Raw genomic sequence first — 132521 nt, 5'->3', positions numbered from 1 at the left:
GTGGGAGATCTCCATTCCCAATACTTGCACCCAGACCCCACAGAGCCATTCAATATCTTCCGTGGTGCCACCTCCCAGTAAATGGTAGAGGGTGCTAATCGAGAGGGTACCTGTAGTCTGAAGCACTCTCCTCTCTACATCAGACCTGTAAGGATCAACCATCAGTGTGGTCTTTTTCTGCATAAAGTCCCTGATCTGAAAATAATGGAAGAGGTCCCTGCTGGGCGATTCATATTTGCACCTGATCAACGGACATCATGACCTACCCCTCAAGAGACTCCCCTGGATGCCCATAACCTAAAACTGTGGCGAAATTCCTGGCTACAATGGGGTTGGGGAAAGGAGGTTTTATGTAAACTACCCTTGTTTTGTCACACTGCTCTCCACGCTTTAAACATGTTACCGACAATTGGGTTCCATCAATACTCTGTGACTGTCCTCATCTTATCCATAAATAACAAATTAATAAGGGGACATTTTGCCCAGGAGGCCTCAATATCTAGCCATATTGACCTCCAATCCTGACAAGCCCAATCATTCACAAAGGATAATAGGGAGCTTATTTGATATCTCTTAAAATCTGGAAAGTCTACTCCATCCCGCAACATTCCGTGGGGAAGCTGCAATTTGGCAAACTTAATGAGAGGCCGCCTGCGGAGCCAAATAAAAGAACTAAGCCAACTGTTGAGTCTCTGTAACATTTGCTTAGGCAACACCAGAGGGAGCATTCACATCAGATATAATAAGCAAGGAAGAACATTCATTTTAACAAGAGGTATTCGACCCATTCAAGATATTGGAAGAACCTCCCAATACTGAAGGTCCTGCCTTATCTTCTCAAGCAAGTGCACAAGGTTAGCTTTATATAATTGGTCAAAGGCAGAATAATGAAAATGCCTAGGAACAGGAAACCTCCCTATGACCACCTGAAAGAGAATCAGATTTGAGATCAGATACTCCCGCAAGACCCCCCACCATGTAAGGCCTCCGACTTAATAACATTAATCTTATACCCCAAGAAAGAGCCAAATAAATTGACACATTGTATTAAATGAGTCACAGACATTGTTCGAGTTTGATAGGGAAAGGGGAACATCATCTGGGTAAAGGGTAATCTTATGCCCCCTCGATCCCACCTCCAGGGCGACTATATTGGGGTCCCTCCAAATAGCCTCTGCCAGCGACTCGATCACCAATGTAAACAACTGTGGTGAGAGGGGACAACCTGGTCGGCTGCCTCTACTAATACTGAAATGATCAGACTTTATGCCATTAGTAAGGACTGCTGCCATAGGTTTGCTATATAGCACTTCCACCCATCTGGCAAAGACCCTAACAAGACCAAACCGCTCCAGAACATAAAAAATGGTATGGCCATTCCACCTGGTCAAACACCTCCTCCGTATCTAGGGAGACCACCAAGCCCGGAATCAACCTCTGCTGGCACATGTGGACCATGTTCAGTATTTTTCTAATGTTATTAGAAGAGCTATGGACCTTAATAAAATTCATCTGATCCTCCTTTATAACAGAGGGCAATACCTTCTCCAACCTCAGCGCCAGTGTCTAAGACCAGAATTTTAAATTCCAAGTTGAGCAGCAAGATGAGCCTGTACGAAAGTGGGTACTGCAGATGCTGGAGATCAGAGTCAATATTAGAATGGTGCTGGAAAAGCACAGCAGGTCAAGCAGCATCCGAGGAGCAGGAAAATCAACATTTCGGGCAAAAGCCCTTCATTAGGAATGAAGCAGGGAGCCTCCAGTGTGGAGAGATAAATGGGAGGGGGGTGGGGCTGGGGAGAAGGTAGCTAAGAGTGCATTAGGTGGATGGAGGTGAGGGTAAAGGTGATAGGTCAGAGAGGAAGGTGGAGCAGATAGCTGGGAAGGAAGATTGGCAGGTAGGACAGGTCATGAGAATGGTCCTGAGCTGGCAGGTTGGAACTGGGGTAAGGTGGGAAGAGGGAAAATGAGGAAACTGGTGAAGTCCCCATTGATGCCCTGGAGTTGAAGTGTTCTGAGGTGGAAAATGTGGTGTTCTTCCTCCAGGCAACAGACAGTGAGGGAGTAGCGGTGGAGGAGGCCCAGGATCTACATGTCCTTGGCAGAGTGGGAGGGGGGAGTTGAAATGTTCAGCCACGGGACGGTGGGGTTGATTGGTGCGGATGTCCCAGAGATGTTCCCTAAAGCACTGTAAAGGAGACCGCATCGGGAGCAATGGATATAATAAATGACATTAGTGGATGTGTAGGTGAAACTTTGGTGGATATGGAAGGCTCCTTTAGCCCTTGGACGGAGCTGAGGGGAGATGTGTGGGCGCAGGTTTTGCAATTCCTGCGGTGACAGGGGAAGGTGCCAGGAGGGGAGGGAGGGTTGTTGGGGGACGTGGACCTGACCAGGTAGTCATGGTGGGAGCTGTATTGTTCAAAGGGCTGTGAGGATAGGTTGGCGAAGGTGGAGTTCTTCTTTAAGAACCTGGACCTTCCAAGTTTGACTCCGGAGCAGGCATCCCTTTTGAATGCTCCCTTGACAGTGCAAGGACAGCTACAAGAGGCGGCAAGGCAGCTCCAAAGCGGTAAGGCACCCATCCCAGATGGACTTCTGAGTGAATTTTATAAGGAATTAATGAACGTTGGCCGGGCCAATGCTGGATATGTACAATTAATGCTGGACTGTACAAAGCATAGTCCTCCAGGGCCTTCCCTCTCTGGAGAATGAGAGAAATATAAGGTTCTCTCAAAGAGGGTGGGAGACGGTCCAGACTGTATGAATAATTGTACATGTCCAGCATTGGCCTGGCCAGCATGTTCATTAATTCCTTATAAACTCACTTGGAAAGCCAGCTGGGCCAGATGCCTTACCACTTTGGAGCTGCCTTGCCACCTCCTGTATCTCTTGCACTGTCAAGGGAGCATTCAAAAGGGACGCCTGCTCCGGAGTCAAACTTGGAAGATCCAGGTTCTTAAAGAAGAACTCCACCTTCGCCAATCTGTCCTCACAGCCCTCTGACCAATACAGCTTGGAGTAAAATTTCCTAAACACCGCATTGATCTTTTTGGAATCACAGGTAATAGATTGGGGAGGATGCAGGGGTGGGGAGGCTCTTCTTCCAAGCCAGATATGCCAGGTATTTACCGAGCTTATCATCATTCTCAAATAGCCTTTGTTTGCAAAAGAGATCTTTCTTTTCTCTGTCTCAGTAAGCGTGGAGTTCAGAGCCAGCCGAAGAGCTACTGTAACTTCATTATGGATGGCGTGCCAAAGTACATAGTCTGGGCTGCCTTCAGCCGGGCCTCAAGCGTACGCTGCTTCTCTCTCCTCTGTCATTTCTGAATCGCTGAGTAAGAGATAATTAAACCCCTTGGATAGGCCTTGGCAGTATCCCAGAGCACCAACGGGTTGCTGGCTGTATCCAAATTGATATTCAAGAACATTTTAAACTCCCGCAAAAAGTACTCAATAAACTTACTGTTCTTCAGGAGAAAACTACCCCATTACCCCGGCCTTAACCTCCAAATACACTGCCACATGATCAGAAATGGCTACGTTCCCAATTTTGCAGGACAACACTGAACAAAAGAAACACTATGGAGCAAGAAATAGATCAATCCTTGTGTAGCACTTGTGCGGGTTGAAGAAAAAGGTAAAGTCCCTATCATTGGGTGAAGGCATCTCCATACATCCACCAATCCCAACTCCCCACATAAGTCCACCAGTTGTTTAGATTGCTGGGAGATTCCTGGAGACCCCAGGGCAACCTATCCACTGTGGGATCCATGAAACGATTAAAGTCTCCTCCTATAATCGTATAGCGCGCTCCAAGGGCCACCAACCTGGAAAGTGCATCCATTAAAAATTTAAAAGGGTGTGCCCAGGGGCAGTAAACATTAAAAATACTGTACTCCTCACCATGTATTAAAGCTTTGATGATCACAAACCACCCATATTCATACTTAATTTGATCTAACAACTGAAATGGGAAATTCTTCTGAATGAGTATAGCTACTCCCCTGCTTTTGGAGCTAAAAGACAAAAAGAATACTCGGTCAAACCACCCTCCCACCAACCGTTACAACTTGAGATGCTCCTGGTCATCAAGATGGGTTTCTTGCAACAGTGCAACATCAATCCTCTCCTTTCTAAGACTCGAAAGTACTTTCTCTCTTAATCGGCAAGTGACTCCCCTTAATATTCCAGGTGCACCATTTAAAAGAGAAACTAGCCATAGCCATCTGAAACAGCCTGTGACCTCCCCACCCCGAGAGGAAGAACCCTGCTCACGACATGCCAAGCAGAAACAATGAAAGACTCATAAAGTCTAAAAAACACAACTACAGAAACTACCAAAACAAACTTCTAAAAACTACACATATGATAAACTAATACAAAAACCAGATAATCGGAGATTTTCCCCCTTGTCCATAGGGGGCACTCACACTACCCAAAAACGTCTTTATGGTTCCTTCTAGCTGAAGCTGCGCCCCAAACCCAGATAAACAAAAATTAAATATATAAATCTTTCAAACAAAGAAATTAGAAGTGGGCATTTCACCCATCTCACTCATACATCACCCATCCCACTCATACATTAATGATAAAAAGCAAACCAAAAATAAATCCGACAGCGCTTCCCAAACCCCAAAAAAGTGAGAAGGGAAGAGAAAAAAAACACATTAAATCGACAAAACCAGATGAACAGAGCAAACAGCAAGGAAAAAAAAAGAACCATTACTGTCCATATTGCTTGAACCATATTGCTTTAAAGCATCCAAAATGTCCTTTTGCCTTTTCTGACAGATCAAAGACATGCATGGACCCTCTGTGGCTGAAATGTAACACTGCCAGGTACCTTACAGAGTACTGTATATCCAAATTCCTCAGTCTCTTCTTTACTTCATCAAAGGTCTTCCTCTTATGGATCACAGCCGCAGAAAAGTCCTGAAAAAACATAATCTTCGATCCCTTGTGAATCACAGCCTGTGGATCCTTCCCCAGGAAGTTTCCAACATGTTTTGCTTGTCTCTATAGAACTGGCATCACACTAGGACCAGGTGGGGGCACTGGTCCAACCTGGGCCTGCACACTGCAGCCCAGTGAGCTTGCTCAATCTGCACCCAACTCACCTCGGTTTCTCATCCCAAGAACTGCGGCAGCCATTGCTCAAAGCAGCTGACTGGCCGATCCCCTTCTTTTCACTTCGGCAGCCCAACAGTTCGTTGACCTGTTCCACAAAGGCCTGTACCTGCTTCTCCAGAGCCTGGATCCATCCCACCGAGGATTTGTCTGCAGTCTCCGCCACACGACCTCCTCCAGACGCTGCCCGAGACACTGCATCTCCTGCTCATGCTTTTGCAGCACGGCTGAGATCAGTTCTAGCCTGGTCCTAGTCTCCTCCATCGCTGATTCAATCTTTTCTTGGGGTTTGTTGAACTTCAAAACCAGACTCTGTTGAGCAGGTAAATCCAAAGGGGCTTCCATGAAGGTCAACGCTGCAGCCACGGGTGTGTCTGTTACTGCAGGGGAGTGCCCTGCCTGTTGTGGTCCATGCCGACCTTTACCTTTAGTCGTCTTCCCTAATTGCTAACAATATACAGTATAAAGATTCTAGGAACTTAAAACTACCAATTTTTACCAAAGCTATAAGAAAGGTTAAAAGCACCACTTTGCCTGGGTTGTGGTGCAGAACTCAGCAAGGCAGACCTGTTAGATCGCCACCATCTTGAATTCTCCCTGAATATTTTTAAGGCAGAGGTAAAAAAGATTCCTTATAAGCAAGAGGTGAATATTTATCCAAGATAGGCCACCAGGATGGTCTGACATCCCTCATCTTTTTCCTCTACCAGAGGCCTGAGCAATCCCCACCCACCACCACTCTCTTCTGGCTGAACATGTTCTCTCACTGAACAATTGCTCCTTTAATTCATCTCCCTTCTGCCAAGTCAAAGGAGTAGCTATAGACACCTGCATTGGTCCCAGTTGTGCCTGCCTCTTTAGGGGGAGATGTGGAACAATCCTCGCTCTAGTCTTACACTGGCCCCCTCCCACAACCTTTTCTCGGTACATTGATCTCTGCTTCATTGCCTCTTCATGCTCCTGCCAGGACCTTGAAAACGTCATTCATTTTGCTTCCAATTTCCACTCCTCTGTAACTTTCACATCATCCATTTTTGACTCTTCCCTTCCTTTCCTTGACCTCTCTGTCTCCATTTCAGGGAATAAACTGTCCGCTGCCATTCACGACAAAACCACAAACTCCAATAGCTACCTTCACTACAGCCTGTCATACCCCATGTCCTGCAAGGACTCCATCCCATTCTCCAAGATCCTTCACTAATGTCACATCTGTTCACATGATACCACCTTTCAAAACAGCACTGCTAGCATGGCTGGCTTCTTCAATGTCTGTGGTTTCCAACCTGCTGTGGTTGACAGGGCCCTCAACCGCATCTGACCTATCACCCATGCTTCCGCCCTTGCCCCTTCCCATTACTCACAATAGTTTGATCGGGTTCCCCTTGTTGTCACTTTTCATCCCTCCAGCTCCCACATTCAAAGGATCATTCTGCACCATTTCGGACAACTCCAGCAGAACGCTGCCACCAAACACATCTTCCCTATATTCCCCCATATCTGCATTTCGCAGGGGTCATTCACTCTGGGACACTCTGGTCCATTCCACAACCACCAACACCATTGCCCCCTCTCCATGCCAGGGATACTGTTATGAAGTCAAAAGCATGTCTGGTCCCTTTAAGAGAGACAGAATGTTTTTCTAAACTGAGAGATTTTAACAGCACATGTGTCTGTGATTAGCTGACAGAGTCACAGAGAATACTGAGAATTGAAAGTATCTAACAATTGGCAGTAGGGTTATTAAGATTAGCTTGGATTGGGTTTTTTTTAAGTTAAGGCAACCAGATTTGAATTTAACCAGTTAATTTAAAATATGCACTGGAAACTAAAAAACAATTGAATTTAAATTTGATTGAATTAACAACATTAGGCCAATGAGATGGCAGGAGTAATGGGATTTATAAAGCAGGGCATTTGAAAATTGCTCAGACCTAACTCTCCATCTAACATAAAAAGCTCTCAAAGAAATCTCTAAGAAGGCACCAGCTATTTAAAAGGTACCAAGGGATTTGATAGCTAAAAATACTCGCAATAAAAAGTAAGACCAACCAGGAGAAGACAGCAGATGTGGGAAGAACAGGAAGTAAGGCTGAAGGAAGAAGAGAAGACCATCTGTGTTGACTTTAAGAGATTAAATGCTAATTTGCCATTATTACTAATTGTGTTATTGGAACAGAATATGAATAGAATTGTGATCAACTAAGGGATAGTGGTTAGCTAGGGGAAAGAGTGTCAGTTTGTTAATAGTTTTGTTAGTCACAATTTATTTATTTAACTCTTTTTATTTTTACCATGTAAATCAGGAATCTTTCATTCACAAGTTTTTAACAGATTTCGAGGCAAGGCAATTTCCTGACGAAGGGCTTTTGCCCAAAACGTCGATTTTCCTGCTCCTCAGATACTGCCTGAACTGCTGTGCTTTTCCAGCACCACTCTAATCTAGAATCTGGTTTCCAGCATCTGCAGCCCTTGATTTTTACCTAATTTTCTCTGGATATTTGAGATTAATTAGCAGAGGGTTTTGACTTCCATATTGTAACAATACAGCAGAGTTAGCAGCAATCCTCAGGTTCTGTGTCTAAAAGATATGAAAGTGTTGAATTTGCTAGTAAGACAACCACAAAGGAGAAATTAAAATATTAAAACCTAATCTATAATCTGAAGGAAAAAAAAATTAGTTCAACACAGAAGTATCAGTAGACTGAGATTAAGAATTTGCTTACATATAGTGGAGAGAGGGATGCATGGGAGCTAACGTAAAACAAGATTGATAAACTTCCATAGACTCGACGCATAGTTGAGGAAACAGTTGCCTGCTCCTGCAATCTTAAAGCAAATATATTCAATTTCAACACATCAGCCATTTTCCATAAAAGGACATTCATTATATTAAAGATTAACCAGATAACTTTTGTTGTTTTGAGCCTCAATTTGGCAGTTTACCATCAACAGGCATGTTCATGATATCAATGTATCATGGCATATGACCTGGTCTCAGACATGAATCATGGCATACTGCTCATATAGCCAGCTGTAATGAACATTTGTTAGAACTTTCAATATCATATCATCCATACCTAGATACATAAGTTTAAGGAATAACATGAGCATTATCACATCATGTAAGAAAATACTGCTGGAAACAAGATTTATATCAATTTTACAAAAGAAATTACTAATTCAATAGGAAAGAGTTTCACGGTGAAAGTGTTGAGGGTAAATTACCACAGGTTATCTATAATGCAGCTAATTATTCAGAAATCTCACAATCAAGTACTTGAAACAATACATTTTGTTGCATATAATCAAGTAGGCAAGTTAAACTTCATACCTCAGTTTGGCTATAACCTCATTAATAGTGAATTTAGCTATGATTACATCCAACAGTGTCAGTCTCTGGATGTGTCCAGGGTTTGATCCTTGTGCAGTGTGATTCAATTCCCCACAGTATGGAAACAGGCCCTATGGCCCAACGAGTCCACACTGACCCTCCGAAGAGTAACCCACCCAGACCCACTCCACTACGCTATATTTACCCTTAACTAATGCACCTAACACTATGGGCAATTTAGCATAGCCAATTCATCTGACCTGCACATCTTTGAATTGTAGGAGGAAACTGGAGCACCCAGAGGAAACCCATGCAGACACAGGGAGAACATGCAAACTCCGCACAGACAGTCACCCAAGACGGGAATCAAACTCAGGTCCCTGGTGCTCTGAGACAGCAGTGCTAACCACTGAGCCATCATGCTGTGTGCTTCTGCTTACGGAGAATTCTGGGGTTGCTTTCTTAAACAGTGTTTTTGTCCTTCAGGTCCATGATGTGGTATGACTGATGATTCTTTTGATCTAAATATTGACTACCTCCTCTGAAACCATCAAATCCACAGTTTGCCTTCTTATCATAAGTAACTCCTCTGTTTGTTACATTTGGTGGTAGTTGTCTATTTGAAGACATCCCTTTCATGTAATTAACTCCTTAAATCTTTACACTCTTCAGCATTAGTAAGACAGGATCTTAAACTGAAGGATCAAGATAGAATCTGTGTCTGGGTAGATCTAAGCAACAGCCAGGGGAAGCAAACATTGGTGCAAGTCGTTCATAGACCACCAAACTGTAGTACTAATATTGGGTACATGATAAGTCTTGATATTTATCCTTGTGGCATGAGGCACCCAGTTGTCAAGCCACGCCAACACAGTTTTGTTCATGTGGCTTTGATTCCCTCTTCTCCCAGACATGGCAAATTGCTTTCAATTCTTGTGTGAAAAGTTTGTCCTTGTCTTTGAGTCTATTCCAGACAGTTATTCCTGCTCCTTTCCATGAATAGCAGTTCATCTTTGTTGATTCCTTTAGTCCATGAACAGTTAATAACATTCTAAAGTTTACAATATCACAAAGGAATTCAGGAAGTTAAGTGTCTTTCTGTTAAGGTAATGGAGTAACGATCTGGTTTAACAGGGAAAAAAAAGGATATACAAGAGGTAAAAGGAAAGGTCCTCTATTCTAGACCACAAAGGAACAAAAACAAAATCAGGATCAACAATCCTCAATCCTCTATTCAAAGAAAAGATGATCTAAAAGTTATTGCAAAATCTCCAGACTGCCTGAACTTGTGAAGTCAGAGCATGGAGATGGGGTAATGATAAATGCATTATATGAATGATTAACTATTAGAGTCATAGAGGTCTACAGCACAGTAAAAGGCCTTTTAGCCCATTGAGTTTGTGCAAAACAAAAATGACTATCTAACTGTGGGAAAACATCTTGGAGGGATGTGTTGTATGAAGTAATAGTTCTGAAAGAGGACTAATTCTTGACAGGACTGGGGCTAACTTCCTCATAAGGGATATTTGGTGCTGGTGTTGGGAAGGTTTTAAACTAAATTGTTGGGGAGTTGTGAACTTAAGTGTGAAGTCAGATTCAATAGAAGCAAATCCAATCAAAAGGAGGCAGAAGTGTTGTAAGTAAATAAGAGAGATGGAACAATGACAGGCATCAAATAAGATCAAAATGGAGAATATTGTCAGAAAGACTGAATTCAAAGTATTCAAATCTGTAGTCATGTATCATTTTCAAAATGCATAAATTAAGGTAATGGATGATGTAACTGCCATTGCAGAGACATAGCCGCAGGGTGACTAAAATTGGAAACTGAACATTCAGTATTTTCTACATTTAGAAGGAACAACTAGAAAAGAAAAAGGTGGTGAGGTAGCATATCTAATGAGGATGTCATCAATACATTAGTAAGACAGGATCTTAGACTGAAGGATCAAGATAGAATCTGTGTCTGGGTAAGCAACAGCAAGGGGAAGCAAACATTGGTGCAAGTTGTTCATAGGAGAAAGTGAGGACTGCAGATGCTGGAGATCAGAGCTGAAAAATGTGTTGCTGGAAAAGCGCAGCAGGTCAGGCAGCATCCAAGGAGCAGGAGAATCGACGGTTCGGGCATAAGCCCTTCTTCAGGAATAAAGGCAGTGAGCCTGAAGCGTGGCAGTGGGAGAGGGACTCCCTGAGATTCTTGTAGTACTAATATTGGGTGCATTATAAGTCTTGATATTAGCTGGGCATATAATGTGATTTGGGCATTTTAACCCAGCAAGAGTGATTAATATAGTACTAACTGATGACTTTTATTTGTTTGTTGACTGAGTTAACCAAGTCAACACTAATGCTATAGAGGGGGAATTCCTAGGGTATCTGGAGCATAATACTGAGAAGATAACTAAGGATCAGGCTATTTTGGGTTTAGAGTCATAGAGATGTACAGCATGGAAACAGACCCTTCGGTCCAACCCGTCCATGCCGACCAGATATCCCAACCCAATCTAGTCCTACCTGCCAGCACCCGGCCCATATCCCTCCAAACCCTTCCTATTCATATGAGGTAAAAACAATGACTGCAGATGCTGGAAACCAGATTCTGGATTAGTGGTGCTGGAAGAGCATTGCAGTTCAGGCAGCATCCAAGGAGCTTCGAAATCGACGTTTCGGGCAAAAGCCCTTCATCAGGAATAAAGGCAGTGAGCCTGAAGCATGGCAGTGGGAGAGGGACTCCCTAAGATTCTTGTCGAGAGAGGAGGAAAACTTCTTCAAGGCAGGCATCCTTGCAAGAGGATTCACAGTAGGGTTAAAATCAACGAGGTAAAAACAATGACTGCAGATGCAAGGATGCCTGCCTTGAAGAAGTTTTCCTCCTCTCTCTACAAGAATTTCAGGGAGTCCCTCTCCCAATGCCACGCTTCAGACTCACTGCCTTTATTCCTGATGAAGGGCTTTTGCCTGAAACGTCGATTTCGAATCTCCTTGGATGCTGCCTGAACTGCTGTGCTCTTCCAGCACCACTAATCCAGAACCTTCCTATTTATATACCCATCCAAATGCCTCTTAAATGTTGCAATTGTACCAGCCTTCACCACATCCCCTGGCAGCTCATTCCATACACATACCACCCTCTGCGTGAAAAAATTGCCCCTTAGGTTTCTTTTATATCTTTCCCCTGTCACCCTAAACCTATGCCCTCTAGTTCTAGATTCCCCCACCGCAGGGAAAAGACTTTGCCTATTTATTCTATCCATGCCCCTCATAATTTTGAAAACCTCTATAAGGTCACCCCTCAGCCTCCGACACTCCAGGGAAAACAGCCCCAGCCTGTTCAGCCTCTCATTCCACATCCAGGATCTTAAATTTATGCAAAGTAAATTATAAAGGCCTGAAGGGAAAGTCAGCTAGGATGGACTGGCAAAATAATGTAAAAGATATGGCAGCGGACAAGCAAGTTAAAGAAATACTGCAAGGTCTACATTCCTCTACAAACATGTGAATAGACAAAACGTAAATCATCCATGATACATGAAATAAATTAAAGCTTGCCTTACGTCAAAAGAACTGGCATATAGAAATGTCAGAAATGTAGCAAGCTTAAGCATTGGGAGAAATTTAAGACCAAAAGAAATCTAGGAAATTGATAAGGAAGGATGTGAAAACAAAGAGCAAAGAAAATTTACAGCCCAGGAACAGGCCCTTCTGTCCTGCAAGCCTGAGTCGATCCAAATCCACTGTCTAAACCTGTCGCCCAATTCCTAACCATCTGTATCCCTCTGCTCCCCACCTACTCATGCATCTGTCCAGACATACTTTAACTGAATCTACCGGGCCTGCCTCAATACCTCTTCTGGCAACACGTTCCAGGCACCTACTATCCTCTGTATAAAGTACTTGTTGCGTATATCCCCATAAACTTTTCACCTCTCATCTTGAATTCGTGACCTCTCGTTATTGAATCCCTCACCCTGGGAAAAAGCTTATCTCTACCTACCCTGTCTATACCCTTCATGATTTCACGGACATCAATCAGGTCCCCCCTCAATCTCCTTTTTTCTAACAAAACCAATCCTAACCTACTCAACGTCTCTTCATAACTAGCACCTTCCATCCCAGGCAACCTCCTCTTAAATCTTCTCTGCACCCTCTCCAAAGCGTCCACATCCTTTTGGTAATGTGGCGACCAGAACTGTACACAGTATTCTAAATGCTGCTGAACCAAAGTCTTGTACAATTTTAACAGGACCTGCCAGCTCTTATACTCAATACCCCATCCGATGAAGGCAAGCATACCATATGCCTTCTTGACCACTCTATCCAACTGTGCAGCCACCTTCAGGGTACAATGGACCTGAACTCCTAGATCTCTCCGCTCATCAACTTTTCCCAGTATAATTTGCTCTAGAATTAGACTCCCCAAAATGCATTAGCTCATATTTGCCTGGATTGAACTCCATCTGCCATTTCTCCGACCAACTCTCCAATCTATCTGTACTCTTCTGTATTCTTTGACAGTCCCCTATGCTTTCTGCTCCTCCACCAATCTTCGTGTCATCTGCAAACTTACTGATCAGACCAATGTCCTCTTCCTGATCATTTATGTATATTATAAACAACAGTGGCCCCAGCACTGATCCTTGTGGAACACCACTGGTCACCTTTCTCCATTTCGAGAAACTCCCCTCAACTACTACTCTCTTGTCTTCTGTTGCTCAACCAGTTCTTTATCCACCTAGCTGGAACACCCTGCACACCATGTGACTTCACTTTTTCCATTAGTTTACCACAGGGAGCCTTATCAAATGCCTTACTAAATGTATATGACATCTACATCCCTTCCTTCATCTATTAACTTGGTCACTTCCTCAAAGAACTCCAATAAGTTGGTAAGGCACAATATACTCTGCACAAAACCATGTTGCCTATCATGTATAAGCCCATTCTTTTCCAAAATAAATAGATTTTATCCCTCAGTACCTTCTTCAGCAACTTTCCCACACTGATGTCAGGCTCACTGGCCTGTAGTTACCCAGACTATCCCTATCACCCTTCTTGTATAGGCACCCTTCTTGTACAGGGGGACATGAGCAACCCTCCAGTCCTCCAGCACCTCACCTGTGTTTAGGGATGCTACAAAGATATCTGTCAGGCCCCCACCTATTTCCTCTCTCACCACCCTCAGCAACCTGGGATAGATCCCATCCGGTCCTGGGGATTTGTTCATCTTAATATCTTTTAGCCTACCCAACACATCTTTCCTCCTTATGTCAATGTGATCCAGAGTAAACAAACTTCTATCTCCAATCTCAGCATTCATCACCTCCCATTCCTCAGTGAACACTGATGCAAAGTAATCATTGAGAATCTCACCCACTTTCTCAGGTTTGACACACAACCTTCCTTCCTTATCCTTTAGTGGACCAGCCCTTTCTCTGGTTACCCTCTTGCTTCTTATTTAAGAATAAAAGACCATGGGATTCTCCTTAATTCTGCTCACTAAAGTTATTTCATGATCCCTTTTAGCCCACTTGATTCCTCATTTAAGATTGCTCCTACTCTCCTGATATTCCTCCAAGAATTGTTCTGTTATTAGCTGCCTGAACCTTATGTATGCTTCCCTTTTCCTCTTGGCTTGTCGCATGATTTTTCTGGTCATCTACCGTTCATGAATCTTGCCTTTCCTATCCCTTGTTTTCAACGGGACATGCCTATCCTGCACAATCTTCAACCTATCTTTGAAAGTCTCCCATATATCAAATGTGGACTTCCCTTCAAATAGCTGTGTCCAACCAACATTTCCCAGCTCCTGCCTCATTTTGATATAATTGGCCTTGGCCCAGTTTAGTACTTGTTCCTTAGGACCACTCTCATCTTTGTCTACAAGTATTCTAAAACTTACAGAATTGTGATCACTCTTCCCAAAGAAATCCACCACTGCAACTTCTACCACCTGGCCTGGCTCATTACCCAACACCAGGTCCAATATGGTTCCTTCCCTTGTCAGTCTATTGACATACTGATCTAGAAAACTTTCCTGGACGCTCCTTACAAGTTCTGCCCCACCCAGACCACTGACACCACATGCATCCCAGTCAATGTTGGGAAAATTAAAATCTCCCATCACCACCACCCTGTTGCCTCTACATCTTTCCATAATCTGTTTACCTATTTGTTCTTCTACCTCACGCTCACTGTTGGGAGGCCTGTAATACAGTCTCACCAATGTTACTGCACCCTTCTTATTTCTTAGCTCCACCCATAACGCCTCACTGCTCAAGCCCTCCATAGTGTCCTCCTTTAGCATAGCCGTGATATTATCCCTGACCAGCAATGCAACTCCTCCCCCCCCTTTTTACTTCCCTCCCTGTCCTGTCTGAAGCATCTAAATCCTGGAACATCTAGTTGCCAATCATGCTCTTCCTTCAACCAAGTCTCTGTGATCACAATAAAGTCATACTCGCAGGCACCAATCCAAGCCCTAAGATGATCTGCCTTACCCACTATTCTCCTTGCATTAAAGTGTATACACCTCAGGCCACCAGTTCTTCTGTGTTCATCTGCTCTCAGCCTACTCTTCCCCTTGGTAATGCTAACTTTGTGATCCTTACAATCTCCAGTTTCCACCTCACTGTCTAGTAGTCTTCTCTTCTGGTTCCCAGTCCCCTGCCATTAGTAATAAACCTCCCCAACAGCAGTAGCAAAAACTCGCCCAGGGACATTAGTTCCAGTCTGGTTCAGGTGTAGACCGTCCAATTTGTAAGAGTCCCACCTTCCCCAGAACCAGTCCCAATGTCCCACAAGCCTGAACTCCTCCCTCTACAACATCCCTCAGGCCACGTGTTCATCCTGCCTATTCTTTGATTTCTCCCCTGGCTAGCACGTGGCACTGGTAGCAATTCTGAGATCACTACCTTTGAAGTCCTCCTCTTTAACTTCTCTCCTAGCTCCCAGAATTCTGCTTTCAGGACCTCATCTTGTTTTTTTACTTATACCTGCAGCTGATTGGTGACATCCCTGACCTGAGCACCTGGGAGGCAACATACCATCCAGGAGTCTCATTTTCAGCCGCAGAACCGCCTACCTACTCCCCTTATAATAGAATCCCCTATGACTATGGCCCTACGAGTCTTTTTCCTACCCTTCTGAACAGCAGTGCCCGCCACAGTGCCATGATCTGGCAATTGCTGCCCTCCCCTGGTGAGCCATCTCGCTCAACAGTATCCAAAACGGTATACAGAGGGACCTCAGGTTGGCCGGGGGCATAGACGGGTTGGACAGTGGGTGGGGGGTGAGGGCGTGTGATGTTGGATGGGGTTGGAGGCGATTGGGCGGGGGCTCGTGCATGGTGTGCTGCTGCCTAGTCTCCTAAACGGGGAGCAGACTGCACAGAAATCTCCGAGCCCCAGAGGAAATCAATTAACCGAATAATCAATTATCCGAATGAAATAGTGCCCGCCCATCTCATTAGGATAATCGAGGTTCCTCAATACCTGTTTTGGAGGGAGATAACCACAGGGGACATCTGCACTGCCTTCCTACCCTTTCTCTGCCTTTTGGTCACCCATTCATTGTCTCCCTCAGCAATTCTAATCTGCGGAGTGACTGATTCACTAAACGTGGTATCCACAACCTCCTCAGCATTGCAGATGCTCCACAATGAGTCCATCCGTCATGCAGTCAAACAAGAGCTGCAGCTGGACACACTTCTTGCAAATGTAAGAGTCAGGGACATCAGCCACTTCCCTGAGCTCCCACATCAGGCAAGAAGCACATGCCACAGGTCTGAGGTCCCCTGTCATTGTAAGCTTTAGCTTTATATCAACTAAATAAAACCAAACAATGCTCTTAAATATATGAAAGAAAAAATTCTTACCTTACAGAGTCCTTTATCTTCTGGTTAGAGGAGGGTGGGTGAGGGGGAGATACTACATGTGTAATATCTCGGGTTTAGCTGCTGCCCAAATTTATACTAAGTTCTTACCTTCCCGGCAACCTCCTTGTATCCAATATCACATCTGCACTGTCTCCCGCTGCTCCTGGACAGGAAAAATCAGGAGAAACTTATGGATGTTGCCAGGGTTGGAGTATTTGAGTGACAGGGAGAGGCTGAATAGGCTGGGGCTATTTTGCTTGGAGCATCGGCGGCTGAGGGGTGACCTTATCTCACTAGTAACTAACACATTGCAGACTGCACAAGCTTTCATTGACACAATGAAAGGTATAAGACAAGCTATGGCAAATGTGGGCAGTTAGGGACAAGAGAATTTATAGTCTAAACCATGGAAACAGCAGAAAAACTAAGCCATTCTCTCAAATCTGTCTACAGAGAAGATATAGAAAATCTGCCAAAAATAAAGATGATCAAGGCACTTGTGTAACTAAAGATCTAAAATAAATTAGTATTTGTGTCAAAATAGTACTTTAAAAAAAAAGCTGGTTTGTGGTTTGATCAATCTCCTGGACTAGACAAACTTTATCCGAGCCCCTTGAAGGAAGTATCAACATAGGTAACAAATGCGCTGATAAATCTCCTCCATAATTGTCAAAAGGTTTGGGAAAGATTCCAGCCAAATAGAAGGTTATCAACTGTAGCTCCATTATTGAAGGGAGAGGAAGGGTGGAGAACTACAGACCTCAATGGGCAAGTATATTTTTCCTTAGATAAGGACACCAAAGCCCCACACACTAATGATTGAATTTCATCTTTTAACAGTGGTAATTCATAGTTACAACGATAGTGAAATGATAGTTTATGTACTTAAAATGTGGGTTATCATACTAAGAGCAGAATGTCATGTTTTACATTGCTCCTCTATTCTTAAATTAAACAGCACATGAGATAGCTTGGAATAAGAGTCACCCTTAATGATAGGAATGTGCTAATGTGGAGGCAAAGGAAAAAACAAGTGAGCTATCTTTGCCTTCATTAAAAATAGTGTGACAAATGACAACAAGTAATTTTAAAGACAGCACGGATAGATACCCCTTGAGGGAACTGAATTTCTGTTTATAAACCAGCTTAGAGCATGAAGATAGATAACTGCAGCTCCAAGGCAGAGACTGTTTAGTTTCAAATCCAGGTTATCAAGCTCAAATAACAGATGATATACTCCCAAAACTATGCCCTTGTATTGTTGTATTTATGAAGCATAAAGTAGAGGAACTGACCTTATAGACTTCATACTAATTTGTAGAAATTAACACACTTCCTTATCTTCTAAATGAAGATATATAAGGAATTTAAACTGTTTCTATGTTTCTGCATAACAGAATCAAACCAGAAAAAAACAAATTGTTAGTGATAAGGAAGTGTATTTCTTGCGGTTGCAGGGGAAGGTGCCGGGAGTGGAGGTTGGGTTGGTGGGGAGTGTGGACCTGACGAGGGAGTCATGGAGGGAGTGGTCTTTTTGGAACGCTGATAGGGGAGGGGAGGGAAATATATCCCTGATGGTGGGCTCCGTTTGGAAGTGGACCCCAAACCACAAGTAATGCAAAACTTGCGCCCACACCTTCCCCCTTACTTCCCTCCAAGGCCCCAAGGGATCCTTCCATATCCGCCACAAATTCACCTGCACCTCCACACACATCATTTACTGTATCCGCTGCACCCAATGTGGCCTCCTCTATATTGGGGAGACAGGCCGCCTACTTGCGGAACGTTTCAGAGAACACCTATGAGACACCCGGACCAACCAACCCAACCACCCCATGGCTCAACATTTCAACTCCCCCTCCGACTCCACCAAGGACATGCAGGTCCTTGGACTCCTCCATCGCCAGACCATAGCAACACGACGGCTGGAGGAAGAGCGCCTCATCTTCTGCCGAGGAACCCTCCAACCACAAGGGATGAACTCAGATTTCTCCAGTTTCCTAATTTCCCATCTTGTCTCAGTCCCAACACTCGAACTCAGCACCACCTTCCTAACCTGCAGTCTTCTTCCTGACCTCTCCGCCCCCACCCCCACTCCGGCCTATCACCCTCACCTTAACCTCCTTCCACCGCCCCTCCCCCAAGTCCCTCCTCCCTACCTTTTATTTTAGCCTGCTTGGCACACTTTCCTCATTCCTGAAGAAGGGCTCATGCCCGAAACATCGATTCTCCTGCTCCTTGGATGCTGCCTGACCTGCTGCGCTTTTCCAGCAACATATTTTCAGCTACAAAAGATAAGTGACTAAATTGGGACTTGGTCCGAGCAAATCAGAACAGGACTTATACACTTAATGATAAGGTCCTGGGGAGTGTTGCTAAACAAAAAAACCTTGGAAAGCAGGTTCATAGCTCCTTGAAAGTAGAACCACAGGTAGGATAGTGAAGAAAGTGTTTGGAATGCTTTCCTTTATTGGTCAGAGTATTGAGTTCAGGAGTTGGGAGCTCATGTCGTGGTTGTACAGGACATTGGTTAGGCTAGTTTTGAAATATTGCGCGCAATTCTGGTTTTCTTCCCATTGGAAGGAGTATCATTGTGAAACTTGAAAGGGTTCAGAAAAGATTTACAAGAATGTTGCCAAGGTTGGAGGATTTGAGCTATAGGGAGAAGTTGAATAGGCTGGGGCTGTTTTCCCTGGAGCATCGAAAGCTGAAGGGTGACCTTATAGAAGTTTATAAAGTCATGAGGGACATGGATAGGATAAATAGACAAAGTCTTTTCCCTGGGGTGTGGGAGTCTAGAACTAGAGGCACAGGTTTAGGGTGAGAGGGGAAAGATATAAAAGAGACCTAAGGGGCAACATTCTTATGTAGAGGATGGTACGTGTATGAAATGAGCTGCCAGAGGAAGTGGTGGAGGCTGGTACAATTGCAACATTTCAAAGGCATCTGGATGGGTATATGAATACGTAGGGTTTGGAGGGATATGGGCCAGGTGCTGGCAAGTGGAACTAGATGAGGTTGGGATATCTGGTTGGTATGGACGAGTTGGACCAAAGTGTCAGTTTCTAATTTGTACATCTCTATGACTGAGATGACCATTGGAGAATTCCCTTACAGTTCAAGTAATTTCATGGGTTTTTTTTCAAATCATTTGAAAGAAAGTATCAATATTGCTGTACTCAAATAGTGTATCAAGGTATCAGCCTATTCTCATGTCCCGTGAGTAGGGCTTGATTTCTTGGCATTCTACCTCAGAGGTCTGAGTGCTAATCTTGAATTAATGCTACCAATCACATTATGGAAAGAAACTGTACTATTGTAATGCAACATGAAATAGCAGTAGCAGCTACAAATAAAAGTAATTCACTAATCCTAACAACTGGACAAAAGGAACTTTCAAAATCATTGACACTTGCCTGTGAAGGATGAGTCAGTATGTATGGTCCAGATTGAAGTAATTGCTTAGATTTTTGCTCACATTGTTCTGCTGACCACAGCACATCAAGCAAGAATTGACAATAACATCAACTACAAGACATAACTAGTGCCAACCTTATTAATGAAATCCCCAGGATATCCCATGTTAAGGCAGTATCTTTCTGCTAGTCCCTGTACTTTAGTCGTCTTTACAAATGGGACTTCACTGGGTGGAAAAGATACTTTTCGACACAGGGTCATGATGGCCATTGTAAAATGCTTCAGTATTATTGATTTGTAATTAAGATGTTTCCCAGGACTACCACTTGTACCCATCCAAGTATTAGACCACTAAATTTACAGCATTAATTGCTTTCTGTACTCAATGTTGCTGATGTTATATTTGTGCATTGTATCATTGTATGTACATTGTCAATAAGCTGTTGCTAATATCCTCAAATCATAACATAGGTCTGTTGGAATATCAGTTACCAATTGTCTTGAAACACTTAACCAGCTTGCAACTTAAAATGGCCATGACTCCCAGTTCACCTGAAATATTCACTTGTAGAACCCTTGGTTTCTGACAGCAACTCTCCCACTATGTCAAAATCCTGGAACTCCTGACCTAATAGCAAAGTGAATGTATCTTCACCACACAGACACACATTGATCACTGAAGAAAAACTGGCCATCTGCAATATTATTTCCCAAGAATTAATCTTGAAGAATATACTGTCTACTTGGAAAGGCTTCATGTAAGAACTGTGAAAGGACTGTTCATTTTAACACTTACTCATTTTGAAGTATAGTAAGCCAAAACACCTAGTGGTCACATTGGTGATATCTTACGTGCTTGACATCGAAGTGACTGTAAGATTCCCTGACAGAATGTCTTACAGAAATGCTCAAGCTGTTAAATGACTTGGCTCTTTCAGTAAAACATGGGTGTTCAATTCCCAGTACGTAGACAGGCAGGAGGCTGGAAGAACACAGCAAGCCAGGCAGCATCAGGAAGTGAAGAAGTTGACTTTTCGGGTGTAACCCTTCTTCAGGACTAGATTCCCAGCACATGCCATACCGGATAGGTTGACGTCCAGATACCCAACAACACCAGTCATGAAAAATAGAATGCACATAAATACAATTTTAATTTGAATAACATTTTTATTTCCATTAAAGTCTTCTCCTCCTAATTCATACATTCATCATCTTGCTGACAGGACCAAGATGGATTGCAACACACTTCCTGCATTTCACTCCTAATTGAAGTGTAAGGTGATCTTTTCTGTGTATATTACTGTTCAATGTATAATTGAATAAAAGAACAGACTCAGATATTGCAGCATAAAACCCAGAGTAAAACTTAACAATCGGAAAAGACCTCTAATGGCTTGTCGATTTCCTTCTTTTGAAACAGGCTCATTTTCACCTATCACAACTGAAACCTTATTTGGATACGTTTTCCCTAGAGAGAAGCAATATGAATATCACAGCAATGTATTAAAATGTTTCAATGAATATTCCATGAGAAGTGAATGGAAATGCAAATAAACACGTTAGTCTAGTTTACTACATTTTCATCATGAGAACAAAAATGTTCCCTTAAACAATTAAATGTGCAATCTGATTATCAGGATTGACTACACCTTTGGAAGCTCACTCACAGGTAATAATAGATTTCCTGTATACACCTACAACCTTTTCACTCTCTTCATTTTGGTAGGGTAAATCAGGGCAGGATTTATATACTTAATAGTAAGGTCCTGGGGATAGTTGCTGAACAAAGAACGCAGATTCAAAATTCCTTGAAAGTGGAGTCACACGTAGAAAGGGTAGTGAAGGCAGTGTTAGGTACAGTTGCCTTTATCGGTCCGTGCATTGATTGTAGGAGTGGGAAGGTCATGTTGCTGCTATACAGACATTGGTTAAGCCATTTTGGAATACTGCATTCCATTCTCATCCCTGAGCTATAGGAAAGATGTTGTTAAACTTGAAAGTGTTAGAAAAGATTTACAAGGCTGTTGCCAGACTTGGAGTGTTTGAACTATAGGGAGAGACTGAATAGACTGGGGCTATTTTCCCTGCAGGCTGAGGGCTGACCTGAAAGAGGGTTATGAAATCAATAGGGCATGTATCATTTTAAAAACAACAGCATATATTGCCTTGCAATATTTTATCATTTTAGCTGTATAACAACAACTCCTTTAAATGTGATCTTGAATGCACATTCTGACAAAGTGAATGCACTTTTGATAAAACATGGAAAAAAAATCAACAATCTGCAGAATTGTGGAGTCATTCAGAAATCCCAAGACCAGACATGTTACAAAAAACCTATTATTTCATTTAAAGAGTGTGTTTGTTTCAGCTATTTTAGGAAACTAAAACATAATTTGTTTCTCTAAATATTAACAACAGACTGGTAACACCGCTAAGGGTTGTTATGTCACCATCGTCTTACCAGACCAGAGGGGCTGCTCTCTCAATACAGAGAGAAGTGATTGGTGGTGATTTTAATCTGAGGGCCACTAAACCTCAGGTGAGGGAAGCGATCGAGAAGGAGAGTCTTTCATGGTAACCTCAAACCAATGATGGGAAGTGAACCCATGCTGTTGGCATCATACTGCTCTGTAAACCAATGATCCAGCCAGTTGAACTAAACTACCCTGGATGTAAGAATCCTTAAAGGAATCATCATGAATACCACGTTAACAAAATACAATTTCTCGAAAAATCTGAACTTGCATCTTCTGCAGGTTTTTAAAAAGACCATTAAAAATGATGTCTTCAAGAAAACAAAGTACAAGTCTTTGAACATGACTTGTGATTGGCTTATGAACAGCCAGTGTCCTTGAGCATGAAGTTGAAGTAAACCAGCCCTGACATCTTCAAGAAATAGGATCTTGGAGAAGGCCAAGAAAACAGCCATCCTTATATACAGCGGGGTAATTAAATTAGTCACGAAGTGAATTTGCACTATCATTTCATGGATGTCTGTGGAAGGGATATCAGGCATGGTGAGAAATTGGCTAATCTGGTAATATCCATTTCATGAACAGAGCGATTGCATGTTTCTGTTTCCAGAATAACTCATCAGCGATTCTCAACTGCAAAATGAGGCATTCAAGGACAAACAAAATAAAAAAGAATAGTTAAACATTCCTCTATCTTTTTATATCACAAAATGTAACAATACTTTTACAGATTTGGCTCAAATCTGAAATTTATCTGAAACAATGCTGAGCTTGTTCTCCAGAGCTTTTAATAAGCATCTTTTAAAAGAATCTTGGATTTCAGATGGCATTGTATTTTCCACGGTCATCGAGTGAGAAGTCAGTCATCGGCTCATCTGCCCCATAACGATATGGCACTCAGGAGTGGGTTCAATTGATTCAGAGCTGGACTTTGGCTCACGTCCAGGAGAAAGTCCTATCCTGGACAAATATCAGTCAATCTGATTGGCCTGCAGCCCCAAGATTGTGTGGTGGCCAGTACTGGGACTACAGCCTACTTCCTCAGGGACTGTCTGTTGGAGGCCAGACTTAAATACAAGTGTGAGATTTTGGGCCGGCTTGCCTGGTAAATGGAAGAAATTGGATGAGAGACATGGGGAAGGGGGACTGGCTTGGTTTGGGAGGCCAGGGAAGGAGTGTTCCATCTGTCCAAGGAGCAGGAACACCATCTCCGAGGGAGAGGGCTTCTGAGGGCACAAGATATCCTCCCTCCACCCCCAAAAAGAAAATGTCATTCTGTGTTACAGCCTAACAACAGCCTATGCAATGAAAGCTACTGAGATACTCAGTTGTCTCCTCTTTCCCCGGTGTAGACAAATGGTGAAAGTGGTAGAATGAAGTCCTGAAGTGACCATGAAAAGTCTCAGGGTTAAGGCCCACCTTAATAAGTGGGAGGCAGACTGAAGTATGCAGGGAGATGGTCGAAAGGCCACATAGTTATTTTCCAAACTCTAATGTCTAGTCCACTTTCTAATTCCCTGTTTGAAGAATTTATGAACTCTGCTTCATTGTGCTTTGTGTTAGAAATTTTCAAGTCTTAAGCACCCCATAAATAAACTTGATTTGGAGATGCCAGTGTTAGACTGGGGTGTACAAAGTTAAAAATCACACAACACCAGGTTATAGTCCAAAAGGGTTAATTGGAAGCACTAGCTTTCGGAGCGCTGCTCCTTCATCAGGTGGTTGTCTGATGAAGGAGCACCTGATGAAGGAGTAGTGCTCCAAAAGCTTGTGCTTCCAAATAAACCTGTTGGACTATAACCTGGTGTTGTGTGATAAATAAACTTGTTTCTGTCATCCTATAAATTCTTTTCTCAGTTTTGTAAAAGTTCTGTCCTCTTGTTATCACCTCACAGCACAGTGGGCCAGGTGGATTTTTCCTATAAAAGTAGTGGAAAATGGGTAGACAGTGTGCAAGATGGTAAAACTGCAGAAATTTAAAATCAGTTTGCGATCCTGACTTGATCATGCCTCCTTCTGGTTTTCCCATGAGTGGGTTGGGAATGCCCCAGGATTTCCTTGTTCTGGTGTTGGGAAGATAACTGAATCACTTATAGATGGTTATGGAACATGAATTTGCTCTTTCCCTGGTCTGTAGGAGCTCCACATTTAGTTTACTACCTGTCAGATTGGAAAAGGTGACTGCATATTTAGAAATATTTCTTCAGTGAAACTGACAAGGTATAGAAGTTACGCTGAAAATCTTCAACCATTATCAGGTGGCAGCGTGCTGATCAATGCATCTTTCTGAGAATGTTAGCACTTTATAACCACGTCCTGCTGCCAACATGCAGAACATCGTTTGCACAGGGTGACTGTAAGTCATGGGCAAAGCAGGTCAAAGGCTGAGAATGAGTAGAAACATTGACTGCTCAGATGGTGATGTGAGGTGTCTAGAGAAAGACAGAGGAATTAATGAAACTGCAAGATATGCTGATCAGAACAGTTCTGTGCAAGAGGAGTCAGTGTGCAGGACTTGGCACCTAAAAAAGTGTTAACTCGGTCATTAATACTGCAGGTGTGAGGTGGAGGTAGTGGGGTGTTGATTTTGTGGGTGTCGTCTGGGTATGAGTTAAAAACCACTGCTTCAAAATAATCTAGAAAGAATGAATAATCTGCCCATGTAGTTACCAACACACTTCGTATACAGTCTAAATGAGTGAAGATGGATAAAGCCTGTATGCAGAGGCTGAAACTATACTTTTTGTACACAGAGAATATTGTCGTTTGGTACCACTTGGGCCAGAAATTAGGTCTTCATAGCTTTATAAATGGGCAGCTGCATTTTGCAAGATAAGCTATAAACGTATCCAAATTAAAAGCCAAATTTGGCCAGCACCCAGTTCATGTTTACACAACATTCTTCAGAACTTTTGGAATGCTGCTGCTGTAAGAGTTTCTCTTTCTCATTGAAATGACTTGGGAGCCTCAGTCATTATTATATTTGAACTCTGGATCCTGCATAAAATTCTCATCAAGTATGCAGAACCTTTGTTTATAATATAAACATTTTGAAGAGTACGAGCTGCTTGGGTAAGAAAGTTGTAAATTCATGGATTTAGGATCTCAGGGCTCATAAAACAAAAAGCAGTGCAACTGTTTCTCAATGTTTCTCAAGGTTTGCAGCCTTGGTGTCATAATTTCCTGCGGTTGCCTTTGTTTTTACTGTTGAGAGTAGAAGCAGTTACTTCCCCTAACCTGGCCATTGTCAAACAGAAGGGCCAGGTCTCAGGCTTTCACTAAGATCTGATCAATGCTTCATGTGTGTATGCACTGCAACGAGGGCAGAAGTGATGGAATTGAATTGTAGGCTCGAAATAAGGACTGACATTCTAATGGGTCCTTTTGAATGGGTTATTGAGAGGCCACTTTCTCAGCAAACAGAAGCACTCCCACCATGTCTCACCTCTCTCCAACACCGCCCGCCCCACCCCGGCACCACACACACACACACACACACACACACACAAAGGGTGTTCATCTGGTGCAGGTTTTATAACGTCCATGTTAGAGCAAGAATGCTACATGAGCCTCCGTGGTACCGGTGCTGCATTAAGAATGACAACTAGGGAATGCTTACTTGTGGAAGTTCTACGTGGGATTGTAAACTTTTCACTTTCAGTTTAATTCTTCAACTTAGTACTGGATCCTTAATTCAAGACACAGCTATGTGCAATAACCAGTGGCATTCCGAAGCTCTGATGAGGCAATGCAGGATCAGTTTAATTGGTTTCTTAAAAGATAATGCTAACGATAATGCTTACTACCTGATGTTACTTCCTGTGAAACTCTGGTACCTTAAGCTGACAGTTGTCTGTGGAATCATTCCTCTCAGAACAGGTTAAATTAAAAAAAACCTATTTTATCTAATTAACTTGTTCAATGACATTATTACATACCTGGATGCTCAAATGGACCAGTATTCCAGAATATACAAATCTTGGCTGCTGCCAAACAGACCAGTATTCCAGAATAAACAAGTCATAGCTGCTGCCAGGGGAGTGGGCACACACCTCTAAGAAGTAGTAAGTAATTGGGAATCACCTGAACATTAATACAGTGGAGTCTCTCGCTGTTGTGATGAATTCCAGTGTTATGAAACATCTCTCAGTGCCACATGTGCACAGCTGATGGCACCCTGCACCTCGAGGAACACAGTTACATTGCTGAATCTAACTGCCCACGATGGTTCCAATACTTACCCCTTGTCTTGGGGAGTGAAATGAACCTGTGCAATCTTGCACAAATGGCATTGGTCACTGAATTGCTGCATTTGTGGATGCACAACTGAAAGATCTCACAGAGGTCACATGTCACTCATTTAACGTTCTGTTCGGGCATTCTTACAGCCTTGGCCCAAATATGAATAAAAAGCTGAACTCCAAAGGGGAGGTGAGAGTGATTGCACTGGATGTCAAGGTAGAATTTGATTGAATGTAATAATAGGACCCCAAGCAAAATTGAAGTTCATTGGATTTGTGGAGAAAACAAAGATGATTGTGATTGTATTTTGCTTATATTTCACTCGGGACATTGCTACAGAAATTCCTCAGAGTAATCTCCGAGCCCAACCATCTTCAGTTGTTTCATCAATAGCCTTCAAGTAACAAAAATGAGGATGTCTGCAGACAATTCCACAATGTTCAATACCTTTTGTAACTCCTCAGATGCTGACAAAACTTTGCTACTCATGAAGCAAAATCTGGACATCATTTAAGCTTAAGCTGACAAGTGGTAAGTAACATTTGCATCATAACTGCCAAGCAATCACTACCTCAAACAAGAGATAATTTAAACATCTATTATTATCATTCAATGACATTACTATCCCGGAATTACTTACCATCAACATTCATCTTTTTTTTATTTTAATCACACATGCTATGTGGGCGTCTCTGGCTTGCCACCATTTATTGCCCATTCCTAGGTGGTGGTGAGATGTCTTCTTGAACCGCTGCAGTCTACCTGCTGTGGGGTCGACACACAATGCTATCGGGGGGAATTTCAGGATTTCAACCCAGTGACAGGGAAAGAACAGTGATATATTCCCAAGTAAGGATGGTGAGTGGCTTCTTGGGGATCTTGCAGGCGGTGATGTTCCAACATCACCTTATCCTTCCAGATGGAAGTGGTGTGTGTTTAGAAGAAGCTGTCTATGGACCTGTGGTGAATTATGGGTCTTATCATTGACATGAATTGAAATAAATGAGCCATATATTTACAATCATAGTGAAAATGGATGATCAATATTCAATTTTCATCATTTGACTTTAATATCTTAGTCTTTCACGGGCTAAAATTGTTTTTGAAAAGGACACTACTGACTAAATGTGGCTGCTGTGTTTATCTTAAAAAATTTCAGGCAGCCCACATAGAAAATATAAAGTCACGTGCATTGGAATGATCATTTTAATTTAGAGTAACTAAAGAACAAAGAACAATACAGCACAAGATCAGCCTTTTGACCCTCCACACCTGTGCCAACACCCTTTGCTCTTCCGTACTAAAAGTGTCTTCACTCAAAGAATCCATATCCCTCTATTATTTTCCTCTTCATGAATTTGTCCTGATGTTTCTTGAATGCTGCTATTGTGTTCTGCTTCCACCACCTCCTCTGTTAGCGCATTCCAGGCACTCACCACTGTGTGTGTGAAAACTTTGCCTCACTCATCTCGTTTAAACATCCCCCGCCACTGGGCACCTTGAACCAGTGTCCCCTAGTAATTGACCTCTCCTGAAACTGAAAAAGAGTTCGGTCCCAAGAAATTTATTTGTTCTACTCACACTAGCGTGAAACTTTAATTCACATATTGAGAGAAGAAATGTTGCCTAGCTTAGCTTTGACTGAAACAAATGAATCTGCAAAGAATCTCTACACCAACAGCATCCTTTGAGAAACAAAAGTGATAGACAGCAACATGGAATGATAACAGCAAAGACACTGAAGTCTCTCTCTGTCTCCTCTCAATTTCAGAAACCAGCATCAGTGAAAAAGTAAGTTAGAATAACCACTGTTCAAGAAATTAAGGTTATTACTCAGTTTCATTACTCTTGAGGCATTTGAGACATCAGCTAAATAATTCGGACTCATATTTTACTCTCCTAACTTAGACTCTAAAAACTGTAAACAGTACCTGCCTTTATCTTCCTGTCTGTACAGACGTCATCTTTTTGAAACTTTTTATTACCTCTGTTTGTGTATGTTTATTGTCATTTTCTTACATTTCTCAAGTTTGGTAGATGATAAAATGCCCATTTTTCACTTAACTAACTTAATTGAATTGCAATAGCATCTCCTATTGATAAATAAAAAAAAAGTTTATTTTGACTGATCTAAAGGAGGGGGGGGATTAAAAGAAGGGTGTTGATAACCACTCACGTGGTTAATACAACAATATAAATCCTATAGGCGACAAGGGCAGAGAAGAAACGATAAATAACTCATCTCCTGACTCCCCAAACTGTTTTCATTATCTCCAAAGCACATGTCGGCAGATGTAGCTTCAACAATACTCCAGAAACACAATGATATCAGGGACAAAACAGCTCCTTGACTGACATCTTATCTAAAACCTTTAACATTTACACCCTTTACCGATAGACAATGCAGCAGTACATTCTAGTTTCCTGAAGAAACGTCGATTCTCCTGTTCCTTGGATGCTGCCTGACCTGCTGCGATTTTCCAGCAACACATTTTCAGCTCTGATCTCCAGCATCTGCAGTCCTCACTTTCTCCTCAATGCAGCAGTACATTCTATGTCCAAGTTGCACTGAGCTAACACACCAAGATTCCTTTAAGAGTACCTTTCAAACCAACCACTATTTGGAAAGACAAGGGCAGCAGACACAAATCACGACCTGCAAGTTTATCTCCAAGCTACATGCCATGCAATCTTGAAACTGTTCCTTCATAGTCATTGAGTCAAAATTCTGAAACTACCTGCCTAACAGATGTAGGTCAATGTGCACTAACAGTTCAAGAAGCAGCTCATCATCACTTTCCCAAGGGTAATCAGTTCCTCACTTTTTATTCCGTTGATATCTCTTTGAATATTAAAGAATTAAAGTTTATCAGGACCTGAAAAGGTTGTAATCTCTGGATTACACACTGTACCACGTGCTGAGTACAGCAATAAACAGACAGAACAGTTTAGTTGAGAGATAAATAGTTAATACAGAATGGAGGACCTTACATTCCAGGAAAGGCTGAACGTATACAAATCCGATAGGGTGAATTGAATCGAAACTGGACACGCATCAATGTGAGGAGTTTGCTGGGGCTGCCTGTAGGGTTTAGTTAAATTCACAAGGGGAAAGGATACAAACTGTAGGTGCATTGGGGATGATGCACAGAAAAGCTGTAGAAGAAAATTATCAAGTCAGTGTGAAAGGTAGAGCACTTGTCTAGATATGGAGTAAGAGAGCATGACAGGGTTGGATGATATTTATTTTAATGCACATAGGCTTGTAAGTAAGGCAGACAGTTGAGGGTGCTGGTTAACAAACGTGGATATGATTTTGTTACTGTCATGGAGACGTGTTCAAGGGAGGGCCAGAACAGCAACTCAATATTCCAAACTTTAGGCAAGACAAGTGTGGGATGTGTTAAGGGGGAAGCAGTGTGGCAGTATTGAACAAGAAATAAATTACTGCATGAAGAGATGATGTCATTAAGACTTCTCTAATTGAGGCCAAACAGGTAGAAATTAAAATACAGCAATGGGTAATAACTTTGTTGACAGCGTACTATAAACTCCCAAACAGTGAGAGACAGAAAGGTAGATGTGGGCAGCACCAGCATCAACAGTTTCTCTAGTGGCAGTGCTGATTTACAAAGGGTTACACTATTGCATTTGTTCAGAAAGTTTGTGGACTCTGATATTTCAACTGATTCCAAGAGTGTGCCACCAGCGATAGTAACGGTGCTGCTGTGTGGCAACTTCCAGGTTAGTGGGTCTGGTGCATGACTTGAGGTATTGGCATTGGCCGCTGCAGCAGTGGCAGACCATGGCATTGGCATGTCCAGCACAGGCAGTGTTGGTGAGCCTCGACCAAGACTCATGGCAGTGGTGAAGGTGATCTGGATTTTTTTGTTTCTGTGTCTTTCATTTCAGCTTGTTTTTAATTCTAACTATTCGTTTCTAAGATGGAGTGTGGCAATTCTGTACACTTTTCACTGTACTCCTATACTCTTGTACTCTGGTACACATGACAATAAATAAAATCTGAAAAAGTTTGAAATCTCAAATGTATAACTAATCAGGGAGGAATATTATGGGCTTTCAACTTTTCCACTATTAACTAGAATAAACAAAGTGTGAAAGGAAAAGGGTACAAAATTGTCAAAATTTAAGCCAACACATAGAACATTACTAAAGAGAAGGATGCTGATCAACTTAATTTTAGGGAAGAAATTCAAGCAGTATCAGTGGAGAAGCATTTAAGTGATAGCGACCATAACTCTTTTATTTAAAAACATAGTTACAGTAAAGTACAAAGCATGTTTTGAGAAAATTTGTAGCTCAGGATGAGGTTTTGGATGTAGGTTTGCTCACTGAGCTTGGAGGTTCATTTCCATAACTGGCATAAAATTCACTAAAGAGGAGGAAAACAACAATAAACTGCCATTCCTAGATGTCACAGGAGAGCGAACAGCCAATAGGGAACGTCAAACCAGCATCTACAGAAAAACAACACATACAGACCAATTATTGAACTACAGAAGCAATCATCCCAACACCCACAAACGAAGCTGCATCAGAACATTATTTCAATGAGCCAACACACACTGCAACGGAAATGAACCTCCTAGTTCAGCGAGCAAACCTACATCCAGAAAAGTTCAAAGTTTGACCAGGTGCTGAAACAGGGAAAAGGCCGATTTTAAAATGACAAGGCAGGATTTGATGAGAGTGAGGAGTGGAGTTGAAGCAGCTATTTGTAGGAAAATCCACATAGCAGTCGGAATAATTTAAAAAGAAAGTAGTAATAGTGCAGGGCTAATGCATTCCCATAAATGGAGAGGAGCAGGTAAATAGGTCCAGGGAACCAAAAATGTCAAGGAATGTATAGGATTGGTTAAGGGGGAAAAGAGGGAACTTATGGTCAATACTGAGAGCTAAAACAGCAGGATCTAAGAAGAGGGTAGAAAATGCAGGGTATTACATATAAAGAAATTATGTAGAGGAGGCATGGAGAAAAAGTAGCTAAAGTAAAGCAAAATCCAAAGACATTTTATAAGTTTAATTAGAGCAAGAGCAGAGCCAGCAGAAACTAGAGTCACTATTTGTGCACAGAGCCCAAAGATGCATGTGAGGCTTTGAATGCGCACTATGCATTTGTGCCCAGTCTATATGCAGGTTGAAGTCACATATGATAACTGTGCTGCCCATGCTATATGCTTCTTTCAACTGATTATTACCATGCCTCACTACCATTGGTTGGCCTGAGGGACAGAAATAACCTCCCATTGGAGGACAAGAATTAATAAATGACAGTCAATGAGGCTTTGTCAAGAGACATTGGACAGGATGGAATTAATTTCCATGGAGCAGAGAGGCTCAAGAAAAGACTAATTAATGCCTACAAAATCATGAGGGGCAGCAGACACGATAGATAGGAAGAAACATTTCTCATTAGTGGAGGGGTCATTCACAAAGGGCATATTCCTGATGAAGGGCTTTTGTCCAAAACGTCGATTTTACTGCTCCTTGGATGCTGCCTGAACTGCTGTGCTTTTCCAGCACCTCTAATCCAGAATCTGGTTTCCAGCATCTGCAGTCATTGTTTTTACCTTTTGCATAGCTTTAACTGGCAGAAGAGTTAGAGGAAAATTAAGAAAAAAAGTATCACCCAGAGGGTAATGAGTTTCTGGTACTCGCTGTCTAAAAAGGTGGCAGAGACAGAAACCATCACAACATTTAACAAGTCTTTAGATGAATACTTAAAACATCACAGCATTCAGAGCTGAGGGCCAAGTGCTGGGAAGTGGGATTAAAGTAGTTTGATGCTTCACGACCTGTATGGACACAAATGGACCAACGAACTTCTTTCCATGCTCTAAATACTCTACGACTAAATGTATTTACAAAAAGAACATCGATTAAAAATACTACGGCCATTTAATAAATCCATATATTTTCTCTTCTGAATCTCTGACCAACTTAATCATTACACTTTGCATGTTTTGCTGTGAAGCATTACCATTAATTGTGCAAAAAAAACAGTGTACTTAAATGTGTGAATAACTAGTGTTATGTAACTGCAGATCACACAAGACAAAACTAGTTCAGCAACTCTCACATTGAAAGTTGCTCTACAGGTGGTCAGCTGTCTTCTTTAAATACACCATTTGGTGTAGACAGACTCAAATGCCATGAGGGGAGGAGTTTCAGCATTTGTGGCACTTTAGGAACAGTTGACATATTTTCAAGTCAGGATAATGACTGGCTTGAAGCAGAATTTACAGGTGACAGCTCCCCATGTATCTGCTGCTCTTGTCCTTCTAGATGGTTGAGAGTTTGGAAGGTGCAGTCCAAGGAGCCTTGATGAATTTCAGCAGTGCATCTATAGACAGTGCACATTACTGCTATGAAGCATCAGTGGTTGAGGGAATGAACAGTTCTGGATGTGGTGCTAATCAAGGGAGCTGCTTTGTCCTGGATGGTGTCAAGCTTCCTGAGAACTGTTGAAGTTCCACTCATCCAGGCAAGCATTCCATCTCAGTCCTTACTTGTGCCTTTTACATGGTGGGCAGAATCACAGAAGTATTACAGCACAGATAGAGGTCATTGGTACCATTATGCTTGCACTGGGCCATTGTGCTTGCAATCAGCACAAACCTGAATATTATCCAGGACTTGATGCATTTTGGGCAGGACTGATTCAGTATTTGAGGAGTTGCGAATGGGGCTGAACATTTGCTGATAATTGTACAAATGTCCCACTCTGACTTTATGATTTTTTTTATTTCAAAAATAAACTTTATTCATAAAATGAAATGATTTGATGGTCTGTACATTTGGTCATGCCATACATATGTCAACATTTACAAACACAGATCAGAATTTATCATTGCTTTTTACAGGTCTGTGCATTTCTCAATCTTATGCACATATATTTGGCTGAGGCATCAGCAGAGCCCAAAAAAACGTCCGCATGGGCCCCCTGTTCTTCTTTAGGCAGGCCGATGTTACACGGTGGTCTTTCCCCACCGCGCCTTGGTGGCAGCTGCCCCAAGCTTCAGCGCGTCCCTCAACACATAGTCTTGGACCTTGGAATGTGCCAGTCTGCAACACTCAGTCGGGGTCAACTCCTTCAGCTGGAAGATCAACAGGTTTCGGACCGCCCAGAGAGCATCCTTCACCGAGTTGATGATCCTCCAGGCGCAGTTAATGTTCGTCTCGGTGTGAGTCCCGGGGAACAGGCCGTAGAGCACGGAGTCCCGCGTCACGGCGCTGCTCGGGACGAACCTCGACAAGCACCACTGCATTCCTCTCCAGACTTCCTCTGCATAGGCACATTCCAGAAGGAGGTGTGTGACAGTCTCGTCCCCCCCTGCAGCCACTTCGAGGGCAGCGTGCGGTGCGGCAGAGAGTCTGGGCGTGCATGAAGGATCTCACAGGCAGAGCCCTTCTCACCACCAGCCAAGCCACGTCTTGGTGCTTGTTGGAAAGTTCTGGCGATGAGGCATTCTGCCAAATGGCTTTGACAGTCTGCTCAGGGAACCGCTCGACAGGATCCGCCCTCTCCTTTTCCCGAAGGGTCTCAAGGACACTACGTGCTGACCACTTCCTGATGGACTTGTGGTCAAAGGTGTTTTTCCTCATAAATTTCTCCACGAAGGACAGGTGATACGGAACGGTCCAACTACTCGGAGCGTTCCGCGGCAGCGAGGCCAGGCCCATCCTTCACAACACCGGGGACAGGTAGAACCTCAGTACGTAGTGACACTTGGTGTTTGCGTACCGGGGATCCACGCACAGCTTGATGCAGCCACACACAAAGGTGGCCATCAGGGTGAGGGTGGCATTGGGCGTTTTTTCCCCCATTGCACCGGTCTTTGTACATTGTGTCTCTTCGGACCCGGTCCATCTTTGATCTCCAAATGAATTGGAAGATGGCCCGGGTGACTGCGGTGGCACAGGTCCTGGGGATAGGCCAGACCTGTGCCACATATAGCAATACTGAAAGTACCTCACACTTGATGACCAGGTTTTTTCCCGCGATGGAGAGCGACCGTTGCCCCCATCTGCCTAGTTTCTGTCTCATCTTCCTGATCCACTCCGCCCAGGTCTTGGCACACGCCCCAGCCCCCCCGAACCAAATACCCAGCACCTTCAGGTGGTCAGTCCTGACAGTGAAGGGGATAGAGGATTGGTTGGCCCAGTTCCCGAAGAGCATGGCCTCGCTCTTGCCTCGGTTTACCTTGGCCCCCGAGGCCCGTTCGAACTGGTCACAGATGCACACGAGTCTGTGCACGGACAGTGGATCCGAGCAGAAAACAGCGACGTCATCCATGTACAGGGAGGCCTTAACCTGCAGGCCCCTGCTGCCAGGAATAGTCACCCTCTCAGGCTCGCATCCTTCCTGATGGATTCGGCAAATGGCACTATGCAACACACAAACAAGGCGGGTGAGAGGGGGCATCCCTGCCTGACTCCAGATCTTACAGGGAAGCTATCTGATTCCCACCCATTGATTGAGACTGCACTGACAATGTTGGTGTAGAGCAGTCTGATCCAATTTCCGATTCCCTCCCCAAAGCCCATTTTGAAGAGGACATCCCTCATATATTTCCACACTGTAAGTAATCTAATCTAATCTAATCTAATATATATATGCGATATCCTGTCAAAGGCTTTCTCCTGGTCCAGGCTGATGAGGCAGGTGTCCACCCCCCTGTCCTGCACGTAGGCGATCGTATCCCTGAGGAGTGCAAGACTCTCAGAGATCTTCCTGCCCGGTACAGCACACTCTGACTTTATGATGGAGTGAAGGTCATTGATGAGGCAGTTGAAAATGTTTGGGACATTGTCCTGAGGAACTGTCTTGCCATTCTCTGCAGGGTCCATTCTGGTGGTATTGGCCATTATGCATAAAGGTAAGATTTTGTGAGTACAGCTATGTTAAGCTGTTGCTTAACTAGTCTGTGAGACAACTCTTTCAATTTTGCCATGAGTAAACAGGTTTTCATAAGGATGACTCTGAAGGGTCGACAGTTAAGTTTGCTAGTTCCAGTGCCTAGGTTAACATTCGGTGCTAACCCCTTTGCTTTTAGGCTGTTTAATGGTTTGAGACACTGAATTGCTGAATGTACTGAGCCAATTCAGAACCAATGCTGTTACTATGGGGGCTGGTCCCACATCTACGATATTCCAGGTGGCAGTTTTCTCTCCCAAAAAAAACCGACTGTTTCTTTTTCCAAATGACAACTGATTGCAAAGTTGACAGGTGCTGAAAAAGTCCTGGCAGTGTGCCTTTTTAAAATTTGCACAAAGTTGTAATTTCAACAAGTTTTATGGAAAACAGCATTTGAAAACTGAATGAGAATCAAATCTTGGGTAAGATGTTTTAATAATTTGATGGCTTGATTGAACTGAAAGAAGTTAAATATTCCAGTGGTGGTGGAGGTGTGGGATGTTTAGCAGAAAGAGCTGCAACAGGAGCCAGCTCGATGAATGCCGACTGCAGTGTGAAGCTACCTCTAAATAGGTCCTTATAGAGCCCACTTCACAAGGTAGACTATTATGGTTTCTAAAAAAATTCAGCACAGGATCTGAAAGGACCTCTCAAATTTTAAATCTAATCTTGATCTCACTCTCTGGGCACCTTCTCCACAGCTTTAACATTGTATTTTTCGCTCTGTTCTGTTATCCTTGTGCACTTTGTATGGTATACTCTGCTTGTACTGCACGCAAAACAAGGCTTGACTTTGTACTTGGAATGAAATAAATCATATCTTCATATTCCACCAACGTGCAGGCTGTTTGCCGAAGTCCTCCCATTGACTGAAGCACTAGGTTTCCCGCTGGATCCCGGACACGGCGAGTTCAGACGCTGCAGGCTGGAACTTAGCGCGGTCACTGCACTCTCCCAATGGGGCGATACCCTCACCCAATGCAATCCAGGAGCGGTGTTAATACTCACACCGTGTATGTGTGGCTGATGTCTTCAGGCCGGAGCACTGTTCCCGCTGAAGCGAGCAGTTCCCGCAGGCAGGACAGCCCAGCACTCAGAGTGAGAGTGTGGTGTCTGTGTGTAACTACCGCAGGGTTTCTGGGCTGAGCTGGACTGGACTGAGAGAAAAACGGCTCGATTCCCACTGTACATCCAAATGTAGATATCTGCAAAACGGTACAATTCTGCCCTTAATTACTCAACAAATCCAAAAATCCCTCCCAAGGGACAGTGATGTCCTGGCTCCGTGAAAAAGGAGGGAGAAACGCCAGTGCGAGCCGGAGGGACAATGTGAATATGCAGTTTTTGAGACAGATTGGTCCGCGATCATGAACAACGATGTTTGAAAGTTAGATCACAGTTGAAATATTTACACAATTGAAGCTCCCGCCTAAAGCAGGAGAAAAAGTGAACGGTTCATCTTCAAACTCGAGGATTGAAGAGTAGAATTCTAGCAATACCTTTGAAACCGCGCCTTTAGCCTTTGTTTGGCGATTATAGTTTAGTTCAGGTGAGGGGGCCCTTGAGGGCGAATTCCAAGTTGCATATACCAGCGGTAAACAGAAAACATTAAGCTGACATAAATAACTGTTGCTGCGCACACAAAAAGGGCAGGGGTAACCTTTTCAAAACCATAAGTTGCTGGCAAAGCTCAGAAGGTCTTGCGGCATCTGTGCAGAGAAATCAAAGTTAACGTTTCGGTCCAGGAACCCTTCCTCAGACCTGCTGCTGCCAGAATTGCTGAGCTTTTCCAGCAAATTGTTTCTGTTTCTGATTTACAGTTGTTTCACTTTTATTCGGGAGACCCTTTTGTCGAGCTTGAGAACAGCAAAGAGAGAAAGAACAGAGAAGTCTATTTATCTCATCTTTAAATGATGCCCGAAAATGTGCAGCTTAAATGGGATTAGCGGCACAGTGGTTAGCACTGCTGCCTCACGGTCCCAGGTTCGATGCCAGCCTCGGGTGACTGTCTGTGTGGAATTTGTACATTTTCCGCGTCTCTCGTGGGCTTTCTCTCGCAATCCAAAGATGTGCAGGTCAGCTGAATTGGCCATAGTGTTAGGTGCATTAGTCAGAGGGAAATGGGTCTGGGTGGGTTACTCTTCAGAGGGTTGGTGTGGACTGGTTGGGCTGAAGGGCCTGTTTCCACAATGTAGGGAATCTAATCTTTTAAAAAAACTGCTTACACGATACTCCAAATGCAGTCTGACCACAGCCTAAGCTTCAGCACTACATTTCTGCTCTGGTATTCGAGACTTCGTCAAATGAATGCCAACATTACATTTGCCTTCCTAACTACCAAGTGGAACCTGCATGTTAACCTGAAGCGAATCTTGTACTTGGACTCCCCAGTCTCTTTGTGCGTCTGATTTCCAAAGTCTTTTCCCATCGAGAAAATTGTCGCTGCTCTGTTCTTCCTGCTAAACTCTATAATGTCACTCTTACACATATTCCATGTCCCCCTCTTTACCCACTCTCCTGGTCAGTCCAAGTTCTTCTTCAGCTTCCCTGCTTCCTCAACACTACCCGTCCCTCTCACCTATCTTTGTGTCATCTGCAAATGTATCAACAATACCCTCAGTTCCTTCATACAGATTGTTATTGTGAATAATTGTGGTCTCAACAATGACCCCTGTGGAACTAGTCACCAGCTGCCATCTTGAAAAAGATTCCTTTATCCCCACTTTACACCTTCTGCCAGTTGACCAGTCCTCTGTCCAGGCCAGCACCTTGTCTGCAGCATCATGGACTCGTGTCTTATTTAGCAGTCTCTCATGTGGTACTTTGGCAAAGACCTTCCAGAAAAACAAATAGACCACATCCACTGGACCTCCCATGTCTAACTTGCTTGTTACCTTCTCAAAAGAATTCTAACAGATATGTCAGGCATGACCTGTACTTAGTGAAGCTGTACTCTCTCTGCCCTAAATCTAAAATGAAAACAATGGAAGTGTCCAGGATCACCCGAGAGTGAGAAAAGATCATGTTTTGGATCAGTAATCATTCAGTAAAACCAGAAATGACGTGAAAAGGCCATAAGCAGAAAGTGGGGGAGGAGAGGATGGAACAACTGGGGAGGCTTGTGATAGGTCAAAGGCAGGATTGATTTCATTTTTCCTGAAAACTATGGAGCAAAGAGAAAAGCAGCAATGGGAAAAGAAAATTATATGAAAAAGGTCGGGAGGAGGTGTAAATAGGAGAATAAATCATCATCCTCTATTTTTGTCAGGAAATAAAGTGGTTATAATCTCAAACTGGAAGATGAGGTGCTTTTCCACAAGCTTGTGTGGGCATTCATTGTCAAAAAGATAATATTAGTTCTGAAATAAAAAATAAACCTTTAACTGATTGTAGAGTCATAGTGTTATACAGCACAAAAACTTCACGAGAAACTGACAGGTAGCATAAGAAAGTGTCCAGAGATCCTGCTCATCAATTGGTTTTCCATTCTTGATCATGGTGAGGGCAATGGATCCTTGGAGGAATGCAGCATAACAGCGCCAGGGTCCTGGGTTCAATTCCAGCCTTGGGCAACTGTCTGTGTGTGGATTTCCTCTGGGTGCTCCAGTTTCCTCCCACAGTCCAAAGATGTGCAAGTCAGGTGAATTGGCCATGCTAAATTGCCCATAGTGTTAGGTGCATTAGTCAGACAGAAATGGGTCTGGGTGGGTTACTCTTCAGAGGGTCGGTGTGGACTTGTTGGGCCGAAGAGCCTGTTTCCACACTGTATGGAATGTAATCTCATCTAAAAGCTCAGCTGTACTGGAGTGGAGGAAGAACAGTACTATTATTCCAGGATTCTTTAGTTCCCGAAATAGACAGGTGTCTCTGTGGCTGTCAGTGTGACTCCAGAATGGTTTGATGCCTTCCTGATGATAGAGTTAGGGATGTCACGGAACAGCTGCAGGGCATTCTTCTGAGGGAGGGTGAACAGCCAGGGGTCATTGTATTAACATACATTGGTACTAAATGACTAGGTGGGAAGGGTGAGGTGATCTTGCAATTGAATTTAGAAAACTAGCAAGCAGGACCTGGAGAATTAGTACTCTCCAGATTACTCCCAGTATCACCTATAAGTGAGTTCAGAACTCGGAAGATAAGGCAGGTTAATGTATAGATTGAAAGGTAGTGCGAGATAGTGGGTTTTAGATTCCTAGGACAAAGGGTGTAGCTTTGGGGAAGATGGCACCTGTAGAAGCAGGACAGGTAGAACAGAGCCAGGACTGAGTTCTTTACACAGAGAGACCGGGGTGGGGGAAGAGAGAGAGAGAGAGAGATAGAGAGAATATTTTGCTTGTATTGTTGGGAGGATTTATGTCCGCTCAGCAGGCACATAAGAACCAGAAGAGAATATTAAAAAGTAATACTAAAAAGGTGCATGACATAATAAGAAAGGGAGATAACATTAAAAAGGGAGAGTAGTAAATTAATAGGTGGAGTCAGAGTAATGGAGAAAATAATAATAAAATGGAGGAAACAAGTTTAAAATTAAGGGGAATGCCACTGAGACGAGAATTTTTATTTTTACTGAGAGGGTTGTTAACTTTTGGAATTCTAACTGCTGAGTTGATCTTTATAGCCTATTTGAACAAGGGATCAATAGTGGCAATTCTACAGTCCTCCAGCCCCAAGTCCTAATCCAGAGAAGATTGAAAGACGATTGCCAATGCCTCTGTAAATTTCACACACTCTCTCTTCCTTAAGTATCCTTTGAATCTCAACTGGTCCCCTTGTCTTATTAACCTCCGTACAGACAACCTGTCTAATACTGCCTCAATATCAATTTTAACTTGCTTGTGACTGAGTTTCCTCCACTGTTACTAAGGCCTGTTAAACATCAGCCTCACAGATAAAGACAGATGCACAGTATTAATTTCAACACCTTTAACCATACCTTCTGCCTCCAAGTATAAATTTTCTCTCTTAGTGTCTATTTAGCCCTACTTTTTTCAATCACCTATTTTTACATTGGGAAGACATTGGGATTCCTCTTTATATTAACTGCCAGTCATTTTTCATAATCCCTCCTTGCTTCTCATTTTTTGTCTTGCCTCCTTTGTACACCTTCCATATTCAGCTTGGTTCTCAACTGTATTTACTACCTGACACTTACCATTCGGCACTTTGTTTCTTTAACTTAATTTCTATCCCACTATCGAGGGAGAACTGGATTATGTATCCTAACTATGTCCAAACCATTTCCTCTTTGAAGGTCACCCATTGTTGAACCACTATTTTCCTGCCAACTCTTAGTTTCAGTCTATTAAACAGTAGCTCCATTCTCATCCCAATGTCTCTACTCTTCATTAACCAAAACAATTTTTCCTTCATCCTAAACCTCATGCTGCAACAATCACTGGTCCCTAAATACTCTGCAGTTGTCATCTGACCTATTTGCCCCACCTAATTGCCAAGAAATCAGTGCCCTCTTGTTGGACTGAATAAATATTCCTGTAGGAAACTATCCTGAACACAACCAAGGAATGCTTATCCTTCACTCTCTCTTTAAGCCACCACTGTTGAATTGATATCCAAGTATTTAAAGCCCCCATTATAACTATATTGTTTACACCTCACTGTAGTTTCTTTGTACATTTTTTCTCTCTATCCTTCCCACCAGCTATTGGTCTGTATATTACAATGAGCAATATAATTAGACCTTTTTTTATTCCTTAGCTCTAATCAAATCAATTTTGTCCTTGAACCCTTTGAGACATCCTCTTTCCTAGTACTCGAATATTCATTTGCCACAATCACCACCCTTTCTGTTTCTCTTCCTTTCATAACTTTTCTGAACACCTTGTGAGTAGAAATACTTAAATCTCTAATCTGCCCTCTGTTAGGTCACGTCTTTGTTACTACCATGACATTCTAATCTAAGAAAGAAACATGTGTCTGTAACTCCCCAGTTTTCTGAACTGTACTCAATGCATTCACATACACTGAAATCTATCCCCAATTTTTAGACTTCACTATTTTCTCCATTACTCTGAATCCACCTATTCATTTACGAATCTCTCTTTTTAATGTTTCAAACTCGAGAGAATACAGCCAAGTTTGCCCAATTTCTCTTCATTGGGTACTCCCACCATCCTCGGAACAAGTCAGGTGAACCTTAGTTGCACTCCCTCTATGGCAATATCTTTCCATAGGGAGATCAAACAGCAGCATGGTACTCCAGGTGTAGTGTGCCTAAGCTTCTATACAACTGAAGTAAAACTTCACTATTCCTGTACTCAAATCCTTTTGCAATAAAATGCTAATATTCCATTTACCTTCCTCATAGCTTGATGAACCTGCATTTTAGGCTTCAGTAACATATTGACAACAACGAGATCTCTTTGTACACCTAAACTTTTCAACTGCTTACCATTTAAAATAAACATTATTTTCACCTGTTTGCCGTACCAAAATGGACAACCTTAACATTTTTCTACATTATATTCCATCTGTCACTAACTTGCCCATTCACTAACCTGGTCCAAATTCTCCTTAAAATGGCTTTAAAGCTTCCTTGCAATTCCCAATCTGCTAAAGTACTAGACTTTGCACCTCAAGGTATATTTCAAAACTGCACACAACCAACCTGACTAAGCTTTCACTGAGCTTTTGCTGTAAAAATGTCAACAATTCCAGAAAAGCATATGGAAGATATAGACTGGAGGGAAATAGATGGTGACATCTTGCAAAATGTCCGGATTACAGAGGAGGTGTGCTGGATATCTTGAAACGGTTAAAAGTGGATAAATCCCCAGGACCTGATCAGGTGTACCCGAGAACTCTGTGGGAAGCTAGAGAAGCGATTGCTGGGCCTCTTGCTGTATTTGGAAAGGCAAGGACTGATTCGGGATAGTCAACATGGCTTTGTGCGTGGGAAATCATGTCTCACAAACTTGATTGAGTTTTTTGAGGAAGTAACAAAGAAGATTGATGAGGGCAGAGCAGTAGATGTGATTTATATGGACTTCAGTAAAGCATTCGACAAGGTTCCCCAAGGGAGACTGATTAGCAAGGTTCGATCTCATGGAATACAGGGAGAACTAGCCACTTGGATACAGAACTGGCTAAAAGGTAGAAGACAGAGGGTGGTAGTGGAGGGTTTTTTTTCAGACTGGAGGCCGGTGATCAATGGAGTGCCACAAGGATCGGTGCTGGGCCCTCTACTTATTGTCATTTACATAAATTATTTGGATGTGAGCATAAGAGGTACAGTTAGTAAGTTTGCAGATAACACCAAAATTGGAGGTGTAGTGGACAGCAAAGAGGGTTACCTCAGATTACAACAGGATCTGGACCAGATGGGCCAATGGGCTGAGAAGTGGCAGATGGAGTTTAATTCAGATAAATGCGAGGTGCTGCATTTTGGGAAAGCAAATCTTAGCAGGACATATACACTTAATGGTAAGGTCCTGGGGAGTGTGGCTGAACAAAGAGACCTTGGAGTGCAGGTTCATAGCTCCTTGAAAGTGGAGTCGCAGGTAGATAGGATAGTGAAGAAGGTGTTTGGTATGCTTTCCTTTATTGGTCAGAGTATTGAGTACAGGAGTTGGGAGGTCATATTGCGGCTGTACAGGACATTGGTTAGGCTACTGCTGGAATATTGCATGCAATTCTGATCTCCTTCCTATCGGAAAGATGTTGTGAAAGTTGAAAGGGTTCTGAAAAGATTTACAAGGATGTTGCCAGGGTTGGAGGATCTGAGCTACAGGGAGAGGCTGAACAGGCTTGGGCAGTTTTCACTAGAGCGTCGGAGGCTGAGGCGTGACCTTACAGAGGTTTACAAAATTATGAGGGGCATGGATAGGATAAATAGACAAAGTCTTTTCCATGTGGTTGGTGAGTCCAGAACTAGAGAGCATAGTAAGTTTAGGGTGAGAGGGGAAAGATATAATAGAGACCTAAGTGGCAACCTTTTCACGCAGTACGTGTATGGAATAAGCTGCCAGAGGATGTGGTGGAGGCTGGTCCAATTGCAACATTTAAGAGGCATTTGGATATGTATATGAATAGGAAGCGTTTGGAGTGATATGGTCCGGGTGCTGGCCGGTGGGACTAGATTGGGTTGGGACATCTGGTCGGCATGGACCGAAGGGTCTGTTTCCATGCTGTACATCTCTATGACTCTTATGATTCTAATTCAAAGTGAACAAAATGTGACTGAAGTTTTGGCTGGTGGAATGAATCACCATAGATACCATCTCAATTACAATTCCTCAAAATACAATGCAAAAATGCTGGCTTTAAAAAGTGTTTAATTAAGCTTTGAAGAATATGTAGATTACCAATTTGATTATTTCAATAATATGGACAGTGATGGCACACCAAATAAAATTTGGGACAAAAGGATGAATTTATTTCCCAAAAGTATACTTTAAACCATAAAAAGCTTGTCAAGAAGGACATTACATAACAGCTCAAATTTGACAAATAATCCACACATTCTAGTACATTTCAACAGAACTGCTGATAATGTGTTTAAAGATTATATGTTAATGGCACACTAACATAATAAACTCAAATCACATCCAGTATAAATCATTGGTGAAATTGTTAAAGGTACAGTATTTCAAAACAAGCAACCCTGAGACTAAGACCATGCTGGATTTTGGATTTGATGGTTTTTAAGAGAGAAAACAAAGGGAATCTTAACTCAATTGGAAATATACAAAAGAAAGTGAATAGGTTTATTTGTATGAAAATTTGAGAAGATGCAAGAATAAAGTAATGTTTGAAAAATATTTAATTTGCCTTTCTTGAGCCACTGAGTGTGGATCTGGCACAATGACCCTACAAAATCTCCACTTGACCCAAAGATGCATGAGAAAAGGCATTTTGCACAGGGAGGTGATGGTGGATTGGTATTATTGCTGGAATGTTAACTCAGAGACCCAGATAATTTTGTAGGGAGCTGGATTTAAATAGCAGATGATGGAATTTGAATTCAGTAAATATCTGGAATTAAGGCGTCTAATGATGATTATGAATCTATTGTCTGAAAAAAAACCCACCTCGTTCACTAATGTCCTTCAGGGAAGGAATTTGCCATCCTTACCTGATCTGGTCTACATGTGATTTGGTTCACTCGTAACTGTCCTCTGGACAACTAGGGATGAGCAATAAATGCTGCCTGGTTAGCAACACTGTCATCCTGTGCAAACTCCACACAGTCGACCAAGGCTGGATCCCTGGTGCTGAGAGGCAGCAGCACTAACCACTGAGCCACTGTGCTGTCCCTGTTGTCATGATACAATGGCTTTAAGAGCTGTATTTTGTTCAGCTTTTTTATTAAATGAAGAAAGGTTGAGACAGAGGTGCGAATCGGTCTGCTTGGAAGCTTATAAAGTGAACAGCTTGTGAGTATTTGGGTGTTCTTTCTAACATTGGAACAGGAGAAGCAGCCTGAATGGATGGGGTCAAGCCCCCTGAGAACCCAGAGTTTGAGTTTTAGTTTTTCAGTAGCAATCGCTGTGTCTTGAAACTGGGTTTGGGAGCTGCAGTACATCTCTCCCTGCCACTCACTCTCTTACACACTGATTTCTCTTGATATTTTTTCCCTCCTGGACTGGAAATTTGCCCATGAGACAATGTATTTTACTAAATTTGCCTTTACCAAGGGTGTGTTTATAGAATTATGCTGTATTGGCACAGCTACTATTTAGTAGTTAAATACTTGATCTTAAAAGTTAAAGTTCTAAATTGGAGTAAGGGCAATTTTGACGGTATTAGGCAAGAACTTCCAAATGTTTATTAGGAAAAGCTATACAGATATAAAGGTATGGTTGGAAAACGGGAGGCCTTCAAAATGAGAGAATGAAAGTATGTTCCTGTCAGTGTGAAGGCAAGGCTGGTAGGTGTAGGGAATTCTGGATGCCTAGAGAAATACAGTTATTATATTTCATCAGTAAAAGATTTTTGTTCATTTTGTTTCTTTAACATTTAAACAAACAAAAACATCATTTTTTTTTCAAATAGACATTTGTTGAAAAAGAAGCGTTTCCAAGACCTGCAGTGAATGGCTGAAGGTTTCTTTATTCTAAATTTAGAAGCTTAAAAAAGCTGTACATGTTTTAAGCAGTATTTTTTAACACTGTAAATTTTTTTTGAACAGCTGAACAGTTTTCTTTGACAGAGTTGCGTTTTCTTTGGGGGAGCATGACACATGGTTGGCTCTGAAGAGGTTTTTTTAAATCAGAGAAATTTATTGAAGATGAGTTGTTTTAATTAAGTTAATCAGCGTAGTGGTTGATTTTATTTAAGATTTATATGTTTGATTTTTTTAACAACGTTTTTACATTTTAATATTACTTTCTGAATATAATGTAAGGTAGTTGAAACATAGAGGTATTATTGAAAGTTGCTTCTTTTTTGGCTTAATGTTAATGAGGGCATATAAGAGGTACACAATGCGATGGCTAGTAGTTTTAGAAAAGTGATTATATGGTAGAATCAGTAAAATAGAAGGTTGACTGTCAGGAAAGGTAAGTTAGTTCAAAAGTCTCTGGTGGCTATTCCTCTATCAGATAAATATTCAGTTCTGGTACTGTTGAAAGGTATCATTACTCTGACAAAAGTAGAAGGCGTAGTAAGTTTTTGGACACCAGGAATGATTTCTATGTAGGCTGCGTTTAACAAAATTTAAAACAACAATTGTTATAGGGAACTGTCCTGTCAGGGGCACAGACCAGAAACTCTGTGACAGTGAGAGTAAATTTAGAATGGTATGTTGCTTTCCTGGTGCTGGGATTAATGACATTACTAAACATTTTAAGCATATTATTAAAGAGAGATTGAGAAGCCAGAAATTATTGTACAGGTTGGCAGATCATATATCATAGAATCCCCATTATATGGAAAGAGGCCATTCAGCCCAACAAGTCCTCAAAGACCCTCCGAAGATCATCCCACCTAGACCCATTCCCCTAACCTATTACTCTACATTTCTCCTGACTGATGTACCTAACATACACATCCCTGAACACTATGGGTAATGTAGCATTGTGAATTCACATATCCGCATATCTTTGGACTGACATTTTTGTGAAAAAGATTAAAGCTTTACTGAGTGAATTAAAGAGGTTAGGTAGAAGATAAAAACACAGAACCTGTAATCTCTGGTCATCTCTGGTTTATTCCCAGTGCCAAACTCAAACAAGGGAAGGAACAAAAAGATCAAAAATATAAATTAATGGCTGAAGAGGTAGTGCATTGCTCAGGGATTCAGGCTTTTGAATAATTGAAATCTCATTTGGGACAGAAAAGACCTATTCAAAAAAGGATGGGTTTAACCTAAACGATGGAACTACTATCTTAGTAGGGAGATTTCCTCAGTCTATTAAGGGAGACTTAATCCTGCTTTGGCGGGGAGTTGGGGGGTGGGGGGGAGGGGGGTGGATGGAGTGAGGGGTGTGATTCTAAGCAGCAGTGAGAATACTCAGATTGATGGGGAAGGTTCTCAATATGAAAAGTGCAAGTCAATTAGAAAAGAAAACAAGAGAAAGTCAGAGAACGTAATTACTCTAAAGAACTAAATTGCAGTCATTTCAATGCAACAGGTCTGTGCAAGTTACAATCATTTCAATCCAAGAATGCTGTGGGAATTAAGGGAGCAAATTGCAAGCTCCTTGCAGAAATATATGTTTCATCTCTAACTATGGGTGAGGTGCCTGATGACTGGAGGATGGCTAATATTGTGCCTTTGTGTGAGAAGGATTGGAAAGAAAAGCCCATGAACTTGAATTCAGTTTGGGTATATTGTTGGAGGTGATTCTAAAAGATAGGATTTATTAACATTTAGAGAGGCAAAAATTGATCCTTCAAACATATGGCGTCAACATTGACTTCACCAGTTTCAAAATCTCCCCTCCCCCACCTCATCCCAGATCCAACCTTCCAACTCAGCACTGCTTTCTTGACCTGTCTTACCTGTACATACTCTTTCCCTCCTATCTGCTCCACCCTCTCACCGACCTAACACAATTATATCCCACCTGCATCCAACTATCGCCTTCCCACCTACTTTCCCCCCAGCCCCACCCCACTATTTATCTCTCAGTCCCATTTCCCCTCCCAGTAACTGATGAAGGGCTTTTGCCTGAAACATCGACTCTCCTGCTCCTCCGATGCTGCCTGACCTGCTGTGCTTTTCCAGCACCACACTTTTCAGCTCTAAGGGATAGTCAACATGGTTATGTGCAAGGAAAATCATGATTCACAAACTCCATTGAGTTTTTTGAGGAAGTTACCAAAAAGATGGATGAGGGAAGAGCAATATACATTGTTTACTTGGATTTTAGTACAGCTTTTGACAAGGTTCTGCATGGTAGGCTAATTCATAAATTTAAGTCAGATGGGATTCAGGGTGAGCTTGCCAATTGGATACATAACTCACTTCATGGCAGGTGACAGAGCGATGGTGGAGGGTTACGTTTTGAACTGAAGGTCTGTCACCTGCGATGTTCCACAGGGATTGGTTCTTTTGTTTGTCATTAAATAGAAAATAGAAGGCATGGTTAGTAAGTTTGTGGATGACTCCAAATAATAGAGTGAAGAACAGTCTAAGATTACAAAGGGATCTTGGTGAAATGAGTCAATGGGCTTAAAAATGGCAAATGGAATTCAGTTGGATAAGTGCAAGGCACAACAAAATTTTGGTACAACAAACAGGGGCAGGACTGTATATTAATGGTTGGGCCTTGGGTAGTTTGTGGAACAGAGGGACCTAAGCATTCCTGGACATAATTCTTTGAGTTTGCATCACATTTAGATAGGGTGATTTAAAAAGATGGTGTTTAACATGTTTGCCTTCATTGCTCGGTCCTTTGAGTATAGGAGTTGGGAAGTCATGTTGAGGTTGTACAGGACATTGATGAGGCCCCTTCTGGAGCACTATGTGCAGTTCAGGTTGTCCTATTATAGGAGGGACATTATTAAATTGGAATGGGTTCAGAAAAGATTTACCAGGATGTTGCCAGGAAGGGAGGGTTTGAGTTATAAAGAAAGGATGGATAGGCTGAGAATTGTTTCACTAGTCCATAGAAGATTGAGAAGTGACCTTATAGAAGTTTATAAAATCATGAGGGATATATGGTTGGTGACTTTTCCATAGGATGGGAGGTTTCAAGACGAGAAGGCAGATTCTTAAGGTAAGAGGAATTTAAAAACATGAGGGAAAATTTATTTTTTTAACAGAGGGTGGTTTGTGTGTGGATTGAACTTCCTGAGAAAGTGGCAGATGTGGGCATTGTTAGAATATTTAAATGACACTTAGATAAGTGCATGAACTGAAAAGGTTTTGAGGGATATGGGCAAGGAGCATGCAGGTGAGGACTACTTTAGTTTGGAATCATGTTCTGCATGGACTTTTTGGACTGAAATGTGTGTTTCCAATAATGTGTGATAAATGTTAAACTCATTATTAAGTAGAAAACCAAACTGAGTACAACTAATAGAGGAACGAAAATATGAAACACACGGGACAAAGTGTGGATCAGAACAGATGTTCTGGTGTCTTAGAGGAAACCCAAGAGCCCTTTTAGTAACTTGCAGTTAGGAAGAATTTATTCAAAGGAATTTTTCACCAATGTAGGACCAAAAAGATGGTGGAGGATATGAGCTTCTAAATGAGAGGGAGATTTGTAGTTGGAATGAACTTCCTGAGGAAGTGGTGAATATGGGCACCTTACAACATTTGAAAGTCACTTAGATAAATACATGAATAGGCAAGGTTTGGAGTGATATGGAATAGCAGCAGGCAGATAGGACAAGTGTAAATTTGGGATTATGTTCGGCATGGACTGGTTGGACTGAAGGATCTGTTTCTGTGCTATATGACTCTATAAATTGAGGTTCTGGTCAAGAAAAAGGAGACAGGTATAGACAGCTGGGTTTGAGTGAATCCCTCGAGAAGTATAAGGGCAGAAGGAGTATAGTCAAGAGGGTAATCAGGACAGCAAAAAGGGGACATGGGATAGCCTTGGCACACAGGGTTAAGGAGAATCCAAAAGAGATTCCATAAATATAGTAAGGGCAAAAGAGTAACTAAGGAGAGTGCAGGGCCTCTTAAAGCTGTCTATGTGGGGAACTGCAGGAAAGGGCTGAGATACTAAACGTGTATTTCATGTCACTATTTACTATGGAGAAGGATATGGAAGCAAGAGAACTCGGAGAAATAAATAGTGATACCTTGAAAAGTGTCCAAATTACAACACATGAAGATGAATAAATCCCTAGGATCATATCAGGTGTATCCAAGAACTTTGTGGGAAACAAGGGAAGTGATTGCTGGGCCCTTTGCTGAGATATTTACATCACCAATCGTCATGGATGAGGTGCTGGAAAATTGGAGGTTAACAATGCAGTACCATTATTCAAGGAAGGTCATAGGGAAAAGCCAGGAACCATAGACCGATTAGCCTGATGTCAGTGATGGGTAAGGTTATGTAGGAGATTCTGAGGCACAGGATTTACAAGTATTTGGAAAGGCAAGGACGGATTAGGAATAGTCAACATGGCTTTCTGCATAGGGAATAGCATCTCATTAACTTGACTGAGTTTCCTGAAGAAGTGAGAAAGGAGATTAATGAAGGCAGAGTGGTGGATGTTGTCAATATGGACTTCAACAAAGCACTCAACAAGGTTCCACATGGTAGACTGGTTAGCAAGGTTTAGATTACATGGAATCTAGAGAGGGCTAGCTATTTGCATACAAAATTGGCTTGAAGGTAGGAGATAGACGTTGATGGTGGAGGATGTTTTTGGACTGGAGGCCTATGACTAATGGTGTGCCACAAGGATTGATGCTGGGTCCACTGCTTTTTGTCATTTATATAAATGATTTGAATACAATGGAAACTTGATCAGATGGGTCAAGGAGTGGCAGATGGAGTTTAAATTAGATAAATGTGAGATGTTGCATTTTGGTAAGGCAAATCTAGGCAGGACTTATACACTTAATAGCAGTGTCCCAGGGAGTGTTCTCAAACAAAGAAACCTTGAGGTGTAGCTTCATAGTTCCTTGAAGGTGGCGATGCAGGTAGACAGGCTAGTGGAGGAGGCATTTGGTACACTTGCCTTTATTGGTCAGTGTATTTAGTATAGGAGTTGGGATGACAAGTTGCGGCTGTACAGGGCATTGGTTAGGCCACTTTTTGAATACTGTCTTCACTTCCAGTCTCCCTGCCATAGGGAATGATATTGTAAAACTTGAATGGGTTCAGAAAACATTTCCAAGGATGTTGCCAGGGCTGGAGGGATTAAGCTATAGGTATAAGCTGAACAGGCTTTGCTATTTTAGTTGGAGCATCAGAGGCTGAGGGGTGACTTTATAAAGGTTTATAAAATCATGAGTGACATGGATAGGATGAATAGCCAAGGTCTTTTTCCCAGAGTAGGCGAGTCCAAAGTAGAGGACATAGATCTCTTTAAATCTTTTGCCTCTCACTTTAAACCTAAGAGGCAACTTTTTCTTGCAGCGAGTGGTGTGTATGTGGAAGTGGTGGATACTGGTACATTTACAGCAATTTGGATGGGTACATGAATTGGGACTAGATTAATTTGGGATATCTGGGTGGCTGGATGAGTTGGACCGAAGAGTCTGTTACTATGCTATACAACTCTATGACTCTATAAATAATCTACTATTCTGTTACATTTTCCAATGGAGTTATTATTCCAATTTGTTCTTTCTTTTGTTGTACTTTTCACTATAGTGTATGAATAAATTGCATTTTGTTTCAAATCTGGTAGTTTGACTAATCAAACTGCATCTGGAAAGCAATGCCTAGCAATTGCCTATAAAAAGAAAAATAAAGGTAGAGCTTAGGCTATCTTCTTAATATATTTTGAAGAAGTTCGGTCTGGTCCATAACAAATTGGAGGCTTTGTTGGGATTAAAATCTCCAGTTCTAGCTTGGGTTTAGGATCATTGGACTCAAAGGCAGTGAGTGGTGAGTGTTGGTTTTTTTTAATTGAAAATCATAAACACAAAAAATTCCATGATTCAAAAGGGGACCTTGAGCTTGGTGTTGGTGTTGGAACATTTCAACATTTATATTGCCAATGACATGTCTGACACAATTTTATACGCTGATTGTAATGCATTAAAAGGTATTGGAAAAAATTAGGGATAAAAATTCCAGACTATTCAAGTGGAGCTTATTATTGCAGCAATTCAATTTGAAAATTATACGCATGGCAGGATGAGAGAATGTAATTGCTGTCACATTGTCGTGACTTTGATGAAGGAAAATGGAGGTATTTGGTGATGGGAAAGAAAATGCATGGATTGTAATTGTGGAGAGTGATTACAGTCAATATAACATATGTATTGTACTGTCTAATAACGTAAGACTAAAGATTTTTTAAAATGAAGCCATCTTCGGAAATTGATGGTTCATCTTTTAAGTGGGGGTCGAGGTTATAGAGTCATGGTATCCTAAAGCACAGAGACAGTCCCTTTAGCCCAAACTGGTCCATGCTGACCAAAATGTCCATCCACGCTAACCCCATTTCCCTGCACTTGGTCCATGTTCTTCTAAACCTTTTCTCTCCATGTATTTGTCTAAACACAGTTTAAATATTGTTAATGTACTCACCTCAAACACTTCTGCTGGCAGCTTATTCCACTTGTGTGCCACCCTCTGTGTATAAAAGTTGTCCCTCAGGTTCCCATTTATTCTTTCTCCTCTTACCTTAAACTGATGTCCCCTCGTTCTCAATTCCCCAAACCTGGGAAAAAGACTGAGTGCATTTACCCAATCCATTCCTCTCATGATCTTATACACTTCTAAAAGATCCCCCCTCAATCTCTTATACTGTGAAAAAAAGGTCCTAGCTTGTCCAACCTCTCCCTAAAACTCAGTCCCACAAGTCCTGGCAATATCCTTGTAAATTTCGTCTGCACTCTTTCTAGTTTAATAACATCCTTCTAATAGCAAGGTGACCAAAACTGAATACAATACTCCAAGTACGGCCTCACTAATGTCCTGTGCAAATGCAACATAACTTCCCAATTTCGATACTCAGTGCCCTAGCTGTTGAAGGCCACAATGGCCAAAAACCTCCTTCATTGCTCTGTGTATCTATGACTCCACTTTCAGAGGACCTTACGCCTGAACTTCCTGATGCACTACACTCCTTAAGGCCCTATAAATTAACCGTGAAACTCCTACCTTGATTTTACTTTCCAAAATGCAACACCTCACAGTTATCTATATTGAACTCTATTTGCCATTTCTCAGCACACTTCCCTAGCTGATCAAAATCCTGCTGCAATTTCTGATATCCTTTCTAACTGTCCATGATACCGCCTATTTTGGTATCATCTGCAAACTCACTAATCATGTTTTGTACATTTTCATCCAAATCATTGTTGTAGATAACGAACAGCAATGGGCCCAGCACCAAACTCTGAGGCACTCCACTAATTGGGCCTCCAGTCGACCAAGCATCCTTCTGTTCTCTGGAAGCATTATTCAAGCTATAGATGCATTTGTTTAGTGCTTTTATTTTCCTTCTGAACCTATTGCCTCTCAGGCAGTGTCCGTCATATCTTTCTCTACAAGTCCTCTAACTGCCACATCCATCTATTTATTGGTCCCTCTGGAAGATGTATGTCACCTGAATTAATTTTCAAATACCACTTTCATGACCCTTGAATATATGACCAAAAGAACACAAGTAATTTTTTTTTGTAAATATATTTAATAGCAAATTTGTTAAACTTTGCATACATATAAAATTATTGAAGAATAAAATCAATAACAAATGAGAGTATAATTAAGAGAAAAAAATCCACAAATTACAATACAACTACTGTCTACTAACTACTAACCTACCCTATAATATAAAACAAACATCAAATGGCCTTGATGACTACCCCTACCAATCCTAAAGTTCCCAGACTTCATCTCGTTAATAATGACTGCGCCCAGAGGGTGGCGATATAAAACCTCCACCAATCCAGCAAAGACCCCACCCAACCCAAACCACTCTAAGACATAAAAGAGATATGGTCATTCCACCCGGTCAAATGCTTTCTCTGCATCTAAGGAGATCACCAACTCCTGAATCGATAGTTGCTGACAAACTTGGACCATATTCAGCAACCTTCTAATATTATTGGAGGACCTATGGTCCCTTATAAAGCCTGTCTGGTCCTCTTTAACAATATGGGGCAACACCTTTTCCAATCTCAGTGCCAAGATCTTAGACATAATCTTGAAATCTCAGTTTAATAGAGAGATGGGCCTGTATGAGGCACAATCCTCAGGAACCTTCCCTTTCTTAAGAATTAAGGAAATATTAGCTTCTCTCAAAGATGGTAATAAGTGTTCATGCATATAGGAGTGATTGTATATCTTAAACATCGGCCCTGACAGAATCTCTATAAACTCCTTATAAAACTCCCACGGGAGACCATCAGGGCCAGGCGCTTTCCCACTCTGAAGTTGCCTAGCTGCCTCCTGTAGTTCCTGAACTGTCAAGGGGGCATTAAGGAGAGAGGCCTGTTCCAAGGTTACCCATGGGAGGTCCAGCTTCTTAAAAAAGGCCTCCATTTTAGCCTTCCTGTCCTCACAACCTTCAGACCGATACAATTCAGAGTGAAAACTCCGAAAAACCTCATTAGTCCTTTTGTTATCGTACAAGGACCCCGGCGCTGTCTCAGATTGCAGTAATGGATTGGGGAGCACGCTTCTTCCTAGTCAGGTACGCTAAATACTTCCCTGGCCTATCCCTATACTCGAACAGCCTTTGTCTAGGAAAAGCAAGTTCTTTCTTTGCGTTTTGTGTCAGTATTGAATTCAAGGCAGCCTGAAGGGCCATGATCCGCTGTAGCTTAGTCACCGGAGGCCGCACAAAATGTGCTGCCTCTGCAGCTTTCAACTGCGCCTCAAATAGACGCTGCTGTTCTCCCTTCTGTTGTTTCCGGCTAGCCAAATAGGAAATAACTAATCCCCTAGCAAAGGCCTTAGTGGTCACCCATAGCATAGGCGGACTACTAGCCATGCCTGAGTTGATAGTCAAAAATTCCTGAAACTCTTTCAAAAAGTATTCCACAAATTTGGGATCCTTAAGGAGGAAAGGGTCCAAACACCAGTGCCGCAAACCTAGCCCCTCACTCTTGGCCTTAACCTCCAAATATACTGCCGCATGATCAACGATAGCTATATTCCCAATTTTACAATCCATAATTGACTCTATAAGGGCCAAGGGAGCCAGAAAGGGGTCAATCCTCATGTGACATTTATGTGAGTTTGAAAAAAAAAGATGAAGTCCCTGCCGGGAGGGTGAAGACATCTTCAAATATCCACCAGCCCTAACTCCTCACATACGTCAGTCACCTGCTTGGCCTACAAAGAAATAGTTGGGGGCACACAAGGCATCCTGTCCACTGTTGCATCCAAAAGACAATTAAAGTCCCCCCTATAATAATGTGCCGCGTTCCAAAGGCACTCAGCTTAGAGAAAGCACTAATCAAAAATTTGAGGGGATGCGCCAGAGGACAATAGACATTTAAAATACCATATTCATCCCCATGTATCAGGACTTTAAGTATCACAAACCATCCCTGCTCATCTTTCACCTGCTCTAATAATGTGAATGGAAGATTTTTCTGGATAAGTACTGCTACTCCCTTACTTTTAGTAGTAAAAGATTAAAAGAATACCCGGTCATAACCCCCCTGTTGTAGCTTCAGATATTCCCCATCATCAAGATGGGTTTCCTACAACAAAGCAATATCACCCCTTTTTCCCTCTTAAGGCTAGAAAGCACTTTTTTCCTTTTAACAGGCGAATGACTTCCCTTGAAGTTCCAGGTGCACCATTAAATAAGACACTTAGCCATATCCCCTTTCAGAGACCCTTGAACCCATGGGAGGGAGAACCCTGCTTATAAAGTGCCAAGCACAAGTAAATAAAGACTCATAGAGTCGAAGAATTATGTTTACAAAAACTACTCTTTCATAACTGAACGCAAGTAATTTTAATAGATTCCCTTAATAGAATCCACTATAACATCCGTCTCATCCAGTCATCCTTGAAAACCCTAAAAATTCATTCCCCGACAGATTTAAAAGTCCAACCTGAAAGAACATTTTCAGTACAAATACCCTAACATGACAAAGTTGGTTGCCATGAATAGTGCCTCAGAATAAATTGCAAACTCTGTCCAAATATCAAATTTACTCTATTCTCAAGTTTATTGGCAGCCACCAAACTCTGATAATTGTGAGGAATTCTGATTTTAGTTCTGTTTCCTGATTTTTCTGTGGCCTTTATTTCTTATCTAATTGATTCAAGTTGTAGCTTATACTAGTATTTCTAGACCTGATGAAGTTCCTTCATCCTCATTCTTATGATATTGAGGTTTCTTTCTCAAGTTTGTGATCGTTTTCTAATGTAAGGTCATTTCCAGATTTACTATCGTCATCTTCACTCAGCTTTCTTATTCCCACTGTTTCATCCCATTTTACCAATCCATTGGCCTCATTTCTTGTCCATCATTCTGAACACTCAACGAATATTTCAATTTGTTCATAGGTTCTTCTGCAAGTCCTCTGCCATATACATCTCTTTATTGGATCCCTCTGGAATATGTACGTCACCTGAATTAATTTACAGTTGCAGAATCTTTTAATGTGATTTCTTGTCTGTTTACAAATCTATTAGATACTTAAAGGATCAGGATTTTTCTTTTTCCTTAGGTTTTATTTTGGTCCACAACAATGATAGTGAATTTGAATTCAGGGTTTTCTGAGATTGTTAGAAGTTTATAATTTTAAAGTAATTGTTATTACTATCACATACTTTCTAAGAACAGCAAATGGTGCAGAGATTCTTGAAAACTGCACAAACTAGGTGGAGGAAAGATGGGCATAGAGGTGGCCTGAGATGGCATAGATAATGTGAGGTGCCAAGGAACCCTCAAGATAGTTGAGAACTATTTAGATGAACATTTGAAATACCATAGTATACAAGGCTATGGGCCAAGTTCAGGAAAATGGGATTAGAATAGATGGATGTTTGATAACATGGACCTGATGGGCCAAAGGGCTCCTTCTGCAAAAAAAAAAACTGTATGACGCTATTACATGGGGACAGAGGTGGCATGGGGGAATAGCAGAGGACATGGGCTTCCTGGGGAAATGTGGCAGAGTAGAGGTTTGCACTGAGGCATAGAGGGGTTGCACGGACATTGGACAGAGGGGTGAAGGGGCATGAGGTGAGGCTTAGGTGGCCTTTAAACAATATTAGGAGCTGCAATATTGTGTGGAAAAACAAAGCCAGACCTCTAACTGGCCCGCCTACCAAACAACATTCCTCACCCACTTCATCATTTACCTATAAAATACACTACAAACAAACACACCTTTGTGCAAAAAGACACAAAAGTGCACAGGTTGAGTTTTCCCAAGTCAGGGCAAAAGTTTGCCCATCAATGTAATTACAATGTCTCTCAATGTTTAAGGCAAGTTTCCTTCAAATAAAATTAAGAACTTAGAAATAGTACATCAACATGCCCCAAGCATTGCATTCCAAATATTACACATTTTTGAGATGAAAACTCTTGTAAAAAGGGGAATTTCATTTTATTTAATGCTGGGTATACTTTGCTCAGAGCCAAAATTGTTATGCACTTCACTATTTTTAAAGATCCCAGAAAAAAAAATCATAATGTTCTCTGAATAACCAAATAACTTGACATAATTGCATCTGAGGTACAGAGTTCTACTTCAGCAGAATAAACTGCACCACAGTGTAAAATAATGCATTAATATATTTGAAACATAGTTGAAGGGGAGGAAAACTCTTCCAAAAGAATTAGGGATTTTTAAGGCCCAAAATAGCAGAATGAGTATTGGGAACAGTGAAGGAACTGCTTTTATTTGAGCAGTGGATGTGCATATTACTTGGTACACCTCAATCACTCAGCAAATATTCAGCCAGTAACACTCTCAAGACCAATTTGCCAATGTTCAGTCCCTTTTTCACTAAGGCCTTGTTAGCATCTGAATTCCGTTTAAGAAGGTACTTGAAGGAAAAAAAAACCTCCTGTCCAAATATTTTATCTCAAGCATCATTGTAGGCATGGACTAGATAATGAGACTGAACTCAGCAGAGAGAGGATTACATTCTTTTCCAGTTATGCTGAGCAGGACAGAGATGGACTTCAGTTTTATATAAAAATGCAAGCTAATTACCTAACAAAGTAGACAAGTTACTGGGATTCATGTCAACAAATTTCAGCACCATGTTGCAAAGTTGGAGTCATTTTCTAATTTGCATGGTGTAATTTCCATGAGTTTGCATTCTGCCCTGAAGAATCTGACCAGCTCCAAGGATGCTGCAGCTGATCTTTCACAGGAAGATTCAATTTTACTCACTTTCCCAGCTTTGGTAGAAGCTCAAGTGGTGAAAATGTAAGTTTTGGGCTTCATTTTGGTGAGAAATCATGTCCTTGGATAAATTGGTTGACAAAGTTAATAGGGGCTTTCAAGGAATCACAAAACTTCTGCAGTGGCACAATGAGAATGACACAGGTTACCCCTTGCAAGAGTCAAAACATTTATGTAGCAATGTCACGAAGGTGCCTACCTGCTTTGATAGCAGCTGAGGAAGAACAGTGTGCAGCTGAGCTTCAATAGACTTTACCATCTAAAAGTCACTGATGATGAGCGGAAGGAACAGTATTTATCCACAAGTTTTGTTGAATCAGGAGAGCATCTCACAAAACTGGTGGACCAGAGAAATCACTTTTAGGTATGGATAATATTTGGGTGAGAAATGAATTAAAGACAAGGTTGGCAAGAAAAAGGTGTGATGACACAATGGTTTTGAGAGGTCTACTTTGTCTTTTTTTTTACTGAAGGTTGTGACAGGGGTGTTAACCGGTATGCTTCAAAGCCCATAAAGTAACAATTTGTGAAGCCTTGGGGTTCTTTTCTAAGACTGGGAAAATACAACCAGTCTGAGTGGGTGGGGTCATGCACCCATAGAACCAGGATTTTTAGTTATAATTTTAAGTGATAGCAGTTGCTGGGGTCTTGAAGGTGGGTTTAGAACCTGCAGTACATCTCTCCCTGCTACTCTCTCTCTCTCTCTCTCTCTCACACACAAAATATATTAAGAGGATAGCCCAAACACACACATTCTCTTGATGTTTTTTCCTCCTGAACTGGAGATTTGCCTATGAGACAACCTATTTTACTTAATTTGTCTTTGCCAAGGATGTATTCACAGGATGTTACATTTTTGGAAGAGTTACTGTTTAGTCGTTAAACAAGTTATTATTCTGTTAAGTTTTCCAATAGAATTAAGTTATTCCCAATTTCTTCTATCTGTTTTTACAATTTAACCATGTGTCTGGATAAACCGTGTTTTGCTTTAAGACTGGAACTGAATCCAAAACACAACACCTGGCACTTACCTTTAAAATGGTTTGGGCTATCCTCTTAATATATTTTGAATGGCTTCGGTTTGATCTATAACAGTGTGAGTAAAAATGTTCATGGAAAGAAGCTCTTGTTTTAACAAGTTGTAGTTTATTGCATGAGATCATCTAAATTACGTAATATAGACATTATTACTAGCGATAGAGGTCTTGATAGGTTTTACTCCTCAGGAAAAAATCTAAAGTTGCTTCCTGCTGAATTTGTGGTATGATTAATAAGGTTGCAGATGACACCAAAATTTGGGGTGTAGTCGACTGCCAAGAAAGTTATCTCAGAGTACCACAGGACCTCAATCAGATGGGTTGATGGGCCGAGGAGTGGCAGATTTTAATATAGACAAATGTGAGGTGCTGCATTTTGGAAAGGCAAATTAGGGTGAGACTTATAGATTTAATGGTGAGATCCTGGGGAGTGTTCCTGACCAAAGAGACCTTGGAGTGTAGTCCTTTGAAGGTAGAGTTGCAGGTAGACAGAATAGTGAATAAAAATTTGGTATTCTTGCCTTTATTGGTCAGTGCACTGAGTATAGGAGTTGGGAGGTCATGTTGCCACTGTACAGGACAATGGTTAGGCCACTTTGGGAATACTACATTCAATTCTGGTCTCCTTCCTATAGGAAGGATGTTGTGAAACTTGAAAGAGTTCAGAAAAGATTTACAAGCATGTTACCAGGATTGGAAGGCATGTGCTACAGGGAGAGGCTGAATAGACTAGGACTATTTTCATCGCAAGTTGAGTGGTGACCTTATAGAGGCTTATATAATCATGAGGGGCATAGATAGGGTGAATAAGATCTTTTCTCCAGGGTAGCAGAGTCCAAACTTAGATAGCATAGGTTTAAGTTATGTGAGGGGAAAGATTTAAAAATGTCCTAAGGGGTAGCTTTTTCACGCAGAGGGTGGTGCGTGTTTGGAATGAGCTGCCAGAGGGACAAGTGGAGACTAGTACAATTACAAGATTTAAAAGGCATCTGAATGGGTATAAGAATAGGAAAGGTTTAGAGGGATACCGCCAAATGCTATCAAATGGGACTAGATTAATTTAGGGGTATCTGGTTGGCATCGAAAGTTGGATCGAAGGATCGGTTTCCATGCTGTCTTGCTCTAGGACTCGAGGTTGTGCCGAAAGACTGTAATGAACTCAATATTAATCCTTTCAGACTCTTTACAATATCTCCCTCCAAGCTTCCCCTCACCCAATATCGTCAAAATATTAGAGACACAAAATGTATAATCACATCCCACCCACCTGCCCCTCCACCCGCCTAATAATTGAATACCTTCTCGTATTATCTCTATTTCCCAGAATTGGTTCTGTTCCAGTTTAGAAGATTGGTAGGTCTAAATGTCGAAGACTGTTGACTTTGATTCTGTTTATGATAGAACAAGGTCCAAGCCCTTTAAAATGAATGCCTTTTCTCGCTTTGGATTTTCTTCACTGAAAGTAGTTCCTGCTGAAAACCATTAATCACGTGAGACCATTAATCACGTGAATTTTCTTTAGAGGTCAGATATCCTCTTGGAGGTGGTACTCATGTTTTTCAAAACAAAAATAGTATCTTAGTTCTTTAGAACAGGGTTTTTTTTTGTTCTTAATAGTATCCTGGATCTTTGAGCTAGGAAATTTCTTCTTGAAAAGCTGTTCTGAATTGTTGGACACTGTTTCTCCCAGTCAGTGGTGACTTCTTTGGAGTTGTATGCACTACATCCTTAAATTGTGTGCGAACATTTTTATTATCAGCAAAGAACAAAAAAAAACTTTACAGCCCAGGAACAGGCCCTTTGGCCCTCCAAGCCTGAGCTGATCCAAATCCACTGTCTAAACCTATCGCCCAATTCTTAAGCATCTGTATCCCTCTGCTCCTCACCTACTCATGCATCTGTCTAGACGCATCTTAAATGAATCTACCGTGCCTACCTCTACTACCTCTGCTGACAACACATTCCAGGCACCTACCACCCTCTGTGTAAAGTACTTGCAGCGTGTATCCCCTTTAAACTTTTCACCTGTCACCTTGAAACCATGACCTCTCATTATTGAATCCTTCACCCCGGGAGAAAGCTTATCTCTATCTACCCTCATGATCAAGGGTGTAATACGGATTGTATTTTAGCTGATCAAACAACTGTTTTGATTTTGTTGCAGGTAGAGGGGAATGAGTGAATTGTTAATAACTAATGACTTGGCATGAATGGAAGAAACTACTGAGTGGTGAAGCTCGGATGCTGTGGTTGCTCCACATTCTGGAACATGAGGATTGGAGTTCAGTCAGAAATGTGTTTTTGCTTGTGGGTCTGTGCTGTAGGAGATGACAAAGTCTGATTGTGTAGGTACCACTGAATAACAAATGCATACAGTACGTAGTGTTATTGTTGATTCACAATTAACTAATTAACCGCAGTGGTGGCTGTGGAGGTAGATTGAAATGAAGGATCCTGCACAGCACATAGTCTTAGCTTTCATAACCACTACAAAAATGGGTATACGAACAGGCAGGATTTACAGGATATGGACCGACTGCTGGCAAATAGGACTAGATCAGATTGGGATGTCTGGTCAGCACAAACAAATTGGACTGATGGGTCTGTCTCTATTCTGTATTACTCTATAAATTCTCACTGTGCAATAAAGATTTTTCCCACTTCGCTTGTTTCATTTGCACTTCACTTTAAATCTATGTCCTCTTATTCTTTTTTATTTTGCAACACTATCTAGTTGGGGGCACAGATAGAAGTTTCTGCGGCCAACATCATGATAAAAAAAAATGTGTTGTCTCCCTGGTGCTAGGATCAAAGATGTCTTGGAGAGGGTGCAAAATATTCTCAAAAGGGAGCATGACTAGCAGGAGGTCATTGTACACAGTGGTGTCAACATGGAAAGTGAAAGCAACTTGGTTCTTAAGGGAGAATACGCGAAACTAGGCAGGAGCTTAAAAAGGTCCTCAAAAGGTAGTAACATCTGGATTTCTCGCAGTGACACATGCTCGTGAGAGTACATAGAACATAGAACATTACAGCGCAGTACAGGCCTTTCGGCCCTCGATGTTGCGCCGCCCTGTCATACTAATCTGAAGCTCATCCCACCTACACTATTCCATGTACGTCCATATGCCTGTCCAATGACGACGTAAATGCACTTAAACTTGGCAAATCTACTACCGTTGCAGGCAAAGCATTCCATACCTTTACTACTCTCTGAGTAAAGAAACTACCTCTGACATCTGTCTTATACCTATCTCCCCTCACTTTAAAGTTATGTCCCCTCATGTTTGCCGTTCCCATACTTGGAAAAAGGCTCTCCCTGTCCACCCTATCTAATCCTCTGATTATCTTGTATGTCTCTATAAAGTCACCTCTCAACCTTCTTCTCTCTAACGAAAACAGCCTCAAGGCCCTCAGCCTTTCCTCATAAAACATTCCTTCCATACCAGGCAACATCCTAGTAAATCTCCTCTGCACCCTTTCCAAAGCTTCCACATCCTTTTTATAATGCGGTGACCAGAACTGCACACAATACTCCAAGTGTGGCCGTACTAGATTTGTACAGCTGCAGCATAACCTCATGGTTCCAGAACTTAATCCCTCTATTAATAAAGGCCAAAACACTGTATGCCTTCTTAACAACCCTGTCAATCTGGGTGGCAACTTTCAGGGATCTGTGTATATGGACACTGAGATCTCTTTGCTCATCTGCACTACCAAGAATCTTACCATTAGTCCAGTACTTTGCATTCCGATTACTCCGTCCAAAGTGTATCACCTCACACTTGTGCACATTAAACTCCATTTGCCACCTCTCAGCCCATCTCTGCATCCTATCTATGTCTCTCTGCAACCTACTACATCCTTCGTCACTATCCACAACTCCACCGCCCTTAGTGTCGTCTGCAAATTTACTAACCCACCCTTCTAAGCTTTCATCCAGGTCATTTATAAAAATGACGAACAGCATTGGATGCAGCACCGACCCTTGCGGTACACCGCTAGTAACTGGACACCAAGATGAACATGTTCCATCTACCACAACCCTGTTTTCTTTCAGCAAGCCAATTACTGATCCAAACTGCTCTGTCTCCCACAATCCCATTCCTCCGCATTTTGTATAATAGCCTCCTGTAGGGAACCTTATCAAACGCCTTGCTGAAATCCATATACACCACATCAACCAGTTTACTCTCATCTACCTGTTTGGTCACTTTGTCAAAAAAATCAATAAGATTCGTTAGGTACGACCTACCCTTCACAAAACCGTGCTTACTGTCCCCGATCAGATTATTCTTTTCTAGATAGTTATAAATCCTATCTCTTATAACCTTTTCCAACACTTTACCAACAACTGAAGTGAGACTCACTGGTCTGTAATTACCAGGGTTGTCTCTACTACCCTTTTTGAACAAGGGAACCACATTTGCTATCCTGCAGTCCTCAGGCACTATTCCTGTAGACAATGATGATTTGAAGATCAATGCCAAAGGCTCGGCAATCTCTTCCCTTGCTTCCCAGAGGATCTTAGGATAGATCCCATCCAGCCCAGGGGACTTGTCTATTTTCACACTCTGCAGGATTTCTAATACCTCTTCCTTGTGAACCTCAATCTCTTCTAGTCTAGATGCAAGTATTGCTGTATCTTTCTCGCCAACATTTTCATTTTCTATAGTGAACACTGTAGAAAAATATTTATTTAGTGCTTCCCCTATCTCCTCTGATTCCATACACAACATCCCACTATTATCCTTGATTGGCCCTAATTTAACTCTCATCATTCTTTTATTACTGACATACCTATGGAAAGCCTTAGGGTTAACCCTGATCCTATCCGCCAATAACTTTTCATGTCTCCTCTTGGCTCTTCTGAGCTCTCTTTTTAGGTAGGACAAGGAGGATAGAGCAGATGAATGCGTTGTTGAGGAACTGGTGCAAAAGGCAGGCTTTCACATTTTTAGATCATTGGAATCTCTTCTAGGATAGAAGTGATCTGTTTCAGGAGGACGGTTTGCACCTGGACTGGAAGAGGACCAATGTACGGTGAGAGGTTTAGCACTACTCGGAAGGCTTTAAACCAATAAGGGGATGGGACTGAAAGAGATAGTCAGAAGAAAGGTAAGTCTGAGACTGGTTCAGCTGAGAAGAGGAGCAAGTCAAGTAGTCAAGGTAAGTAAGAGCAAGGCGGAGAATGAGGTAAGACTGATAAACTAAAATGCAAGAGGCATGGCAGGTAAAGCAGATTAATTCAGGGCATGGTTAGGAACATGGAACTGGGATATCATAGCAATTACAGAAATGTGGCTCAGGGAATGGCATGGTGGCAGCTTTCTATGCAGGAAGGATAGAAAGGTGGCAAGAGAAAAAGGGGAGTGTTGTTTTTGGTTTGAGATAACATTACAGCTATATTTAGGGAGCATATTCCTGGAAGTACATTATTTGTGTGGAACTGGGAAATAAGAAAGGGATGGTCACTTACCATGGTGTACTAAAGGCCCCCAATAATCAGCAGGAAATTGAGAAGCAAATTTGAAAGGAGATGTCAGATATCTGTGTGAATAATAGGGTTGTAATGGTAGGGAATTTTAAGGTTCCAAACATAGACTGGGTCAGCCATAGTGTTAAGGGCTTGGGTGGCAAGGAATTTGTTAAGTGTGTACAAGAGAATTTTATTATTCATTATGCAGATGTTGGTTAGGCCACTTTTGGAATACTGTGTTCAGTTCTGGTCTCCCTACTGTGGGAGAGATGCTATTAAGCTTGAAAAGGTGCAGAAAAGATTTACAAGCATATTGCTAGGATTGGAGGGTTCCAATTAAGGATGGATAGTGTACCAGAGAGATGAACCATCCATAGAGATCCAGTTCAACTTCATTTTTTTGCAACTACAAGTTTAAGCACAATCTTTACTTCACGCTTCCCAAACATTCCTCTGAGTGCCACTTAAATAGCCGATCTCGATAGAAACCATTGAAACAAATAAATGCTTTGATTTTCCTCAATTTATCTCCCCTTTCAAAGACCATAAACTTGGCAGCTGATTGCAGCAAGGCAGAAATTAGTAGCAACAATTCAGCAGTCTCTCCTTCACACCAGAACATGTCCTCTCCCTGTGGCGAATATAGTTGGGATGCAATTAAAACTTAGATCACTGTCAGCTCACAATGTGGCTTCTTAATTTCACACATTACTGGCTTTATTTATTTAACTTTCACAATTTCTGAGATTTGATGGTTTCATTATTGCAGTTGCCAGATCGATTGTAAATCCATTAACAGCAGAGAACAACCAACAAAGCTACAAAACAACAGAAATCAAACTGTTGCTGTGGTATGAAGTGACTTGCACCATGGATCGGGTGTGCTATTTCCTTTCAATTTTCTAGATTTTCATTTTAAAAATCCAAATTTGTGCAGAACATCAATCCTCCAGCATTATCTTGGAATTAAAAATGAATCTCATAAAGCCATTCCAACCAGCCTGGAGAAAAATCATTGAATTTTTTTAAAAATTGGTTTTCATTTTTCTTCGAATCTCCACCTTGTGGTTCTGTTCAAAAGTTACTTCTTCCCCCCTTGGCCTGTATAGCGTTAAGAAAACAGAAAATGTACGTACACTAAATAGAAGTCGAAATAAACTGAATGAACAAAGCAGTGAAATTAAAATGGTAGTAAAACTAATTTACTTTGCAGGATTAGTTAGTTAAATCCAGACACCCATTGAACAGTATATTGTGGGAAAGAATTTTTCCAACACAAAGAAGGATTTGCCCTTAGCTGACTCACTTCATGTGTCATGAATTCAACAAATCAGTCACCAAATAACACATGTTGGACGGAATCACCTGCCTTTTGGAAAGTTTCATGAATACAGTCCATTTCTGGCCCCCAACCCTGTTCAGGTCAGGGGTACTGGACAGTTGCAATCTTCTAGGAGGCAGCTAATGAATAGGCTGCCTTCAAATTCAATATCTTGTGAAAGACGATGGGTGGGCTCCCAAGACAGGAAAGTCTTTAGGGAGGCTTGCAGCAGTGGAAAATAGAAGTTCCACCATTCTCTCATTTTGAAGGCCTCCCGTTTTCCAACCATACCTTTATATCTGTATAGGTTCTCCTAATAAACATTTGGAAGTTCTTGCCTAATACCGTCAAAATTGCCCTTACTCCCTCCCCACCCCTTCCCACCTTCCGCAAACACCGTTCCCTCCTCGACAACCTAGTCAGGTCCACGCCCCCAAACAACTCACCCTCCAATCCTGGCACTTTCCCCTGCCACTGCAGGAACTGTAAAACCTGCACCCACACCTCCTCCCTCACATCTATCCAAGGCCCTAAAGGAGCCTTCCATATCCATCAAAGTTTTACTTGCACATCCACTAATATCATTTATTGTATCCGTTGCTCCCGATGCGGTCTCCGCTACATTGGGGAGACTGGGCGCCTCCTAGCAGAGCGCTTTAGGGAACATCTCCGGGACACCCGCACCAATCAACCACACCGCCCCGTGGTCCAATATTTCAACTCCCCCTCCCACTGCCGAGGACATGGAGGTCCTGGGCCTCCTTCACTGCTGCTCCCTCACCACCAGACGCCTGGAGGAAGAACGCCTCATCTTCCGCCTCAGAACACTTCAACCCCAATGCATCAATGTGGACTTCAACAGTTTCCTCATTTCCCCTTCCCCCACCTCACCCTCGTTCTAAACTTCCAGCTCAGTAACTGTCTCCATGACTTGTCCGGACTTGTCCTACCTGCCTATCTTCTTTTCCACCTATCCATTCCACCCTCTCCTCCTTGACCTATCTCCTCCCCCACTCACCCATTGTACTCTATGCTACTTTCTCCCCACCCCCACCCTCCTCTAGCTTATCTCTGCACGCTTCAGGCTCACTGCCTTTATTCCTGATGAAGGGCTTTTGCCCGAAACGTCGATTTCGAAGCTACTTGGATGCTATATGAACTACTGTGCTCTTCCAGCACCACTAATCCAGAATCTGGTTTCCAGCATCAGCAATCATTGTTTTTACCTTGAAGTAGTGAGATGCTTGATGACCTGTATGGACACAAATGGACCAATGATCTTGTTTCCATGCTCTAAATACTCTATGACTAAATGTATTTACAAAAAGAACATCAACTAAAAACACTAGGGCCATTTAATAAATCCATGTATTTCTCGTCTGAGACTCTGACCAACCTAATCATTACACTTTGCATTAATTGTGCAAAGAGATCAGTATACTTAAAATGTGTGAATAACTAGTGTTATGTAACTACAGATCGTGCAACACTAAACTAGTTCAGCAAATCTCACACTGAAAGTTGCTCTGGAGGTGGTCAGCTGTCTTCTTTAAATACATCTTTTGGCATAGGCAGATCCAAAATGCCATGAGGGAAGGAGTTTCAGCATTTGTGGCATTTTAGGAACAGTTGACATATTTTCAAGACATGATAATGATGGACTTGGAGCAGAATTTACTGGTGACAGCTCCCCATGTATCTGCTGCTCTTGTCCTTCTGGATGGTTGAGAGTTTGGAAGGTGCTGTCCATGGAGCCTTGATGAATTTCAGCAGTGCATTTACAGACAGTCCACATTACTGCTACGAAGCATCAGTGGTTGAGAGAATGAACAGTTCTGGATGTGGTGCCAATCAAGGGGGCTGCTTTGTCCTGGATGGTGTCAAGCTTCCTGAGAATTGCTGAAGTTTCACTCATCCAGGCAAGTATTCCATCTCAGTCCTTACTTGTGCCTTCTACACAGCGGACAGAATTACAGATATATTACAGCACAGATGGAGGTCATTGGTACCAATATGCTTGCACTTGGCCATTGTGCTTGCAATCAGCACAAACCTGGATATTATCCAGACCTTGACGCATTTGGGTAGGACTGATTCACTATCTGAGGAGTTGCGAATGGGGCTGAACATTTGCTGATAATTGTACAAATGTCCCACTTCTGACTTTATGATGGAGTGAAAGTCATTGATGAGGCAACTGAAAATGGTCCGTCATTATCCTAAGGAACTCTTGCAGAAATGTCTTAGAGCTGAGATGTTTAACCTCCAACAATCATAACCATCTTCCCTTTAGCCAGGAATTGACTCCAACCAGTGAAGAGTTTTCCCTCTGATTCCCATTCACTCTAGTTTTGCTGTGGTTCATTGTTGCCAACATTGTTTCAGTTGGTCAGTCATTTGTTTGTTTTCACCTCTGGAATTCTGCTGTTTTGTTCATACTTAAACCAAGGTTATAAAAAGGTCAGGAGCTGAGTGGCTCTTGCAGCACCCAATCTGGGTGTCAGTGAATGGCTTATCGTTGCACAGGTGCTGCTTGATGGCACTATTATTGATGACCTCTTCCATCACTTGACTGATGACCGAGAACAGATGATAGGGCAATGACTGGATAGGTTGGACTTATCCTGATTTGTGAACAGGACATATCTGCAAAATTTCCCACACTGTTGCATTGATATCAATGTTATAGCTGTTCTGGAAGAGCTTGGCTAGAGGGCATAGCAAGTTCTGGAGCACAATTCTTCACCCCTGCCTTTGAAGCATCAAGATCTCCAATCATTTCTTGATATGATGAGGAGTGAATGAAATTGGCATTTATGAAGCTAAAGACCTCCAGAGGTTGCTGAGATGGATCATCTACGCGACACCTCTGACTGATGGTTGATGAAAATGCTTCAGCCTTATTTTTTGCACTATTTATGTTGGTGTATCTCAAAATTGAGTTTAGTTATACTTGTCGAGACTTTGCCTCAATTGGAAGGATAGGGGTGCGGGAATCTGGTTGCAATATGTGGCAATCTGCAGGTGCTTTCATTACCCATGTTTGACCTGATGCCTTTGAGGCTTCATGGGGTCACAGTCAATGGAAAGGACTGCCACAGCATCTCATTCTGACTGTAAATCACTGTCTTGCCATCTCTGTCAGATCCATTCTGGTGGTGCCACAGGACAAATCCATGGATGGTGATGGCCATTGTGCATAAGGGTAAGATTTTATTAATACAGCTATGTTAAGCTGTTGCTTAACTAGTCTGTGAGACAACTCTCCCAATTTTGTCATGATGAGGAAGTCTATAGCCTTAAAACTTGTCTTTAAACATTTAGACTAAAATGTAATGCTGAATTATAGAACACATTTACTGCACTAGAAAATAGACAGGCAGGAAGGCTCAAAAAAAGGGAGAACTTAAGAAATGCAAAAGATAGAGACACCTGTGCTCACCATGTGATAACAGGATGCTGTAAGACAATGAAGAACATTTGCCTTGGCATCAGTGAATCTGTGTGAACAGGACTCCAAGTGATAATATTCACAGCCGTTCCTTGTGAAATTAATGACAGTGTTTGATTCTGACCCTGAAATGAAACTTGGTACAATCAAAAACTTTGTAATTAACAGTCAGATGCTGTTAATTATAGTGGATTCTTATTACCCCTTGCAAGAGGGGCAGACACAGAGAGAAAAAAAATCTTTGCTGTTACAAAACCCTGACGAGAATTCAAAAAGTCACTGGAGAGAGAGACCATTTTAGTGCTGAGGCTGTTAAAGCCAGGAGAAAGTTACCTCTTGGTGCTTATCTGCTATGGATTGAAATTTATTGCATTTTGGGACTTTGATATTGAGTAGCCATTACCAGTTATCAAATACAAACTCTATAAAAGGTAATATTGATGAAGCCTTAACTTACTTGCTGTTCTTGCAGACCACTCTACAGACCATACAGACTGCCCCACTGTCAATTCCAACTAATCAGACCTTATGTCTTATTTGAATTTGAATCACAAACTTGAAAAGAAGGCATGTTTAATTCGAGACTAATTAATAGTTTTAAATACAACTTTGCAGTAACATTTAACCTTCATTTTCAGAATGATTCTGTGCTTAAGATAAAAGGCAGGAATCTGCTCCCAGCTTAAAATTATTCTAAACCTAACATTGAAGAGATTCTGACACAATCTGTTGGAAAGCCATTTTATGGTCAACAAAATTTGAACCCAACCAGGACAACCAGTACCTACAACAAATCCAAAGCCTCCAGTAACAGACCTCCCTCTGGATCCTCCGCTCCACGCTTGCAGCCATGCGCCGCTACCTACTTTCCCTGCAATCAGCCCTACCGCAGCTCAGGACAACACTCTCTCACAGACTTGCATCCACAGAAGAATCCATACACTAAACAAACAGTTCTTCCTAGCCATATTGGAAATTAAAGACAGTAAGTACCAAAAACTTTCATGTACTTACCCCCACAGTCTGGGTTCCTCAACTGTTCCAGAATCTTCCATCAGCCTCTGGAATCACTCGGGCACCATTAACCACGCGGCTGCTGCAGCGCCCGCGGCTGCAACCGCCGCCGCAAACCATGACGTCACTTCCGTCCCCACTGACCATGCAGCCTCTGCGATCGCTGTCCAGACAACCACCTCCACGATCGCCAGGAAGACCATCGCCAACAGATTCGCGGCCTCAATGGCGATTGGGATCAACACCGTTCCTGCCGTCGCCACAGACACTTCCGTCCCTGGGATTGCTGTCACTGCAACCACCTCCGCCCCCAGTGACATCACTCACCTGCACAACGACCACGTCGCATGCGTCTCCACCCCCACGCCGATCTCCATCCGCACACCTAACCCCGGCCCCACACCGATCTCCATCGGCATGCCTAACTCCGCCCCCACTCCCAGCTCCAGCCCCACACCAGGTCCCAGGCCTGAGCTCCCAGCCCTGCCATAATTTCACAATCCCTCCAGAACTATCCCTCTCTGAGGATGAAAGATCAGTCCTCGGCAGAGGCCTCACCTTTATTCCCCTACGCTCTCGGATTAATGAGTTCAACACGCGGCGAGACATTGAACAATTCTTCCGCCGCCTTTGCCTCCGTGCCTACTTCTTCAACCAGGATTCTCGGCCACCCTCTGACGACCCCTTCTCCGACCTCCAATACACCCCATCAACCTGGACACCCCGTACTGGCCTCTTACCTGCCCTCGATCTCTTCATAGCCAACTGCCACTGCGACATTAACCGCATCAACCTCTCGACCCCTCTTACCCACTCCAACCTCTCACCCTTGGAACGTGCAGCCCTCCACTCCCTCCGTCCCAACCCCAACCTCACTATCAAACCGGCAGACAAAAGAGGCACAGTGGTAGTTTGGTGCACCGATCTTTACACCGCTGAGGCTAAACGCCAGCTCACGGACACCTCCTCCTACTGCCCCCTTGACCATGACCCCACCTCCCACCACCAAACCATTATCTCTGAGACCATCCATATCCTCATCTCCTCAAGGAATGTCCCATCCACCGCCTCCAACCTCATAGTCCCACAACCCCGCACCGCCCGTTTCTACCTCCTGCCCAAAATCCACAAACCTGACTGCCCCGGCTGACCCATTGTCTCAGCCTGCTCCTGCCCCACTGAACTCATCTCTGCATACCTCGACATGGTCCTGCCCCCTTAGTCCAAGGACTCCCCACCTGCGTTCGGGACACCACCCACGCCCTCCACCTCCTCCACGATTTTCGCTTCCCTGGTCCCCAATGCCTTATCTTCACCATGCACATCAAGTCCCTGTACACCTCCATCCCCCAATCACGAAGGACTCAAAGCCCTCCGCTTCTTCCTTTCCCACCGTACCAACCAATACCCTTCCACTGACACCCTCATTCGACTGACTGAACTAGTCCTCACCCTGAACAACTTCTCTTTCCAATCCTCCCACTTCCTCCAAACCAAAGGAGTAGCCATGGGCACCCGCATGGGCCCCAGCTATGCCTGCCTCTTCGTAGGATATGTGGAACAGTCCATCTTCCACAGGTATACTGGCACCACCCCACACCTTTTCCTCCGCTACATCGATGACTGTATCAGCGCCGCCTCGTGCTCCCACAAGGAGGTTGAACAGTTCAGCCACTTTACTAACACCTTCCACCCCGACCCCAAATTTACCTGGACCGTCTCAGACTCCTCCCTCCCCTTCCTAGACCTCTCCATTTCTATCTCGGGCGACCGAATCAACACAGACATTTACTATAAACCCACCGACTCCCACAGCTACCTAGATTACACCTCCTCCCACCCTGCCCCCTGTAAAAACATCATCTCATATTCCCAATTCCTTCGTCTCCTCCGCATCTGCTCCCAGGAGGACCAGTTCCAAAACCGAACAACCCAGAGGGCCTCCTTCTTCAAAGACCGCAATTTCCCCCCAGACGGGGTCGACGATGCTCTCCACCGCATCTCCTCCACTTCCCGCTCCTCCGCCCTTGAGCCCCGCCCCTCCAATTGCCACCAGGACAGAACGCCACTGGTCCTCACCTATCACCCCACCAACCTCCATATACATCGTGTCATCCGTTGTCATTTCCGCCACCTCCAAACGGACCCCACCACCAGGGATATATTTCCCTCCCCTCCCCTGTCAGGTTTCCGAAAAGACCACTCCCTCCGTGACTCCCTCGTCAGGTCCACACCCCCCACCCATCCAACCTTCACTCCCGGCACCTTCCCCTGCAACCGCAAGAAATGCAAAACTTACGCCCACACCTCCCCCCTTACCTCCCTCCAAGGCCCCATGGGATCCTTCCATATCCGCCACAAATTCACCTGCATCTCCACACACATCTTTTACTGCATCCGCTTCACCCAATCTGGCCTCCTCTACAGTGGGGAGACAGGCTGTCTACTTGCGGAACGTTTCAGAGAACACCTCTGGGACACCCGGACCAACCAACCCAACCACCCCGTGGCTCTACACTTCAACTCCCCCTCCCACTCAACCAAGGACATACAAGTTCTTGGATTCCTCCATTGCCAGACCATGGCAACACGACGGCTGGAGGAAGAGCGCTTCATCTTCGCCTAGGAACCCTCCAACCAAAAGGGATGAACTCAGATTTCTCCAGTTTCATCATTTCCCCTCCCCCCACCTTGTCTCAGACCCAACACTCGAACTCAGCACCACCTTCTTAACCTTCAATCATCTTCCTGACCTCTCCGCCCCCACCCCCACTCCGGCCTATCACCCTCATCTTATCACCCTCACCTTAATCTTCTTCCACCTATCGCATTTCCAACGCCCTTCCCCCAAGTCCCTCCTCCCTACCTTTTATCTTAGCCTGCTTGGCACACTTTGCTCATTCCTGAAGAAGGGCTCATGCCCAAAACGTTGATTCTCCTGCTTCTTAGATGCTGCCTGACCTGCTGCGCTTTTCCAGCAACACATTTTCAGCTCCTTGCTAAGAAGCCATTTTGTAAAACAATAATATCAGACATGCGAGCTGCCCAAGGTTGCCTTATGTCATCTCCCACTTAATTTAGACTGGTACTTCCTTATAGGAACGTATCTTGCCAGCAGATGCCTAACTCAGCTGGATTTGTTTTTCTTACCTGATGGATAGCTCAAGGCCTGTAGGAGTGATCAGTCAAACGCACACAGAACTGTCAATTAACGTTTCTTCCTTACAAATTATTGTCTTTCACTGTAATCTGTCTAATTAAGAACATGCAATGTTTTTGTAAACTTTTGTGTGAAGCAAGCTATTTTGTATCAGTACATCAGAGTAGCGTGCTGGGGCACTTGAATAGCTGGTACCCTACTCTCCTGAGTTATTAGAACCTGGTTAGTTTAGCTTATAAGTTTTAGTGTTATATTGTAACAGTGATGCTATTGGTAAAATAATGGAGATTTTTATTCTAGACTTCCGAAGAGTGCGATCTCTGGAACGAACCAAGAGAGAGTCTTTACAGGTCTGAGTCCACAAGGGATTCCCTGGCTGTCTCAAATCTGTACTTTAACAATGAGTAAACCGATTTTGGTAAGGATGACTCTGAAGGATTGACAGTTAAGTTTGCTGTTTCCAGTGACTAGATTAACATTAGGTAATTCACCACTTTTTTTTAGGCTGTTTAATGGTTTGATACACAGAATTATCGAGTTTGCTAAGACAATTCAGAACCAATGCTATTACTATGGGGGCTGATGCCACATCTAGGATATTCCACGTGGCAGTTTTCTTTCCCAAAAAACTACTTTTTTTTCCCAAATGCCAAATGATTGCAAAGTTGGCAGATGCTGAAGGAGCCCTGGCAGTGTGCGTTGTCAAATGATGCAACATTGTAATTTCGACACCAGTTTCAGGGAACTCAGGAAGTGAGTTACTGGACCGGGGAAAACAGCATTTGAAAACTGAATGAGAATCAAATCTTGGGTAAGATGTTTTAATAATTTGATGGCTTGATTGAACTGAAAGAAGTTAAATATTCCAGTGGTGGTGGAGGTGTGGGATGTTTAGCAGAAAGAGCTGCAACAGGAGCCAGCTCGATGAATGCCGACTGCAGTGTGAAGCTACCTCTAAATAGGTCCTTATAGAGCCTACTTCACAGGGTAGACTATTATGGTTTCTAAAAAATTCAGCACAGGATCTGAAAGGACCTCTCAAATTTTAAATCTAATCTTGATCTCACTCTCTGTGCACCTTCTCCACAGCTTTAACATTGTATTTTTCGCTCTGTTCTGTTATCCTTGTGCACTTTGTATGGTATACTCTGCTTGTACTGCACGCAAAACAATGCTTGACTTTGTACTTGGAATGAAATAAATCATATCTTCATATTCCACCAACGTGCAGGCTGTTTGCCGAAGTCCTCCCATCGACTGAAGCACTAGGTTTCCCGCTGGATCCCGGACACGGCGAGTTCAGACGCTGCAGGCTGGAACTTAGCGCGGTCGCTGCACTCTCCCAATGGGGCGATACCCTCACCCAATGCAATCCAGGAGCGGTGTTAATACTCACACCTTGTCTGTGTGGCTGATGTCTTCAGGCCGGAGCACTGTTCCCGCTGAAGCGAATAGTTCCCGCAGGCAGGACAGCCCAGCACTCAGAGTGAGAGTGTGGTGTCTGTGTGTAACTACCGCAGGGTTTCTGGGCTGAGCTGGACTGGACTGAGAGAAAAACGGTAAAAACAATGACTGCAGATGCTGAAAACCAAATACTGGATTAGTGGTGCTGGAAGAGCACAGCAGTTCAGGCAGCATCCAACGAGCAGCGAAATCGTCCTGATGAAGGGCTTTTGCCCGAAACGTCGATTTCGCTGCTCGTTGGATGCTGCCTGAACTGCTGTGCTCTTCCAGCACCACTAATCCACTATGAGAGAAAAACGGCTCGATTCCAGCTGTACATCCAAATGTAGATATCTGCAAAACGGTACAATTCTGCCCTTAATTACTCAACAAATCCAAAAATCCCTCCCAAGGGACAGTGATGTCCTGGCTCCGTGAAAAAGGAGGGAGAAGCGCCAGTGCGAGCCGGAGGGACAATGTGCAGGTTTTGAGACAGATTGGTCCGCGATCATGAACAACGATGTTTGAAAGTTAGAATACAGTTGAAATATTTACACAATTGAAGCTCCCGCCTAAAGCAGGAGAAAAAGTGAACGGTTCATCTTCAAACTCGAGGATTGAAGAGTAGAATTCTAGCAATACCTTTGAAACCGCGCCTTTAGCCTTTGTTTGGCGATTATAGTTTAGTTCAGGTGAGGGGGCCATTGAGGGCGAATTCCAAGTTGCATATACCAGCGGTAAACAGAAAACATTAAGCTGACATAAATAACTGTTGCTGCGCACACAAAAAGGGCAGGGGTAACCTTTTCAAAACCATAAGTTGCTGGCAAAGCTCAGAAGGTTTTGCGGCATCTGTGCAGAGAAATCAAAGTTAACGTTTCGGTCCAGGAACCCTTCCTCAGACCTGCTGCTGCCAGAATTGCTGAGCTTTTCCAGCAAATTGTTTCTGTTTCTGATTTACAGTTGTTTCATTTTTATTCGGGAGACCCTTTTGTCGAGCTTGAGAACAGCAAAGAGAGAAAGAACAGAGAAGTCTATTTATCTCATCTTTAAATGATGCCCGAAAATGTGCAGTTTAAGTGGGATTGGCGGCACAGTGGTTAGCACTGCTGCCTCACGGTCCCAGGTTCGATTCCAGCCTCGGGTGACTGTCTGTGTGGAATTTGTACATTTTCCACGTCTCTCGTGGGGTTTCTCTTACAATCCAAAGATGTGCAGGTCAGCTGAATTGGCCATAGTGTCAGGTGCATTAGTCAGAGGGAAATGGGTCTGGGTGGGTTACTCTTCAGAGGGTTGGTGTGGACTGGTTGGGCTGAAGGGCATGTTTCCACACTGTAGGGAATCTAATCTTTAAAAAAAACTGCTCACATGATATTCCAAATGCAGTCTGACCACAGCCTAACCTTCAGCACTACATTTCTGCTCTGGTATTCTAGACTTCTTCAAATGAATGCCAACATTTCATTTGCCTTCCTAACTACCAAGTGGAACCTGCATGTTAACCTGAAGCGAATCTTGTACTTGGACTCCCCAGTCTCTTTGTGCGTCTGATTTCCAAAGTCTTTTCCCATCGAGAAAATTGTCACTGCTCTGTTCTTCCTGCTAAACTCTATAATCTCACTCTTACACATATTCCATGTCCCCCTCTTTACCCACTCTCCTGGTCAGTCCAAGTTCTTCTGCAGCTTCCCTGCTTCCTCAACACTACCCGTCCCTCTCACCTATCTTTGTGTCATCTGCAAACGTATCAAAAATACCCTCAGTTCCTTCATCCAGATTGTTATTGTGAATAATTGTGGTCTCAACACTGACCCCTGTGGAACTACTCACCAGCTGCCATCTTGAAAAAGATTCCTTTATCCCCACTTTACACCTTCTGCCAGTTGACCAGTCCTCTGTCCAGGCCAGCACCTTGTCTGCAGCATCATGGACTCGTGTCTTGTTTAGCAGTCTCTCGTGTGGTACTTTGGCAAAGGCCTTCCAGAAAACCAAATAGACCACATCCACTGGACCTCCCATGTCTAACTTGCTTGTTACCTTCTCAAAAGAATTCTAACAGATATGTCAGGTATGACCTGTACTGAGTGAAGCTGTACTCTCTCTGCCCTAAATCTAAAATGCAAACAATGGAAGTGTCCAGGATCACCCGAGAGTGAGAAAAGATCATGTTTTGGATCAGTAGTCATTCAGTAAAACCAGAAATGACGTGAAAAGGCCATAAGCAGAAAGTGGGGGAGGAGAGGATGGAACAACTGGGGAGGCTTGTGATAGGCCAAAGGCAGGATTGATTTCATTTCTCCTGAAAACTATGGAGCAAAGAGAAAAGCAGCAATGGGAAAAGAAAATTATATGAAAAAGGTCGGGAGGAGGTGTAAATAGGAGAATAAATCATCATCCTCTATTTTTGCCAGGAAATAAAGAGGTTATAATCTCAAACTGGAAGATGAGGTGCTTTTCCTCAAGCTTGTGTGGGCATTCATTGTCAAGCAGATAATATTAGTTCTGAAATAAAAAATAAACCTTTAACTGATTGTAGAGTCATAGTGTTATACAGCACAAAAACTTCACGAGAAACTGACAGGTAGCATAAGAAAGTGTCCAGAGATCCTGCTCACCAATTGGTTTTCCATTCTTGATCATGGTGAGGGCAATGGATCCTTGGAGGAATGCAACATAACAGCGCCAGGGTCCTGGGTTCAATTCCAGCCTTGGGCAACTGTCTGTGTGTGGATTTCCTCTGGGTGCTCCAGTTTCCTCCCACAGTCCAAAGATGTACAGGTCAGGTGAATTGGCCATGCTAAATTGCCCATAGTGTTAGGTGCATTAGTCAGACAGAAATGGGTCTGGGTGGGTTACTCTTCAGAGGGTCGGTGTGGACTTGTTGGGCCGAAGAGCCTGTTTCCACACTGTATGGAATGTAATCTCATCTAAAAGCTAAGCTGTACTGGAGTGGAGGAAGAACAGTACTATTATTCCAGGATTCTTTAGTTCCCAAAATAGATAGGTGTTTCTGTGGCTGTCAGTGTGAGTACAGAATGGTTTGATGCCTTCCTGATCATGTCATGGGATGTCATGGAACAGCTGCAAAATATTCTTCTAAGGGAGGGTGAACAGCCAGGGGTCACTGTATTAACATACATTGGTACTAAATGACTAGGTGGGAAGGGTGTGGTGATCTTGCAATTGAATTTAGAAAACTAGCAAGCAGGACCTGGAGAATTAGTACTCTCCAGATTACTCCCAGTATCACCTATAAGTGAGTTCAGAACTAGGAAGATAAGGCAGGTTAATGTATGGCTTGAAAGGTAGTGCAAGATGGCGGGTTTTAGATTCCTAGAACACAGGGTGTAGCTTTGGGGAAGATGGCACCTGTAGAAGCAGGACAGGTAGAACAGAGCCAGGACTGAGTTCTTTACACAGAGAGACTGGGGTGGGGGAAGAGAGAGAGAGAGAGAGATAGAGAGAATATTTTGCTTGTATTGTTGGGAGGATTTATGTCCGCTCAGCAGGCACATAAGAACCAGAAGAGAATATTAAAAAGTAATACTAAAAAGGTGCATGACATAATAAGAAAGGGAGATAACATTAAAAAGGGAGAGTAGTAAATTAATAGGTGGAGTCAGAGTAATGGAGAAAATAATAATAAAATGGAGGAAACAAGTTTAAAATTAAGGGGAATGCCACTGAGACGAGAATTTTTATTTTTACTGAGAGGTCTGTTAACTTTTGGAATTCTAACTGCTGAGCTGATCTTTATAGCCTATTTGAACAAGGGATCAATAGTGGCAATTCTACAGTCCTCCAGCCCCAAGTCCTAATCCAGAGAAGATTGAAAGACGATTGCCAATGCCTCTGTAAATTCCACACACTCTCTCTTCCTCTAGTATCCTTTGCATCTCAACTGGTCCCCTTGTCTTATTAACCTCCGTACAGACAACCTGTCTAATACTGCCTCAATATCAATTTTAACTTGCTTGTGACTGAGTTTCCTCCACTGTTACTAAGGCCTGTTAAACATCAGCCTCACAGATAAAGACAGATGCACAGTATTAATTTCAACACCTTTAACCATACCTTCTGCCTCTAAGTATAAATTTTCTCTCTTAGTGTCTAATTAGCTCTACTTTTTTTAATCACCTATTTTTACAATAGATGTGCTTATAAAAGACATTGGGATTCCTCTTTATATTAACTGCCAGTCATTTTTCATAATCCCTCCTTGCTTCTCATTTTTTGTCTTGCCTCCTTTGTACACCTTCCATATTCAGCTTGGTTCTCAACTGTATTTACTACCTGACACTTACCAGTAGGCACTTTGTTTCTTTGACTGAATTTCTATCCCACTATCGAGGGAGAACTGGATTATGTATCCTAACTGTGTCCAAACCATTTCCTCTTTGAAGGTCACCCATTGTTGAACCACTATTTTCCTGCCAACTCTTAGTTTCAGTCTATTAAACAGTAGCTCCATTCTCATCCCAATGTCTCTACTCTTCATTAACCAAAACAATTTTTCCTTCATCCTAAACCTCATGCTGCAACAATCACTGGTCCCTAAATACTCTGCAGTTGTCATCTGACCTATTTGCCCCACCTAATTGCCAAGACATCAGTGCCCTTTTGTTGGACTGAATAAATATTCCTGTAGGAAACTATCCTGAACACAACCAAGGAATGCTTATCCTTCACTCTCTCTTTAAGCCACCACTTTTGAGTTGATATCCAAGTATTTAAAGCCCTCATTATAACTATATTGTTTACACCTCACTGTAGTTTCTTTGTACATTTTTTCTCTCTATCCTTCCCACCAGCTATTGGTCTATATATTACAATGAGCAATATAATTAGACCTTTTTTTTATTCCTTAGCTCTAATCAAATCAATTCTGTCCTCGAACCCTTTGAGACATCCTCTTTCCGAGTACTCTAATATTCATTTGCCACAATCGCCACCCTTTCTGTTTCTCTTCCTTTCATAACTTTTCTGAACACCTTGTGAGTAGAAATACTTAAATCTCTAATCTGCCCTCTGTTAGGTCACGTCTTTGTTACTACAATGACATTCTAACATTCTAATCTCAGAAAGAAACATGTGTCTGTAACTCCCAGTTTTATGAACTATACTCTCTGCATTCACATACACTGAAATCTATCCCCAATTTTTAGACTTCACTATTTTCTCCATTACTCTGAATCCACCTATTAATTTACTAATCTCTCTTTTTAATGTTTCAAACTCAAGAGAATACTGCCAAGTTTGCCCAATGTCTCTTCATTGGGTACTCCCACCATCCTAGGAACAAGTCAGGTGAACCTTAGTTGCACTCCCTCTATGGCAATATCTTTCCATAGGGAGACCAAACAGCAGCATGGTACTCCAGGTGTAGTGTGGCTAAGCTTCTATACAACTGAAGTAAAACTTCACTATTCCTGTACTCAAGTCCTTTTGCAATAAAATGCTAATATTCCATTTACCTTCCTCATAGCTTGATGAACCTGCATTTTAGGCTTCAGTAACATATTGACAACAACAACGAGATCTCTTTGTACACCTAAACTTTCCAACTGCTTACCATTTAAAATAAACATTATTTTCACCTGTTTGCCGTACCAAAATGGACAACCTAACATTTTTCTACATTATATTCCATCTGTCACTAACTTGCCCATTCACTAACCTGGTCCAAATTCTCCTTAAAATGGCTTTAAATCTTCCTTGCAATTCCCAATCTGCTAAAGTACTAGACTTTGCACCTCAAGGTATATTTCAAAACTGCACACAACCAACCTGACTAAGCTTTCGCTGAGCTTTTGCTGTAAAAATGTCAACAATTCCAGAAAAGGATATGGAAGATATAGACTGTCGTGAAATAGATGGTGACATCTTGCAACATGTCCAGATTACAGAGGAGGAAGTGCTGGATATCTTTACACAGTTAAAAGTGGATAAATCCCCAGGACCTGATCAGGTGTACCCGAGAACTCTATCGGAAGCTCGAGAAGTGATTGCTGGGCCTCTTGCTGTATTTGGAAAGGCAAGGACTGATTCGGGATAGTCAACATGGCTTTGTGCGTGGGAAATCATGTCTCACAAACTTGATTGAGTTTTTTGAAGAAGTAACAAAGAAGATTGATGAGGGCAGAGCAGTAGATGTGATTTATATGGACTTCAGTAAGGCATTCGACAAGGTTCCCCAAAGGAGACTGATTAGCCAGGTTCGATCTCATAGATCACAGGGAGAACTAGCCACTTGGATACAGAACTGGCTAGAAGGTAGAGGACAGAGGGTGGTAGTGGAGGATTTTTTTTCAGACTGGAGGCCGGTGATCAATGGAGTGCCACAAGGATCGGTGCTGGGCCCTCTACTTATTGTCATTTACATAAATGATTTGGATGTGAGCATAAGAGGTACAGTTAGTAAGTTTGCAGATAACACCAAAATTGGAGGTGTAGTGGACAGCAAAGAGGGTTACCTCAGATTACAACAGGATCTGGACCAGATGGGCCAATGGGCTGAGAAGTGGCAGATGGAGTTTAATTCAGATAAATGCGAGGTGCTGCATTTTGGGAAAGCAAATCTTAGCAGGACTTATACACTTAATGGTAAGGTCCTGGGGAGTGTTGCTGAACAAAGAGACCTTGGAGTGCAGGTTCATAGCTCCTTGAAAGTGGAGTCGCAGGTAGATAGGATAGTGAAGAAGGTGTTTGGTATGCTTTCCTTTATTGGTCAGAGTATTGAGTACAGGAGTTGGGAGGTCATATTGCGGCTGTACAGGACATTGGTTAGGCTACTGCTGGAATATTGCGTGCAATTCTGATCTCCTTCCTATCGGAAAGATGTGAAAGTTGAAAGGGTTCAGAAAAGATTTACAAGGATGTTGCCAGGGTTGGAGGATCTGAGCTACAGGGAGAGACTGAACAGGCTGGGGCTGTTTTCACTAGAGCTTCGGAGGCTGAGGGGTGACCTTATAGAGGTTTACAAAATTATGAGGGGCATGGATAGGATAAATAGACAAAGTCTTTTCCCTGTGGTCAGAGAGTCCAGAACTAGAGAGCATAGTAAGTTTAGGGTGAGAGGGGAAAGAAATAAAAGAGACCTAAGTGGCAACCTTTTCACGCAATGGGTAGTACATGTATGGAATAAGCTGCCAGAGGATGTGGTGGAGGCTGGTCCAATTGCAACATTTAAGAGGCATTTGGATATGTATATGAATAGGAAGGGTTTGGAGGGATATGGTCTGGGTGCTGGCCGGTGGGACTAGATTGGGTTGGGACATCTGGTCGGCATGGACCGAAGGGTCTGTTTCCATGCTGTACATCTCTATGACTCTTATGATTCTAATTCAAAGTGAACAAAATGTGACTGAAGTTTTGGCTGGTGGAATGAATCACCATAGATACCATCTCAATTACAATTCCTCAAAATACAATGCAAAAATGCTGGCTTTAAAAAGTGTTTAATTAAGCTTTGAAGAATATGTAGTTTACCAATTTGATTAATTCAATGATATGGACAGTGATGGCACACCAAATAAAATAAGGGACAAAAGGATGAATTTATTTCCCAAAAGTATACTTTAAACCATAAAAAGCTTGTCAAGAAGGACATTACATAACAGCTCAAATTTGACAAATCATCCACAAATTCTAGTACATTTCAACAGAACTGCTGATAATGTGTTTAAAGATTATATGTTAATGGCACACTAACACAATAAACTCAAATCACATCCAGTATAAATCATTGATGACATTGTTAAAGGTACAGTATTTCAAAACAAGCAACCCTGAGACTAAGACCATGTTGGATTTTGGATTTGATGGTTTTTAAGAGAGAAAACAAAGGGAATCTTAACTCAACTGGAAATATACAAAAGAAAGTGAAAAGGTTTATTTGCATGAAAATTTGAGAAGATGCAAGAATAAAGTAATGTTTGAAAAATATTTAATTTGCCTTTCTTGAGCCACTGAGTGTGGATCTGGCACAATGACCCTACAAAATCTCCACTTGACCCAAAGATGCATGAGAAAAGGCATTTTGCACAGGGAGGTGATGGTGGATTGGTATTATTGCTGGAATGTTAACTCAGAGACCCAGATAATTTTGTAGGGAGCTGGATTTAAATAGCAGATGATGGAATTTGAATTCAGTAAATATCTGGAATTAAGGCGTCTAATGATGATTATGAATCTATTGTCTGAAAAAAAAACCCACCTCGTTCACTAATGTCCTTCAGGGAAGGAATTTGCCATCCTTACCTGATCTGGTCTACATGTGATTTGGTTCACTCGTAACTGTCCTCTGGACAACTAGGGATGAGCAATAAATGCTGCCTGGTTAGCAACACTGTCATCCTGTGCAAACTCCACACAGTCGACCAAGGCTGGATCCCTGGTGCTGAGAGGCAGCAGCACTAACCACTGAGCCACTGTGCTGTCCCTGTTGTCATGATACAATGGCTTTAAGAGCTGTATTTTGTTCAGCTTTTTTATTAAATGAAGAAAGGTTGAGACAGAGGTGCTAATCGGTCTGCTTGGAAGCTTATAAAGTGAACAGCTTGTGAGTTTTTGGGTGTTCTTTCTAACATTGGAACAGGAGAAGCAGCCTGAATGGATGGGGTCAAGCCCCCTGAGAACCCAGAGTTTGAGTTTTAGTTTTTCAGTAGCAATCGCTGTGTCTTGAAACTGGGTTTGGGAGCTGCAGTACATCTCTCCCTGCCACTCACTCTCTTACACACTGATTTCTCTTGATATTTTTTCCCTCCTGGACTGGAAATTTGCCCATGAGACAATGTATTTTACTAAATTTGCCTTTACCAAGGGTGTGTTTATAGAATTATGCTGTATTGGCACAGCTACTATTTAGTAGTTAAATACTTGATCTTAAAAGTTAAAGTTCTAAATTGGAGTAAGGGCAATTTTGACGGTATTAGGCAAGAACTTCCAAATGTTTATTAGGAAAAGCTATACAGATATAAAGGTATGGTTGGAAAACGGGAGGCCTTCAAAATGAGAGAATGAAAGTATGTTCCTGTCAGTGTGAAGGCAAGGCTGGTAGGTGTAGGGAATTCTGGATGCCTAGAGAAACACAGTTATTATATTTCATCAGTAAAAGATTTTTGTTCATTTTGTTTCTTTAACATTAAAACAAACAAAAACATCATGTTTTCTTTCAAATAGACATTTGTTGAAAAAGAGGCGTTTCAAAGACCTGCAGTGAATGGCTGAAGGTATCTTTATTCTAAATTTAGAAGCTTAAAAAAGCTGTACATGTTTTAAGCAGTTTTTTTTAACACTGTAAATTTTTTTTGAACAGCTGAACAGTTTTCTTTGACAGAGTTGTGTTTTCTTTTGGGGAGCACGACACATGGTTGGCTCTGGAGAGGTTTTTTTTTAAATCAGAAAAATTTATTGAAGATGAGTTGTTTTAATTAAGTTAATCAGCGTAGTGGTTGATTTTATTTAAGATTTATATGTTTGATTTTTTTAACAATGTTTTTACATTTTAATATTACTTTCTGAATATAATGTAAGGTAGTTGAAACATAGAGGTATTATTGAAAGTTGCTTCTTTTTTGGCTTAATGTTAATGAGGGCATATAAGAGGTACACAATGCGATGGCTAGTAGTTTTAGAAAAGTGATTATATGGTAGAATCAGTAAAATAGAAGGTTGACTGTCAGGAAAGGTAAGTTAGTTCAAAAGTCTCTGGTGGCTATTCCTCTATCAGATAAATATTCAGTTCTGGTACTGTTGAAAGGTATCATTACTCTGACAAAAGTAGAAGGCGTAGTAAGTTTTTGGACACCAGGAATGATTTCTATGTAGGCTGCGTTTAACAAAATTTAAAACAACAATTGTTATAGGGAACTGTCCTGTCAGGGGCACAGACCAGAAACTCTGTGACAGTGAGAGTAAATTTAGAATGGTATGTTGCTTTCCTGGTGCTGGGATTAATGACATTACTAAACATTTTAAGCATATTATTAAAGAGAGATTGAGAAGCCAGAAATTATTGTACAGGTCGGCAGATCATATATCATAGCATCCCCATTATATGGAAAGAGGCCATTCAGCCCAACAAGTCCTCAAAGACCCTCCGAAGATCATCCCACCTAGACCCATTCCCCTAACCTATTACTCTACATTTCTCCTGACTGATGTACCTAACATACACATCCCTGAACACTATGGGTAATGTAGCATTGTGAATTCACATATCTGCATATCTTTGGACTGACATTTTTGTGAAAAAGATTAAAGCTTTACTGAGTGAATTAAAGAGGTTAGGTAGATGATAAAAACACAGAACCTGAAAAGTAGTCATCTCTGGTTTATTCCCAGTGCCAAACTCAAACAAGGGAAGGAACAAAAAGATCAAAAATATAAATTAATGGCTGAAGAGGTGGTGCATTGCTCAGGGATTCAGGTTTTTGAATAATTGAAATCTCATTTGGGACAGAAAAGACCTATTCAAAAAAGGATGGGTTTAACCTAAACAATGGAACTACTATCTTAGTAGGGAGATTTCCTCAGTCTATTAAGGGAGACTGAATCCTGCTTTGGCGGGGAGTGGGGGGGGTGGGGGGGGGGGGGGGGTGGATGGAGGGAGGGGTGTGATTCTAAGCAGCAGTGAGAATACTCGGATTGATGGGGAAGGTTCTCAATTTGAAAAGAGCAAGTCAATTAGAAAAGAAAACAAGAGAAAGTTAGAGAACGTAGTTACTCTAAAGAACTAAATTGCAGTCATTTCAATGCAACAGGTCTGTGCAAGTTACAATCATTTCAATGCAAGAATGCTGTCAGAATTAAGGAAGGAAATAGCAAGTTCCTTGCAGAAATATATGTTTCATCTCTAACTATGGGTGGGGTGCCTGATGACTGGAGGATGGCTAATATTGTGCCTTTGCGTGAGGATTGGAAAGAAAAGCCCATGAACTTGAATTCAGTTTGGGTATATTGTTGGAGGTGATTCTAAAAGATAGGATTTATTAACATTTAGAGAGGCAAAAATTGATCCTTCAAACATATGGCGTCAACATTGACTTCACCAGTTTCAAAATCTCCCCTCCCCCACCTCATCCCAGATCCAACCTTCCAATTCAGTACCGCTTTCTTGACCTGTCTTACCTGTACATATTCTTTCCCGCCTATCTGCTCCACCCTCTCACCGACCTAACACAATTATATCCCACCTGCATCCAACTATCGCCTTCCCACCTAATTCCACCCCAGCCCCACCCCACTATTTATCTCAGTCCCATTTCCCCTCCCAGTAACTGATGAAGGGCTTTTGCCCGAAACATCGACTCTCCTGCTCCTCGGATGCTGCCTGACCTGCTGTGCTTTTCCAGCACCACACTTTTCAGCTCTAAGGGATAGTCAACATGGTTATGTGCAAGGAAAATCATGATTCACAAACTCCATTGAGTTTTTTGAGGAAGTCACCAAAAAGATGGATGAGGGAAGAGCAATATACATTGTTTACTTGGATTTTAGTACAGCTTTTGACAAGGTTCTGCATGGTAGGCTAATTCGTAAATTTAAGTCAGATGGGATTCAGGGTGAGCTTGCCAATTGGATACATAACTCACTTCATGGCAGGTGACAGAGCGATGGTGGAGGGTTACGTTTTGAACTGAAGGTCTGTCACCTGCGATGTTCCACAGGGATTGGTTCTGGGTCCTCTTTTGTTTGTCATTTATTGAAAATAGAAGGCATGGTTAGTAAGTTTGTGGATGACTCCAAATAATAAAGAGTGAAGAACAGTCTAAGATTACAAAGGGATCTTGGTTAAATGAGTCAATGGGCTTAAAAATGGCAAATGGAATTCAGTTGGATAAGTGCGAGGCACAACAAAATTTTGGTACAACAAACAGAGGCAGGACTGTATGTTAATGGTAGGGCCTTGGGTAGTTTGTGGAGCAGAGGGACCTAAGCATTCCTGGACATAATTCTTTGAGTTTGCATCACATTTAGATAGGGTGATTTAAAAAAATGGTGTTTAACATGTTTGTCTTCATTGCTCGGTCCTTTGAGTATAGGAGTTGGGAAGTCATGTTGAGGTTGTACAGGACATTGATGAAGCCCCTTCTGGAGCACTATGTGCAGTTCAGGTTGTCCTCTTATAGGAGGGACATTATTAAATTGGAGTGGGTTCAGAAAAGATTTACCAGGATGTTGCCAGAAGGGAGGGTTTGAGTTATAAAGAAAGGATGGATAGGCTGAGAATTGTTTCACTAGTCCATGGAAGATTGAGAAGTGACCTTATAGAAGTTTATAAAATCATGAGGGATATATGGTTGGTGACTTTTCCATAGGATGGGAGGTTTCAAGACTAGAAGGCAGATTCTTAAGGTAAGAGGAATTTGCTAGAAATCCAGCAAATCCAAAAGTTGCTGGAAAAGCTCTGAAGGTCTTGTAGCATCTGTGCAGAGAAATCAAAGTTAACGTTTTGGGTTCAGTAACCCTTCCTCAGACCTGCTGCTGCCAGAATTGCTGAGCTTTTCCAGCAACTTCCATTTTTGTTTCTGATTTACAGCATCCGCAGTTCTTTCGTTTTTAATAGGGAGACCCTTTTGTCAAGCTTGAGAACAGCAAAGAGAGAAAGAACAAAGAAGTCTATTTACCTCCTCTTTAAATGATGTCCGAAGATGTGCAGCTTAGGTGGGAAGGCCATGTGTAAAAAAAAACTCTATAGTGTCAAAGAATGTGCAGGTTAGATGGGTCAGCCATGGGAAATACAGAAAATGGCGGGGGGAGTGTCTGGGCAGGATACTCTTTCAAAGATTGGCGCAGACTGGAACGGGCCGAATGGCTTCTATCTGCACTAGAGGAATTCTGTGATTCTGTGAAATATCTTCAGGCATTTGTAGAGGCTTAAACACTGAAAGTAAGAAGGAAAGTTACCATTGTCTCTAATGAGAGAGATGGCTGGGGAGCTTTATCAAGGGGAGAGATTGAGAAGGAGAATCCTTCATGAATTTTAAATTCAGCTGAAATAGGAATTAAACCCATGCCATTGACATCACACTGCATTGCAAACCAGCTGTCCATGCAACTGAGTCGCTATCACTGAAAATAATTATTAAAGCTTGGGTTGGGGGAGAGAGCTGGAACACCAGGAGTTGAGGGCTGGGGCAGATCAGCCATTTTGAATGATGCAGCAGGCTTGAGTGAGCAAATGTCTCAATCCTGCTCATATTTCTTACATTATTGACAGATCATAGAATTGTGACTAGCTCTGGCTACAGAATATGCAGAATAAATGTCTGCCATTTATAACCACTCCAAAATCAGTAATAAAGTAAACAGAAATTATATGAGCAGACGCAGGAGGATATCTTGCATAAGATTACATAAAAATCAAAATACTGCAGATGCTGGAAATCGAAAACAAATATAGATAATGCCAGAGAAACTCTGCTAGTCTGGCAGCATCTGTTGAGAGAGAGAGAGAAAAAGTAATAGTATAAGTTGAATCTGATATGACTGCTCTTCAGAACTGAAGAGATTACACTAACTTTGATTAGATTCCCTACAGTGTGGAAACAGGCCCTTCAGCCCAACAAGTCTACACCGACCCTCTGAAGGGCAACCCAACAGGCCTATTCTCCTACATTGACCCCCTGACTAATGCATCTAACACCATGGCCAATTCACCTCACCTGCACATCTTTGGACTGGGAGAAAACCAGAGCAAGCCCATGCAGACATGGGGAGAACATGCAAACTCCACACAGACAGTTGCCCAAGACAGGAATCAAACCAAGGTGCTGTGAGGCAGCAGTGCTAACCACTGAACCACCATGCCACCTTTTGTGGTTCTTCCATCCCTCTGGAAAGCACAACCCAATGCTGGGATCATGAGACATGTTAACACTTCCACGATTCCCTTCCTTAGAAGGTTTATAGCATGTTAATTAAATGAAATTTAAAATATCCATGGCTTTTCATCTTGCTAAAGCTAATTATTGTGGATATTGGAAAAATAACCAGAAGATACGGAAGCAGAATTAGGCCATTCAGTCCATTCAATCTCCTCCATCATTTGATCATGACTATGTCTTTCAGCCCCATTCTCCGAGTGACCCCGAACCCGTTTGCAAATCAAGAACCTCGCTACCTTAAATACACTCAATGACTTGGCCTTCACATTCATCTGCAACAATGACTTCCACAGATTAACCATTTTCACTTGGAGAAATTCTTCCCATCTCAGTTCTAAAGGGTCATCCCTTCACCATGAGACTGTGTCCCCAGGTCCTAGTCTGTCCTACTAGGGCAAACACCTTCACCACATCCATTCTATCCAGGCTTATTGGTAATCTATAAATTTCAATGAGATCACCAAACCCATGCTTGTAAATTCCCTCAGGTACAGACCCAGATGTTCAACCACTCCTCATATGACAAACCTTTCATCCCTGGGATCGTTCATGTAAATTGTCTGTGGACCCCTCCAACATCAGCATATCTTTCCCTTGATACAAGGTCCAAAACTGCTCTCACAATATTCCAAATGCAGTCTGACCACAGCCTAAGCGTCAACACTACATTTCTGCTCTGGTATTCTAGACTTCTTGAAATGAATCTAGGAGAAAGTAAGGACTGCAGATGCTGGAGATCAGAGCTGGAAATGTGTTGCTGGAAAAGTGCAGCAGGTCAGGCAGCATCCAAGGAACAGGAGAATCAATGTTTCGGGCATGAGCCCTTCTTCAGGAAGGGCATGAAGAAGGGCTCATGCCCGAAACGTCGATTCTCCTGCTCCTTGGATGCTGCCTAACCTGCTGCGCTTTTCCAGCAACACATTTTCAGTTCTTGAAATAAATGCCAGCATTACATTTGCCTTCCTAACCACCAAATGGAACCTGCATGTTAACCTAAAGAGAATCTTGTACTCAGACTCCCCAGTCTCTTTGTGCTTCTGGTTTTCATAGACTTTCCCCAATAGAAAATGGTCAACCCCTCTAATCTTCCTACTAAACTGTATTATCTCATTCTCGCAAGTTGTACTCCATGTACCCCTTCTTTACCCATTCTCCTGGCCTGTCCAAGACCTTATGCAGTTCCCTGCTTCCTCAACACTACCTGTCCCTCTCACCTACCTTTGTGCAAATTTATCTTCTTCTGCAAATTTATCAACAATACCCTCAGTTCCTTCATCCGGATTACTATTGTGAATAATTGTGGTCCCAACACTGACCCCTGTAAAACTAGTCACCAGCTGCCATCTTGAAATGGACTCCTTTATCTCCTCTTTGCACCTTCTCCCAGTTGATCAGTCCTCTGTCCATGCCAGTGTCTTGTCCCCAGTATCATTGACTTGTGTCTTATTTAGCAGCCTCCTGTGTGGAACCTGGCCTTCCTGTAAACCGAATAGACCACATCCACTGGATCTCCTGTGTCTAACTTGCTAGTTACCTCCTCAAAAGAATTCTAACAGATATGTCAGGTGTGACCTGTACTTAGTGAAGCTGTGCTGACTCTGCCCTAAATCTAAAATGAAAACAATGGAAGTGTCCAGGATCACCAGAGTGTGAGAAAAAGATCATGTTTTGGATCAGTCATCATTCAGTAAAACCAGGAATGATATGAAAAGGCTTTAAGCAGAAAGTGGCGGAGGAGAGGATGGAACAACTGGGGAGGCCTGTGAAGATCAAAGGCAGGATTGATTTCATTTTTCCTGAAAACTATGGAGCAAAGAGAAAAACAGCAGCAATGGGAAAAGAAAATTATATGAAAAAGATCGGGAGGAGGTGTAAATAGGAGAATAAATCATCATCCTCTATTCTTGCCTGGACATAAAGTGGTTATAATCTCAAACTGGAAGATGAGGTGCTTTTCCTCAAGCTTGTGTGGGCATTCATTGTCAAGCAGATAATGTTAGTTCTGAAATAAAAAATAAACCTTTCATTGATTGTAGAGTCACCATGCTATATAGCACAGGAACTTGAACCTATCCACCAGACAGTTCACGAGAAACTGACAGGTAGCATAAGAAAGTGTTCAGAGATCCTGCTCACCAATTGGTTTTCCATTCTTGATCATGGTGAGGGCAATGGATCCTTGGAGGAATGCAGCATAACAGCGCCAGGGTCCTGGGTTCAATTCCAGCCTTGTGCAACTGTCTGTGTGGGTTTCCTCTGGGTACTCCAGTTTCCTCCCACAGTCCAAAGATGTGCAGGTCAGGTGAATTGGCCATGCTAAATTACCCACAGTGTTTGGTGCATTAGTCAGACGGAAATGGGTCTGGGTGGGTTACTCTTCAGAGGGTCGGTGTGGACTTGTTGGGCCAAAGGGCCTGTTTCCACACTGTAGGGAATCTAATCTAATCTAAAAGCTAAACTGTACTGGAGTGGAGGAAGAACACTACTATTATTCCAGGATTCTTTAATTCCGAAAAATAGATAGGTGTTTCTGTGGCTGTCAGTGTGACTCCAGAATGGTTTGATGCCTTCCTGGTGATAGACATAGGGATGTCACGGAACAGCTGCAAGATATTCTTCTGAGGGAGGGTGAACAGCCAGGGGTCATTGTATTAACATACATTGGTACTAAATGACTAGGTGGGAAGGGTGTGGTGATCTTGCAATTGAATTTAGAAAATGAGTCAGCAGGACCTGTGAAATAGTACTCTCCAGATTTCTCCCAGTATCACCTATAAGTGAGTTCAGAACTAGGAAGATAAGGCAGGTGAATGTATGGCTGGAAAGGTAGTGCAAGATGAAGGGCTTTAGATTCCTGGGACACAGGACCTAGCTCTGGGAAAGATGGCACTTATAGAAGCTGGACAGGTCGAACAGAGCCGGGACTGAGTTATTTATACACACACTGAGAGAGAGAGAGAATGTTTTGTTGTACATTTGGAAGATTTAAGTCTACTCAGCAGGAACATGGGAACCAGACGAGAATATTAAAAAGTAATACTAAAAAAGTGCATGACATAATAGGAGAGGCAGATAACATTAAAAGGAGAGATCAGTAACTTAATAGATGGAGTCAGAGTAATGGAGAAAATAATGAAGTCTATAAATTGTGGATAGATTTCAGTATATGTGAATGCATAGAGAATAGTTCATAAAACTGGGGAGTTACAGACACATATTTCTTTCTGAGATTATAATGTTGAGGTAGTAACAAAGACTTGGCCAAACGGAAGGCAGCTTGGATTTTTAAATTATTTCTGTTCTTAAGGTGTTCGGAAAAGTTACGAAAGGAAGAGAAACAGAAAAGGTGATGATTGTGGTACATGAATATTAGAGTACTAGAGAAAGAGGATGTCTGAAAGGGTTCAAGGACAAAATTGATTTGACTAGAGCTAAGGAATTAAAAAAAGGTGTAACTATATTGCTCATTGTAATATATAGACTGATAGCTGGTGGGAAAGATATCGTGAAAAAATGTACAAGGAAATTACAGTGAGGTGCAAACAGCATAGTTATAATGGGAACTTTAAATATTTGGATATCACCTCAACAGTGGTGGCTTAAACAGACTGTGAAGGACAAGCATTCCTTGGTTGTGTTCATGCCAGTTGCTGACAGGAGTACTTATTCAGCCCAATAAAAGGTCACTGCTAGACTGATTTCTTGGCAATTAGGTCAGATAAGTAGATCACGTGACAATTGGGGAGTATTTAGGGACCCATGATTGTTGTAGTATGAGGTTTAGGATGAAGGAAAATTTGTTTTGGTCAATGAAGAGTAGAGGCATGGGATGAAAATGAAGCTAATGTTGAATAGACTGAAACTAAGAGTTGGAAGGAAAATAGTGGTTCAACCTTCAAAGAGGAAATGGTTGGACACAGTCAGGGTACATACCCTCAAAAGAGGGAAGGAGTGACAATAATCCAGTTCTCCCTGGATGATAGTGGGATAGAAATTCAGTTAAAGAAACAAAGTCCCAAATGGTATGTGTCAGGTAGTAAATACAGTTGAGAACCAAGCTGAATATGGAACATGTAGAAAGGAGGCAAGACAGCAAATGAGAAGCGAAGAGGGATTATAAAAAATGATTGGCTGTTAATATAAAGAGGAATCCCAATGTCTTTTATAAGCACATCTATAGTAAAAGAAGTGTTTTAAAAAAGAATACGGCTAATTAGGCACTAAGAGAGAAGATTTATACTTAGAGGCAGAAGGTATGGTTAAAGGTGTTGAAATTAATACTGTGCATCTGTCTTTATCTGTGAGGCTGATTGTTTAACAGGCCTTAGTAACAGTGGAGGAAACTCAGTCACAAGCAAGTTAAAATTGATAATGAGGCAGTATTAGACAAGTTGTCTGTACTTCAGTTAATAAGACAAGGGGACCAGGTGAGATGCAAAGGATACTAAAGGAAGAGAGAGTGTGTGGTAATTACAAAGGCATTGGCAATCATCTTTCAATTTTCTCTAGATTGGGGACTTGAGGCTGGAGGACTGTAGAATTGCCACGATTGATCCCTTGTTCAAATAGGCTATAAAGATCAACTCAGCAGTTAGAATTCCAAAAGTTAACAACCCTCTTGGTAAAAATAAAAATTCTCTTCTCAGTGGCATTCCACTTAATTTTAAACTTGTGTCTGTTGGTTCTAGACATCAAACCAGAGGAAACATTTTACCTGCAATTACCCTGTCTTTCCCTTGAAGCATTTGCAATGCGATCATGTCTCATTCTTTCAAACGCGAGAGAATACAGCCAAGTTTGCCCAATGTCTCTCCATTGAGTACACCCACCATCCTAGGAACAAGTCAGGTGAACCTTAGTTGCACTCCCTCTACGGCAATATGTTTCCAGAGGTGAGATCAAAACTGCATCATGGTAGTCCAGGTGTAGTGTGGCTAAGCTTCTGTACAACTGAAGTAAAACTTCACTATTCCTGTACTCAAATCCTTTTGCAATAAAATGCTAATATGCATTTGCCTTCCTCATAGCTCGATGAATCTACATGTTAGGCTTCAGTAACATATTGATAACAACACCGAGACCTCTTTGTACACCTAAACATTCCAACTGCTTACCATTTAAAATAAACATTCTGTTCACCTGTTTGCCCTACCAAAATGGACAACCTAACATTTTTCTACATTATCTTCCATCTGCCACTGCCCATTCACTAACCTTGTCCAAATCCTCTGCTTTACTTCTTCCTTGCAATTCCCAATCTACTAAAATATTAGACTTTGCACCCCAAGGTATATCTCAAACTGCACACAACCAACCTTCCTAATCTTTCACTGAGCTTTTGCTGTAAAAATGTCAACAATTAATCACCATAGATCCCATCTCCCCACCATCTAAATTACAATACTTCAAAATACAATGCAAAAATGCTGGCTTTAAAAAGTGCTTAATTAAGCTTTTAGGAATATTTAGAATAGCAATTTGATTACTTCAATAATATAGAGAGTGATGGCACACCAAATAAAATCAGGGATAAAGGATGAATTTATTTCCCAAAAGTATACGTTAAGCCATAAAAAGCTTGTCAAGAAGGACATTACATAACAACTCAAATTTGACAAATAATCCACAACTTCTAGTACATTCCAACAGAACTGCTGACAATGTGTTCAAAGATTATATGTTAATAGCACACTAACATAATAAACTCAAATCACATCCAGTATAAATCATTGGTGAAATTGTTAAAGGTACAGTACTTCAGAACAGGCAACCCTAAGACTAAGACCATATTAGATTTTGGATTTGATGGTTTTTAAGAGAGGAAAGAAAGGGTGGCTCAGTGGTTAGCACTGCTGCCTCACAGCACCCAGGGTCCCAGGTTTGATTCCAGCCTCAGGTGACTGTCTGTGTGGAGTTTACACATTCTCCTGGTGTCTGTGTGGGTTTTCTCTGGGTGCTCTGGTTTCCTCCTACAGTCACAATGATGTGCAGTTCAGGTGAATTGGCCATGCTAAGTTGCCCATAGTGTTAGGTTCATTAGTCAGAGGAAAATGGGTCTGGATGGGTTACTCTTTAGAGGGTTGGTGTGGGCTGAAGGGCTTGTTTCCACACTGTAGGGAATCTAATCAACTGGAGATATACAAAAGAAAGTTGAAAAGGTTTATTGTATGAAAATTTGAGAATATGCAAGAATAAACTAACATTTGAAAAATATTTAGGGAAGGAAACTGCCATCCTTACCTGGTCTGGTCTGCATGTGACTCCAGACCCACAGTAATGTGGTTGACTCTTAACTGCCCTCAGGGCAATTAGGGATGGGCAATAAATGCTGCCTGGCTAGCAATGCTAAAATCCTGTGCAAATTCCACACAGTCACCCAAGGCTGGAATCAAACGTGGATCCCTGGTGTTGAAAGGTAGCAGCACTAACCACTGAGCCACCGTGCTGCCCCTGTTGTGATGATACTATGGCTTTAAGAGCTGTATTTTGTTCAGCTGTTTTATTAAATGAAGAAGGGTTGAGACAGAGGTGATAATCGATCTGCTTGAAAGCTCATAAAGTAAACAGATTCTGAGGTTTTGGGGTTTTTTTCCCAAAGTTGGAACAGGAGAAGCAGCCTGATTGGATGGGGTGAACCCCCTTAGAGCCCAGAGTTTGAGTTTTAGTTTTTCAGTAGCAATTGCTGGGTCGTGAAACTGGGTTTGGGAGCTGCAGTACATCTCTCCCCATTACTCACTCTCTCACATAGTGTTTTCTCGATGTTTTTTTCCCTCCTGGACTGGAGATTTGCCCATGAGACAATCTATTTTACTAAATTTGTCTTTACAAGGGTGTGTTTATAGAATTATACGATATCGGCACAGCTACTCTTTAGTAGTTAAATACTTGATCTTAAAAGTTAAAGTTCTAAATTGAAGTAAGGGCAATTTTGACGGCATTAGGCAAGAACTTCCAAAGGTTTATTAGGAGAGCGTATTCAGAGGTAAAGGTATGGTTGGAAAATGGGAGGCCTTCAAAATGAGAGAATGAGAGTCTGGAGAAAGGATGTTCCTGTTAGTATGAAGGCAAGGCTGGTAGATGTAGGGAATGCTGGATGACTAGAGAAATACAGTTATTATGTTTCACCAGTAAAAGATTTTTGTTCATTTAGTTTCTTTAACATTAAAACAAACAAGAAGAGTTTTGTTTTCAAATGGACCTTTGTTGAAAAACAAGCCTTTCAAAGGGCTGTAGTGAATGGCTAAAGGTTTCATTATTCTAAATTTAGAAGCTTAAAAAAAACCATCTACATTTTAAGCAGTTTTTTAACATTGTAAAAGGTTTTTTTTGAGTGGCTGAACAGTATTTTTTAGACAGAGTCGCGTTTTCATTTTGGGCAGTCCTACGCATGATTGGCTCTGGAGAAGATTTTTTTTAAATCAGAGAAATTTGTTGAAGATGAGTTGTTTAGAGTCATAGGGTCATAGAGATGTACAGCATGGAAACAGACCCTTTGGTCCAACCTATCCACGCTAACCACATATCCCAACCCAATCTAGTCCCACCTACCAGCACCTGGCCAATATCCCTCCAAACCCTTTAAATGTTGCAATTGTACCAGCCTCCACCACTTTCTCTGGCAGCTCATTCCATACACGTACCACCCTCTGAGTGAAAACGTTGCCCCATGGGTCTCTTTTATTTCTTTCCCCTCTCACCTTAAGTTAATCAGCGTGGTTGATTTTATTTAAAAATTATATGTTTGATGTTTTTTTAAAATGTTTTTGCATTTTAACATTACTTTCTGTATGTAATGGAAGGTTGTTTAAACGTCGAATTCTTATTGAAAGTTGCTTCTTTTATGGCTTAATGTTAATGAGGGCAAATAAGAGGCACACTGTGAGATGGCTAGTAGTTATAGAAAAGTGATTATTTGGCAGTATAAGTTCAATAGAAAGTTGACTGTCAGGAAAGGTAAGACATTAGTTCAAAAATCTCTGCTGGTTATTCTTCTATCAAATAAATATTCAGCTCTGGGCACTGTTGAAAGAGATAGTCATTCTAACAAAATTAGAAGGTGTAGTCAGTTATTGAATACCAGGAATGATTTCTATGTACGCTGCTGTCGGAGAAATTTGTCCAATAAAGTAGAGACCACACAAACCAGATCGGGTGAAATTGACACGCTGTTTATTACAAGCGATATCGCTGGAAGATAAATTGACTAAGCTGACCCAAAACTGACAGTCTGTACAGGTAGATCAGAACTTCTCTTCCTTGAGCTGAGAAAGAAGCCAGTCTTTGTAATAATCCTGTACAATGAGGCTAATTAGAAATGGGGAAATTACAATGTATCTGGAAGTGGAGTAATCTAGTTACAGTGATGCTAATCGGAAAACGGTTATCAGAGGAATGTCTTGATTCTCTACACAAAGCAATATCCTGACAGTATCGATAGGTTTGGAGCTTCCATCCCTCTTCACAGGTAGGTGCTAATGTCTCCTCTGAAGTGGTGAGGTGCTTCCATTGTCTTGTTTTGGGAGCAATGCTCTTGGTGGTGCTTCTCTGTCTGACCTGTTCCTTGTGTGGCTTTGGTATCGCTGAGTTGTGAAACTGCCCTTGGGGCTTTGGCTTAGCTGTGGAGACAAAGGAATACACTTCAAGCACCCGCTAATAATGACAGAGCACCACAGTAGTAGATTTCCTTGTTTCATTAAGGGAGATTTAATCCTGCTTTTTTTGGGTGGGGGGAGGGGGTTATGGAGGAATTCTAAGCAGCAGTGAAAATACACAGATTGATGGGAAAGGTTCACAATATGAAAAGACCAAGTCAATTAGAAAAGAAAACACGAGAAAGTCAGAGAACGTAGTTACTCTAAAGAACTAAATTGCAATCATTTCAATGCAAGAGGTCTTACAGGTTAGAATGCTGTGGGAAATAATGGAGGAAATTGCAAGTCCCTTGTAGAAATATTTGCATCATCTATAACTACGGGTGAGGTGCCTGATGACTGGAGGATGGCTAATGTTGTGCCTTTGTGTGAGAGGAGTTGTAAAGAAAAACCTGTGAACCTGAATTCGGTTTGGGTAAATTGTAGGAGGTGATTCTAAAAGATAGGATGTATTAACATTTAGAGAGGCAAAAATTGATCCAACAACCATACGGCATCAACACTGACTTCATCAGTTTCGAAATCAGCTAAGAGAGGGCATGAAAAATCCCTGGCGGATAGGATCAAGGATAACCCCAAGGCATTCTATGCATATGTGAGAAACCTGAGAATGACGAGAACGAGGGTAGGTCCGATCAAGGACAGTGGTGGGAGACTGTGTATTGAGTCGGAAGAGATAGGAGAGGTCTTGAACAAGTACTTCTCTTCAGTATTTACGAACGAGAGGGACCGTATTGTTGAAGAGGAGAGTGTGAAACGGAATGATAAGCTAGAAGAGATACCTGTTAGGAAGGAAGATGTGTTGGACATTTTGAACAACTTGAGGATAGACAAGTCCCCCGGGCCTGACGGGATATATCCTAGGATTATGTGGGAAGCAAGAGAGGAAATTGCAGTACCGTTGGCAATGATCTTCTCGTCTTCACTGGCAACTGGGGTGGTACCAGGGGACTGGAGAGTAGCAAATGTTGTGCCCCTGTTCAAAAAAGGGAATAGGGATAACCCCGGGAATTACAGGCCAGTTAGTCTTACTTCTGTGGCAGGCAAAGTAATGGAAAGGGTACTGAGGGATAGGATTTACGAGTATCTGGAAAGACACTGCTTGATTAGGGACAGCCAGCACGGATTTGTGAAGGGTAGGTCTTGCCTTACAAGTCTTATTGAATTCTTCGAGGAGGTGACCAAGCATGTGGATGAGGGTAGAGCAGTGGATGTAGTGTACATGGATTTTAGTAAGGCATTTGATAAGGTTCCCCATGGTAGGCTTATGCGGAAAGTCAGGAGGCATGGGATAGAGGGAAATTTGGCCAATTGGATAGAAAACTGGCTAACCAGTAGAAGTCAGAGAGTGGTGGTAGATGGTAAATATTCAGCATGGAGTCCAGTTACAAGTGGAGTTCCGCAGGGATCAGTTCTGGGTCCTCTGCTGTTTGTAATTTTTATTAATGACTTAGAGGAGGGAGTCGAAGGGTGGGTCAGTAAATTTGCAGATGATACAAAGATAGGTGGAGTTGTGGACAGTGAGGAGGGCTGTTGTCGGCTGCAGAGGGACTTAGATAGGATGCAGAGCTGGGCTGAGGAGTGGCAGATGGAGTTCAACCCTGCCAAGTGTGAGATTGTCCATTTTGGAAGAACAAATAAGAATGCGGAATACAGGGTTAATGGTAGGGTTCTTGGTCAGGTGGAGGAACAGAGGGATCTTGGGGTCTATGTACATAGATCTTTGAAGGTTGCCACTCAGGTGGATAGAGTTTGTAAGAAGGCCTATGGAGTATTATCGTTCATTAGCAGAGGGATTGAATTCAAGAGTCGTGAGGTGATGTTGCAGCTGTACAGGACTTTGGTTAGGCCACATTTGGAGTACTGTGTGCAGTTCTGGTCGCCTCACTTTAGGAAAGATGTGGAAGCTTTGGAGAGGGTGCAGAGAAGATTTACCAGGATGTTGCCTGGAATGGAGAGTAGGTCGTACGAGGATAGGTTGAGAGTTCTCGGCCTTTTCTCGTTGGAACGGCGAAGGATGAGGGGTGACTTGATAGAGGTTTATAAGATGATCAGCGGAATAGATAGAGTAGACAGTCAGAAACTTTTTCCCCGGGTACAACAGAGTGTTACAAGGGGACATAAATTTAAGGTGAAGGGTGGAAGGTATAGGGGAGATGTCAGGGGTGGGTTCTTTACCCAGAGAGTGGTGGGGGCATGGAATGCGCTGCCCGAGGGAGTGGTAGAGTCAGATTCATTGGCGACCTTTAAGCGGCATTTGGATAGGTACATGGATGGGTGCTTAATCTAGGTTAGAAGTTCGGCACAACATCGTGGGCCGAAGGGCCTGTTCTGTGCTGTATTGTTCTATGTTCTATGTTCTATGAAATCTGCCTCCCCCACCTCATCCCAGACCATCACCACCCTCTTGACCTGTCTTAGCTGTACATCTTCTTTTCCACCTAACTGCTCCACCCTCCCCATTGACCTATTACAATTATCTCACACCTGCATCCACCTAGTGCCTTCCCGCCTACCTTCCCCCCAGCCCCAACTGCCTATTTACCCCTCAGTGCCCTTTGCCCTCCCGGTAACTGACGAAGGGCTTGTGCCAGAAACATCTCCTGCTCCTCAGATGCTGCCTGACCTGCTGTGCTTTTCCAGTGCCACACTTTTCAGCTCCAACACTTAGGAATAGTCAACATGGTTTTGTGCAAGGAATATCATGACTCACAAACTCAACTGAGTGTTTTTGAGGAAGTTACCAAAAAGATGGATGAGGGAGGAGCAATACACATTGTTTACTTGGATCGTAGTACAGCCTTTGACAAGGTTTCGCATGGTAGACTAATTAGTAAATTTAAGTCAGATGGGATTCAGGGTGAGCTTGTCAACTGGATATATAATTTACTGAATGGTCGGTGACAGAGTGATGGTGGAGGGCTACTTTTTGGACTGGAGGTGTGTCACCTGCGATGTTCCACAGGGAATAGTTCTGGGTCCTCTTTTGTTTGTCATTAATACAAAGGATTTGGATGAGAAAATAGAAGGCATGGTTAGTAAGTTTGTGGATGACTCCAAAATTGGTGGAATAATAGAGTGAAACACAGTATAAGATTACAAAGGGATCTTGGTCAAATGAGTCAATGGGCTTAAAAATGGCAGATGGAGTTTAATCTGGATAAATGTGAGGTACAACAAAATTTTGGTACAACAAATAGAGCAGAACTTTATATTAATAGTAGGGCCTTGGGTAGTTTGTAGAACAGAGAGATATAGGCGTTCATGAACACAATTCTTTGAGTTTGCATCACATTTAGAAAGGGAAATAAAAAGGCGTTTAACATGTTTGTCTTCATTGCTCAGTTTTTTGAATATAGGAGTTGGGAAGTCATATTGAGCTTGTACAAGACGTTGGTGAGGCCTTATCTGGAGCACTATGTGCAGTTCAGGTTGTCCTGTTATAGAAGGGCATTATTAAATTGGAGAGGATTCAGAAAAGATTTACAAGGATGTTGCCAGGAAGGGAGGGTTTGAGTTGTAAAGAAAGGCTGGATAGGCTGAGACTTGTTTCACTAGACCGAGACTTGTTTCACTAGACCGTGTAAGATTGAGAGTGACCTTATAGAGATTTATAAAATCATGAGGGGTAAATACTAGGCAGCCCTTCCATAGGATGGGAGGCTTCAAGACTCAAAGGCATATTCTTAAGGTGAGTTATGTAAAAAGGGCATGAGGGACAATTTCTATTTTACAGAGGGTGGTTTGTGCATAGAATGAACTTCCTGAGGAAGTGGTGGATGTGGGCATGGTTAGAGTATTTAAATGACACTTAGATAAGTGCATGAACAGGAAAGGCTTTGAGGGACATGGGCAAGAAGCATGCAGGTGAAGAGTAGTTTAGTTTGGGATTATGTTCTGCATGGACTGGTTGGACCGAAATGTCGGTTTCCATGATGTATGACTGTATGTGTTATAGTGTGATAAATGTTAGACTCATTGTTCAGTAGAAAACCAAACTGAATACAAATAATAGAGGAACTGAAATATGAAACACACAGGACAAAGTGTGGATCAGAACTGATGTTCTGGTGTCTTAGAGGAAACACAAGAGCACTCTTAGTAATTTGCGGGTCGGAAGAATTTATTCAAAGGGATTTTTCACCAATTAAGGACCAAAAAGATGGTGGAGGATATGGCTGAGCTTCTAAATGAGAGGGAGGTTCATAGTTAGAATGAACTTCCTGAGGAATTGGTGAATATGGGCACCTTACAACATTTGAAAGTCACTTAGATAAATACATGAATAGGCAAGGTTTGGAGTGATATGGAATAGCAGCAGGCAGGTAGGACGAGTGTAAATTTGGGATTATGTTCGGCATGGACCGGTTGGACTGAAGGGTCTGTTTCTGTGCTGTATGACTTTACAAATTGAGGTTCTGGTCAAGGAAAAGGGGGCAGATAACAGATATAGACAGTTATAAAGGCAGAAGGAATATAGTCAAGAGGGAAATCAGGACAGCAGAAAGGGGACATGGGATAGTCTTGGCACACAGCGTTAAGGAGAATTCAAAGAGATTCCATAAATGTAGTAAGGGCAAAAGAATAACGAAGGAGTGTGCAGGGCCTCTTAAAGATCAATAAGGCTATCTATGTGTGGAACTGCAGGAAATGGCTGAGATACTAAACGTGCAATTCATGACAGTATTTACTGTGGAGAAGGATAGGGAAGCTAAAGAACTTGGAGAAATAAATAGTGATATTTTGAAAAGTATCCATATTACAGAGAAAGAGGTGCTGGATGTTTTACAACACATAAAAATGAATAAATCCCCAGGATCTGATCAGTGTATCCCAGACCTTTGAGGGAAACTAAGGAAGTGATTGCTGGGCCCCTTGCTGAGATATTTTCATCACGAATAGCCATGGGTGTGGTGCTGTAAAGCTGGAGGTTAGCTATTGTGGTGCCATTATTCAAGAAAGGTCTGAAGGAAAAGCCAGGAACCATAGACCAATTAGCCTGATGTCAGTGATGGGTAAGATTACATAGGGTATTCTGAGGGATAGGATTTACATTTATTTGGAAAGGCAAGGACTGATTAGGAATAGTCAACATGATTTTGTGCGTGGGGAATGGCATCTCATTAACTTGATTGAGTTTCCTGAAGAAGTGAGAAAGAAGATTGGTGAAGGCAGAGTGGTGGACATTGTCAATATGGACTTCAACAAGGCACTCAACAAGATTTGACATGGTAGACAGGTTGGCAAGGTTAGATTACATGGAATCTAGAGAGGGCTAGCTATTTGCATACAAAATTGGCTTGAAGGTAGGAGATAAACGTTGATGGCGGAGAATTTGTTTTGGACCAGAGGCCTGTGACGAGTGGTGAGCCACAAGGATTGATGCTTTTTGTCATTTATATAATGATTTGAATACAATGGAACCTTGATCAGATAGGCCAAGGAATGGCAGATGGAGTTTAAATTAATAAATGTGAAATGTTGCATTTTGGTAAGGCAAATCTGGGCAGGGTCCTGGGGAGTGTTCTCAAACAAAGAAAGCTTGAGGTGCAGGTAAGCAGGCTAGTGGAGAAGGCATTTGGTACGCTTGCCTTTATTGGTCAGTGTATTTAGTATAGGAGTTGGGATGTCAAGTTGCGGCTATACAGGTATTGGTGAGGCCACTTTTTGAATACTGTGTCTCTGCCATAGGAATGATGTTGTGAAACTTGAAAGGGTTCAGAAAAGATTTACAAGGATGTTGCCAGGGTTGGAGGGCTTGAGCTATAGGGAGAGGCTGAACAGGCTGTGCTATTTTAGTTGGAGTATCAGAGGCTGAGGGGTGACCTTACAGAGGTTTATAAAATCTCGAGTGGTATGGATAGATCGAATAGTCAAGATCTTTTTTCCCCAGAGTAGGGGAGTCCAAAGTAGAAGATATAGGTTTAAAGTCAGAGGCGAAAGATTTAAAAAGGAATAAAAGGGCAACTTTTTCTTGCAGAGAGTGGTGTGTATATGGAAGTGGTGGATGCTGGTACAACTATAGCATTTTGGATGGGTACATGCATTGGGACTAGATTAATTTGGGATATCTGGGCGGCTGGATGAGTTGGACTGAAGGATCTGTTACTATGCTATACAACTCTATGACCCTATAAATAATCCACTATTCTGTTACATTTTCCAATGGAGTTATTATTCCAATTTGTTCTTTCTTTCAAAGTTTGGGAGAAGATTTGTAGCTCGGGTGCTTGTTGTGGTTCTGTTCGCCGAGCTGGGAATTTGTCTTGCAAACGTTTCGTCCCCTGTCTAGGTGACATCCTCAGTGCTTGGGAGCCTCCTGTGAAGCGCTTCTGTGCTGTTTCCTCCGGCATTTATAGTGGCCTGTCTCTGCCGCTTCCGGTTGAACACATGCCCAAAGGCAATATAATGAAAGTGAGTTGCAGCAAATGAAGCTCATTCATACTAATAGTGCCAAAACCAGAGGATCCCCAACAATTATGTGTGGACTATCACAAAAGCCAGTTACAAATTTTGATTCATACCAAATTCCACATTTGGAAGACTGTATTGAGAAGATGGGAAAAACAACTTACATTTCAATATTAGACCAACTAAGAGGATACTGGCAGATATCTTTACCCGAAAAATCAAAGGAAATTTTGGCTTTTGTGACACAAAATGGTCTGTACCAGTTTAAAGTCATGCCATTTAATGTGAAAAAAATGCACCAGCCACATTTCAAAGACTAACTCGTAAAGTGATTTCAAGATTACCCAATCCTGTGGAGTACATTTGACAATCTGGTGATTTTTAGTCACACGTGGAAGGTACATCCATTGGAATACCATACCATTGAAGAGGAAAGCACTATGAGTCCTCAGACTGAGTGGTTTTTAATTGGATGTTTGGACCAAATTGTAGTAGTGTGGTTGCTCCACTGACTGACTTAAAGAAGTGCAGAAAACTTTGATGGATGGAGGACTGTCAAAAGGCATTTGACAATCTGAAAGCAGTGTTAACCACTGCCCTAGTATTAGCCACAACTAATTATGTAAATCCATTCACTGTGGCTATCGATGCGAGTGATGTGGGTGTCAGTGCTGTATTCTTGCAAGAAGACAAAAAGAAGATAGAAAGACTTATTAGGTATTTTTCCAAAAAACCGAAAATCATGAACTCAAAAACATTCCATGATTCGGAAAGAGACCTTGAGCTTGGTGTTAGCATTGGAACATTTTAACATTTATATTGCCAGTGATATGACTGACACAATTGTATATACTGATTGTAACATATTAAAAGTTTTTGGAAAAATTAAGGATAAAAATTCCAGACTATTCGAGTGGAACTTATTATTGCAGCAATTCAATTTGAAAATTATACGCATGGCAGGATGAGAGAATATAATTACTGACACATTGTCACGACTTTGATGAAGGAAGATGGAGGCGTTTGGTGGTTGGAAAAAAACACATGGACTATAATTGTGGAAAGTGATTACAGTCAACATGACACATGTATTGTACTGTCTAATGATGTAAGACTAAAGGTTTTTAAAAATGAAGCCATCTTTGCAAATTGATGGTTCATTTTTTAAGTGGGGGTAAAGAAGTCATAGAGTCATAGTGTCCTAAAGCACAGAGACAGTTCCTTTGGCCCAAACTAGTCCGTGCCAGTTAAAATGTCCATCCACGCTAACCCCATTTCCCTGCACTTGGCCCATGTTCTTCTCAACATTTCCTATCCATGTATATGTCTAAACACCTTTGAAATATTGTTCATGTACCCACCTTAACCACATCTGCTGGCAGCTTATTCTATTTGATTGCTATCCTCTGTGTATAAAAGTTGTCCCTCAGATTCCCATTTATTCTTTCCCCTCTTACCTTAAACCAATGTCCGCTCATCGATTTCCCCAACCTTGGGAAAAAGACTGAGTGCATTCACCCAATCCATGCCTCTCATGATCTTATACACTTGTAAAAGATCCCTCCTCAGTTTCCTACACTGCAAAGAAAAATTCCTAGCTTGTACAACCTCTTACTTTCTCTCAGTCCCATCAGTTCCAATATCCTTGTAAATTTCCTCTGCATTCTTTCCAGTTTAATAGCATCCTTCTAATAGCAAGGTGACCAAAATTGAATATGCTACTCCAAGTACGGCCTCACCAAAGTCCTATGTGACTGCAACATAACCTCTCAACTTCTATACTCAGTTCCTGAGCTGATGAAGATCATTGTGGCCAAAAACCTCCTTCACTGCTCTATGTACCTGTGACTCCACTTTCCGAGAACCATATACCTGAACTCCACGATCCCTCTGTTGCACTACACTCCTTAAGGCCCGATCAAAATGCAACACCTCACAGTTATCTATATTGAACTCTATTTGTCATTTCTCAGCCCACTTCCCCAGATGATCAAATTCCTGTTGCAATTTCTGATAACTTTCCTCACTGTCCATGATACCGCCTATTTTGGTATCATCTGCAAACTCACTAATCATGCCTTGTAATTTCTCATCCAAATCATTGACGTAGATAACCAGCAGCAATGGGCCCAGCACCAAACCCTGAGGCACTCCACTAGTCACAGGCTTGCACTCCATCAAGCATCCTTCTGTTCTCTGGAAGCATTATTCAAGCTGTAGATGCATTTGTTTAGTATTTTTATTTTCCTTCTGAACCTATTGCCTCTTCAGGCAGTGTCAGTCATATCTTTCTCTGCAAGTCCTCTAACTGCCACATCCATCTATTTATTAGTCCCTCTGTAAAATGTATGTCACCTGAATTAATTTACAAATGCCACTTCCATGACCCTTGAATATATATGACCAAAAGAACACACACAATTTTAATAGATTCCCTTCCAGCTGTGGGTGAATCCACTAACATCCATCTCATCCAGTCATCCTTGAAAACCCTAACAATTCATCCCCCTCCAACCTGAAAGAACATTTTCAGTACAAATACCCTAACATGACAAAGTTGGTGGCCATGAATAGTGCCTCAGAATAAAGTGCAAACTCTGTCCGAATATCAAATTTACTCTATTCTCAAGCTTGTTGGCAGCCATCAAACTCTCATAATTGTGAGGAATTCTGATTTTAGTTCTGTTTCCTGACTGTTCTGTGGCCTCTATTTCTTATCTAATTGATTCAAGCTGCAGCTTATACTAGTATTTCTAGACCTGCTGAAGTTCCTCCATCCTCAATCTTATGGTATTGAAGTTTATTTCTCAAGTTTGTGATCGTTTTCTAATGTAAGTGTCACTTCCAGATTTACTATTGTCATCTTCACTCAGCTTTCTTATTCCCACTGTTTCATCCCATTTTACTAATCCATTGACCTCATTTCTTGTCCATAATTCTGAACACTCAATGAATATTTCAATTTGTTCACAGGTTCTTCTGCAAGTCCATAAGACCATAAGACATAGGAGTGGAAGTAAGGCCATTCGGCCCATCGAGTCCACTCCGCCATTCAATCATGGCTGATGCGCATTTCAGCTCCACTTACCAGCGTTCTCCCCGAAGCCCTTAATTCCTCTATACAACAAGAATCTATCAATCTCGGCCTTGAAGACATTTAGCGTCCCGGCTTCCACTGCACTCCGTGGCAATGAATTCCACAGGCCCACCACTCTCTGGCTGAAGAAATGTCTCCGCATTTCTGTTCTGAAATGACCCCCTCTAATTCTAAGGCTGTGTCCACGGGTCCTAGTCTCCTCGTCTAACGGAAACAATTTCCTAGCATCCACCTTTTCCAAGCCATGTATTATTTTGTACGTCTCTATTAAGTCTCCCCTTAATCTTCTAAACTCCAACGAATACAATCCCAGTATCCTCAGCCGTTCCTCATATGCTAGACCTGTCATTCCAGGGATCATCCTTGTGAATCTCCGCTGGACACGTTCCAGTGCCAGTATGTCCTTCCTGAGGTGTGGGGACCAAAACTGGACACAGTACTCCAAATGGGGCCTAACCAGAGCTTTATAAAGTCTTAGTAGTACATCTCTGCTTTTATATTCCAACCCTCTTGAGATAAGAGACAACATTGCATTCGCTTTCTTAATCACAGACTCAACCTGCATGTTTACCTTTAGAGAATCCTCGACTAGCACTCCCAGATCCCTTTGTGCTTTGGCTTTATTAATTTTCTCACCATTTAGAAAGTAATCCATGCTTTTATTCTTTTTGCCAAAGTGCAAGACCTCGCACTTGCTCACGTTAAATTCCATCAGCCATTTCCTGGACCACTCTCCCAACCTGTCTAGATCCTTCTGTAGCCTCCCCACTTCCTCAGTACTACCTGCCTGTCCACCTAACTTCGTATCATCGGCAAACTTTGCTAGAATGCCCCCGGTTCCCTCATCCAAATCATTAATATATAATGCGAATAGCTGTGGCCCCAGCACCGAACCCTGCGGGACACCGCTCGTCACCGGCTGCCATTCTGAAAAAGAACCTTTTATCCAAACTCTCTGCCTTCTGTTAGACAGCCAATCCTCAATCCATCCCAGCAGCTCACCTCGAACACCATGGGCCCTCACCTTGCTCAGCAGCCTCCCGTGTGGCACCTTATCAAAAGCCTTTTGAAAGTCTAGATAGACCACATCCACTGGGTTTCCCTGGTCTAACCTACTTGTTACCTCTTCAAAAAATTGAAACAGGTTTGTCAGGCATGACCTCCCTTCACTAAATCCATGTTGACTTGTTCTAATCAGACTCTGCTCTTCCAAGAATTTAGAAACCTCATCCTTAATGATGGATTCTGGAATTTTACCAACAACCAAGGTTAAGCTGATTGGCCTATAATTTTCCATCTTTTGCCTTGATCCTTTCTTGAACAAGGGGGTTACAACAGCCATCTTCCAATCATCCGGGACCTTTCCTGACTCCAGTGACTCTTGAAAGATCTCAACCAATGCCTCTGCTATTTCCTCAGCCACCTCTCTCAGAACTCTAGGGTGTATCCCATCGGGGCCAGGAGATTTATCAATTTTGAGACTTTTTAACTTTTCTAGCACTATCTCTTTCGTAATGGCAACCATACTCAACTCAGCCCCGCGACACTCTCTAATTTTTGGGATATTACTCATGTCTTCCACTGTGAAAACTGACGCAAAGTACCTATTAAGTTCTCCTGCTATTTCCTTATCTCCCATCACTAGGCTTCCTGCATCAGTTTGAAGTGGCCCAATGTCTACTTTTGCCTGTCGTTTGTTTCTTATGTACTGAAAGAAACTTTTACTATTATCTCTAATATTACTGGATAGCCTACCTTCATAAGTCCTCTGCCATATCCATCCATTTGTTGAATCCCTTTGGAATATGTATGTCACCTGAATTAATTTTCAGTTGCAGAATCTTTTACGTGTGATTTCTTGTCTGTTTACATATCTAATAGATGCTTAAAGGATCAGGATTTTCTTTTCTCAAGGTTTTATTTTGGTCCCACGTCAATGGTAGTGAGTTTGAATTCATGGTTTTCAGAGATTGTTAGAGGTTTGTAATTTTAAAGTAACTGTTATTACTATCACATATCTCCTAAGAATGGCGCGTGATGCAGAGATTCTTGAAAACTGCACAGACTAGGCAGGTGGCTTTGGAGGAAACATGGGCATAGAGGTGGCATGAGATGGCATAGAAAATGTGAGGTGGTAAGGAACCCTCAAGTCAGTTGACAACTATTTAGACGAACAATTGAAATAGTGTAGTATAGAAGATTATGGGCCAAGTTCTGGAAAATGTGATTAGAATGGATAGATTTTTCATGGCGTGGACCTGATGGGCCAAGGGGCTCCTTCTGTAAAAAAAAACTGTGTGACACTATTACATGGGGACAGAGGTGGCATGGGGGAATAGCAGGGGACATGGGTTTCCTGGGGAAATGTGGCAAGGCTAGACGTGGCATTGAGGCATAGAGGGGTTGCACGGAAATTGGACCGAGGGGTGAAGGGGCGTGAAGTGAGGCTAAGGTGGCCTTTAAACAATCTTAGGAGCTGCAATATTCTGTAGACGAACAAAGCCCGGTCTCTAACCGGCCCACCTACCAAGCAACATTCTTCGTCCACTCCATCATAATCCACAAAATATACTACAAACAAATACACCCCTGAGCAAAAAGACACAAAAGTGAGTTGGTTGAGTTTTCCCAAGTTTGGGCAAAAGTTTGCTCCAGTGCGTCAATGCAATTATAATGTCTCTGATTCTTTAAGGCAAGTTTCCTTAAAGTAAAATTAGGAACTTCGAACTAGTACATCAACATGCCCCAAGCATCACATTCCAAACATTACACAACTTCGAGATGAAAACTCTTGTAGAAAAGGGGAAATTCCATTTATTTATTGCTGGGTATACTTTGCCCAGAGCCAAAATTGTTATGCACTTCACAATTTTTAAAGATCCCAGGGGAAAAAAATCATAATGTTCTCTGAATAACTAAATAACTTGACACAATTGCCTCGGAGGTACAGAATTCCACTTCAGCAGAATACACTGCACCATAGTACAAAATAATGCAACAATATATTTGAAACATAGTAGAAGAGGAGGAAAACTATTCCAAAAGAATTAGGGATTTTTAAGGCCCAAAAAAGGTGAGTATTTGGAATAGTGAAGGGACTGGTTTTATTTGAGCAAGGGATCTACACATTACTTGTTACACTACATTCACTCAGCAAATATTCAGTCAGTAACACTCCCAAGACCTACCTGCCAATGTTCAGTCTCTTTTCCATTAAGGCCTTGTTAGTATCTGAATTCTGTTTAAGAAGGTACTTGGAGAAAGAAATTCCTCCTGTCCAAATGTTTTATCTCAAGCATCATTCCAGGCAATGGCAGCCCACATGGACTAAATAATGAGACTGAGCTCGGCAGAGGGAGGATTATGTTTTTTTTCTAGCTTTGCTGAGCAGGACAGAGATGGACTTCAAAATTTCATATAAAAATGCAAGCTACTTACCTTACAAAGCAGGCAAGTTACTAGGATTCCTGCCAACAAGTTTCAGCATCTTTCCCCCAGGGTAGCAGAGTCCAAACCTAGATGGGATAGGTTTAAGGTGCGAGAGGGGAAAGATTTAAAAGGGTCCGAAGGAGCAACTTTTTCATGCAGAGGGTGGTGCAGGTCTGGAATGAGCTGCCTGAGGAAGTGACGAAGACAGGTACAATTACAAGTTTTAAAAGGCATCGGAATGGGTATAAGAATAGGAAAGATTAAGAGGGATACAGCCAAATGCTCTCAAATGGGACTAATTTAGGATATATGGTTGGCATCGACAATTTCGACTGAAGGATTGGTTTCATGCTGCATAGCTCTAGGACTCTAATTAGTGCTGAAAGACCCTAATGAATTAAACATGAACCCTTTCAGACGCTTTACGATATCTCCCTCCAAGCTTCCCCTCACCCAATATCATAAGAATATTATACATACAAAATGTATAACCACATTCCGCCCCCCCACCGTCATTCCCTACTGCCAATAGCAATGTTAGTCCAAGCCAGCTGATGAACCAAAAACCAAGAGACTGTTCCACCTGTCACCCTTTAATATTTAACCAGTCAATTAACTCTCAAACACTAGCTTAACTACTTGCTATATTAACATTTGTCTAAGGGCTGAAATGTCCCTATCTCTGAGCTAGGAGATCAAGTTCACTATAAAATACCTATTAATATTTAGCAGAAGACCAACAAAAATGTTCAAAATGTGCATGCAGGGTCAAAATGATGGGAAAGAGATTGGAGACAGGTGTTGATTGGTTAATAGGGCAGGGTGAGACTGAAGCATAGTGACCATGGGTGTAGTACAGATAGTATTTTAGATGACCAAACAACTGTTTTGATTTTGTTGCAGGTAGAGGGGAATGAGTGAATTGTTAATAACTAATGGCTTGGTATGAATGGAAGAAACTACTGAGTGGTGAAGCTCGGATGCTGTGGTTGCTCCACATTCTGGAACACGACGATTGGAGTTCAGTCAGAAATGTGTTTTTGCTTGTGGGTCTGTGCTGTAGGAGATGACAAAGTCTGATTGTGTAGATACCACCAAATAACAAATGCATACAGGAGGTAGTGTTATTGTTGATTCACAATTAACAAACTAACCATAGTGGTGGATGTGGACGAATAAAGGAAGGATCCTGCATAGTACATAGTCCTGGCTTTCATGACCACTGCAGAAATGGGTATATGAATAGGCAGGATTTACCCGGATGTGGGCCAATTGCTGGCAAATAGGACTAGATCAGATTGGGATCTCTGGGCAGCACAGGCAAATTGGACTGATGGGTCTGTTTCTATTCTGTCTGACTCTATAAATACTCACTGTACAATAAACATTTTTCTCACCTCACTTGTTTCATTTGCACCTCACTTTAAATCTATGTCCTTTTTTTATTTTGCAACACGATCTAGTTGGGAGCACAGATAGACGTTTCTGTGGCCAACAACATGATAACAGAATAATGTGTTGCCTGCCTGGTGCCAGGTCAAAGATGTCTTGGAGAGGGTGCAAAATATTCTCAAAAGGGAGCATGACCAGCAGAAGGTCATTGTACACAGTGGAATCAACATGGGAAGTGACTAGGTTCTTAAGGCAGAATATGTGAAACTAGGCAGGAGCTTAAAAAGATCCTCAAAGATAATAACATCTGGATTTCTCACAGTGACACCTGCTAGTGAGAGTAGGACAAGGAGAATAGACCAGATGAAGGTGTAGCTGAGGAACTGGTGCAAAGGGCAGGCTTTCACATGTTTAGATCATTGAAATCTCTTCTGGGATAGAAGTGACCTGTTTCAGAAGGACAGTTTGCATCTGGATTGGAAGAGGACCAATATCCTGGTGAGAGATTTAGCACTACTCCGGAGGCTTTAACCATTAAGAGACTGGGACCGAAAGAGATAGTCAGAAAAAAGGTGAGTCTGAGACTGGTTCAGTTGAGAAGACGAGCAAATCAAGTAGTCAAGGTAGCAAGAGCAAGGCAGAGAAGGAGGTAAAACTGATAAGCTAAAATGCAAGAGGCCTGACAGGTAAGGCAGATGAACTCAGGGCATAGTTGGGAACATGGGACTGGGATATCATAGCAATTACAGAAATGTGGCTCAGGGAACGGCAGTCTGGCAGCTTAATGTTCCAGGAAGGATAGAAAGACGGCAAGAGAAGAAGGGAGTGGTTTTGGTTTGAGATAACATTACAGCTGTACTAGAGGGAGCATATTCCCAAGAGTATATCCAGTAAAATTATTTGGGTAGAACTGAGAAATAAGAAAGGGATGATCGCTTACTAGGATGTACTGAAGGCCCCCAGTAGTCAGCAGGAAATTGAGAAACACATTTGTAAGGAGATCTCCGGTATCTGTGAGAATAATAGGGTTGTAATAGTAGGGAATTTTAACTTTCCAAACATAGACTGGGTCAGCCATAGTGTTAAGGACTTGGATGGCAAGGAATTTGTTATATGTGTACAAGAGAATTTTATTATTCATTATGCAGATATTGGTTAGGCCACATTTGGAATATTGTGTTCAATTCTGGTCTCCCTACTGTGGGAGAGATGTTATTAAGCTTGAAAAAGTGCAGTAAAGATTTACAAGCATATTGCTGGGGTTGGAGAGTTCCAGTTAAGGATGGATAGTGTACCAGAGAGAGGAACCATCCATAGAGATCCAGTTCAGCTTCATTGCTTGCAACTACAAATTTAAGCACAATCTTTACTTCACGCTCCCTAAACATCCCTCTGAGTGCCACTTAAATAGACGATCTTGACAGAAACCATGGAAGCAAATAAATGCTTTGATTTTCCACCATTTATTTCCCCTTTCAAAGACCATAAACTTGGCAGCTGATTGCAGCAATGCAGAAATTAGGTGCAACAATTCAGCAGTCTCTCCTTCACACCAGAATATGTCCTCTCCCTGTGGCGAATATAGTTGGGATGCAATTAAAACCTAGATCACTGTCAGCTCACAATGTGGCTTCTTAATTTCACACATTACTGACTTTATTTGAGATTTGATGGTTTCATTATTGCTGTTGCCAGATAGATTGTAAATCCATTAACAGCAAAGAACAACCAACAAAGCTACAAAACAACAAATCAAACTGTTGCAGTAACAGGAAGTGACTTGCACCATGGATCAGGTGTGCTATTTATAGATAGAGTCACAGTCATAGAGATGTACAGCATGGAAACAGACTCTTCGGTCCAACCCGTCCATGCCGACCAGATATCCCAAACCAATCTAGTCCCACCTGCCAGCACCCAGCCCATGTCCCTCTAATCCCTTCCTATTCACATACCCATCCAAATGCCTCTTAAATGTTGCAATTGTACCAGCCTCCACCACTTCCTCTGGCAGCTCATTCCATACACATACCACCCTCTGTATGAAAACCTTAGGTCGCTTTTATATCTTTCGCCTCTCACCCTAAACCTATGTCCTCTAGTTCTGGACTCCCCAACCCCAGGGAAAAGACTTTGCCTGTTTACCCTATCCATGCCCCTCATAATTCTGTAAACCTCTATATGGTCACTCCTCAATCTCCGACGCTCCAGGGAAACCAGCCCCAGCCTGTTTAGCCTCTCCCCATAGCTCAAATCGTCCAACCTTGGCAACATCCTTATAAATCTTTTCTGAACCCTTTCAAGTTTCACAACATCTTTCCAATAGGAAGGAGACCAGAACTGCACACAACATTTCAACAGTGGCCTAACCAATGTCCTGTACAGCTGTAACACGACCTCCCAACTCCTGTACTCAATACTTTGACCAATAAAGGAAAGCATACCAAACGCCTTCTTCACTCGACCTTCAACTTTTTACCATGGCCACTTAAAAGATTACATGGAAGTGGAATTGGAAATTCTAATCCTTATCATGACAGGGAAGAAAGTATGGGAGGAGGAAAAAGAAGGTAAAAGTAAACAATGGTGTAACCCAACCCTCAGCATACACACTATTTTGCATCAATGTGCAGTGTAGCAAACCTGTAAAATGGAATACTCCACTATAATAACTACATTATGCTCCCTCAATGAGACGGAAAGCCTGATTTCATGGCTGCAAGTGCGCTTTCCTAATTCTTGATAAATCCAATAGCAAAAAAGAGATAGTAGCAGCCTGATTGAGCAGAAAAATGCACCCTGGCGAGTCAGGGGATCAGGACTGTTGTCCGTGTTTCCTCGAGTAGGTTTCTTTGGTTATCAAACAAACCCTCCCTCAAACCTATAACTCCGAAACCTGTGCACCCAACTGCAAATCTGAAGACGTATTGTCTGTCCTGTTCTCTTCCAATTACCAGAATGAGCCACTCTCTTTGACCTTTCCACATAATGGCTGGTCAACCAATTAATCTTGCTAGCTGACAGACACCAAGACGATCTTACAATAATACAATGGAATACCATGTTATCCTATTATGCATCTCCAACAAGCATGACTCAGAGGGGTTTGCACTTATTTTTCGATAATATTTCTTTTCATTTTTCTAGATTTTCACTTTAATAATCCAAATTTGTGCAGAACATCAATCCTCCAGCATTGTCCTGGAACTAAAAATGAATCTCCTAAAAGAATTGAAACAATCCTGGAGAAAAATCATGGAGATTTTTTTTTAATTGTTTTTCATTTTTCTTCGAATTTCCAACCTGTGGTTCTGTTCAAAAGTTACTTCTTTACTCCTTTGCCGTGTATAGAGTTTAAGAGAGCGAAAAATGTAAGTACACTAAATAGAAGTAGAAATAAACTGAATGAACAAAGCAGTGAAATTAAAATGGTCGTAAAACTAATTTACTCTGCAGGATTAGTTAGTTAAATACAGATGCTTTTTCAGCAGTGTATTGTGGGAAATAATTTTTCCATCACAGAGAAGGATTTTCCCTTAGTTGACTCACTCCATGTGTCATGAATTCAGCAAATTGGTCACCAAATCACACGTTGGATGGGATCACCTGCTTTTTTGAAAGTATCATGAATCAAATCTATTTCTGGGCCCCAAACCCAGTCCAGGTCAGAGGTACCTGACAGTTGCAATCTTCCAGGAGGCAGCAAATGAATAGGCTACCTTCAAATTCACTATATAGTGAAGGACGATGGGTGGGCTCCCAAGACAGGAAAGCCTTTAGGGAGGCTTGCAGCAGTGGAAAATAGAAGTACCACCAGCTGAGGTGGAGTTGTTGAGGTAGATGAGAGAGTGTGACTTTGGCTCAAGATGCAGGCGCTCTCAGAATCTATCTAATATTTTTTAAAATGGAAGACCTCTGTGACAATAGTGCTGCCTCTGGCAAGAGTGTTTGAGGGTGGAATTGTGCCAACCAGAGTTGCAAATTTCCAATTCTGCCCTTTGACTTGTCTCCAAACCTGTGTGTGTGTGACCAGGAGGTTTCCACATGTTGGTGGCTCAATCCATTTTAACTCTCTCGGTGGTGTTTGCCTACATGATGCATCAGAAGTGAAGGATTATGAGAAGAAAATGTAGCAACTAATTTACAGAATAATGCCTTTTCATTTCTGCTCTTCCACAGACAATGAACAATCAGCCTCACGTTTTAGCTTATGCGCTTCATGAAACTGAAGGTATTCCAGAAAGGTTTGCAGAACTCATCAAGAAACATTTCAACATCATCTACTATGAAGAATTCCTGAAAAATGAAAAAGAACTTGCTGAGAAAATCCAGTTTATTTTTGGTTGGAAACACTATCCCAAAATAGATGAAAAGCTTCTAAAATCTCTACCTCATTTGAAGGCCATTATAAATTATGGAGTCGGTGTGGACCATCTCGACTTACCTATGATCAACAGTTTTGGGGTGAAGGTGGCCAACACTCCTCATGTGGTGGACAATGCTACTGCTGAAATGGGCATGGCGTTAATGTTGGCATCTGCCAGGAATATATTGGAAGGTAAAATGTAAACTATTTTGGCAAACAGACAGATGATGACTTGGAATCTATAACTTTGAACTTTAAAACCAAGGAAGGAGTAGAGCATGTGGTAATAAACATTCAAATTAACATATAATAATCAGAGAAAGCAGAGGTTCAAATCATAAAATTATGCACAACAGAAACATGCTGTCAGATAGACGAACTGCATTTACTGGCTGTTAGTACAACTAGCTCAGTGTGCTGGAGTTGGTGAGTTGAGGGTATTTTTATCTCTTTCTTAAAATTTAAACTTGCTTATATCTAACAGTTAGCTAAAAGCTAATGCATAAATTTATGAACCAGGGCCTAAGCAGAGGTATGCAAATTATCACTTTAGGATAGCTAGGTTAGTAAATGAAGGAAGCTAGTTTGAACTTTCTTTCTGTAACTGGAGTTCAGTTTCAGAATTATTACACATAGCACCTCAGTGCAACTTGAATGGGATGCTGGAAGTTTGGTGAATTGATGAAGTTAGATGAAGAGGTGCTTCTTTGGCTTTTTTTCACATTTTCACCCTGTAGGAATTACTTAATTTCACTCATCCCTTGTGTATCCAATTTATAGGCAAAGGAAAAAGCTAGAAGGATCAAAACGAGAGGGCACAAACTTAAGTTTAAGGTAAAAGACAGAAAATTACAGACCGATTAGCCTAGCCTTGGTCATGGAGTCCACTGTGAAGGATGAGATTTCTGAAAACTTGGGAAAGCATGGTAAAATAGGGCAAAGTCAGCATGGTTTCATCAAGGGGAAGTCATGCCTGACAAATCTGTTTGAATACTTTGAGGAAGTAACTAGCATGTTAGACCAAGAAGAACCAATGGATATATCTATTTGGACTCCAAGAAGGCCTTTGACAAGGTGCCGCACAGCAGGCTGAGTAAGATAAGGGCTCATGGTGTTAGAGGCAAGGTGCTACCAGAAATAGAAACCTGGCTGTCTGGCAGGAAGCAGAGAATGAGGATAAAAACATCTTTCTCAGGATGGCAGCCGGTGACAAATAGTGTTCCACAAGGCTCAGTGTTGGCACTACAACTTTCATTTCATGCATTAATGATCTAGATGAAGGAACTGAGGGCATTCTGGTTCAGTTTGCAGACAATACAAAAGTAGGGACAGGCAGCATTAAGGAGATGGGGAGGCTGCAGAAGATTTGGACAAGTTAAGGGAGTGGACAAAGAAGTGGCATATGAAGTAAAACCTGGGAAAGTGTAAGGTCATGCGCGTTGGTAGGAAGAATAGAGGCATGGACTATTTTCTAAATGGGGAGAAAATTCAGAAATCTGAAGTGCAAAGAGAATTGGGAGTTCTAGTCTAGGATTCTTTCAAGTAAACTTGCAGGTTGAGTCAGTAGATAGGAAGGCAAATGCAATGATGGCACTTCTTTTGAGAGGACCTGACTCGAAAGACAGGGATGTACTTCTGAGGCTCAATAAGGCTCTGGTCAGGCTGCATTTGGAGTATTGTGTGTAGTTTTGGACTCCATATCTCAGGAAGATGTACTGGCTCTGGAGCATGTTCAGAGGAGGTTCAGGAGAATGGTCCCAGGAATGAAAAGCTTAACGTATGAGGAATTTTTGAGGACTCTGGCTCAATACGCAATGGAGTTTGGAAGGATGAGGGGGTATCGAACTGAAACTTCTAAAATACTGAATGGCTGGACAGAGTGGATGTTGGGAAGATGTTTCTACTGCTAGGAGAGATTAGGACCCGAGGGCACAGCCTTTTATAACGGAGATAAGGAGAAACCCCTTTAGCCAGAGAGTGTGAATCTATGGAATTCACTGCCACAGAAGGCTGTGGAGGTCAGATGATTAAGTATATTTTAGACAGAGATAGATAGGTTCTTGATTGTCAAGGGGGTCAAGTGTTATGGGGAGAAAGCAGAATGGGGTTGAGAAACTTATCAGTTATGATTGAGTAGCAGAGCAAACGTGATGGGCTGAATGGCCTAATTTCTGCTCCTATGTCTTATGGACAGGAAAAGGAATGTACCTTGTAAAAATATATAAACTATGAAAAGATTTGGTTGCTTTATCTGATTAAAATTATTAACTTCTGAGTGTTCTAGTCTTCATAAAAATAATATCTGAAAACTGAATTCAACAGAATTGATCTCAGTTTAACCATGCAGTTCACTCAGGGACTCCACGTCTTACCATATGGGGATACTACATTTCACAATATGAATTGTTTCTCTTGTGGATGTGGTATTTTACATAAACAGTGGGCATTTATGATGTATGGGTTATAAAAGGAAAGTCTTTACATAAGCCCCCCACCAAAATGACTGAAAATTGATTTTCAATTTAGCACATGAGCCTCAATTGGTAATATCAGATTTGTGCACACTTCTTCCCTGGTTTTCATATGAAACCAACTATTTTGTTGGTGCTACAGTGCTGAAGATGTGCACAAGGCTTCTAAGTTTAATAGTTGCAGGTATAAAAGTTAAATAACCCAAATAGCACTGTAGTGACATCTCAAGATAATCTGCTAATCTGCAAGCAGTACTGCAACAGATTGTTGACCTATTTATTGCCAGACAACGAGGATATTGGACAATATTGGCCTTCAATTTTCACCTTCTTCCAGCTTCTGAAAAACATTCTTTGTGAATGTCATCACCCTGAAATGGTAACTCTGTTTCTCTCTCCACAGATGCTGCCTGACCCGCTGAATATTTCCAGCAGTTTTATATTTTTATTTCTGAAACACATTTATTAGTCTGCTCTTGACTAGTTTGATTTTAAAATTTTAGGTCAGAAGATTACAACTTGTCCAGACACTAAAATGTACCCTTTGAGTTGGTACGGAGTCGAAGTGACTGGAGCCACTCTTGGGATCATTGGAATGGGACGGATCGGATACAAAGTTGCTCAAAGAGCCAAAGGATTTGAGATGAAAATTCTGTATTACAACAGAAACAGGAGGTAGGATTTATTGGAGGTTCCAAATAAAGATCATTTTGTAACAGTGCATAGATATTATCTGTTAATAGTATATTGAGGTGCACATTATTAAAAAAATCACACCACAGCAGGTTATACTTCTTAAACAAATTTAGATTAAATCTTTCATCTTTTAGATTGGGATATGGTGGTTTAGGTTCTTTAGTATGTAAATCCCAGAATTACATTCTCAAGGTGACGTCAGCTTATTTAATAATAGGTGTAATCTCAGCTCAGACAGTTACATGGAGAGTGTGGATAGATGCCCATCAGCTATGATTGAATGGTGGAGTGGACTCGATGGGCTGAATGGCCTTACTTCCACTTCTATTTCTTATGGTCTTATGGTGTGATTTTTAACTGAAGTTGTTTAATATATCATTACAACGCCATGACACTGTAACCTTTTTGCTATAATTTCTGTGTTATATGATCATGTTCCACAACACCTGATAAAGAGGCAGTGCCTTGAAAGCTAGTGCTTCCAAATAAACTTGTTGGACTATAATCTGGTGTTGTGTGAGTTTTGACTTTGTCCACCCCAGTCCACACCGACTCCTCTAAATCATGAGGTCCACATTGACATACTAGCACATTAGTCCCCAAACACAGTATTTCACCTGCTTCTTGGATAGCCAGTTTAAGGTTGAATGAGAAATTAAAATCACAAAAAATTGATATTCCGTATTACAACTGCCTTGCTGCCATATTCATAGTGATAATTCAAATCCTGGTGGAAGTTCCACCTCCACCCCCTCAAGAATACATAGAGGCTGACTAAAAATTCAAAAGGTGCAGCCCGATTATGTCCCCAAACTCCTCAGGGAGTCCACAGGTCTACCCAGGTTATTGAGACAGCAGCCAAAATAGAATTAGAAATAGCAGCAAAGATGCAGAGTTTGTGGTGGGGTTTGAAGAAACTGAGTTTAATCTTCTTAACGTTTATGTGCCAAATGTAGCACACATACGTCTAAGTCACCACATTTTGGATTCAGGTCCCACTCCAGCAAAATGTAGGCTGCTATATCAATGTAGAACTGAGAGAGTACTGCATTTCAGAGATGCAGTAGAATGTTGTCCTCTGCCTCAGATCTAATTGTTCACCATGGCAAGTTTCCTTAAATTGCTTTTTTATGGAGTCATAGAATCCTATAGTATGGAGAAAGGCCCTTCAGCCCAAACTGGTCTATGCCAAGCAAAATGTCTATCCACGCTAATCCCATTTCCCTGCACTTGGCCCATATTCTTTTGAACCTTTCCTATCCATGTATTTGTCCAAATGTCTTTTAAATGTCATTAATGTACTTGCGTCAACCACTTCCACCTGCAGCTCATTCCATTTGTGTACCACCCTCTGTTGTCCTTCAGGTTCCCATTTATTCTTTCCCCTTTTACCTTAAACTGATGTCCTCTCGTCCTCAATTCCCCAACCCTGGTAAAAAGACAGAATACTTTCACCCTATCCACACTTTCATGGTCTTACACACTTCTATCAGATCCTCTCTCAGTCTCCTAAGCTCTGAAGAAAAATGTCCTAGCTTGTCCAACCTCTCGCTATAACTCAGTCTCTTGTGTTCTGGCAACATCCTTGCAAATTTCTTCTGCACTCTTTCCAGTTTAATAACATCCTTCCTATAACAAGGTGACCAAAACTGAACAGAATACTCCAAGTGCGCCTCATCAAAGTCCTGTACAACTGCAACATAACTTCCCAACTTCTATGATGATTTAAAAAATATCTGAGTCACTTGTTCAGTTTCCCCCTCTGAATTACAGATCATGATTATTTTATTTATTATTTTTAATAATCAATTGTATTAGCCCTGAATCACAAAATCAGAATTAATTGGCAGGACTGCTTGGTTTTATTCCTTTACACATTGTCAGTGACTTGTCTCATTGCCTGACAGTAACTATCAAATAAAGCAGTATCATGTATTGATTGGTAATTGTCTGAACGTACTAGGTGATCATGGCCTGTATCTTTCTTTAAGAAAAGTATAAAAATGTCTTTATTTTAACCATGTGTGCAGCTGCTCTGAGGAACACAGAAGTGTATAACCTCTGTGTTTCCGGATGCTGTGTACCTGGCCGTATTAAGAAAGAAAGAATGAAGTCTTAAAGAACCAGACTGATTGTGAGTGCTTATTGACCAATCACAAAACAGAGAAGTACCTCCCCACCCCAGGGGGTCCAGACATTCAGTAACACCGGGAGTAATCCAGATAATACTACCCTAGAGGACCTAACTTTTATATTACAGCCTAACTTTCTCAATTGTCCCTTCAGAATCTCATCCCTTTCCCTTTCTATGTTGTTAGTTCAAATGTGTGCAATGACCTCCTGCTGGTTCCTCTCCCCTTTGAGAACATTCTGCACCATCTCTGAGACATCCTTGATCCTGGTACCAGGGAGGCAACACACCATTCTGATTTTTTGCTGCTGGCCACAGAAACATCTATCTGTGCCTCTGATTAGAGAGTCCCCTATCACAATCGATTGCTTGGGACTTGACATACCCCTCGTTACATTACAGCCATTCCAGATACAGAAACTTGGCTGTTCATGCTACATTCCCCTGAGAGTCCACTACATTTTCCAAAACAGCACACTAGTTTGAGATGGGGATAGCCACAGGAGACTCCTGCATTACCTATCTACCCCTCCTACCTTCCTGGAATTAACTCTTCATCCCGGCTCTAACTGTGGCTTTTCTCCCTTCCTATAACTGTCATTGATCACACTCCTTAGCTCCTGAAAATTCCTTATTGCCTCTAACTGCTGCTCCAACTGACACATGCGCTCGGATAGGATTTGCAACCAAAGACTCTTCCCGTGGACGTAATCATCAGTAACATGGCAACTCTCCCTCAACTCCCACACCTGACAGGAAGAGCACATCACTCTACTAAAGGCCATCTTTGCTCCTTCACAATCTACTAGCCCAAAAAATAGCACCGTCTTATTGTTCTTAAATAAAAACTTTGGGAGAAACTGAGGGCTGCAGATGCTAGAGATTAGAATCAAGATTAGAGTGGTGCTGGAAAGGCACAGCAGGTCAGGCAGCATCCAAGGAGCAGGAAAATCAGGAATGATGAAGGGCTCCTGCCCGAAACATCAATTTTGCTGCTCCTCAGATGCTGCATGACCTGCTGTGCTTTTCCAGTACCACTCTAATAAAAATACTGCTCCAGGCTAACTTAATACTTATAGCTTATATTTTTAAAATTTAATCAGGAGACAGATCGGAATTAATATAATCAAGAAATAACCCACTGTACTCACTGTTGTTGATTTACAGTAAGGCTACACTTAAAAACTAAGCACTTATCCGTTCCTATGCAGTGAGCTCTCCCACAGAGGTTCCTCCAGGTTCAGCTCTGAATTTCGCTGTTTGTTAATTTTTCATGGACACACTCTGATGTCCAGACATACTTGAACTTAACAGCAAAGGTAGTAACTGTGCAGATTCACTGCTGTGTCAGACAGCAGTATAGGTTTCTTTCTTTAACCATGTGGTCAATGCTTTTCTCTGTCTTCCTCCTTTTTAAAGTGCTGTTGTTTTGATCTGTTGTTCCCCCCTAAGTTCCAAATCAACATAACAGTAAATACAACAGTAATTGCTGCTCCTGGAATTCAAGGAAATCACCTCCAACACCTAATACATTTCAAATAAGGAGCAGCTCTTACATCCACAATGTTTTCCTGTCTTCCATCTTGGATTATGCAGAATCAATGACATAGGAAGAGTAAACGACTTGGTTCTGAGGAGACAATATAGGAAATTAGGCAGGAATTTGAAAAGTAGTTCCTCAAAGGTAGTAAAATCTGGATTGACTCTCTACCATGAGCGAGTGAGAGTTGGAATATGAGGATAGAACAGATGAATGTGTGGCTGAGGAGCTGGTGTGGGGGAGAAGGATGCACATTTTTGGATCATGGTAATCTCTTCTGGGTAAAAAAGTGACCTGTATAAGAAGGACGATAGCACCTGAATTGGAAGGGGACTAATACACTGTTGGGGAGATTCGCGAGGGATGCTCGGGAGGATGGACCCAGGGAGATAATGAGAAAAGAGATCAGTCTGAGACTGCTGCAACTGGAAAATGGAGTACCTCAGTTAAGGCAGGCAGGAATAAAGCAGAGAACAGGTTGGACTGATGAATTCAAATACATTTATTTCAATGCAAGAAGCCCAATAGGTAAGGCAGATGAACTCAGGCCATGTTTGGGAACATAGGACTGGGATATCATAGCAATTACAAAAACATGGCTCAGGGATGGACAGGACTGGCAGCTTAATGTTCCAGGGTATAGATGCGATAGGAAGGATAGAAAGGGGGGCATGAAAGGAAGGCGAGTGGTGCTTTTGATTAGGAATATCATAACAGCTGTACTTCGGGAGGATATTCTGGGAGTCCATCCAGGAAATTTATTTGGGCTGAACTCAGAAATAAGGAAGAGATGATCACCTTATTGGGATTGTACTACAGACTCCTCAGTAGTCAGTAGGAAATTGAGAAGCAAATTTGTAAAGAGATCTCAGTTATCGGTAAGAATTATAGGGTGGTAATGTTAGGGAATTTGAACATTCCAAACAGACTGACACTGCCATAGTGTTAAGGGCTTGGACGGACAGGAATTTGCTACACATGTACAAGAATATTTTCTGATTCAGTATGTGAATGTACCCACAAGAAAAGGAGCAAAACTTGACCTACTCTTGGGAAATAAGGCAGTGCAGGTGACTGAGGTGTCAGTGGGGGAGCACTTTGGGGCTAGTGATCATAATTCTCTTGCTTTCAAAATAGTGATAGAAAAATGATGGACCAGATCTAAATTTCAAGTTCTAAACTGGAGGTAGAACAATTTTGATAGAATTAAGCAAAATCTTTCAAATGTAGATTGGGGGTGGGTATCTGCAGGTAAAGGGACCACTGGAAAGTTGGAAGCCATCAAAAATGATTTAATGAGAGTTCACAGAGAGTATGTTCTTGTGAGGGTGAAGGGTACGCTTATTCGGTACAGGGAATGCTGGACGACAAGAGAAATTGACGTATTCGTCAAGATAAAGGAGGCATACGGCAAATACAGACAGCAGAAATTGAATGATTCCCTCGAAGAATATAAAGGCCATAGAAGTATACTTAAAGAGGGAAATCAGGATGGCAAAAAGGGGCTTTAGCAAATAGGGTTAAGGAGAATCCAAAGGACTTTATAAATAAATGAAGGACAAAAGGGTAACTAGGGAGAGAACAGGACCCCTTAAAGATCAGCAAGACTGCCTACATATGGAACCGCAGGAGATGGGGGTAATATACTACATGAGTATTTTACATCAGTGAATCCTGTGGAGAATGATATGGAAGCTAGAGAACATGAGGAAATAAATGGTTTCATTTTGAAAAATCTCCCTATTACAGAAGATGATGTGCTGACTGTCTTAGAATGATTGAAGATGGATAAATCAAGTGTACCCTAACATTTTGGAAGCGAGAGGGATGATTGTTGGGCCCTTTGCTCAGATATTTGAATCATCAATAGCCACAGGTGAGATGCTGGACGACGGGGAAAGCCAGGGAACTACAGACCAGTGATTCTGACATCAGTGGTCGGCAAGCTTTTGGATGCGATCCTGAGGGACAGGATTTCCATGTATTTGGAAAGGAAAGGACTGATTAGGGATAATCAACATGACTTTGACCATGGGAAATCGTGTCTCATGAACTTAATTGATTTTTTTGAAGAAGTAACAAAGAGGATTGATGAAGACAGAGCAATGGACATGACCTATACTGACTTCAGTAAGGCGTTCAAAAAAGGTTTCTCATGGTAGACTGGTTAGCAAGGTTGGAAATTAGGGAGAACTAGCCAATTGGATACAGAACTGGCTCAAAAGGTAGAATACAGAGGGTGGTGGTGGAGGGTTGCTTTTCAGAATGGAGACCTATGACCAGGAGATGTCACAAGGATTTGGTGGTGGGTTCAGTGCTTTTTGTCATTTATGTAAATGATTTGGATATGAAAATAGAAGGTATAGTTCGTAAATTTGCAGATGACACCAAAATTGTTGATATAGTGGATAGCCAAGAAGGTTACCTCAGAGTACAACAGGACCTTGATAAGATGGGTCGATGGGCTGAGGAGTGGCAGATGGAGTTTAATTTAGATAAATGTGAGGTGCTGCATTTTGGAAAGGCAAATCAGGGCAGGATTTATACACCTAAAGGCAAGGTCCTGAGGAGTGTTGCTGAACAAAGAGACCTTGGAGTGCAGGTTTATATTTCCTTGAAAGTAGAGCCACAGATAGATAGGATAGTGAAGAATGCATTTGGTACACTTACCTTTATTGGTCAGTGCATTGAGTATAGGAGTTGGGAGGTCATGTTGCAGCTGCACAGATATTGTTGAGGCCATTTTTGGCATTGTTGTGTTGCCATTTTCTTACCAGACCATAGTGGCCGCTCTCTTCATTGGTGATTTAACCTGAGGGTCACCAGACCTCAGGCCAGGGAAGAGGTTGAGAAGGAGAGTCCACCATGGTAACCTCAAACCAGTAATGGGAATTGAACCCACACTGTTGGCATCACACTTTCAAATCACACTTAGTTTTGCACCTTCTCCACTAGGTACTTCCACATACTGAATCAGAAAATTTTCTTGTACACATTTAATAAATTCCTCTACTTCTAAACCCTTAATGCCACGGCAACCCAATCTACATTTGGAAAGTTAAAATCCCCAACCATAACCACCCTATTATTTTTACACGTAACTGAAATCTCCTTTCAAATTTATTTCTCAATTTCCCACTGACTATTATGCAATCTACAATACAATCCCAATAAGGTGATCATCCCTTTCTTATTTCTCAGTTCCACTCAAATAACTTCCCTGGGTGTATTCCCAGGAATATCCTCCCTAAGTACAGCAGTAATGCTATCCCTTATCAAAAACGCCACTCCCCTCCTCTCTTGCCCCACCTCCCACTTTCTATCCTTCCTATAGCATCTGTTTCCAGGAGCATTAAGCTGCTCGTCCTGTCCATCCCTGAGCCACATCTCTATAATTGCCATGATACCCCAGTCCCATGTTCCTAACCATGCTCTGAGTTCATCTGCCTTCCCTTCTAGGCTTTTGCATTGAAATAAATGTAGTTTAATTTATCAGTCCTACCTTCTTCTCTGCTTTGGCCCTGCCTGTCCTGACTGTTTGACTCACTCATTTTCCCAACTGTACCAGTCTCAGATTGATCTCTTTCATCACTATTTCCCTGGGTCCAACCCCCCCAACCCCTTGACCCACCTTACCAGTTTAAAATATTCCCAAGTAGCTTGAGTAAATTTCCCTGCCAGTATATTAGTCCCCTTCTAATTCAGGTGCAATCTGTCCTTCTTGTACAGGTAACTTCTACCCCAGAAGAGATTCCAATGATCCAAAAATGTGAACCCTTCTCCCCTGCACCAGCTCCTCAATCACACATTCATCAGATCTATCCTCCTATTCCTATCCTCACTAGCTCATAGCACTGGGAGTAATCCAGATATTACTACTCTCAAAGACCTCCTTTTTAAATTCATGCCTAACTTTTTTTATCTCCCTTCGGAATCTCATGATTTTCCCTTTCTATGTTGTTAGTTCCAATGTGTCTCTCCCCTTTGAGATCATTCTGCACCCTCTCAGAGATGTCTTTGAACTTGGCACCAGAGAGACAACACACCATACTGATTTCTTGCTGTCGGCTGCAGAAACGTCTGTCTGTCCCTCTGACTGCAGAGTACCCTATCACAATCAATCGCTTGGAACCCAATGTCCCCTGATTACATTAGAGCCAATCTCGATACCAGAAACTTGGCATTTCATGCTACACTCTCCTGAGAGTCCATCATCCCCTACATTTTCCAAAACAGCATACTAAACTAAACTGGATACCAGGTACTAAAAATTCTCTATCTTTATCATAACACTTGTTTCATCTATTTTTAGGACTGAGGAAGAAGAGAGGCTGGTTGGGGCTTGTTACTGTGCAAAAATTGATGATCTCCTCCTGAAGTCAGATTTTGTGATGATTGTAGTAAGCTTGACTCCTCAAACTTCCAAAATGATTGGGGAAAGAGAGCTCAGTCTAATGAAACCCAACGCTATTCTTATTAATATCTCCCGTGGTAAGAAAATATATATGTGATTGCTTATTTTACAAATATAGATGTCGTTTGCAAAAATGTTTTCACCATCTGTTTGCTATGACTAAGTTCCTTATTTAAGAGGTTTCTGATTTTGTAATTCTATTAAATCTTTTATAAAAGTGACACATTTCTAACACAGAAAATTATTAAAACTAATTTTTTTGGACGGGTTTTCCAAGATTCCATAGTTTATACTCTTCTTCACAGGAGCACTTGTGAATTCCACTGATGGATGGTTTCAGCATTGCATCTCCAGGGAGCAGCCTAAATACTTATGTAGTTATGTCAGCTAAATAGTAAGGATCAAACAGGACTGGGCAAGACACTTCTTGTATATAAGAACATATAACAGAGCTTTCCATGCGGTAGTTAAACTCATTCACCACCTCACAAAGTGGACTACCCAAAGTCAACTCGAAGGTCAAGATTAGAGCAGTACTGCTGGTATATAAACTGTATGAAATTTTCATCTATAGTGCATGAAATATTGAGAAAAGGACTATAAATCAGTATAAGAAAGCTTGGTTGTGGTGATGTGTAAGCAGGATCTGCTTCAGGATGACCTGAAGCTAAGTGGAGAATTGGAAGCCATTGAAAGAGTTTTAGAATGAGTCTGGAGAAAAATAAATCCTGCATAAGTTTCAGGTGAAGATGCATTGAAGTAGTGGCAGAGGCAAGTGATGATACTTGGTCATATCATCCAGCAGAAGTTCATAACCAAAGAAGGGGCTTCATGGATTGAGGTTTGTGCTCAGAGCTGACAGCATCACTTATAATCAGAGGGAACAATGTGTGCACATTGCTTTATATGCTGCTGACACCTTTGGCCCTTCTGGATGAAGATCCCAATTGTTTAGGGTGGCAGCATGGTGGCTCAGTGGTTAGCACTGCACCAGGGTCCCAGGTTTGATTCCAGCCTCGGGCGTCTGTCTGTGTGGAATTTGCACATTCTCCCCGTGTCTGAGTGGGTTTCCCCCGGGTGCTCTGGTTTCCTCCCACTGTCCAAATATGTGCAGGTTAGGTGGCTTGACAATGCTAAATTTCCCTTAGTGTTAGGTGCATTAGTCAGAGGGGCATGGGTCTGGGTGGGTTACTCTTCGGAGGGTGGGTGTAGACTGGTTGGGCCGAAGGGCCGATTTCCACACTGTAGGGAATCTAATCTAATCTAAATACCTTTGTGCACGAAGTTTAGCAGTCAAAGAGTTATCCACCAGTGGCTGTGCCAGAGAGGTGCCACCTTCAGAGACAGTCAATTCTGGAGAATGACCAGGGAGTATACATCATACAGGCTTTTGCACTTGACCTTTCACATGCTTGTAACCTTTGTTGGTTCCCTCTAAAAGCCCTCTGATGTGTATGCTGCAGTTTCCTCCCTCACAGGCCCAGTCACTTAGCCTGCACTTACAATTTCCAGATGGAAGGCAATAGTAAGCACTCTTCCTCCTCGTCATTATTGCAATATTCTCCCAGCCTCAACATGACTCCTCAAATATCCACAGCCACTTACCAGTGGTCTATCCCATCAACCTAGAAGGAATTGCACTTGCACAAGTCTAAAACTAACCCATCTACATTTACCCACAGCAGCCACTCAGGCCCAGGCACATGAGGTGAACATGTCTGGTTTTGTCATTCATGTCCCTATGTCTTCAAGCCACTACTGACTTGTTCTAACCATTGTAACAGTGCTGCTATTAAACCAGAATGCCTTGTCCATGGAGAAACATAATGAACAGTAATCAAGAAAACAGGAGATAGTGGTTACCTCAACCAATCATTTTTGAGTTAATGAAGTCTTTGTAAAGTTAACATTACAGTTATATGTTAGATGCAATACTTTTCCCTAATTGACATTAATTTCAAGTAAAATGAATGATATGGCCTCCACAACTGCAATAAAACATTTTTGGGATAAATTTCCCCAAAATAAATGTTGCTAAAATGATATAACTTTTACTTTGCCTGCATATTACAAATCTTTGTTCCATATACAGAAGACTATGAGACCAAGCTAACATAGTTTGCTTGATATCTCAAGGTGGAGTGATTGATCAGGATGCTTTAGTGAAAGCGCTTCAGAACGGGGTTATTCGTGCAGCAGCACTAGATGTCTCTGAACCAGAGCCCCTTCCGAGGTATGTTGTCACGTACATTTATTCATATTATCATTTCAAAAATAACAATCAATAATCTTGGCACAGACACCCATTTAACATCACAACCATCTCGTGCTTTTCCTAAAAGGAATCATCCTATACTACAATTACCAAATGTCATTCTGACTCCCCACATTGGAGGTGCTACTGAAAAGACCACTCATGAAATGCTGGAGAAAATGATTGAAAATGCTGTGGCTGCTGTTCGTGGATTTCCGATGCCTGACGAAGTGCTGCTGTCATGATGGGTATAAGCAGTAGAGATTTGTGATGCTTTGATACTAATACACTGTAGGAATGACCACCTCAACATCAGTTCATTCAAAACAAGAATGTCAACATTTTAGTGAAGAAATAAGGTTTTATATCCTGTTGTCAGCCAAAATAATACTGGAATTTTCCTTTTCCCTCCTTTCATATTAATTTATAAAATTCAGGCCAGCTCTCACACTCAAGCACAAGAATCTTCGTGCAGATATGACAAGATGAATAATGAATTGACTTAACAAGTAAAACATTGTGATTCTACTTCTGCCCACCAACACTATATTCATCAGACCCAGCACAGGAACAGGGGCTGATCAATACTGAGGCCCACCTCTGTTCATTGAAATAACAGCCCAGTCTGGTGATGTGTACAGCTCCTTGACATTCACTCTTTTACTACCCCATGCCCTCAAGACATCCCTCGTCTCTGTGTAACCCCGAGCCGTCATCCAATATCCATGGTAAAAATAACTCACAAGCTCTATACTAACAATTGCAAATCCTTGGGAAGGTGATAAATCTGACAAAATAAATAAACATTACTTGAATTTCACTTGAAAACCATGATCTCAGACCAAGTCAAAATCTGTCAAAATAAGAAAGTTCATATTCTGTTTGACCACTATGTGAACTAACCTTCCAGAGCAGAATCAAATAGTTGTTTTGAAAGTCAGCCAACTATTCATAACAAGATTCCATTGAAGAACTGGGTCAACAAACTCTCCTTGGCTTAATTTAGTAAAGCATTTGAAGATAATCAGATGCCGAGCCTTCTGCCAAAGTTTGAAAACCAAGCAAATGAATGAACTAAACTTCAAGGAAACCATCAAAGTTATGGGTACATTTCACACTGTTAGATCCAAACTTCAACATTCTATATATGAAGCAGGAGCAAGAGTAGGCCCCTTAAAAGCTGCTTCACCATCCACTATATCGTGGGGGATCTGATCGTGGCCTCAACTCCACTTTCCCACCAACTGGATAACATTAGATTCCCTTGGTCAGTCAAGGGAGTAGAACTGTTGTACAAGCCAGATTAGCATTTTATCCATGGATGATGTACTCCAATACATCTCAAAATTTTCTATTTTCGCAATCATTTTCATTCCTTTATCAGCTTGCCAGATATCAGAGGTTGACAGGCTAGCAAACACAGTGTTTAGCAGTCACTCACATTTCTGAAATAAGTTAAAAATCACACAACACCAGGCTATAGTCCAATAGGTTTATTTGGAAGCACTAGCTTTCGGAGCGCTGCTCCTTACCAGGGGGTTGTCACAACCACCTGACGAAGGAGCAGTGCTCAGAAACCTAGTGCTTCCAATTAAACCTGTTAGACTATACCCTGGTGATGTCTGATTTTTAACGTTGTACACCCTAGTCCAACACCGACATCTCCAAACCATTTCTGAAATAAGCTGCATCATCACTCACTGTATTAGAAACAGACGTAATTCTATTGTTAGTTTTAAAATGGTTATGGAAAAGACAGACCTGATGTAAAAGTTGAAGTCCTAAATTGGAGTAAGGCCAATTTTGATAGTATTAGGCAAGAACTTTCACAAGTTGATTGGGAGAGGCTATTCACAATAAAGGGATATGGCAGATGGAGTGTAATTTAGACAAATGTGAGGTGTTGCCTTTTGGTATGGCAAATCAGGGCAGAACTTATACAGTTAATGATACAGTCCTGGAGAGTGTGGCTGAAAAAAAGAGACCGAAGGGTGCAGGTGCACAGTTAGTGGAGTGGGAGGTAAACAGGGTGATAATGTGATGATACTGTGGCTTTAAGAAGTACATATTGTCCTGTGTTTTTTTGAAGAGAGGTTTCAAGACAGAGACAACAAGCTGGCTATTTGAATCCAGTAAAGTAAAGGGCTTATGAGGCTTTGGGTAATTTTTTTCAGCTGGAGCAATGGAGGCAGCCGAAATGAGTGGGGTCAGGTTTCCACAGAACCAGCACTGTTTTTAGTGTTAATGCTTCAGTGGCAGTTGTTAGGTTCTTGAAGCTGGGTGGAAGCTGCAATACATTTCTCCCTGCTACTCTCACACACACAGACACACACACAGACACACACACACACACACACACACACACACACACACACACACAGACACACACACAGAGTCTTCTTGTTTTTTTTCTTTCCTCCTAGACTAGACAATTGCCTGTAAGACAATCTATTTTGCTGAATTTACCTTTATTGGGGGTGTGTTTATGGGATGTTACTATATTGGAACAGTTACTGTTTATTCATTAAGTAATATATTGTTCTGTTAAGTTTTCTGTTAGAGTTAAATTATTACAATTTGTCTTCTAATGTATTTTAACTATCATGTATGAGTCAAGTGCATTTTGCTTCAACACTGGTAATTTGACCAATCAAATTGCACCCAGAACACAATGCCTTTAAAGTAAGAAAAGGGTACAGTCTAGTCTACTTTCTTAATATATAAATTCAAAATATATTGTGATCCATAACAAATTAGTGACTCTTGTTGGGATCAAAATCTCTATTTCTAGATTGGATTTAAGATTATGGGACTCAAAGGCAGTGAGTAGTAAGTATTGACGTTTTTTCATTTCAAGCATTGTATTTCGTTGGTTTAAACAGGGTGTGCCTTGTGTAATAATGGCTCTTTCAGTCACTAAGGGTTTCCTCAGGGTGGAAGAAGTCAGTTCAAAAGTTTTACAGAAAGTGAGCAAGGCAAAGCTTCCAGAATTGGCAAAAAAGCTGGAGGTGGGGTTGTCTGGACCTGTGAGG

General features: G+C 41.9%; 1 protein-coding gene across 2 annotated transcripts; it reads left to right on the top strand.

Annotated features, from left to right (window-relative positions):
* Positions 1 to 74074: 74074 nt before the first annotated feature.
* LOC140465044 (probable 2-ketogluconate reductase) lies at positions 74075 to 131021 on the top strand. Of its 2 annotated transcripts, none has more exons than XM_072560867.1 (6): positions 74075 to 74116; positions 115797 to 116175; positions 118958 to 119129; positions 127134 to 127312; positions 129372 to 129468; positions 129578 to 131021. In XM_072560867.1, the coding sequence occupies exons 1-6, from the start codon at positions 74099 to 74101 to the stop codon at positions 129732 to 129734; spliced, it is 1002 nt and encodes a 333-aa protein (XP_072416968.1). In that variant the 5' UTR covers positions 74075 to 74098; the 3' UTR covers positions 129735 to 131021. The 2 variants fall into 2 exon arrangements, with proteins under 2 accessions (XP_072416968.1, XP_072416970.1); XM_072560869.1 differs by lacking the exon at positions 74075 to 74116 and adding an exon at positions 83928 to 83978.
* Positions 131022 to 132521: the final 1500 nt, after the last annotated feature.

The sequence above is a fragment of the Chiloscyllium punctatum genome, chromosome 41, assembly GCF_047496795.1.
Source record: "Chiloscyllium punctatum isolate Juve2018m chromosome 41, sChiPun1.3, whole genome shotgun sequence".
Taxonomy (NCBI): Eukaryota; Metazoa; Chordata; class Chondrichthyes; order Orectolobiformes; family Hemiscylliidae; genus Chiloscyllium; species Chiloscyllium punctatum.
Note: the sequence above shows the minus strand (reverse complement) of the source record. Positions and strands in the feature narration are given on the sequence as shown.

What these genes read in the sequence shown, in the direction of transcription:
- LOC140465044 (XM_072560867.1), top strand. An exon ending in TATTACAACAGAAACAGGAG is followed by an intron (nt 119,130 to 127,133) that starts GTAGGATTTATT and finishes ATCTATTTTTAG; the next exon opens with GACTGAGGAAGAAGAGAGGC. An exon ending in GAACCAGAGCCCCTTCCGAG is followed by an intron (nt 129,469 to 129,577) that starts GTATGTTGTCAC and finishes TTTTCCTAAAAG; the next exon opens with GAATCATCCTATACTACAAT.